The sequence below is a fragment of the Cervus canadensis genome, chromosome 5 (assembly GCF_019320065.1).
Source record: "Cervus canadensis isolate Bull #8, Minnesota chromosome 5, ASM1932006v1, whole genome shotgun sequence".
NCBI classification, from domain to species: domain Eukaryota; kingdom Metazoa; phylum Chordata; class Mammalia; order Artiodactyla; family Cervidae; genus Cervus; species Cervus canadensis.
The window spans coordinates 43,733,708-43,857,031 of NC_057390.1; the positions used below are offsets into that span (position 1 = coordinate 43,733,708).

General features: G+C 41.8%; 1 protein-coding gene, 2 long non-coding RNA genes and 1 other non-coding gene across 4 annotated transcripts; 1 reads left to right on the forward strand and 3 right to left on the reverse strand.

Moving 5' to 3' along the window:
* Positions 1-23,586: 23,586 nt before the first annotated feature.
* LOC122441728 lies at positions 23,587-30,309 on the reverse strand. The gene is made up of 3 exons (XR_006269430.1): positions 29,710-30,309; positions 26,530-26,711; positions 23,587-23,918 (listed from the first exon to the last, which is right to left on the reverse strand). It is a non-coding gene; the product is annotated as an uncharacterized LOC122441728 (long non-coding RNA).
* Positions 30,310-31,013: 704 nt separating this feature from the next.
* TRNAG-CCC lies at positions 31,014-31,086 on the reverse strand. The gene has a single exon. It is a non-coding gene; the product is annotated as a tRNA-Gly (tRNA).
* Positions 31,087-39,055: 7,969 nt separating this feature from the next.
* On the reverse strand, positions 39,056-40,442 carry LOC122441727. Its single transcript, XR_006269429.1, has 2 exons — positions 39,790-40,442; positions 39,056-39,681 (listed from the first exon to the last, which is right to left on the reverse strand). It is a non-coding gene; the product is annotated as an uncharacterized LOC122441727 (long non-coding RNA).
* Positions 40,443-40,783: 341 nt separating this feature from the next.
* Positions 40,784-120,957, forward strand: KCMF1 (potassium channel modulatory factor 1). The gene is made up of 7 exons (XM_043468692.1): positions 40,784-40,950; positions 87,268-87,435; positions 93,181-93,320; positions 108,851-108,952; positions 112,252-112,426; positions 114,410-114,692; positions 118,848-120,957. Exons 1-7 carry the CDS (start codon positions 40,935-40,937, stop codon positions 119,107-119,109), a joined length of 1,146 nt encoding a protein of 381 aa, XP_043324627.1. The 5' UTR covers positions 40,784-40,934; the 3' UTR covers positions 119,110-120,957.
* Positions 120,958-123,324: the final 2,367 nt, after the last annotated feature.

The window sequence follows — 123,324 nt, forward strand, 5'->3', positions numbered from 1 at the left end:
GGTGAAAAGTGAAAGTGAAGTTGCTCAGTCGTGTCCAACTCTTCGCAACCCCATGGACTGCAGCCTAGTAGGCTCCTCCATTCATGGGATTTTCCAGGCAAGAGCGCTGGAGTGGGTTGTTATATATCATTAGGGAACTTCAAATTAAAAAAACAGAGAGAGCACCACACATATGTCAAGAGAATGGCTAAAAAATGTTTTCAATAAGAAATAAACCTGACAATAGCAAATGCTGGCAAGAATGTGGAGCAACAGGAATGCTTATTGATTTCTGGTAGGAATGCAAAATGGTACAGTCACTTTGGAAGATAGTTTGGCCATTTCTCATAAAACTAAACACAGCCTTACCAGGCAATCCAGCAATCACAGTCCTATGTATTTACTCAGTTGAGTTGAAAATTCTGAACCCAAAAGGCTATACATAAATGTTTATGGCATTTTTATTTATAGTTGTTTATAATTGCCAAAGACTTGGAAGCAAGGAATATAATATTTATTGAAGTACAGTTGATATACAATGTTGTGTTGATTTCTTCTATACAACAAAGTCACTCAGTTACATATATATATATATATTATACATGCACATCCTTATATTCTCTTCCATTATGGTTTATCCCAGGACATTGAATATAGTTCCCTGTGCTATAAGGTACGACCATCCAATCTGTATATGACAGTTTGCATCTACTAACCCCAAACTTCCAGTCTATCCCTCCCCTACCCCACCCCTATAGGCAACCACAAGTCTGTTTTCTATGTCTGTGAGTCTGTTTCTGTCTCACAGGTAGGTTCATTTGTTTCGTATTTTAGATTCCACATGTAAGTGATATTATATGGTATTCCTCTTTCAGACTTACTTCATGATAATCTCTAGATCCATCCACATTGCTGCAAATGGCATTATTTCATTCTTTTTCATGGCTGATTAGTATTCCATTGCTTATATGAACCAAATCTTCCTTATCCATTCTTCTGTCAATGGACATTTAGATTATTTCCATGTCTTGGTTATTGTGAATAGTGCTGCTATGAACATAGGGGTACAAGCATATTTTTAATTATAGTTTTGCTTGGATATATGCCCAGAAGCGGAATTGTTGCATCATATGGTAGCTCTCTTTAGTTTTCTGAAGAGCCACCATATTGTCTTCCATAGTGGCTACACCAACTTACATTCCTACCAACTGTGGAAAAGGGTTCTATTTTCTCCACACTCCAGCATTTCTTATTTGTATGCATTTTATTTATTTTTTTTTATTTGTATGCATTTTAATGATCAACATGTTGACTGGTATGAGGCAGCACCTAACTGTAGTTTTGATTTGCATTTCTTTAATAATAAGCAATGTTGAGCATCTCTTCATGTGCCTGGTAGCCATCTGTATGTCTTCTTTGGAAAAATATCTATTTAGGTCTTCTGTCCATTTTTTAGTTGGGTCACTTGCTTTTGTTTGCTTGTTTTTGAGTTGTATGAACTGTTTATTTTGGAGATTAAGCCCTTGTCGATCACATCATTTACAAGTATTTTCTCCCATTCCGTAGACTGTCTTTTCATTTTGCTCATGGTTTCCTTTGCCATGAAAAAGCTTGTAAGTTTGATTAGGTCCCATTTGTTTGTTTTTGGTTTTTTTCTATTGCCTTGGAAAACTGACCAAAGAAAACAGTGCTATGATTTATGTCAGAGAATGTTTTGCCTATGTTCTCTTCTAGGAGTTTTATGGTTCTCTTCTAGGAGTCTTATCTTAAAAGTCTTTAAGCCAGTTTGAGTTTATTTTCATGCACCGTGTGAGGGTGTGTTCTATCTTCATTGATTTACATGCAGCTTTCCAAATTTCCCACACTACTTTGCTGAGGAGACTGTTTTGTTTTCCCATTTTATATTTTTGTTTCAATGGAATATTATTAATGGATAAAAAGAATTGAGCTATCAAGTCAAGGAAGTATCTGAAATGCATATTACCAAATGAAAGAAGCCAATCTGAAAAGGCTGTATGATTCCAACTATCTGACATTCTGGGAAAGGAAAAACTATTAGAGATGGTAAAAAAAAATATCAGTGGTTGCTGGGGGCTCAGGGGTAGGGGATGAAAAGATTGATTAAGCACAGGAGATTTTAGGATGGCAAAGCTATCCTAAATGATGCTTTAAGGGTAGATACAAGACATTATATCCTTTGCAAAACCCATAGAACTGTAGACACAAAGAGTGAAACTTAATATAAACTAGAGACTTTAGCTACTGATAATGCATTGAAAATATTGGCTTTTTGGTTATAGCAAATGTACCACATTAACGCAAGAAGTTAGTTATAGGAGAAACTATGCAGGAGGTTGGTATTGTGGGAACTCCCTTTGCTATCTGCTCATTTTTATATAACTCTAAAACTGTTCTAAAAGTGATCTGTTAATTTTTTAAAATATGAATATTTAATTGATGGATAGCATTGTGATATGTGTGGTCAGTTGCTTCAGTCATGTCTAACTCTTTGTGACCCTACGGACTGTTGCCTATCAGGCTCCTCAGTCCCTGGGACTCTCCAGGCAAGAGTACTGGAGTGAGATGCCATGCACTTCTCCAGGGGATCTTCCCAACACAGGGACTGAACCCACGTCTCCTGCATTACAGGCAGATTCTTTACCGCTGAGCCACCAGGGTAGCCCCAGCAATGAGATATAAGTAGCCATAAATGTTTTCCCCTGTGATTTCCTGATACCTGATGAACCTCTCTGTCCAGCAGCTAAACCAAGAGTATTCCCCCTCCTTTGGTTAATGTCTGTGCTGTGCTTAGTCACTCCATCATTTCTGCCTCTTTGGGACCCCATGGTCTATAGCTCACCAGGCTCCTCTGTTCCTGGGGATTCTCCAGGCAAGAATGCTGGAGTGGGTTGCCATGCCCTCCTCCAAGGGATCTTCCCAATCCAGGGATCAAACCCAGGTCTCCCACTTTGCAGGTGGATTCTTCATCAACTGAACTACCAGGAAAGCCCAACGTAAAGAGTGCCAAGGAAACTGTAAGCCGATGAGAATGGGATTCGAACCCATGGGTGCAGAGCACAATGGATTAGCAGTCCATTGCCTTAATCACACAGCCCTTTGGTTAATGGCAGAGCAATTATAGAGAAATGAAGAAAAGAGACTGAGTTTTGGCTTTGGGGTTTTAAAAATCCAAAGATGATTTAGAAGCCTATTCAGTCCATTTGGTAAGGTTTTTCCATGGAAGAATAAGGGAGGAAGAAATGTCTTGGAGTGAGAGAGAAAAGCTGAAGGGGAAGCAGGAGAATTAAAAAGACCTGAGAGTCTCAATATCTCAGTCCGCCCAGGTGACCTTAACAAAACACCACAGACTGGGTGGCTTAGATGACAGATATTGATTTCTCACAGTTCTAGAAGCTGGAAAGTCCAGCATCAAAGTGCTGGCAGGGCTTCCCTGATGGCTCAGTGGTAAAGAATCCGTCTGCCAATGCAGGAAACATGGGTTTGACCCTTGATCTGGGAAGATCCTACATGTCGTGGGGCAACTAAGCCTATGTGTTGTAACTACTGAGCCTGTGCTCTAGAGCTCTAGAACCACAACTACTGAAGCCCCTGCACCCTAAAGCCCATGCTCTGCAAAAAGTGAAGCCACCACAATTAGAAGCCTGAGCACTGCAACTAGAGAAATGCCCACTCAGCAGTGAAGACTCAGCACAGACAAAAATAAATAAATTAATTAAATTACTATTATTTAAAAAGGTGCTGATAGATTCTGTGACTGGTGAGGGCCCTCTTCCTGGATTACACATAGTAGCCTTCTTCTTACATCCTCACATGGCCTTTTCTTGGTGTGTGCACAAGGAGAAGGAAAGATCTCATGTCTCTTTCTCTTTTTATAAGCACACTAATCTCATCATGAAGGCCCCACCCTCATGACCTCATCCAACCCTAAATCACTTCCCAAAGGCCCATCTCCAAATACCATCACATCAGGCATTAGGTCTTCAACATATAAATTTGGGAGGGACACAGCTTTCAGTCTGCAGCAGCCCCCAAGCTTCAAGAGAAGTCAAGGAAAGGGGGTAATGCAGAGAGGTGTGTGATGGTCCAAGGGCAAAGTGGCCTACCTTTCCCTTCCTGGGGAAGGAGGGGCTCTGCGGTTCCCCAGTGCCCAGCATGACAGGAACACGGATTGGGAAGAGGCCCAAGGGGACCCTGACCTTCCAGGCTGGTGCTGAGGAAGCATGGCCAAATTTCTCCTCTGCAGGAGCTGTGATAGAACCAGACCTGCGGGGACCCTCAGTCAGCAGAAGCAACGACACAGCAGTGATCTTCATGGACCAGAAAGACAATGCCCACCACAGTGGGCACCAGCCTGACAGACAACAGCAAGGATGGACTCCTTATCCAGATCCCTACCTGATGCCATGATCCCCTCCACGTTCCTCAAAAATCAAACTAACTCTAAAAATTAATCAAGGAAACCTAACTGAAAAATAGAAGTTAGGTTGAATTTTTAAGTACAGATAATTACACTTCAGGACTTCCCCAGCACTCCAGTGTTCCAGTGGTTAAGATTCTGCATGCACTTCCACTGCAGGGGACATGGGTTCAGTTGCTGGTTGGGGAACTAGGATCCCCACATGCAACATAGCAAGAGATAAAAAGAAAATTACATTTCTTGTGTACCTGAGTTTGTGGTTAGGATTCACTCACACAAAGACTAGCTAAACCTTCTTTGTTTCAGCCTCCATGTTGAGGATGGTCTCTCATTTCTTTCTTTTCTCATCAAAAACATTCATTAAATGCCTTAAAGAAAAAAGTGTTTTTTCAAATGCAGCATATTAATGATTTCTCTTTTAAAACAGGGTGTATGTACATCTATATACACTTCTTAGTGTGCTAGAGTTTCATTTATCTCCTTTATACCACCATCTACAAAGACTATTTCCCCAAACCCTCAATATAGTTATTTAATAATTGAGTAGTAAATATTTATTTTAAAAATCTTATTATTACTACATAAATATGATTCACAACAAAGCAGTATAGCATATATAAGAATTACATTTCCTTTCTTGATCAAATGTTTATCCTGTAATTAGTCATTGCTGCATATTTTCCTTACTTAGTATTCTATCAATTCATTCTGAAGCTTTCAAACCTCTCAATATGATCAAATTTATTATCATGTTTAATTATTTTCTGTTTTCATTTTTATTTTTTAACAACTTATTGAGGTTTAAAGAAAATAAACTGTACAACTTAAAACATTTAATTTGAGAAATTTTGGCATTTGTATATACACCTGTGAAATAATCACCACAGTCAAAGAAATGAACAACTTCATTCTGTTCTTTTGTAAACCCTCCTCCCCACCTTTGCTTAAATTTATGCTTCTTCCCAAAACAAAGTGATCCTCTTTCTCTCACTATAGATTAGTCTTCCTTCAAAAAATTATATAAATGGAATCACGTATTAAAAAAAAACACAGGGTGGGGACTTCCCTGGTGGCCCAGTGGCTAGGAATCCTCCTTGCAATGCAGGCAGCATGGGTTTGATCCCTGGTGGAGGAAGTAGAATCACACATGCCCTGGAGAAACTAAGCCTGAGAGCTTCAACGGAATATCCTGTGTGCTGCAACTAAGACCCAATACATCCAAATTAATTAATTAAGAAACAACAGGGTGTGTAGCAACACATTCAGAGATGCATGTTAAATCAGCATTTGAAATGTCTTCCTAGATAAAACAAGCTACCCAGAATCATCAGTTCTTCCAAATGACATTTCTGATATGCAAATAGAGTGGAGAAGAAAACTCAGTTAAATCGATTTGCTCTCTTTGGTAACAAGAATGATCTGAACAGATTGCTACCCTACACAGAAACTTCTCAGTGTGGACTGCTCTACCCACCCAAGAGTATTTTCTCTTGCATGCACGCGTATTAAGTCACTTCAGTCATGTCCTACTCTTTGTGACCCTATTACTGTAGCCCTTCAGGCTCCCCTGATTCTTTAGGCAAGAATACTGGAGTGGGTTGCCATACCCTCCTCCAGAGGATCTTCCCGACCTAGGGATCGAACCTGCATCTCTTATGTCTCCTGCATTAGCAGGCTGGTTCTTCACCACTAGCACCACCGACCCTCCATCTCACCCCATCTCACACCCACTCCAAGCTTCCCTTGTGCACCTGGAACTTGAAACTTCATTATCTTTCTTTACCCTATATAGAGCCCTGACTGGAGGGTTATATAATAACTGTATATACATATATATAAATAGATAAGATTACATATTATCTATATATAATTATTATTTTATTTTATTTTTAGAGGATAGAAAGAAATATGAGATACAGAGCTAACCACTTGAATGTAATGAAAAATAGTTATTGGGTGATTACTATGTGCTAGGTTTTCCATTTATTAACCCTTTAATCCTCACAGTCCTATGAAAGAGGTGCCATTATGATTCCAATTTTTTAAATTAAGGACAATGAGGCACAGAGAGGTTAAGCAATTTGTGAACCAAGGCCACACACATAGGAAGCCAACTCCAGAGGCCATGCCAATAGTGAGGACTGTGGTTTACTGCCTGCCATCATGTGGGTCTCATTTACTGATATTTATATATGTTATTTACTCTTATTATAATACTACAAGTTAGACATCATCCTCAATTTTCTGATGAGAAATTTGTGGCCAACTATTAAATGGTAGCAGTGGAATTTCACTCTCAGAAAATTTTCCATCACGCTGCTAGAATGCAAGATCAATGAAGGCAGACATTTTTTTTACTTTTGCTCATGGCTGTTTCCCCAGCACTGAGAACATTGACTAGCACATAGCAGGCACTGAATATACATGTGTTGAATAAATGACGACTTCCACTGCTATTAGTACCGAGACAAGCAATAATTACTGTCAGATTAGAATCCCTTACCCATGCAGACAGTCTTGGCTTCATTGTGCAAGAACCAGAGGTCTCTCACACCATCTGTAGCTCAGGCACTTCAACTTACATATGAGGGGGAGTTACACTGCAAGGAGATCCAACCCGTCAATCCTAAGGGAAATCAACCCTGAACATTCATTGGAAAGACTGATGCCAAAGCTCCAATACTTTGGCCACCTGATGCAAAGAACTGACTCATTGGAAAAGACCCTGATGCTGGGAAAGATTGAAGGTGGAAGGAGAAGGGGATGAAAGAGGACGAGATGGTTGGATGGCATCACTGACTCAATGGACATGAGTTTGAGCAAGCTCTGGGAGTTGGTGACGGACAGGAGAGCCTGGTATGCCGCAGTCCATGGGGTCAAAAAGAGTAGGACACAACTGAGTGACTGAACTGAATTATATGATATACATCTACTCATCTAACTGCCATCTTCTTCCAGAAAGGGTCTGAGGCAGTTTTCAGTCTTATAACCAAAGAGAAATTTAAAACTTGGGCAAAAAAAAGAAAACCCAAGATGAAGACAAAGTAAAGCCAAGAATAGGGCTCAATAATTCAGGGCCTAAGAAAACTCAGTGCTTGCTTTGTTGTTCAGTCACTAAGTCATGTCTGACTCTTTGCAACCCCAAGGATTGCAGCAGGCCAGTCTTCCCTGTTCTTCACTGTCTCCCAGAGTTTGCTCAAATTCATGTCCTTGAGTCAGTGATGCTATCTCACCATCTCATCCTCCACCACCCTCTTCTCCTTTTACCTTCAATCTTCCCCAGCATCAGGGTCTTTTCCAGTGAGTCAGCTCTTCACATCAGGTGGCCAAAGTATTGGAGCTTCAGCTTCAGCATCAGTCCTTCAATGAATGTTCAGGGTTGATTTCCCTTAGGATTGACTGGTTGGATCTCCTTGCAGCTCAAAGGATTCTCAAGAGTCTTCTCCAGCATCAAAATTAGAAAGCATCAATTCTTCCTCACTCAGCCTTCTTTATGGTCCAACTCTCACATCCGGACATGACTACTGGGAAAACCATGGCTTTGACCATATGGACTTTCATCTGCAAAGTGATGTGTCTGCTTTTTAACATGCTGTCTAGGGTTGTCGCAGCTTTCTTCCAAGGAGCAAGTGTCTTTTAATTTCATGGCTGCAGTCACTGCTGCAGTGATTTTGGAGCCCAGGAAAAGAAAATCTGTTATTGCTTTCACTTTTTTCCCTTCTATTTGCCATGAAGTGTTGGGACCAGACGCCATGATATTAGTTTTTTGAATGTTGACTTTTAAGTCAGCTTTTTCACTCTCCTTTTCACCCTCACCAAGAGGCTCTTATTTCCTCCAAATTGGGAAGAAAAAAAAAAGGCTCTTTAATTCCTCTTCACTTTCTGCTTTCAGAGTGGCATCATCTGCATATCTGAGGTTGTTGATATTTCTCCTGGCAATCTTGGTTTCATCTTGGTATTCATCCAGCCCAGCATTTAGCACAATGTACTCTGTGTAGAGGTTAAATAAGCAGGGTGACAATATACAGCCTTGATGTACTCCTTTTCCAATTTGAACCAGTCAGTTGTTCCATGTAAGGGTCTAACTGTTGCTTCTTGACCTGCATACAGGTTTCTCTGGAGACAGGTTAGGTGGTCTGGTATTCCTGTCTCTTGAAGAATCTTCCACAGTTTGCTGTGATCCACATAGTCAAAGGTTTTAGTGTAATCAATGAAGCAGATGTAGATGTTTTTCTGGAATTCCCTTATTTTCTCTATGATCCAACAGATGTTGGCAATTTGATCTCTGGTTCCTCTGCCTTTTCTAAATCCAGCTTGTACATCTTGAAATTCTCAATTCATGTACTGTTGGCTTTAAAGACTTTGAGCATAACCTTACTAGCATGTGAAATGAGTGCAATTGTACAGAGTTTGAATATTCTTTGGCATTGCCTTTCTTTGAAATTGGAGTGAAACTGACCTTTTACAGTCCTGTGGCCACTGCTGAGTTTTCCAAATATATCAGCAAATTTGCAAAACTCAGAAATCTCAATAAAAGCTTTAAATTGGGTGGTGGTTACAAGTTCAAGGTCTAGAGTCAGGTAGGCCTGCTAGTTACTAGGTCTGAGATCTGGGTCAACTTACTTGAAACTGCAGTTTGTACTCATTGCTATGGCTACTGAGAAAGTTTCTACTTGTTGGCCATCTTTGCGTCAGTCTTTTTAGATTTTTCTGCCTGAGGGGAGCTCTGGAGTGGCTGAGCCTGTCACATGACAGCAACCTGGCTGCCAGGGGCAAAGCATCTGGCCACCTTTCAGGTTCTACTTTGCTCCCTATTAAAGTGCATACATTGAGGGGAGGGAGATAAGATGGCAGAGGAATAGGACAAGGAGACCACTTTCTCCCCCACAGATTCATCAAAAGAACATTTGAACGCTGAGCAAACTCCACAAAACAACTTCTGAACGCAGGCAGAGGACATCAGGCACCCAGAAGGGTAGCTCATTGTCTTTGAAAGGAGGTAGGACAAAATATAAAAGATAAGAAGAGAGACAAAAGAATTAGGGATGGAGATCCATCCTGGGAAGGAAGTCTTAATAGAGGAAGTTTCCAAACACCAGGAAACCCTTTCATTGGCAGGTCCAGGGGAAGTTTTCAAATCTCAGAGGGCAACCTAACCAGGAGGAAAAATAAATAAATAAAACCCACAGATTACATGCCCAGTAGAAAAGTACCCCAGACGCTCGCATCCGCCACCAGCAAGTGGGGGCTGAACGGAGAGGAGCCAGCGGCATTGCTGAGGGGAAGGACTGGGCCTGAATGCCCTGAGGGCAATCTGAGGGAGCTAACGTGAGATAGCATACATTGGGAGATGCCCCCAAAATAGGAAGGAATAGGACTAAAATGATACTTAGTATATATTATATATGGTGGTGGTGGTGGTTTAGTCGCTAAGTCATGTCTGATTCTTTGTGACCCCATGAACTGTAGCCCTCCATCCAAACTCCTCTGTCCAAGGAATTCTCCAGGCAAGAATATTGGAGAATACTGTTATGGATAGTCATTTTCTTCAGGGGATCTTCCCAACCCAAGGATTGACCCTGGGACTCCTGCATTGCAGGTGGATTCTTCACCAACTGAGCCACCAGGAAGCCCTCCATATTTTATACACACACACACACACACACACACACACATACATACAAATGAAAAAATAAGGTGAAAAAGCTAAAAGTGGGTACCTCCAGCAGGATGGTAGGATTATGGGTGGTTTTTTCCTCATTTGTGCCTTTCTATCTATCCCAAATGTTTACAGAAGTCAATAGAACAGCCACTGGGCTGGCTATACGCAAGAAACAGATAATAACAAGTGTTGACAAGGATGTGGAGAGATTGGAACCCTTATACACCACTAATGAGAATGCAAAATGTGCAGTCACTTTAGAAAACAGTCTAGCAGTTCCTCAGATGATTACAGAATAACCACAATACCCAGAAATTCTACCCACAGGTATATTCCTTATAGAAATAGAAATATGTGTCCACATACACACTTGCACATAATGAATGGATAAGCAAAATGAGGCATATATCTATGGTGGAATATTATTCAGCCTTAAAAAATAATGAAATTTTGGTACATGCTACAACATGAGTGAAATTTGATGACATGATAAATAAAATGTCAGTCATAAAAGGATAAGTATTGTATGATTCTGCTTAAATGAGGTAATAAGAACAGGCAAAGTCACCAAGGCAGAAAGTAGAATGGTGATTATCAAGGGCTGGTAGGTGGGTAGAATGGGGAATTATTGTTTAACGGATACAGTTTCAACTGGGGAAGATAAAGAAAAGTCTGGACATAGGTAGTGGTGGTGGTTGTACAACAATGTGAAAGTACTTCAGACTTCATGCTTCTGAACTGTACACTTAGAAATGACTAAAATGGCAAATTTTATGTTTATGTCTATTTTATCATAATTTTAAAAATAATTACCAAAAGCTTTTAAAAGGAGTGGATATAGGCTCCCCCGTCCCTGGGATTCTCCAGGCAAGAACACTGGAGTGGGTTGCCATTTCCTTCTCCAATATATAAAAGAATACAGTTCTATAAATGTAAGCAAATTATTTTATACACTTAAAATTCTACAATAATTTAAAAATGTTAAAATGGTAAGTTTTCATTATGTATACTTTACCACAATGAAGAAGAAACAGGACATGAATGTTCACAGCAGCACTATTCACAATAGTCAAAAAGTAGGAACAATTCAAACGTCCAACAACTGATAAAGAGATAAACAGAAAACACAGTCTACCCAGGGAGCTTCCATGGCTGCCCAGTGGTTAAGACTCCATGCTTCCAATGCAGGGGGCATGGGTTCGATCCCTGGTCAAGAAACTAAGACTCCGCATGCCACCAGGTGCAGCCAAAAATATATATATAGTAACAAACTGTTATTCAGCAATAAAAAGGAACAATGTACTGATGCATGTCACAACACTGATGAAACTTCAAGACATTATGCTTAAGACAAAGGCCATGTATGGCCTAATTCCATTCACATGGAACAACAGAATACACAAATCTATCTATAGGAAATGAAAGTGGTGCCTGGGGCTGGGGAACCTTTCTCCCAGGGAGTAAACATAAATGACTACCCACTTCAGTATTCTCCAGTGGAGTTCTGCTGGCTATGTTTCTTTTGGAAATGATGAACTTTCTGATTGTGGTGGTTGCACAACTCTGTGAATCTACTAAAAGCCATGAGTTGAATGATCTAAACAGGCAAATTTGGAGGGTATGTGAATTTTGTCTCAATACAAGTGTTACTAAAAACAGTAAATGGTGTGGGGGCGGAAGAAGCAATCTTAAAAGGCATAAGCAATTTTAAATAATTTTGAAATGCTGAAAGGTAGAGACACAGATTAAACAATAAAATAAACCAAAACAAAAATTAAAACATTCAAATCTAGGGCTGATCTCTGTTTGAGACGCCATATTCATAAAATAGCTTTTGGTTTCATAGGGCACTGGGAACTTGCCCGGTATAAGGTTTCTGTGGTCTGAATGTTTGTGTCCCTCCCAATTCATATGCTGAAATCCGAAACCCCAAGGTGATGATATTAGCAGGAAAGGGCTTTTGGGAGGTGATTGGATCATGAGGATGGAGCCCTCATGAATTGGATTTAGTGCCATATAAAAGACACCCCATAGATCTCCCCAGCCATATAAGTACACAGCAAGAAGACAGGTATCTATGAACCAGGAAGCAAGCCCTCAATAAACCCTGAATCTGCCAGCTCAATGAACTTGTACTTTCCAGCCTCCCAGAATGGTGAGACATAAATTTCCATTGTTGGGGCTTCCCTGGTGGTCTGATGGTTAAGAATCCATCTGCTAATGCAGGGGATACGGGTTCGGTCCCTGGTCCGTGAGGATCCCACATGCTGCGAGGCAACTAAGTCCATGTGCCACAACTACTGAAGCCTTAACTACCTGGGGCCCATGCTCAACAAGAGAAGCCACCACAATGAGAAGTCCCTGCTCTCGGAAACTAGAGAAAGCCCACCGCAGCACCTAAGACCCAGCAAGGCCAAAAATAAATAAACATATAAATAAATACACTTTTAAAATTTCCATTGTTTATAAGCTACCCAGTCTATGGTATTTTGCTCTAGCAGCCTGTATGGACCAAGACAGAGGTCAAGTATCATGCAACCATCCTAAGACTAGTCCCAGAATAAAGGCTTCCTGCTTAGGGACTTCCGAGAAAGCTGGCAGAAACAGCAGCTTTCCTAGGGAAGAGCATGCGCTCAGGAGGCCTACGCTGGATTGGGACATTCATAATGTTTTAAAGATGCATGAAATTTCATATCAAAATCTCATGTGCCTCCACCTTTCAAAAAAAAAATCCATATACCCAGATGGGATGGAACAGGGTAGCAACTGCCTCCTGTGTAAGGCATGGCTCTCAGATCTTCCACAGTGTCCCACCACCACTCTTACCTGACTCCTGGTGGCTACTTGCACTTGCTTTACCTGTCTGGCCCCAAAGGTGCATCCCAACCCCTCAGTTAAGGTTTCTAATAGCAATGAGGGAGTTGGCTCATCAACTCACCTCTTTGGCTTGAGAGAGAGAGAGGGGATAAATCTTCCTGTGGCTTCTTTTCTCCTTTAAAAACTGTTTGGCCAGAGCTCTAATACAGAATTGTTGCATTTGCATTCTAGTCATCTTTATGAGCCATCTTCTCATTTAGACCATGAAACCCTGAAATATCTTTAATATTCTTATTTAAAACTCTACATATTTTCTAGGCAAATATCTGCCACACAGTGTTAATCACTCAGTCATGTCTGACTCTTTGCAACCCCACAGATTGTAGCCCACCAGGTTCCATGGGATTTCCCAGGCCAGAATACTGGACTGGGTTGCCATTCCCTTCTCCAGAGGATCTTCCCGATCCAGGGATCAAACCCAGGTATCCTGCACTTCAAGCAGATTCTTTACCATCTGATATTTTTAAAATCAAATTTAAAAAATGCTCTCTAATTCTTGGCTAAATTTAAAATGTGAATTAGTAAAGAAAATGCTTAGTGGGGAGAGAGGCAAGGGGCAAAATTCCTCCCTGGAGGGAAAACAAGTCTAGATTTCAAAACTACCGGGAACTGGGTTCCTCGAGCTACCTTGGGCTTGAGCGTGCTACCAGAGCTGGGCATCAGTGAGGTTTAGAGGGTACTTGAGACTTCCACCCAGGGCCTCCCTGGTGGTTCAGCTGGTAAAGAAACTTCCTGCAATGCAGGAGACCTGGGTTCGATCCCTGGGTCAGGAAGATCCCCTGGAAAAGGGAATGGCAACCCATTCCAGTATTCTTGCCTGGAAAATTCCATGGACAGAGGAGCCTGGTGGGCTATAGTCTGTGGGATCGATCGCAAACAGTCAAGACAGCACGAAGCGACTGTCACACAGACCCCGCCCCGGTGGTGACCTGTGGTTGTTACACTTTGGTTTCAGTTTTAAGCACGTGGCTTAAGAGGGGACTTTCCTCATCAGAGTAGGAAGAGTTGACAATGGGAACAGCCCTACAGCAAGGACACAGGGAGCTGAGTTCAAACAGCTGGCGAGCAATAAGCCTGAGATGCTCAATCGTCCACACAGCTGCCAGCAGCTGGAACCAGCCAGGGGCCCCTGAGATCAGAGACTCAGGACGTGATGCAGACCAAACCCTGAGGCTTGTGAAAGCACAGAGCCTTTTATAGGGAGTGGAATAGGAAATGAAAGCTGACATTAGACTGAGCAGCTACGGGTAACACTGAAAGTTCAGGCCAAGTCCACGTGAAGAAAGATGCCCCAGGTGGCCTTTCTGCTGCAGAATAAAGCGATCATTGCAATAGACTCACCCAGAGCAATAGCTCACCCTCCCGGAGACACAAATTGCCATCCCCATTCCCGTCCTCACCTTAGGAAAAGAAGGAGAGGGGTGTCTTTTTAAAAAAAAAAAGGAAAATAGACAATATATTGAAATTTTAAGTGATAAAAGTACACACTACGGGCTTCCTTGGTGGTCCAGTGGTTAAGAATCCGCCTTGTAATGCACGGGACACTGGTTTGATCCTCATTCGGTCCGGGAAGATCCCACATGCTCCGGAGCAACCAAGCCCATGAGCCACAACTACTAAGCCTGTGCTCTAGAGCCTATGCCTCGTAATAAGGGAAGCCACGTCAGTGAGAAGCCAGTGCACTGCAACAAAGTGTAGCAGCCCCCACTTGCTGCAACTGTGGAAAGCCAATGTGCAGCAACGAAGACCCAACACAGCCTAAAATACATAAATAAATCTTAAAAAAAAAAAGTACACACTGAAACTTCCCTCTCATTGTCCCAGTTCCTCTTCCCAAAAGAACTATGCTTCTTTTGTTTCCTTCTAGAGCTAGTTTATACATATACAAGACATATATATATATATATATATGATTTAATATACTTAAATATTTTTTTTTCTTAAAGGGTAGCTTATTATAACACAGTTCAGACGCTTGCTTTTTCACTTCTCAGTGTATCATGAAGAATGCTCCCGATCAGCACAAATACAGTTCCTCTTCGATTTTATAGTTGCATAGGATTCTTTTGTGTGGTTGCACCATCTCTTTTATTCATGTCGTACATTAAGATTATTTTCAGTCTTTGTTATTACTGACAGTGTTACAGTGAAAAAACCTGTGCATAGGTAACTTCTTATGCGTACAAAGAAAGGTACATTCCCGGAAGGGAAAATTCTGGGAAAATTTTTGCTCCTTACTGTCAAATTTACCTATACAAAATCCATGCCAACTTTAACCCCCACTTGCAATTCAGAGCTCATGTTCCAGGCAGGAATTGAGATGATTTCAACCCCACTGTGCTGAGAACCTGCCCAGGCAACTCAGCCCCAGGGGAACAGGGGATTCCTTCCTTCCTAAACTCTTCCTTTATGCCTGGAATATTCGCAGACATCAAATGCCAGATAGGGTCAGTCTCTCCAACTCTGGCCTTTGAACCCCACAAGAGCTAAAACTGGGCCTTATCCACCTTTGTGGCTCCAGGGTTTGGTCCTGAGCAGGTGATCAATAAATGTTTATTAGATGAGTGAAGAAATAAATAAATTGGGCTCCTAGCTTCCATCTAGGAAGAAGAACTGGAAACTGTAGAATAAGGACTAAAGCTGTATTAACCTTAAGAGATTTCTTGACTCTACAACTTCCCCATGTTTGAGGGTTTTGTCTTCGCATCTGTATTTCCCTGGGGAGATTAACATTTAAATATCAAAACCCCTCTATTTGGCTGTTGCTGAGTCACATCCTTTATAATAAACTGCTGGAGACAAGTAAAGTGTTAGAGATCTCTGAGTTCTATGAGCCACTCTAACAAATTACTGAACCTGAAAGGTGGGGTGGGGGCGGGTAAAAAGCCACGATGCATAGCTAGCTGGTTGGTCAGGCGTACAGTTGGGAACCTGGGCCCTGCTACTGGCATCTGAAATAGAGGCATGCTTGCAGGACTGAACACTTAACTTGTGGGATCTGACACTAACTCCAGGTAAATAGTATCAAAATTGAATTGAATTGTTGGACACCCAGCTAGTGTCTGGAGAGCTGGAGAATTGGCTATTGTGAGGAAAACACCTACACACTGATGTCAGAGAATCCTAAGGAAAAACAGCTCAGGCCTCCCCAACTCCCAAACCAGAAAACCTGGCATGATCTTAGATGCCACACCACACTGCCCACCCTTACCACAAACCCTGCACAATACCTTGTCAAATTATCCTGATTCTACCTCCCAAATATCTCTCATCTCCCATCTTTACCTTTTATTCATCGATTTACTTATCCAGTTCAATATTTACTAATTACCTTTTCTGTGCCAGTTTTTATACCAGGGATTAGAAACCAAAGACTAGTGAGACCTGGCCCCTGCCTTAGGACAACCACACTCTAGTGATTTAGGAACAAAAATACAATCATAAAGCAAACGTTTCACGCAGAAACAAAAAAATGCTTCAGGCCTCATGTAGCCCAGAGCAGGAGGCCGGCTGGGAGTGGTGGGGATGTCAGTGAATGTTTCTTTTCTTTTTAAATAATTTATTTATTTATTTTTGGCTGTGCTGGGTTTTAGTTGTGGTATGCAGGATCTTTGTGGTTGCAGAATGAGGGATCTAGTTCCCTGACCAGGGATCAAACCCAGGCCCCCTCCATTGGGAGTGCAGAGTCTTAGCCACTGGACCACCAGGGAAGTCCCTCAGTGAACTTTTCTTAGTAGGATGATACCTGCATTTTAAAAGTTTAAAGGAGAACTGACTATGCCAAGAGAAGGGAAGGGGATGTAGTGAGTAGAGTAGGCAGCTTTGAGAATGGACCAGAGGTAAGGGCAGCGTGGACAAGAGATCATTAATGGATCTCCCCACCCATTCTCCCCCGCCAGAAAATCTCTCTAAAGCTCACATTTGACTTCCTGTCTCCCCTGCTCACAACACTCTGCTAGTTCCCCTTCCTGATCTGTGGCCTCCTCTCAGCCTCACCTCTGTTCATAAAGTTCTCAGGGTGCCCTTGACAGTATTTCCTGTCTCTGGACCTTCACCTCTGCTCTTCTGTCTGCCTGGAATTTCCTGCCCTGCTTTGGCTGACGTGGCGAACGCCTATGCACACTCCAGAGTGACTCAGCTGTGACTCAGACGTGACGTCTTGCACACAGACCCCCTCCCACTCGCGCTCACCTCTGGGGTGCACGTATTCCAGGACTGCGAACCTCACTCATTCACGAGTTCTCCTTCCTGCTCCAACCGCGGGAGTACAAGACCTTCTGCAGCCACTGGCTGGCCCACAGCAGCTCTTCAGCGAATGAGGAAACAAACGAGGGCTTCTGATCAGTGAATGTGCCGCTGATGACCCAGAAAGCAGAAACTGCTGGAACATTCCTGAGACCGTTTAGACCTAGAAGAGGTTTGATGTCAGGGGGAGACCGGGGACGTCGTGCTGACTAAAGGAGGCCTGAGCTGAGGCTGACACCTCGGTCTTCAGACCTGCCTCACCACCTGGCTCCAGACACAGACTGGTGCCTTCCTACAAAGGTTCTGATCTGTCTTCTCAACCAGCCTGCCTCCTCTTTGTCCATGGATCCCTGTAGACTCTCATATATACCCATGAGATGCCATGCCTTAGACATATTGCGTAATGGAGATTGTGTGGTTACTACAGTTATGAAACTTGTTCTATCTTATGTAGCATACAAACGTATTTGCATTATGACTAGGACTAGAAAAATTCTTTTGTTTAAAAAAAAAAAATCCCCATTGAATTTTACTTAATTACAAAAGCAAAGCTCTCTCAGCGCACAACTTTCAACAAAGTCAAGAGGGCCTTCCCTGGCAGTCCAGGGGTTAAGACGCTGAGCTTCCACTGCAGGGGGCATGGATTCCATGCCTGGTAAGGGAACTAAGATCCTGCATGCCAGGAGGTGCAGTCAAAAACAAATAAATAAATACATAAAGTCAGGAAAAGAGCTCATCTATTTTAACCTCCCACTTCCCCAGCCCTAATCACCAGGTGTGACAACTATTAACAGTTGGGTGTGTGTCTTAGAGACTTTCTGACCCAGACAAAGGTGTGTGCAATTTTACCCCCTCTCCCCACAAAAATATACATGTATACATTTAAATAACTTGATGGAAATCTTTGTCAAAACACCTAATTCTATTTGATTCTCTTTAATAGCACATAGCCACATATCATATCAGACTGTCAGCAAACCGTGGACTCCAGGCAAAGACAGCCCAGCACCTAAATAAAGCTTTACTGGCATACAGGCAAGCCCATTCATTTACATATTGTTTGTGGCGGGCTTTGCACTACAGTTGCTGAGATGAACAGTTGCATCAGAGACTCTATGGCCCACAAAGCCTAAAACATTGCTATCTGGTCCTTTGCAGAAAAAGTGTGCCAAGGAATTCCTTGGTGGTCCAGAGGTTAGGGCTCCATGCCACTGCAGAGAGCACTGGTTCTATCCCTGGTTGGAGAACTAAGATCCTTCAAGCCAAGCAGCGTGGCTAATAATAATAATGATAAATAATAATAATAAAGGGTCTCTGAGTTGACAGACCAAGTGGATGGCATGAGACGATTCGATTCTGGGATTAGGAGTAATTGAGAGTCCTTGAGATCTTGTTTTCATGAAAAAGAACCAGAACACCCACCAAAAAGCATCAAAGCACCCTCCAGGGGCCAGGATTAGGTGAAAACTCAGGGATATAAGACAATGAAAAAGAGATACTAGCAACTCTTGGAGATGATAGAACTCTGGCGTACTCTTGGAGATGATGGAACATAATAGAGCCCCAAAATAGAAGGAAAGAAAAAGAAAGTTAACAATTACCAACCCTACACCAGACATGCAAGCTGAATCCTCTATATACAGGCATGGTGATCCAAATATTAAATAACCATTATGGCATGGACATCAACCAATCAGAACAGACACAGACCCTGCTGTTGTTAGTTGTCTAGCCACTAAGTTGTGTCCAACTCTTTGTGACCCCATGGACTGAAACAAGCCAGGCTTCCCTGTGCTTCACAATCTCAAGGAGTTTGCTCAAACTCATGTCCATTAAGTCAGTGATGCCATCCAACCATCTCATCCTCTGTCACCTCCTTTTCCTCCTGTCCTCAATCTTTCCCAGCATCAGGGTTTGTCCAATTAGTTGGCTCTTCACATCAGGTGGCCAAAGTATTGGAGCTTTAGCTTCAGCAAAAGTCCTTCAAATGAATATTCGGGGTTGATTTCCTTTAGGATTGTTGGTTTGATCTTTAAGTCCAAGAGACTCTTGAGAGTCTTCTCCAGCACCACAATTCAAAAGCATTAGTCCTTCAGCACTCAGTCTTTTTTATGATCCAGCTCTCACATCTGCACATGACTACTGGAAAAGTCATAGCTTTGACTATACAGAACTTTGTCAGGAAAGTGATGTCTCTGCTTTTTAATATGCAGACTAGGTTTGTCATAACTTTTCTTCCAAGGAGCAAGCATCTTTTAACTTCATGGCAGACCTTATTCATCAATAACTGGTATCACTGACCAGTGTGAGCTGCTGAATATCACACTATCCATATTAACTCCAAATTTAATCCCCCCAGTAATATGCCACCTGACAGCCAAGAAAAGCAACCTTGAGGAAAAATATCAACCCACACAAAACTCCTCTTCCTTCCAAGAAGCCTCAGGGATAATCCCTTTCCCTTGGACTGCCAATGAAGCAATTATCAGAAGTTGTGCACAGTTTCAGACTATAATGGGGAATATAAATATATATGTGTAGAGTTAAAGTTATACATTGTTATAGGTATTTTCCCACAAATGATATACTAGCAGCCAATAAATGTATGAAAAGATGCTCAACATCACTGGCAATTAAAGAAGTACAAATCAAAGCCACAGTGAGGTTTAGCTTTACACTCAATAGGATGACTCTAGTAAAAAGATGCACAATGACAAGTGTTGGTAAGAATGTGTGAACACTGGAACCCTCATATACTGATGACAGGAACATTAAATTGTGCAGCCACTGTGGAAAACAGTTTGGTAGTTCCCCAAAAAGATAAACCTAGAACTACCTACCATAAATGACCTAGAAAGCCTATTCCTGGGTATATACTCAAGACACATAAAAATGTGTCCACACAACAACTTGTACACAAATGTTCATAGTAGTATTATTCAAGTAGCCAAAAGGTGGAAGCAACACAAACATCTAACAACATACGAATGGGTAAACAAAATGTGATATATCCACATAATAAAATATTATTCAGCCATAAAGAGAAACAAAGTCCTGATAAATGCTACAACAAGGACAAGACTTGAAAACACTGTGCTGAGTGAAAGAACAGACCTGAAAGACCCCACACATATTGTATGATTTGATTTCTACGAAATGTCCACAATAGGCAAATCCAGGGACTGGAAGTAAATTATTGGTAGCCAGGGGCTGAGGGAAGGGGGAATGGAGAGTGACCGCTAATAGACTCAGGGTGATGAAATATTCTAGAATTAGATAGTGGAGATGGTTGCACAATTCTGTGAATAAGTAAAAACTGGTAGGGTCACCTTTTAAAATGGTAAACTTCTTGGTATGTGAAGGAAATATTTTAACAGCTACACATTGTTAGATCAATAGACTTCATTGTGGATTTGCCGTAACTGTTGATGCCAAAGAGAGAATTTTGGTACATTCCACCTGAACCTTCAGTCCAGCTAATCCTGCTAGTTCCTTTATGAAACCAAGCTCTGTGCTCGGCCCTGCTACTAAAGGGGCCTGATTCAGCCTCTGGTTCTCCCTCCTGTGGGCCCCACGTCACACACATCAGGCCCAGCCCTCTGGCTTTCCTCCTGTACACAGCGCACTACTCAGCCAGGCTGCCAATCTGGTGGGGACAAAAGTTAGAGCCTCTCCAGGATGGAAAATAACCTCATTAAAGAAAGAGACAGAGGGACTTCCCTGGCAGCCCAGTGGATAAGACTCTGTGCTTCCAAATCAGGGGGCCAGGGAACTAAGATCCCACATGCCACGTGGCATAGCCAAAATAAATTTTAAAAAATAAATAAATAAACATGATTCTAACATATGAACAAGGTCAATTTAAAAAAAGAGACAGAGACTGAGAGAGAGATTGAGGGGGTAGAGGGAGATGGAGAGGAGGAGGGAGGCAGGGAAGGAAGGTCCCAGGTTACTGGAAGCCAGATCTTGCTATGACTCATTTACTTATTTGATTTGTTAGATATTTTCTTTTTTATTTTATCTTTCCTTCTCTCCTTTGAGCCCATTCATCCATCCAGTCTGCATCGCTCTTATGGTCCAGGCACAGAGCCAGGTCCTAAGGAAGCTTCATGAGTTCTCTTTCAGGTTTGCTCTTCCCTTTGGTGAAGCTTCTCCTCCTTCTCTCTCTCTCTTTTTGAACCTGCACCCCCTGCATTAGAAGCACTGAGTCTTAACCACTGGACCACAAGAGAAGTTCCTCCTCCTCAGTTATTCCCAGCTCACATCCAGGCTGACTTTCCCCAGTGGCCATGTGACCTCAACAGTGGTCTTTCTCCCTTCCTGGAATCTGTCAGCAATGCCTCAGCAACTCCTGACAACCCGAAGACCATTCCTCCTGTCTTCCTATTTCAAGGCCTGTGTTCACTGGAGTCCGGATTCCTGCCTAAGAGACACCTCTTTCCCACAGTCTATTTACAGTGAAAGAAGCCAGGGGATGTTAGGCGCTCTCCAAGTCACCAGCTCCTCACACTGTCCAAAGTCATTAGGGGAAGGACAATTAAGAATTTTCAGTCTTCAGACAGAGGATCGTCTGTAGTGAAGAAGAGGAGAGATGACTTCATAGGGGTACAGGATTGGATAAAAGGGTCATTCATTACAAGCTGAGAAAAAAGAGGAAGAAATAGACCAAGAGAGAGCACTTGGTTTGTGAAAGGCCGTTAGTCCTACAATCCAAATGCATGGAACATAGTTTGAGGCAACATGGCAGGGGTAAGGGGATGTCCAACTTCCTGTGCAGTAGGCTTTTTTTTGACTGAGATGCAAGGCTTGAAGATCTTATTTCCTTGACCAGGGACTGAACCTCAGGCCCCAACAATGAAAACTCCGAGTCCTAACCAATGGACTGCCAGAAAGCTCCCACAATAAGACTATTATTATTTTTTAAATTTTTATTTATGTATTTATTTTTGGCTGTGCTGGGTCATTGTTGCTGCACCAGATTTTTCTCTGGTTTCTGTAAGCAGGGGCTACTCTCCAGTTGCAGTGCACAGGCATTTCATTGAAGTGGCTTCTCTTGTTGCAGAACATGGGCTCTACGGCACATGGGCTTCAGGAGTTGCAGCTCCTGGGCTTTAGAGCGCAGGTTCAATAGTTGTGATGCACGGACTTAGTTGCTCCAAGGCATGTCGGATCTTCCCAGATCAGGGATCAAACCCGTGTCTCCTGCATTGGCAGCAGATTCTTTACCATTGAGCCACCACAGAAGCCCAGATTATTATTTTTAAAATTAATTAATTTATTCTGGGGGGCAAGTGGTATCTTTGTTGCAGTGGGCAGGCTTCTCTCCAGTTATGGCATGTGGGATCTTAACTCCCTAACCAGAGACTGAACCCGTGTCCCCTGTATTGGAAGGTGAATTCTTAACAGCTGGACCACCAAGGAAGTTCCAGGATTATTAACTGCCATGTAGGTCTTCCTCTTCCGGGGTCAAGCCATGCCTAGTTTAATTATATGATGATAATAACAACAACCTGGTTAGATGGTTAGGTAACATCACTGTTAATCATAATTAACAGGAGTCTGAGCAAACTCCAGGAGATAGTGAAGGACAAAGAAGGACAGAGAAGCCTAGAGTGCTGCAGGCTGGCATTCATATTTAGGATTTGAAATAGCTCAGCTGGAATTCCATCACCTCCACTAGCTTTGTTCACAGTGATGCTTGCTAAGGCCCATTTAACTTCACACTCCAAGATACCCAGCTCTAGGTGAGTGATCACACCATCGTGGTTTTCTGGGTCATTAAGATCCTTTTTGTGTAGTTCTGTGTATTCTTGCTACCTCTTAATATCTTCTGCATCTGTTAGGTCCATACTGTTTCTGTCCTTTATTGTGCCCATCTTTGCATTAAACGTTCCCTTGGTATCTCTAATTTTCTTGAAGAGAGCTTTCCCATTCTATTGTTTTCCTCTATTTCTTTGCATTGTTCACTCAGGAAGGCTTTCGTATTTCTCCCTGCTACTCTTTGGAACTCTGCATTCAGATGGGTATACCTTTCCTTTTCTCCTTTGCCTTTCGCTTCTCTTCTTTTCTCAACTATTTGTAAGGCCTCCTCAGACAGCCATTTTCCCTTTTTGCATTTATTTCTGTTTTAAAATAAATATTCATATTTACTTATTTGACTATACTGGATCTTGGGGCTTCCCAGGTGGTGCTAGTGGTAAAGAACCAGCCTACAAATGCAGGAGACATAAGAGACTTGGGTTCAATCTCTGGGTCAAGAAGATCCCCTGGAAGAGGGCATGGCAACCCACTTGAGTAGTCTTGCCTGGGAAATCCCATGGACATAGGACACTGCTGAGCTATAATCCATAAGGTCGCAAAGAGTCAGACACTACTGAGATAACTTACCACACACACATGTACTGGGTCTTAGTTGTGGCATGTGGGATCTTTAGTTGCGGCATGTGAGATCTAATTCCTTGAGCAGGAATTGAAGCTGGGCCCTCTGTATTGGGAGCATGGAGTCTTAGCTACTTGACCACCAGGCAAGTCCCCAGCATGATAAATTTAATCCACTTCTACATCAAGAGTTCTTAGGACTGCATATGGAATAAGATTGAGGTCTAGAGGTATTGAGGGCGGGGGGCGGGATGAGGCACAGATCTGGATGTAGATCAGAGACGAGGCCAGTATGGATTTCCAAGCCTGGCTTTCTCATGAGTTCTGACGTGGCGCTGCCTGGAAGAACAAGGGCAAGAGCTGATGGTGGTGTTCAGAGTCCAAAGGGAAAACACAGGAGAGAGCAAGACGGCACAGTAACACCTTAAAAAAGGCCAAGCCCAAGGATGGGGGATCGTGGACAGGGCAAGAAGTGATTTCAGAAACACATAGGCACAGTGGGTGGCCGTAGGCCAGAGTTTCCCGGGGCCAGATTATTGAACAAAGGCATGGGGGACAGCAACACAAGAGCTCAGGGAACAGCCCAGGGCTCAGAGAGCTGCCTCTGCTCCTAATGTGCCCCCAGAATGAAGGTGTGCCCTGTGGGCTGCATAACAGGAAGGGACGAGCCAGAAACCAAGTATCAGAGAGTAAGGCAAGGACAAGGACATTCTGAATAGAGAAATGAGAGAGTCCTGGAGAAATTCTCCCATGACCCTTGGAGCAGCTCAGATGTGGTTGTCTGCCCCCTGGGAAGGGGGTTCTGATGACAGCACATCACACGCTGGTTCAGACATAGACTGGGTCTTCCCTCCCTCCTCTTTCAACCCCGTGACCTGGTCTTGGGAAGGACTGGCTCAAGAACTGGATGAGAGGAACTTTCCTGGCAGTTTGGTGGTTAAGACTCTGCGCTGCCAGTGCAGGGGGTGAAGGTTCAATCCCTGGGTAGGGGACTATGATCCCACATGTTGTGCTTATTGAGCTTTTATTGTGGCCAAAAGTGGTGCTAAGCATGACTCTTTAATTTGTTGTTGCTGTTTAGTCGCTAAGTCATATCTGACTCTTTGTGACCCCATAGACTGTAGCCTCTCAGGCTCCTCTGTGCATGGGATTTCTCAGGCAAGAATACTGTAGTGGATTGCCATTTTCTTCTCCAGATCTTCCCAAACCTGGAATCAAACCTTCAAACCTGTGTCTCCTGCATTGGCAGGTGGATTCTTACTGCTGAGCTAGCGGGGAAGCCCAACTCTTTAGTTACAGTTCATCTATCCAGACTTTCCATTCTTTCTTCCTTAAATGAAATTCCCCTTTTACAATTTTTATCAACTACAACCTCTACAAGAGCCTTTGTTTTAGGCAAAATGACAAGCATCTGTTAATAGGGTCAGTATACGGGGGAGAAAAAAAAGTTAGGTTGGTTTTTTTTCTATTCTTAGGAGGAAAAAAAAATCATAGATACTTGTCAAGCACTTCAGGAGTGGGACCTTGGTATACTTGTTATTCTTTGTTCAATTTGGGTTTTGTAGGTTTCAGTCACTGAGATTTGGGGGTTTGTTACTGTGGTGTAACTGACCTTATCTTGATTGATCTCAGAGTACAGAGAAAGGACATCAGGACAGGTTTCACAGAGATGCTTGGTAAGATGAAGCCAAGGAGCAGCAGAAAACAGAGAAAGGGACATTTTGGAGGTGGGTGGGGTGTAGAGTCACAGAGCTACACAAGCCACGGAGTTGTGACGTGGCTGTTGTACAGGACACAGAGAGGAAAGCGAGTAGGGAGAGAGAGGCTGCAGGGAAACATAGCGGCCAGATGCCAACAAATTTTAAAAATACACAAAGAAGTTGCAGAAAATGAGGCTCCAACAGAGGTTTCATTGAGTAAAACCTTAGTAGGATCATATATGTTAGGAAAACAACTAGCTGCAGAATAGAAAGAGAATAGAGTGGGAGGAAGAGCAAAGACCAGTTAGGAGGTAACTGCCAGTTGAAAGTAAAGAATCCACCTGCAATGCAGGAGACACAGGTTTGATCTGTGGGTCTGGAAGATCCCCTGGAGCAGGAAATGGCTACCCAGTCCTGTATTCTTGCCTGAGAAATCCCATGGACAGAAGAGACTGGAGGGCTATACCCCATAGGATCGCAGAGTCAGACACGACTGAAGTGATTTAGCACAGCTCAAGTTGAGAGTAAAGTGATGAAGGTCTAGATTAGAGACTGACAACATTTTAAGCTTTGTTTCCCATGCAGTCTCTTTCAGCACTACTCAGCTCTTCTGTGGTAGCACAAAAACCACCAGAGACAATATGTAACAAATATACATGGCCATGGGTTTCCTAGGTAGCGCTAGTGGGAAAGGATCCAGCTGCCTATGCAGGAAACAGAAGAGGCATGTTTGATGCCCAGGCTGGAAAGACCCCCTGGAGAAGGAAATGGCAACCCACTCCAGTATTCTTGCCTGGAAAGTCCCATGGACAGAGGAGCTGGTGGGCTACAGTCCAATGGGGCCTCAGAGCGTTGGACACGACTAAGCGCGCGTGCATGCGTGTGCGTGCACACACACACACACACACACACACACACACATGGCCATGTTTCAATAAATCTTTATTTACAAAAAAGGAAATGAAGTGAAAGTCACTCAGTCATGTCCGACTCTTTGCAACCCTGTGGACTATATAGTCCATGGAATTCTCCAGGCCAGAATACTGGAGTGGATAGCCTTTCCCTTCTCCAGGGGATCCTCCCAACCCAGGGATTGAACCCACGTCTCCTGCATTGCAGGCAGATTCTTTACCAGCTGAGCCACCAGGGAAGCCAAAAAAAAGGACGTAGGGGCCATATTTGGCCCATGGGCCACTGTTTGCCTAGGCTTGACCTAAAGTAATAAGAGGACAGCTAGCATTGAGACCTACCATGTAGCAGGCAGTTTTCAAACATTATTGCTGATTCTCCCAAGCTTGCACAGAGGGATATTGGATCCATTATAAAATGGAGAAGGAAACTGAGGCTGAGAGATATCCAAGGCTGGTATATGGCAAAATTAGGACTCAATGTCAGGTTCAACTCTAGAACCCAGGTTCTCATCCCATGTCACCTAGAGGCAGACAAGAAAGAAAGGGTAGGGGATAAACAGGACTTGTCATTTCTTTGCGCCTGAGAGACTTCATTCACGCAGTTATTCATTCATCCATTCATCCCTTCAATAGGTATTTTGCTTTATGCTGTTTGTGAGAATTCCCTGGACTGCAAGGAGATCAAACCAGTCAATCCTAAAGGAAATCAGTCCTGAATATTCATTGGAAGGACTGATGCTGAAACTGAAACTCCAATACTTTTGGCCACCTGATGCCAAGAGCCAACGCATTGGGAAAGACACTGATGCTGGGAAAGATTGAGGGCAGGAGGAGAAGGGGACAACATAGGATGAGATGGTTGGATGACATCACCAATTCAATGGACATGAATTTGAACAAACTCTGGGAGATAGTGGAAGACAGAGAAGCCAGTTAGTTGGACACGGCTTAGTGGCTGAAAAACAATAACAAAAAATTTGTTAAGTACTAGGGCCAAAGTACTGGAGTTTCAGCTTCAACATCAGTCCTTCCAATGAACACCCAGGACTGATCTCCTTTAGGATGGACTGGTTGGATCTCCTTGAAGTCCAAGGGACTCTCAACAGTCTTCTCCAACACCACAGTTCAAAAGCATCAATTCTTCGGCGCTCAGCTTTCTTCACAGTCCAACTCTCACATCCATACATGACCACTGGAAAAACCATAGCCTTGACTAGACAGACCTTTGTTGGCAATGTAATGTCTCTGCTTTTTAATATGCTATCTAGGTTGGTCATAACTTTCCTTCCAAGGAGTAACCGTCTTTTAATTTCACGGCTGCAATCACCATCTGCAGTGAAGAGTTGACTCATTGGAAAAGACCCTGATGCTGGGAAGGGTTGGGGGCAGGAGGAGAAAGGGGTGACAGAGGATGAGATGGCTGGATGGCATCACCGACTCGATGGACATGAGTTTGTGTAAGCTCCGGGAGTTGGTGATGGACAGGGAGGCCTGGCGTGCTCCAATTCATGGGGTTGCAAAGAGTTGGACACGACTGAGCAACTGAACTGAACTGAGGGATTCGATGATGAATGGGAGGTGATTTCTGTCCTTGAGTATCGAAGAGCCTAGCATTTGAATCTATAACCAGATGTGAGTATGAAGAAAGGGAAGTGTGATTTATCAATAAGATCAAGGAGGTAAAATATTTAAGTCACTATCATCCTGGGCTGCTTCTTTCCTCTAAGTACCCTGCTACTGCTAAGTCACTTCAGTCGTGTCCGACTCTGTGCTACCCCATCCCTGGGATTCTCCAGGCAAGATCACTGGAGTGGGTTGCCATTTCCTTCTCCAATGCATAAAAGTGAAAAGTGAAAGTGAAGTCGCTCAGTCATGTCTGACTCTGCGACCCCATGGACTGCAGCCAACCAGGCTCCTCCGTCCATAGGATTTTCTAGGCAAGAGTACTGGAGTGGGGTGCCATTGCCTTCTCCGCTAAGCATCCTGAGAAGCCTCCAATTCTTTGGGATCAGAAACACCAAATATTTTTATATTCTAGCATGAACATGTAGGTGGTTTACCATGAAACTATCGAACCTCATGCTTCAGGGTCCCTGGGTCCCTAAGACCCTGTGTCTAATCTTGTATTTCATTCTTAAGAAACAGGTAGGCCTCAGGTTCCAAAATCTGGATCTGCCTTTGAGTGAATGTTTCTCAGAGCCATGTCTATGAAACACTGTTTTTAGGAATTACAAGCAGCTTAGGATCCTGGTTTGGGCTCTCAGGGTTTCTCTCAAGGCAACTAAGAACCCGGGGCTGCCCTCAATGTCACAGGTGTGGCCGTTCAAAATCATTCCTATTACTTTCATTCTTCACTTAATATCAGCTGGTTCGGGGCTTCCCTAGTGACTCAGTGGTAAAGAATCTGCCTGCCAGTGCAGGAGACAAGGTTCAGTCCCTGATCCGGGAAGATACCCCTGGAGGAGGAAATGGCAGCCCATTCCAGTATTCTTGCCTGGAGAACTCCATGGACAGAGGAGCCTGGTGGGGTACAGTCCATGCGGTCCACAAAGAATCAGACATGACTTAGCAACTGAACAACAACAACAAATAGCTGGTCTTGCTCCCTTTGCCTTTTAAATCAACCCGGGGGCGCTGGGGGGTGGGGTGGGCAGCAAGCAGTGGTTTCTGCTGGCTCATCGTTTTGGAATTTAAGACACCCAGTAATTAAAAAAGATCCTCCCAACAACCTCTTAGTGGGCCACTGGGGCGGGAAAGTACACAGGCAATCCTAGCGGTGCTGGGGGTGGGGCTGAGGCTGTGCGGGAACTGAGAGCTACTAAAGCCAGGCTGCTGGCCATCACAGGGCTTACCAGGCCAGGAATATTTGTCCAGCTCATCCACAGGTCCAGAGGAAATCAAACTCTGAAGAACTGGCTATTTTACTCTCATCTGAGTCATTGTTGTTGTTGTTCAGTTGCCCAATCCTGTCTGACTCTTTGTGACCCCACGGACTTGAGCACGCCAGGCCTCCCTGTCCCTCATCTGAGTCTAAGTGACTCAAAACTAGAATGTTATTAATGTGAGAACAGGAGGCCTAATTGCAAAATAATTGGCTCTGGTCATTTGCTCAGAGTTCTCTCCCCTTACCAGGCCAGTCCACAAAGTGTTCCTAATGACAGGCTGGGAGCTGAGTGAGTGAAAACGATGGTGAGACTCTTCAAGGGCAGGTACTATGCTTGTGCTGCCCACTGTTACGTCTCCAGCAGCTGGTATAGCCCCTGACCCATGGGAAGTGCTCCATAAAGACTTGTATAAAAGAAAGTGGATGAGCTGTTATCAGGGTATACACCCATTTCTCCTAAGATGAATTGGCTGTCCTTTGAACAATTCTCTCTAAATGAAGAGCTCTGACCAATCAGAGCATCTTTGTCCTTGGACAGTATGGGAGACACACTATAATTTCTAACCTTGTGGTCATCCCTCTTCTGGATTCCGTGCAAGCCTTCTGTTATGACTCATTGCCTGCTGAGCACTCACCTTATTAACTGTTACATTCCAGAGCTCTTTTCCAGAGCTTGTTTTAACTCCTTGATGGGTGTTGCGGGAGACAGGTGACACTCTTGAGAGGCCCCACCGGCGGCAGCAGGGGCTGACTCATCCCTTTGGTGTGGATTGCACTCACTTCGCTTTCAAAGGGTCACATTTTCTGACTTTCCTTACAGCTACTCATTCTCTTGAAGTCCCATTCTTCCCAATATCTTCCTAGGTGAGTCCATGAGGTTTTTAGTTAGCATATGATTTTTTTGGCAAAGTTGAAGCAGGAAAGGTTCTCAAGAAGCATTCAGCGGTCTGTGGGGATAAACCATGATGTGAGAGGAGCAAGTGTGGACCTGGGGATCAGGACACCTGGGCTCGTTTTGGACATATCAGTCATTTCATAAATTAGCACCCAAAACCCTCCGTGGTGGCCAAGTGCAGGGCTGTGCTCACTCCCTCCCAAGGGTGGCAAGCTGGTAAAAGGGAATAGTTTCATTCCAATTATAGAGAATTACAAAATGAATTGGGAGCACTTTGTGGGGCTAGTCTCCAACTGTGCATGATGGCCAGGATCCTCGTGGGTGTTCTTTCAAATGCAGATCCTTGGTCCCTACCACTCAGAAATTCTGCTCCAGTAGGTCTGAGCAAGTGTTCACCCCCGCACCCCCCACCCCCCGCCGCCCCACACACACACGAAGGTGATTTTACTGCAAGTGGGCCTAGCACACCTGAGGGAAGGGGACAGGAAACGGTTCCCAAGGGCAGAGGTCTACTGTTGTTTTGCTGGTTTTGGCTGCACAGCAGGGTGCAGCTTGTGAGATCTCTGTTCCTCCACCAGGAATTGAACCGGGGACCTCGGCAGTGAAATTGCCCAATCCTAATCAGTAGGCCATCAGGAAACCTCCTCTTTGGCTGATTTTTAAAGGAGGAAGAAGTAGAAACTTACTCAGCACAGAGCCACAAAATGGTGTGATGTTACCTTTACCTTGATTTTGAGAAAATGAAGGCCAAGAGACACAGCTCTACCTAAACTGATTTAGTTCTTCACCTGGGCTCCTCCTCTCTCCCACTTAGGCACAGACAGGAACACACACTCACACACAGACATCGTATCCTCTAAGCCTCTAAAGACACTGGAGTCTCCCCCATCCCCCAAACCGTAAGAACTGCCCCTTTCACTCTGGACCCCTCCATTTACCACCTTCTAGCTCCCATTTATTTCTTTTTAAAATATTTTATTTATTTGACTGTTCCAGGTGTTAGTTGCATCATGTAAATTCTTAGTTGTGGCTTGTGGGATCTAGTTCCCTGACCAGGGATCGAACCGAGGCCCCCTGCATTGGGAGTGCAGAGTCTTAGCCACTGGACCACCAGGGAAGTCCCTCCCATTTATTTCAGTGAGAAGCTTCCTTAAACATAAAAGAAAAAAAAGAAAAAGAAAGAAACAAAAGGGCAGGAGGCAAAAGGGCCCTTCTGAGTCTAAAACCAGTACATGTTCACTTTAGAAAATTTCAAAACTCAGGGGGAAAGGCCCTTCTTAACCACATCATAAACTCTCAAGACACTCTGAACACTTACCACAATGGCAATTCAATTTTTTCACTAGAATGTAAAGGCCTTGAGAATAAGGACATGATTTTCTTTTTTATCCTTGTATCCTCAGTAGACACAGAAGAATCCCAATAAAGGTGTATAAATTGAACAAATAATATAAATCATTTATATTATCCATTCAGTCCTTATGTATTTGCTTTACTAGAAAACAAAAATGACATCACGCTATATATACATCATTTAGAAGAGGATCAGTGTATGTTTGAAGTCTGATTTTTTTATTGAAAACATACCACAAATATATTTCTAGCTGCTTTGAGTTTGATAAATCATAATTTATTTAGGTTGTCTGCAATCTTAAATATTAAAAAGAACATTGTGATAAACGTCCTTGTATCTAAAATCTTTGCATGTATCAATCATGATTTAAAGAGACCAAGTGGGTCCAACTGGGATTGCTGTACCAAAGATTGGGCAAAACTCTACAGCTCTTTGAAATCCTGTTTTGGAATGGTTGTAATAATTTATGTGAATTTCTATTAATAAAATAAATAAGACTTAAAAAAAAAAGAAACCTGTGGTGCGGGAAGGACCTTATATCAGATAATGTGGTCAGGAAAGGATTCCCTAAGGAGATGACTTTAGGCTAATGCTGTTCCGAGAAGAATGAGGTACAGACATTCCAGGGACAGGAAAGAAAGGAAACTACTCTGTAGACAGATTGAGGACAACCTAAATAAATTATGGTTTATCCAGACTCAGAGCAGCTAGAAATATACTCGTGGTATGCTTTCAAACTGTCTAACACGAATTATATCGTGGAGGCAGACCCTGTCAGGACTTATACTTTGGTAGGAATTTGAGTGATTTTAAGAGATGAGAGCATTGAAGGTAAACCATTTGAAGGGCTCTAAGCTGTAGAATGAAATTAAAGGATGCTTGCTCCTTGGAAGAAAAGTTATGACCAACTTAGACAGCATATTAAAAAGCAGAGACATTACTTTATCAATAAGGTCCGTCTAGTCAAAGCTTTGGTTTTTCCAGTAGTCATGTATGGATGTGAGAGTTGGACTATAAAGAAAGCTGAGCACAGAAGAATTGATGCTTTTGAACTGTGGTGTTGGAGAATTCTCTTGAGAAACCCTTGGACTGCAAGGAGACACAATCAGTCAATCCTAAAGGAAATCAGTCCTGAATATTCATTGGAAGGACTGATGCTGAAGCTGAAACTCCAATACTTTGGCCACCTGATGTGAAGAACTGATTCAATGGAAAAGACCCTGATGCTGGGAAAGATTGAGGGCAGAAGGAGAAGGGCACAACAGAGGATGAGATGGCTGGATGGCATCACCAACTCAACGGACATGAGTTTGAGTAAACTCCAGGAGTTGGCGATGGACAGGGAAGTCTGGCGTGCTGCAGTCCATGGGGTCGGAAAGAGTCGGACATGACTGAACTGAAGCTGTGGAATGGCTTCCCCAGTAGCTCAACAGTAAAGAATCTGCCTGCCAATGCAGGAGACATGGGTTCAATCCCTGGGTTGGGAAGATTCCCTGGAGGAGGAAATGGCAACCTACTCCAATATTCTTGCCTGAGATATCCCCATGGACAGAGGAACCTGGTGGACTACAGTCCATGGGGGTCTCAAAGAGTCAGACCCATGACTTAGTGACCACAGCAACAATAAGCAGTAATATATGATCCATCTGTGACTCTGAACTATAGCTCTAGTAAGAAAATATATCATAATATAACAAAATTGGGACTTCCCTGGTGGTCCAAGGTTAAGGCTCCATGTTTCCAATGCAGGGAGTGTGGACTCTATCCCCGGTCGGAGAACTAAGATTCTCATATGACGTGTGGCCAAAAATATATATATGTATATAACAATGTTTAGGCTTCCCTAGAGACTCAGTGTTAAAGAATCTGCCTGCCAATGCAGATCAGGGCTTGATCCCTGGGTGGGAAAGAGCCCCTGGAGGAAGAAATGGCAACTCACTCCTTTATTCTTGCCTGGGAAATCCCATGTACAGAGAAGCCCAGTCCATGGGGTTGCAAAAGAGTCGGACATGACTTAGCATTTAAACAATATAACGGTGTTAACCTCTGGTTGGTAAGTTTCTAAGTGATCTTTATTTTTTTCTCTTTACACTTCTCTGTCGGCCAGAATTTCTCCAATGTGTATGTATTACTTTTATAGTTTTAGACATTTAGTCAAAAACGGAAAAAATACTAACTGGAAGTGCAGATGGTAAAGAATCTGCTTACAGTGCAGGATACCCAGGTTCAATCCCTGGGTTGTGAAGATCCTCTTGGAGAAGGAAATGGCAACCCACTCCAGTATTCTTGCCAGAATTCCACGGACAGAGGGGCCCCTGGGCTACAGTCCATGGGGTCGCACAGAGTTGGATTAAGCAACTAACACACAGACACACACAAAGTGGTACAAAGGAGAGCAAGGGGTATGAATTTGTGATCAGGAGACAAGATTCACTCTGAGGCTCAAGGAGGGAGGGTAGCAGCCTTTAATGGTTTGATTGCCATGGGAATGAAAACGGACGGATATGACCAATGTTTAATGGGTAGAATCCACTGGTGACCAATTGGCCATGGGAGGTTATGCGAAGTCTAGATGATGGCTGGATTTCATCTTGGGTGACTGACTAGGCTGATGGTGACTCTGCTTAATCCAGCAAGAGATCCAGGAAGAGCAGATACATGGGAGGGAAGATGAGAATAGTGTCATAGGAAATGAGACTGGCCTGCAGCATCAAAAGCCAAGCAATCAGATGAAATCAGGTTATAAAGCTGAGAAAGAGGAGCTACAGATATTTTAAGAAGCTTAACTACGAAGAGAAAGAAACAACTGGGTGGTAACCAGAGGGAGTTTTGCGTTGGGGTGTTTCTCAGCCAAGGGAAGCAGACTAACCAAGGCTGAGTACGTGAAAGTATAAAAGTCAAGGAAGTGGCTGAAGGAGCCCAATCTGAGATGGTGTGAATTGGGATCCTAAGCAGAGGTGGGACAGAACTGGAAAAAGGACCTCTCAGTTCTTCTGGGATGGGAGTGACAGCATGAGGCAATAGGATAGATATGTACAAATTCCTTTGGGGGTTCACAGTAGGAGGGGGAAGAAGTTCTTATTTTGTGAACTGCACTCCCCCGATGAATTGGGTGAGGTTATCTACTGGAGTTATGGATAGGTAAGTAGTTGACACCAGCTGGTGAAGGTCTAAAGAAATCTGAGAATGACAGAGGGTGCTGATCAGATAAGAAGTACTCAATATATGTAACTCCATGGCTGATTCATGTCAACGTATGACAAAACCCACTGCAATGTTGTGAAGTAATTAGCCTCCAACTAATAAAAATAAATGAAAAAAATAAAAATAAAAAGGTGGAAAAAAAAAAAAAAAGAAGTACTCAATGGTACTGAGGTCAAACTGCAGCTGAATCCACTAGATTTTTCTAACAGATCCGCCCTCCATTGTGCAACCCCTGGCTCCAACTCCGTATCTTTCCAGCATATTTTACATTGTGTTCTGCATGCCAATCAAACATAGGTGGTGGTGGTGTGCGGAATCGTTGTGTAATTGATTCAGGATTGGGAGTTAACCGTCTAAAGAGTTGAAGGTTATGAATGAGAAGAGTTTTAGTTGACAACAGGGAATGCACTGGTCAAGAAGAGAATGGGAAGTTTCCCTGGTGGTCCAGTGGTTAAGAATCTGCCTTGCAATGCAAGGGACAGATTCGATCTCTGGTACAGGAAAATTCCACATGCCGTGGCTTAACTAAGCCTGTGCAACACAACTATTGAGCCAGCACTTCTAGTGCCTGTGCTCCATAACAAGAGAAGCCACCACAATAAACCCAGGGACCACAACTAGAGTAGCCCCGCTTACCTCAACTAGAGAAAGCATATGCACAGCAACAAAGACTTACCACAGCCAAAAAATAAATAAATCTTTTGGGGAAAAAAAAAGAGAATGGGATTAAAAGAGGAAAAAAAGTCAAGTGGAAATATCAAGATTGAAGGCCTGAAGAAGTAAAAGAATAGTAAAGCTATTCAAGGGTAAGAAAACCAGGTACGAAGGAAATGGCAACCCACTCCAGTACGCTTGCCTGGAAAACTCCACGGACGGAGGAGCCTGGTGGGCTACAGTCCATGGGGTCACAGAGTCGGACATGACTGAGTGACTTCACTTTCACACTTAAGAAAACCAGAAAAGTAGGCAGTCACAATAAAACAGGAAGTTGTATAATAGTGTCTGGGTGTGGTCCGGAGAGAGGAATGGGTGGCTGAAGTGCAGGTGCACGTGGTTAGATTGTTAGAAACCAAGGCATTGCAAGGCTGTGCTTGAAAATACTCAGGGTGGCAGAGTCTGAAATGAAAACTGGAAAGTTGGAGGCCTCTATGACTCTTGCCTAGACTGTGAGGTCAACGGAGAGCACAAAGCAGGGACATACCAGATAGCACCAGCCTTTCCGCTCCTTCCCAGGCCTCTGTTGGCAGCAGGACCTCTGAAACACATGGGGGTTCAAATCCTGACTAGGTATGTGGCCAAGTCAATTGACTTCTCTGTGCCTTACTGGTCTTAGGAGTAAAATGGAGATATAATAGCACTGACAAGTAAAGTGCTTATCACAAGGCCTGCCACATGTACCAGAGCACTACTTGAATGTCAACATCATTACCATTTCCTATCATATCCTTGAACAAGGAAGAGGTTGTAACAGTCTCTAAGGCACAGGCTCTCAAATTTTTGGTCTCAGGATCCCTTTATGCTCTTAAAAATTATTGAAGACTCCAAATAACTTAAAAAAAAACCAAACATGTATTATATCTACTGCATTTTAATGAAAATTAAAACTGAGTAAAAATTTGATCATAACCCATTTCCTAGTATTTTTAAGAAAAAATAATTTTTCCAAGTAAAAAGTATTTTACATCTTTGCAAGCAATATCTTTAATAGCTGGCTTAATTGAAGACAACTGGATTCTCTTAGCTGCTTCTGCCTTCTATTGAGCTGTGCTGTCTCAAGTATTTATAAGAAAACCCAAGCAACTCACGGACCCTTTGAATGGGTCTTGAAGACCCCGGACCACACTTTGAGAACGGTTGCTTTAAGCTTTTATCCAACTTCATTTCTTAAATTTTGGCTGGGCTGAGTCTTTGTTGCAGCTAGTAGGCTTAGCTGCCCCAGGGCTTGGTGATCTTTGGGGTTCTTAACCACTGGACCACCAGGTAAGTTCCTTTCTTCCTGCTTTACACCATTCATTCATTCACCCATTCAACACTACTGGATCCCAGCGACAGAAAGAAATCGTGTGACTTGGCTGTCTTGGAGGAGATTAGATAAGAAACAGATGAAAACTAAAAATTATGTACAGCATAAGTGAGCATAGGGGAAGAACTTACTGGTGGGTCTGAGAGGCAAGGGAAGGCTTAAGAGAATACAAGCAATTTGAATTTAGGCTTGAATTTCTTGTGCTCGTTTAAGCAGAGGGAACAGCACATCCACAGGACCAGAGGCAGGAATCAAAACAGTACAACAAAGCACAGGTTTAGTTAGGTACAATTTACACAGAAGTAGAATGCAACAATCTTTTATGTTTATAGACCTGTAAGTTGTGACAAAGGTATACAGAAAACACTAATAAAACCAAGACAATATGCCAATCACCTCAGTAAGTTCTGTGTAACCAATGCCCAACCCTCACCTTCTCAGCTGCAGGTAACTAGTAATCTGATTTCTGTTTTTGGTTTGTTTTTTGGCCGTTTCACACAGCTTGCAGGATCTCAGTTCTCTGACCAGGGACTGGACCTGGGCCATGGCAGTGAAGGCCTGGAATCCTAACCACTAGGCCACCAGGATATTCCCTAAGTTTTTACTTTATAAAATTAATTATACACTCACAAGAAGTTGCAGAGAGCCCATATACCCTTACCCCACCTCCATCCAATGGTAACATCTTACAAAACTACAGAATATATCAAACCAGGAAACTGACATTAGTGCAATTAACTACAGACCTTATTCTGGTTTCACCAAAGTTTACGTGCATTAGCTTGCTTTAAGGAACATAACTGGGCTTCCCTGGTGGCTCAGACGGTTAGGAATCTACCTGCAATGCAGATCGAGGTTCAATCCGTGGGTCAGGAAGATCCCCTGGAGAAGAGAATGGCTACTCACTCCAGTATTCTTCCCTGGGAAATCCCATGGAGAAAGGAACCTGGAGGGCTTCAGCCCATAGGGTCGCAGAGTCAGACATGACTGAGCGACTAAACACCAGGAGGTGATACAGGTGTGCTTATCTGGCACAGTACCTGTAACTTAAATTCAAGAAATAATTTCACCATTTTTCTTCTTATTATAAAGGGAAATTTGGCTGACCACCCCAACTTGTAAGGTTACTATAATTTTTGAACATGCCTGTCATGTTTTGATGTATGCACATTGCTTCCCTGGTGGCTCAGATGGTAAAGAATCCACCTGCAATGCAACAGACCCAGGTTTGATTGCTGGATCAGGAAGATCCCCTTGAGAAGTGAATGGTTACTCACTCCAGTATTCTTGTCTGGAGAATTCTATCGACACAGGAGCCTGGTGGACTAGTCCATGGGGTCGCAAAGAGTCAGACACAACTGAGTAACACTTTCAAGGAACATGTGAGGATGTGCTAAGTCACTTCAGTCTTGTCCGACTCTCTGCGAGAGGTAAGAGGTGGGTTCTTTACCACTAGTGCCTCCTGGGAAGCCCCTAATATGGATTTAGACATGGAAGAACTCAAGGAAGTGCAGGGAAAGGACTGGAGGAGATATTTCTGAAGAACAAACATCATTTGATGAACAACTTGGTAAGAACGTTAACATTAATCCTTTGGCAAATGGAGTCTCCTATATGGTAGGAGAGCAAGCAGGTTGTTTTAATTGAAGGGTTGACTCTAGCTGAACTGAGGAAATATTTCGTCCAGTTATGAAAAGCCTGAATAATCATAATATTCCTACTTACTCTTAACAAAGAGAAAAAAATATATTATTTTAATCAGATTCTTCATTTTCTTACTCTTCCCTGATTGAAAACAATAACTGTCAAACATCTGATATCCCTTTCAGGTTTAGACAGTCATCTGTATGCACTCCTTAATAGGATTAGCTAACAATTTCCCAAGCAGAAACAAACTCTTACTCCTTCCTGGAGTTCAGTTATATTTCTGTCAGCTCCCCTACCTGCTCCAGCATTTTGTCTGACTATATTATTGATAATGCCTTAATCTCTATCACTTAATATATTTACAGGCATCATTTACTTATCACAGGATTATGGGGTGTTGCTGTTTTTCCTTTTATAGGCCAAGGGTACTAAGAGTTTGGTACCTTGGATCACACACACAATACCCTAAAATGCGTAGAAAGTCACTGGCAGGAGACAATCGTTCAGTTAATCTTAGTTACCCCTGATGGAAGCCCTATTTTTTTTTCCCATGCCACAGGGCATGTGGGAAATTAGTTCCCCAACCAGGGATCGAACCACAGCCCCCTGGCTTGGAAGCAGGAAGTCTTAACCACTGGACCACCAGGGAAGTCCCTGGAAGCCCTATTCTTTCTATCCCACCAAACCCCGTTATAGTTGATGAACCTCTTCAAGCTGTGCGGGACTGGACTTAGGCAAAAGCTCCATACATGCATTGGAAATATTTCTGGTGACAAAAGTCCTCATTTAAAGCCCTGTTTGTTTAAACCTTAGTTTGGCTGATCATTAATTACCACCAAACACACACAAGCCTTTGAGTAGAGCTGAGTGACCTAATATTTATTTCCTTGACTTTAAGATGAGCTTTTTATATTTTTGAAATCAAGACTCCTCTTAAATCAGATTTAATATTGTAACAAACTGCTTTTACTGTGTCCCGTTAGTTTATATACTCTTTAGCTCTTAATTCACCAAATACTTGCTGTTATTATTATCATCTGTAATTACGCCCATTTTTTTTTTTTAAAGCCCATTTTAAAGATGGGAAAAGCACAAGAAGGCTCTCATTTTCTCCAGGTAACACAGCTACTAACGGTGGAAAGGAATAAGAATAATCCCAAAGCAAGGAGTACTTTAGAATCCAATTTAGGTAGACTTAGCTAAAGGACACAGTACTGGTTTTTGCACACGAGCGCACGCGCGCGCACACACACACAAAGGAATTTCAAATATAAAAGGGTAAATTAAAATAACAAAAACCAAACAAAAGACAAAGAAACGGGGACTCAGCAAGATCAATGAACTTGTCCAAGGTTATACACAGGATATCAGATCCAGAATCCATGGCAGATCTGTCTTGATTCCAAAGTGCGGCTTCTTTCTACCAAACCACGCTGCCAACAGACACGTGGTAAGGGGATGCATAAATATTTGATGAATAATGCCTGAAAACAAAGTTGACAAGGATGGTGGTAAAAATATAATAGATTAAAAACAGAAAAGTAGTTCAGGAACTGGAAAAGAGAAAAAAAAAAAAAAAGAATCACACACACCCCAATAGTTTTCAGAGCAGAGCACTCAGGCTGAGCCAAGATGCTGGAACAAACTTTGCGCGGGGGCCGCCGGACACCCGGGAGCGGAGTCTTCCACCGGGATGGTTCCCAAGGAGCCAGCCGGCCGTGGGGCACAGCAGCCAAGCCCAGCAGCCTCCCGCGCCTACGCCCTCCCGACCGCGAGTCACCGGGCCGGGCAACGCGGGATAACGCCCGAAGGTTAGCCGCCTTTCCTGCCGGGCCGCTGGCTTAAAAAGAAACACAAACACGTGTCCCCGGCCGGTGCGCAGCCTCCCGTCGGGGTTGAGGGCACCAGGGCGCTTCCCGCGGTCGGCCCGGCGGCCAAGCGCCCGAAGGCGGGAGCCTCCCGCGGTCCCAGCTCGCAGCCGGGAAGCACCTGCCGCCGCGGTCGGCCCGGCCCAACGGCGGAGCGCCTAGGGCCCGGTTCCGGGTAGGCCCCAGGCCGGGCTGGGGGCCGCGCGGGCCGGCGCCCGGGCGTTTCCTCTTCCTCCCTACGCGAGGCGCGGCGGCGCGGCGGCGGCCAGGCCGAGGCCGGGCTCGGGCGCCCGACCGCGGCCTGCCGGCGAGTGCGACCAAACGCCGCGCCCCAAGTCGCCGCCGCCGCCGCCGCCGCGCCCCCGCCGCACCCTCCGGCCGCGGGGCTCCGGGCAGCTGGGCCCGGCGCGGGCAGCGAGAGGCGGGGCCGGCGTGCGGGCGGCGGAAGGAGGCGGAGGAGGAGGAAGAGGAGGAGGAGGAGGAGGAGGCGGCGGCCGGGAGCCGGGGAAGAGGGGCGGGGGGTGGGCCGGGGGAGGGGAGGAGCGGGGTTTGCGGAGCGCGGCGCCGCAGCCGGGAGCCGGCGGGCCCGAGAGTGACCGAGTCACGGCGGGCGCCGGCGGAGCCGCGGCGTCGGACCCGCCTCCTGGAGGAGCTCAGCCCCGGCCAGGCCCGGCCCCATTCCCGCCCCGCGCCGCCTCCCCGCCGCCGCCGCCGCCGCCGCGGGAGCGCTCCCCTGCCCACCCCGCCCCCGCGGCCGAGCCCGGGAGTCGAGTGGGAGTCGGCCGGCCGGCGCGGGCAGCGCCGGGACCCCACAGGGGACACTGCAGCCGGAGCCCGGGAGGGGCCGCGCCGCCACCGTCTGAACTAGGATGTCCCGACATGAAGGTGAGAGGAGCCCCCGCCCCCACCCCCACCGCCCGGGCCTCGGCCTACCCCGCCCGGGCCGGGCGCCGCGGAGGGCGGCCGGGAAGCGGCGGAGACTTCGGCCGGGCCCGAGCCGGGCCCGAGGCGCCGGGCCCGAGAGCGAGCGAGCGAGGGCGGAGAGCCGCGGCGCCACTGCCGCCGCCGCCACGGCCGCGGCCCTGAGCTGGGCCTGGTGCCGGAGGCGGGGCGGCCGGGCCGGCCGGAGGGTTTGCACTGTCATGGGGCGGGGGAGGGGGAGGGGAGGCGGCGGGGCCCGTTACCGGCGGGAGCCCGGTCCTCGGGACTGATACCGGACGCCGTGGCCCGGCCAGCCGGCCCCGGAGCCGCGGGGCCCCGGCGCGGCCTAGAGCTCCCGCCGTCCCGGAAGGGCTCGGCTCGGTCGCCGAGCGGGGCCGCGGACGGCGGCAGGAGACCGAGAAGCCGACCCGGGACTCGGCGGGTGAGTCCGGTCACCGGGAGACGAAGGGGAGTGCCCCTGCCTGCGGGCGACCGCGGGGCGGGCGGGAAGGCTCTGCGGCCGGGGAACGGGAAGCCCCCGTCGCCTGGAGCCCGCCCCGGCCTCGCGGCTAGGCCTCGGCGCGTCCCTGGGCTCGGGTAACCCAAGTTCCCGGGGCGGATCCGGCCCGGCCGGGCGAGCAAACTCACTGCTCGGTCACTGGGTCGGAAGGGGACTCGCTCCCGGCGGGTGGCGGGCCCCTTGCCCGGCATGCACGGTCTCCTGAAACCAGGTTTTAGTAAATGACCGTGGTGAGGTCTGGTAGTGGTTAGGGGGCGTTTGGGACTTTGTTTTGTGATTTTAAAACATGGGGGTACAGTTGCAAATCAGCAGACTGTACTAGCCCGATCCCAGGGCACAAAGAGAAAAATGTTTAGGGCCGAGGTCGAGGTGTTGAGCTGATGAAAAAATAAGTTAACTTTAATTTGCTGCCATATGGTTTAGAAAAGGGGGAGGGGGTTGTGTTTTCTTTGTTTCACTACCACAGGTCTTTAACGAGACTTGGCGGAAAAGTTTATCCTGGTAAGGTTAATGCACGATTGTAGAAGTGGCTTGAAGACATTTTGTACTCTTGATGTTAAAATCCTATATAGGTGATGTAAGAGTGGAGAAAGTTTAGTGAGTCAGATTCGTGTGTGTGCACCACAACGTTGCAAAGGTATTCTTAGGGAAATATAGGCCTTAGAATTTCAAGATTGAAAAACTCAGATTGATCAAAATTATATTTAGAGCAAGTTTTAGGATTTGCATTACTAATTATAATGTAATTTGAGATTAAATCCAAGAATATATTGTGTCCAAGGCTTCTGTATTCTAAAATCACAAAACCAATAGGAAATAGACTGTATTTTCTTCACTTACTGTGTACTAGTGTTGGACAGTTTGAAATAATAAGGTACATAGGCTCATAGAAATATTTAGAAGCTATGCCTATTCCCCCTCCACCCCCCCCCTTTTTTTTTACTTAATGGAAACATTCCTGTCTTGTAATTTAAAATAAATTTAATTAAGGTGATAATCAAATTTTAATTTGGGATGTAAAGTTTATCTTAGAGTGAAGTTGTGTGTACATTGACCACCTTCAGGACAAAATGAAAGTGAGCAATGGCTGTAGGCTCTCTTACTCATAAGAACTGGGAGAGTTAAAGTTACAGATTTCATAGCAATGGAAGAAGGGTGTTTGAGACCCATTCTCTGCTTCAAGAAAATATCTGGATAGTTGCAGACTGCGTTTTGTAATTGAATGGTGTCCTGGGAAAATTCCTTTACCCTCAGTAATCCTTTGGAGAAATTAAAACCCCACAGTGTGAACATTCTTGAATGTAGCACAAATTCTGTACTTTAAGCCTATTTTCCCCTGTTTGGTCCTGTGGACAGACACGTGGTCATGAAACTTACATTTACCTTTTAGTTACTTGAATATTACTGAACCCCTCAGCACAGGAATAGCACACCTTTTCTGTAACTTAGAGCATGCCAGATGTTTCTGAAAAAGGAACATTCCTACCATACATCAGTTGAAGATTTATAGTACAAGTATTTGTCAAACGATTACTTTTTAAGGGTCTAGCTAATAGCCTAAGGCAGGAATGACAATCTCCTAAAGAATCACATTTAATTCATTAGATATATGGTGTGTGGAATTTTAGTTGGGGCTGCCAGTTATTTTCATTGGTTAGAATTTAACCTATCAACAAATGTAGAGATTGACACTCGGCAGTGTCGTTCTTTTCTCATCCTTTCTTCTTTGGGCCAGCTAATCCCATTTCTTTAGTGGTGGGATTTTTGAGCTCTTTTAATCATCTGTCCACCCAAATTCTCTGGAGTTCCCCTTTCCTTTCAGTAGTATGACCTAGAACTGGCTGTAGTAGTCTGGGAAGAAATCTGAACTGTGCTGCCCACCTCTAACCTGCTTGCGCTGTGCTTCCGCTTCAGTGCCTTCTCCATGCCAGTGCTTTGTTACTTTGTCTTTGGGCCCACCCTAATGAGTTGCACTATATTGTGTGTAACGATGTAACTTTGGACAACAGGACCCCAAGGTGGACATCTGTCAAACTTTAGTCTATATCTTGCAAAGCAGTGGACTACCTCAGAGAAACAAGGTGCAACTGGAAGCACAGAGAAATGTTCTAGGCATGTTCTAGGAGTCAGCATGCTTTTTTTCTGTGAAGGGCTGGGGAGTACATATCATAGGCTTGGCAAACCTATGCCCCCTCTGCCGTTGTAGTGTAAAAGCAGACAACATGTAATGAATGAGCACAGCCATGTTCCAATGAAAGCTTTATGGGACTGACATTGAATTTCATATAATTTTTATGATTCTTTGTTTTTACCATTTAGAAATGTAAAAACCATTCTTAGCTTGAGGGCTGCACAAACACTGGAGGTGGCCACATTTGGCCCATTTTGGCCTGCAGGCTATCATTTGCCTACTTTAGCTCTAGACTTAAGTTTTAGAGTTGATTGAACTGGAATTGTCGAGAGTCCAGAAAGGGCCCACTCTGTTTGGTATTCCATCATTTCCTTTGGGGTATGGGAAGTGAGTCCATGGTCTGAGCCGGTTCTGTACCTGTTTCCAGCAGCACTATATAGATTGTGATCAAAGTTATTGTTCCTGTGGCAGGAGAAACAGACTCCCCACCCACCTTTCCAGACACTGTCGGAGTGGAGTTGGTGGTACTCTACATTGTCTCCTGCTTGCCAATCTTGACTTTCACAACCAGAATTCCAGGGCCTTTTAAAATTCACTTTGTAATGCTCTTGTCACATCAACAAACATTTTACAATGTCAGTTCCTAGTCACTTTATGTTCAACCTACCAGCACCATCTAGTTCCATGTTATACACAGTGAAACCCATCATTTTCTATTTCATTGGTAGCTTTGTTTTTTTTTAGTGTTTCACTACATGCTTTCTTCTTAAATACATTTAGAGTATAAATGTTATTCAGAGCTTAAAATCCATTTAATAGCTTTGCAAATGTTTTTAAGAACATATCAAATTACTCTGCTTATTAGCTAAATTGAAATTATAAATGTTCTTGCATGAGTTGGAGCCTAATTGATTACCTAGTTAGGACTATGTTTTATTACCTTAAATCATTCACCCTTTTTTCATTTGCTACTATGTATAAGGCCCTAGGCTAGGTACCAAGGATGAATGAAGCAGAGACAGCTCCTCACCTTAAGTCTGGTGGCGAAGACGGAAAATGCATGTGTGCACAGCTTCTCAGCACAGTGAGACATGCCATAAGGAAGGGATAAACAAATTGATGACAATATAATTACCAACTTTTTTCTTACTATTTTTGCCCAGTTTCAGAGAGGGAATCTGTTGTGATTTCTAACTCCTTTTCTTGAGTGCCTCCTAGCTTCATTTTGGATAAAATCATTTGAGCTTTCAAATAGAGTTCCTATTTGAACTAATCTCTACTTGATTTATATTTCCCCTAAGTTTTTGAAGATTTCCATATGTAAGCAATGACAGTGAATAAATGGACCAGTGATCCTAACATGTTATTCTCAAAAGCATATGAGACTATTTTCAAAATGTTAAGTACAACAGTACTTACTCTGTCATTACTCTGGTTCTTGAAAGGTGTACCATTTTTTGAAGTTGTATCACTTTTTTGTTAGATTTCTATTCTCTATGAGTGCTATCTAATGCTATAAATGAACATGCAGACAGTCCCAGCGGGAATTGCAATAGTTTTGTTTTCAGAATTTGGGGACTGGAAAGCCAGGATTGGCAATTAGCATGGGATTTTTAACGTGGTGACTCTTGCCTTCCTGTGGCAAAGTAAATTCACTCCCGCTGAAAAGTTCTTTGCTATCATGTCGGACAACTTACTTCACTAAGTGAACTGTTAAAAAGATTATGACATTCTTACTTGACTTTAAATTTCAGTGAATCATTTATTACATTTACTTTGACTTTCAATAAAGGATAGAACATAAATATTTTAATTTCTGGAGTCTTTGATTCCATGATTTTGTATAAAGTTGATTTTGAAGTCCATTCTCCTCATCTGTTGACATCCATGTGTGAGTTAAAATATAGCAAAATATAACTGCCTTGTTTTATATTAGAAATTTAATTTGAAAGGAATTTCTGTTAGTCTTAGAACTTTAAGCGTTTATTAACAGCAGTCTTGTTTAAAGATTGAGAACTTTTTCACTGTGAAAATTAGGAAGCTTCTGATGTGAAGTGACCTTCACATTAGGTTTGGAACATTTCAAAAAGAAATCCATGTCCTTGTGAGTCATAACTTAATTTTCAAAACATCAGCTTTATAACATCTAACATATATATCTGCTGAGGTTTGGATTTTTTAGAGCGGAGGTTCCAAAAATTGTTTTTAGTGAAGATTAAGGTATCATTTAGGATATATTATCCTAAAAATAGTATGTTTTTAATTGCATTATAAGTACTGCTGTGGGGCTTCTTTCATGAATACGGAAACATTTCCTAACCTTCATATTCATAAAATTTAAAAGTAGTGCCATTAGTAATTAAAATCTTTGTTGGTGAAAGTTTAATTTCACATTAATTTGAGTACTGTGCTAGGAGCCATGATGTTTTTCATTTCCTTAAAATAGTATGGTATACTTTTTAGCCACTGATAGACAGTCCGTGGGGTTGCAAAGAGTCGGACATGATTCAGCAACTAACACACACACACATACTTTTTAGCCACTAAAGTTATTCATTACAATTGAGGAAAGAACCTGTAAGAGATATATAGATCAGAGCATTTTTTAAAATGTTGTAATTTTTATATGTTATCTGTGTCCTGATTGATGGTGGAGATGTTGGATAAGACAGACGGTTTCCAGAGGAACACATCACTTATGTTCCATGGGAAGGAAGTGAGTATTTTGTGTGAAAAGAGGGTTTGGGCAAGGGTGAGGACAAGAGACGAGGAGAAGGGTGAGGACAAGAGACGAGGAGAGTGATGGCAGAAGAAAGTTAGGCAGGGTAGTCATGAAGCTTGGGAATGATCTGTAGCCACAGGAAGTCAGAAACTGAAAACGCTCATGCCTGATGAAATGTCTTAAGAACTGGGTACCAGGAGGTAAAAACAAGGTCCTGTGAAACTAGCAAGAGATGAATTGCTTGTTAGGCACCTTCCCGGGTGCCATCCTTGCTGCTTTTCTAACTGCCCTCCCACATGTTCGTGAATCCATGTTTTTAACTGTCTCTCTGAATAGTGCCAAAGCAGAGTGTGGGTCCATCCTATTCACATACATGGTCTGTTTATCCCTTCAGGGCCATGGTACCAACTGCAGTCCAGCAGACTTGGCCAGTAGCCACAAGAGGTATCAGGGAGAAAGTATGGATGGATTCTTGCAAATCCATCACTACTGTGAGAAAAATCCAACTGAAGTCAATCACAGGAGTGGGTCAGTCAAGTCACCTTCAGCTTAGAGGGACAGACATTAAGTGGGTGAAGCCTCTTGACATCATGACTAATTAGGTTTGCACATTTTCTTCTGCTGGAATGTGTGTGTGTGTGTTTTCCTTCTCTTGCCAGTAGTCAGTGCCACTGTTATGAACTTCAGATTTTCTATAGTCAGAGAATCTTCATTCAGAGAGCCATTTTAGAGTGCTAACTTGATGAGTTGACCATTAGAACAGTTGCAGGTATATTAGACTGTAATTTTGGTTTTGACTTCTTTTACCTTTGTTCCGTAAGACTCTGTCACCCTCCCAGCCCACCCGGCAAAGTTAAGTCCTTCCAATAGCACTCGTGCATCATTCTCCAGGCATTTTTTTATGCTGTAATTGTTCACTTGTCTGGCTGCTGCACATAGGTATAGTGTTATACTTATATCTTTGTATGCTACCACCTAGCATAGGTCTGGCCTTTGGGAGGCCCAGTGAACATTTGCGAGTGACTGTTAGAGATGTTTAATACTTGTCTTAAAAAATGGTAAGACTCGAAAGTGCATCCCTGCTTTTATATGGGGGAACTGGTTAGGAGCAAAAGAAATTGTAGGAAAGAGAACTTGGAATTTTCATAAAAGTAAGAGGGGATGAGTAAACTATGTGTACATAGAATGAAAATAACTTAGGGTAGCTGACTCCTTAGGGAATGGCCTGGGACTGGACACCAAGGTGCTGTTTTGTTCTCCCTCTGGCTCTGGTTTCAGAGTAACTGGCTGTGAAGATCTGCATGCTAATTGCATTGTGCGTGAGTTTCCTGCTTCATTCAGTCTTTCATTCAGAGAGTATTTATGGCTACCTACTCAAGTACCACTCGATGTCATCTCCAGAGCTGGCCACAAGTTGTTGACCCTTGCTGCAGGATGATAATATTCAGTGGGTTAGAAACACATGTGGGGGAATTAAATTCTTTCCTGTTGCATAGGTTGTGGCTCTTTTCCAGTGTGCTCGAATTAGTCCTTGAAGTTTATATTTTATGACAGGGTAATTAAATCATGTAAGTGTTTTAATGTTTTGGCAATATTTGTGCCCCCCTCCTTTTTTTTTAAACATTATTTTCATTCAAGCTTCACAATCACTTCTAATTCTGCCCAGCAGTACATTTCTTTCTCTAACAATATTATCCTTAAACTTAAGGTCTCAACACACATCTGCACACGTAAGTATCTTTTTGATACTTAGCAAAGAGAGCTCAAGGTATTAAACTTTTTATATTCCGTATAGTGGTTTTTTGTTGTTGTTGTTGTTTTTTCTGGCGTCCTTATGGTTATATAGCAACTGTTGGGGTGAGTAACTGGACCCTACTTCCTTCTGGTACTCTTCCTCAACCAGCATTCTGCTTTGGTGTCCTCTGTGATTGTCGAGTTTTGACAGTGAGTGCAAGGAAATGAGAAACTTTCTAAATCAGGAGTTAAAGACACTGAAGTGAAATGGGCAGGGGTTATATAAAGGAGTTGTTAGAAATGTGTCCCTTCTCTGTTAGAATGAAATACATGTTGGGAGGTGGGGGGTGGCAGGAACCAGGTAGTTTTCATAGTCAGAGATCATGTTCGTTCTTATTAATACTGCTAGCGATTCGGATATAGTTAATTGCAATTTGAAATGAATTTCATGTGTTTGTATAGCTACAGATATGAATATACATAGTAGTCACTGAGTGCTTCCCTGGTGGCCCAATGGTAAAGAATCCACCTGTCAGTGGAGGAGACACTGGTTCGATCCCTGGATGGGGAAGAGCCCCCGGACAAGGAAATGGCAACCCCCTCCAGTATTCTTGCTGGGAAATCCCACAGACAGAGGAACCTCGTGGGCTACAGTCCTTGGCGGGTCGCAAAAGAGTCAGACACAACTTAGCAACTAAACACACATGGACATAGTCGCTGAGGTGGAACCGGTCTTCCTTCCCCTGGGAAAAATGGTGATTAGAACCTCAGGTTACAGTGGATGAGCACCTGGCCTGAGGTGATCCTGTATTAGGCCAGGATCAAAGAGCTTCACTCCATGTCAGACATACTGCATATCTGCATGCTTATTCATTGCTCCCTATCATTTTCTGCAAGCTTTTTAGAAACTACCCAAAGGGAAAAAGAGATAGCAAATCTTCTTGCACAATTGGGCTGCATGATCACACTGTCTAAGAGAAATCTAGTTTCAAGTCACATGTAATTTGAAATTCTCTGGGAGCTACAGTAACAAAACTGAGAAGGTGAAATTAATTTTAATAATTTAATGCTTTAACTCAATATATACAAAATAACAGTTCATCATGTAACCATTGTACAAATTGTGTATGAGTTATTTTTATGTTCTTTTTTCTTTACAACACTAAAAGTCTAGGATATATTCCACACTGAAACTTTTTAATTCAGATGCTAGATTTTCATTAAAAAAAATTACTTGGTCTTAGCTGAGAAACACTTTAGACTTCCAGACACACTGGAAGTCTGCTAATTCATATTTTGATCATAATACTGTCTCTTTTTGTAAGTACATGTTGATGCAGTATTGCCATCTACTTAATTGTCCATTCATGGACATTCTTGATTTCTGTTTCTGAATTTCTCTCCTAAGAAGTTAGATTTTACCCTATTTTTTGACCTTAAAATTATTCTTAACCTATTCTTAACCTAAAACCTGATGGTTTTAACTGCATAAAACCATCACAGTACAGACTTTTAGACTCTGTGGGAGAAGGCGAGGGTGGGATGTTTCGAGAGAACAGCATCGAAATATGTATATTATCAAGGGTGAAACAGATCACCAGCCCAGGTTGGATGCATGAGACAAGTGCTCGGGGCTGGTGCACTGGGAAGACCCAGAGGGATTGGGTGGAGAGGGAGGTGGGAGGGGGGATCGGGATGGGGAACACATGTAAATCCATGGCTGATTCATGTCAATGTATGGCAAAAACCACTACAATATTGTAATTAGCCTCCAACTAATAAAAATAAATGGAAAAAAAAAACCATCACAGTAGAAATCCATGTTATAAACAGTTACAAATGTATATAAATTCTAATTCCTTTGAGGGCTGTTCAGATTGATGAGGTGTAAGTAATGGCTTTGGGGTGGTTTTAATGTGAGTTTGGGGGGTTATTTTGAAGTCCCTGGAGTTGACAAATGTAGAATTTGGAAAATTGTTGCTAGTCCATTTCAAGTTTTATTATGGTGAATTCATCATTTGAAGAAAGTGACCCCTAGGCTTGGTCATTTATTGTTCATGTGTTTGTTGGGTTTCCTGGTGGTTTACATGGTAAAGAATCCACCTGCAGTGCAGGAGACGCAGGTTCAATTCCTGGCTCAGGAAGGTCTCCTGGAGAAGGGAATGGCTACCCACTTTGGCATTCTTGCCTGGGAAATCCCATGGACAGAGAAGTCTAGTGGGCTATAGTCCATGGGGTAGCAAAAGGGTCAAACACAACTGAGTCACTAACGCTTTCACTGTATAGATTATATACCCAGTATCCATCTCTAAAAGGCTCCTGGCATCTAGCAGTAGAAAGACAGGTGGCTATGATTCTTCTTTAATTTTAAGGATTTTGATTATGGAGCCAATGGAGAAGATAATCCTTAGCTCACTATCAAGGTTAGCCACCCACTGGTGGTGTCTCTCTTTTACCTATTTGGCTTATTGTTTTAGCCAGTTACAGCTAGATTTGCAAGTGAAAATAAGAGTGTTTGGAAGACAGTCTGTTAAAAATTAAAAACCTAATGTTTTTCTGTCTTGATTTTACTGGAGCAGCAGTTCCACTGAGCTGTCAGTTTTATGTTTTTGTTTTTCCTTCAGTCCCCTTCTAGCCAGATCACTGGAACATCAGGAATCTGTGGCTCTTCCCTCCCCCTCCCCATAGTATAAAAATGCTAGTACTGTTGTTTTGGTGTCTCCCTGATGGCTCAGCAGTAAAGAATCTGCCTGCATTATAGGAGATGCAGGAGACACAAGTTCAGTTCCTGGGTCAGGAAGATCCCCTGGAGGAGGAAATGGCAACCCTCTCCAGTATTCTTGCCTGGAGAATTCTGTGAACAGGAGCCTGGCGGGCTGCAGTCCATGGGGTCGCACAGAGTCGGACGGAACTGAGCAGCTGAGCACTCACAAACTGTTGTGTTGGGACACTGTCATCCAGTGTTTCTCAGCGTGTGGTTCCGGACCAGCCTGTCAGCATCACCTGGGAACTTGCTCGAAATGCAGATTCTTAAAGTCTACCCTAGACCTACTGATCACAACTTCTGGGGGTGGGGCCCAGCGGCCTGTGTTTTAACAGACTCCTTCCTGGACCTGGTTATGTAATAAAAGGCATTGTTTGCATGAGGTGGTTATTGCTGGTGGCAGGCACACTATGGTTGTGCGACCACTTTTCGTGGTGTGATACTAACCAAACGGAAATGGAGCTGATGACCTTGGCCTCATGCTCCTTGAATGTCATGCTGTTGTCACCTGAGAAGGTAGAAGAGGAACATAACTCCCCACTCCAGACTAGTTCTTTTTACTCAACACATATTTATATATTGAATGTGTACTTGGGGCCAGGCATTATTCTGGCCACAAGGAAATCTTAGTGAACAAAATAGAGAAGCTTCCTGTTCCTCTGACACTCACACTCCATTAGAAGGAATATGCCAAGGGTGTATGGCCTGTGACTTGGCCCACTGCCTGTCTTGGTAAATAAAGTTTTATTGGAGCACAGCCACATCTCCTCATTTCCATATTCTCAAAGTTGCTTTGTGCTACAATGCACAGTTGAGGAGTTATGACAGAGAAAGTTGAACATGTTTACTGTCTGGCTCTTGACAGGAAAAGTTTGTAAATCCCTGAGAAAGACCATAAAAGAATAAGGAGGTAATAGAGTGTTAGAAGGTGACAGCTGGTACAGGAGCCCGTACTGCAGACTGGGAACAGAGAATGGGGGCCTACTTTAGATAACGGTGGTCAGGGAGGGCTTTTCTGAGGACGGAACTTTGAAAGAGAGAACTTGAATTAAGTGAAGGATGTGAAAAGGAGGATACAGCAAGTCCGGAGGCCCTGAGACTTGGAATGTTCTGGGAACAGCAGTGAACCCCCTGTGGATGGAGGACCGTGTTTGTTGGGGAAGAGGTAGGAAATGAAGTCTGCATAACTAGTCCAGACACAGCATACTCTGTATTGTGGCCTGCGGTGAGGATGTTTGATTGTGAGTACTTGAAGAAATAGGCTTATAGAAGCCCTTCTTTAGAGGGATCTTTTTGGCTATTATGTGGCAGAGACTGGAAGCTGAACACCTGATGTAGCACATTCCAGCATCTCTAAGAACTTTATGCTTTATGAACTTTCCCCAACACTCTTCACTTCAGGGATGGCCACCAAGTAGGAGAATGGCAGGGGGTAGACTGCAGAGCTGAGAAAGCAAGAGCATGTTAGAGAGAGGTCTGTGGGACAGTACTGAGAAGACCAGCGTTTCTAGAACAGACGCCCATCTGTGAGTCCTGACTTCTGAGTCAGTGCGAGAAATCTGTTTTCTGTAAAAGAAGGAGGCAACTGCTGCTTTGGCCTCTTTCCAAGGGTCTCTGTGGAGATGAAATACCAGGGCATGTAGGGATGTTTTCTAAGTTGGATGAAGCACTGCATAAATATAAGATGATGGTTTTTTTTTTATTATGGGAGATAAGATTAGAAATGAAGACTGGAGCAAGGTAGGTAGGGAAGGATTTGATTGCAACACTAAGGTCAGTCTTTTCCTTTTTCCATAGAGATTATGGGATGGAAAAGGGGTCAAAGTTTGAAGCAAAGAAAGAGCGTGATGAGTACGTTTCAGGAAGATTAGCATAGTAGTGTATGTGGAGTAGATTGGTGCTTGTGGCAGGAACCATTCAGAGACTGTTTGGTGGCATGAGCTTGAAGTTAAAAGGACCTGAATTAGTCAATGATGGTAGGAACAAAAAGACAAAAAAAGCAACAGTATTTGAGATAAAGTCTCATTGCAAGAGAACAAGGACTAAAGTATAATTTCAGGATGACCAGTCAACATGCTGGAAGAATAGCAGGCACTTAAGGGCATCAAGATTGCTGGGAGAAATATCAGTAACCTCACATATGCAGATGACACCACCCTTATGGCAGAAAGTGAAGAGGAACTAAAAAGCCTCTTGATGAAGGTGAAAGAGGAGAGTGAAAAAGTTGGCTTAAAACTTAACATTCAGAAAACTAAGATCATGGCATCTGGTCCCATCACTTCATGGCAAATAGGTGGGGAAACAGTGGAAACAGTGGTTGATTTTATTTTGGGGGGCTCCAAAATCACTGCAGATGGAGATTGCAGCCATGAAATTAAAAGACGCTTACTCCTTGGAAGGAAAGTTGTGACTAACCTAGATAGCATATTAAAAAGCAGAGACATTACTTTGCCAACAAAGATCTGTCTAGTCAAGGCTATGGTTTTTCCAGTGGTCATGTATGGATGTGAGAGTTGGACTGTGAAGAAAGCTGAGCGCCGAAAAATTGATGCTTTTGAACTGTGATGTTGGAGAAGACTGTTGAGAGTCCCTTGGACTGCAAGGAGATCCAACCAGTCCATCCTAGAGGAGGTCAGTCCTGGGTGTTCATTGGAAGGACTGATGCTGAAGCTGAAACTCCAGTACTTTGGCCACATCATGCGAAGAGTTGACTCATTGGAAAAGACCCTGATGCTGGGAGGGATTGGGGGCAGGAGGAGAAAGGGGTGACAGAGGATGAGATGGCTGGATGGCATCGCCGACTCAATGGACATGAGTTTGAGTAAACTCTGGGATTTGGTGATGGACAGGGAGGCCTGGCGTGCTGTGATTCAAAGAGTTGGACACGACTGAGCGACTGCACTGAATATTAGGGAAGATAGGAAGGGAGAGGTGGGGAAAAGTGTAATTTTTAGCTTTTAACATTTTGGATTTAAGGTGATGATAGGCCATTAGGTAGGCTTCCCTGGTGGCTCAGATAGTAAAGAATCTGCCTGCAGTGCAGGAGACCCCTGTTCAATCCCTGGGTCAGGAACATGCCCTGAGAAGGTAAGGCCATTAGGGAGAAATCAGAAGTTGAGAAACACTGCCCCCTACATTGAAGTCAGATAGGCTAGATTTCTGAGGAAGAAAGTATCTCGAGAAGAGAGGCTCCGAGAGTGAACACAAGGTTGTTATGACCCCCTCAACATCCCCTTAAGGTATAATTGCACTTGTCATGCAAGTATTGACTTACTCCTTTAGATCTAGGCTCTTTTGAATAGGGCTGAGAGGCGGAGTAGAAGAGGAGGTGGGAGGGGAGAAACACTACCAAGCAAACATCTGCTGTAGTAACAATGATGTTTATGGAGGGCTTACCGTCTGCAAGGCCCTGTTCTCAGCATTTCACAGGTGCCAACTCATTTAATTCTCACAACAGTTCTATAAGGTGTATATTATTAGTATTATCCCAGTGTAATGAATGAGGAAATTGAAGCACTGAGAAGTTCTTCATCACACAATCTGTAATGGAGCTGGAATTCAAATCCAGGCCTGGTTTCTCAACATTGTTGTTGTTCAGTTGCTAAGTCATGTCCGACTCTTTGCAACCCCATGGACTGCAGCATGCCAGGTTTCCCTGCCCTTCACCATCTCCCAGAGTTTACTTAGACTCATGTCCTTTGAGTCAGGGATACCATCTAACCATCTCATCCTCTGTCATCACCTTCTCCTGCTCTCAATCTTTCCCAGCATCAAGGTCTTTTAAGCTGTACTCTGTACCAGGCATTTTATAGACTGGTTCCTATAGCAGGGATCTCATTTATGAGGCTTAGTAAAATTTCAAAACAATCCAGCAAGATATGTTACCATATCCTACAGATTTGGAATTTGAGTCCAAGCAAGAGAGGTTGACACAACTGAAGCACCTTAGCATGCCCCCACATGCAAGAAAGGTTAGGTTGTTTGTCATAGGTCATGCGGGGTCAGTGGTAAAGAATCTGCCTGCCAGCACAGGAGATGCAGGTTCGAACCCTGAGTCAGGAAGTTCCCCTGGCGGAGGAAATGGCAACTTACTCCAGTATTCTTGCCTGGGAAACCCCATGGACAGAGGAGCCTGGCAGGCTACAGTCCGTGGGGCTGCAAAGAGTCAGACACATCTGAGCAACTGAGTGCACACACATGCCAGGCAGTAAGTGGTAAAGCCAGGACTTGAACTGAATTCTGTCACATCCAAATGTCTGTGATTGTTTTATTTCATTCAAGTCAGTACACTTTCTATACAGGACTAGATAGCAAGTATGACTTTGCAGGCCACATGCTCTCAACTGCAACGACTCTACTCTGCTCTCCTGATTTGAAAGCAGCCTTAAGACTAAATGTAAACAGATAAGCTTGGCCATGATCCAATAAATCTTTATTTGTGGATACTGAGATTTGAATTTCATGTATTTTTCAGGCATCACTGAATATTCCTTTAAAATTTTTTCTTCTTTAAACATTTTTAAATGCAAAAACCGTTCTTAGCTCACAGATTGGACAAAAACAGGTGGTAAGCCAGGTTTAGCCCATGGGCCATGGTTTTCTGACTTCTACTTTCATCCATTCATTTAATAAATATGCACTGAATACCTTCTCTATGTGGAGACATTGTGTTGGGACTTGGGACAAAACACAAAGGGGATTCCAGTTCTAGCCTTCTAAGATAAGACATGTAATTTGATTATAAAGCGTGAACTATAATCGTATAGTTCATCACAGTATGAACTATAATAAATTTGTATTCACAAGGTACAGTGAAGGAATTGATATGGGAGGCTGCTCAGTTTCGTGGACAAATTCATGAACACATCCCAAAAGGAGTAATGTGTTTGTTTGAGTTGTCTCTGATGTTGGGGAGAGTATCCCATGGACAGAGAGATGAGCAGAAAGGATTTTCCTTTGAGGGGAAACCATAAGAAATTTAACACTGGAGCAAAAATGGAGGGGCTGATGCCAGGAAATGAACCTTGTCAATAGGGTAGATAAATGGGAGTGAGTTTTTAAGAAATTTCAAACCAGTATGCTTTTTGTGTTCTAGAAAGAGATGCTCTGAAGGATGGATTTGCAGAGGGCAGGGTGGGGAGATGAACAGGTAAGTTACCACTAGATAATTGCTGTAATGAGTGTAAATTGGGTCACAAAGAGTTAGACACAACTGAGCGACTGAGCACGCACGTACACACATGCAAGTAGGAGACCTGTTTGGTGAACAGTGAGGCATGGGGATTTAGGAATAGTGAAATGTCTAAGAAAACTCAGGGTTTGGGCTTGATTAGTCGGGCAGTGCTGTTTATCAGAATGCATATCGAGGACAAAGAAGCATGCTTTAAGGGTCAAGGTTGGAAGCAGGGGAAAGTGAAGTGACTTCCATTTTTAGCATGTTTTATTTGTAGTACCTGTGGGACATCTGGGTAGAGATATCCAAGGACAGTTGAGCATGTGGATCTGGAATTCAGGTGGAATAAGTCTGGGCTAAGATAAATCCATAGTAGTAGAGTTGATTGCTCAGGGATGGTTAGAACCTATAGATTACAATGGGGAGACTGATCATTAAATTTAAGGAGCATGAGAGACTGGCTGAAGGGAGTACCTGGAGAGTAGAAGGACAGTCAGGAGAGAGTATTGTCATTGAAACTTAGGAAGGTGATTTTTCTGGAAGGAGGATGTAGTCAGTATTGCTGCAGAAAGGTCAAGAAGATAAGGAGTGAGTGTTCTTTGGCTTTGGCTATTAGAGTGAGGAGGGTTGTAGAACTTAATGAGCATAGACTAGAACCCAGATTGCAGTGTATTCAATTCCAAATGAACATGAGAAACTGGGAACACTGTTACAGATTTAGCTGTGAGGGAAAGGAGAGATGTGTGCCGCTCAAGGGTAGATACTACAGACTGATACTGAAGACTGGGAAAAGTCATTCCCTCAATAAATAATGTGCCAGGTACTGGTGTTGAAACTGGAGATAGAGTAATGAAAGGTAGGAGGGAGTTCTTACTGTAGAGCTTACATTTTAATGGGGAGGGTGTAGAGAAAAGAAACATATGATTTAATTTTGGTTAGTGATAAATGTTCTGAAGAAAATAAAGCCGACTGGAGGATTAAGGATTGACTATGATGGGAGGTGAATGAATGACCTGTGTGTTTATTTTTAAGAGTGGTCAAGAAAGCCTTCCACAAGAGGTAACACCTCTCAAGCAGAGACTTCAGGTATAAAAGCTCTGGGGTCAGAATAAAGCAGGTTGTGTGAGGAGCAGGGTGGCTGGAGCTGACTCAGCGAGGAGGAGGAGGGCAGATGAGGTACAGGTGGGGCTTTGTAGGAGCTGGTGAGGCCCTGGGGTTTAGTCCTCTGAATGTAGAGCCAGCAGGATGCATGCCAGCCCACTGTGAGAGGAGGGCCATTTACTGAGATGCAGAGGGCAGGTGCATTTTTGGAGACAGAAGTCAAGAGTTCTTTTTCAGACATATTAGGTAAGAGATGTCTGTTAGATGTTCAAGTGGAGATGTGTGATGAATAAACTGGAGCTGGTTGAGTGAGTGTGAACAGACACGCTCAGCAATATCATTAGGGATCTTAACATCAAGACTTGATGTCATTCTGCTGCCCTTCTTTACAGTTTACTGTGGCTTGAGTCCCCAAACCTTTTATTAGGTAAACGTCTGTGTGGGGGCCTGTGAACCTTGTTTTCCTCCCCAGAGGGCCACGAGAGAGGGAGCACAGAGGTGGCAAGCCCAGCGAGTGTCCTGCGCCAGTGTTGCAGTGGTACCGGGCCAGGCCGGGAGAGCTCAGTGTGGGAATTAGGCCAGTTTGGCAGTTGGATAATGAATTAATTTATTTTAGTCTTTTTCTCTCCAATAAAATCAAGAGAAGATAGAATAATAGACCTTTTGGTCCAGAAGGAAGTCAACCTGCTTTTTTTTTCTCTTCCAAATAAAATTGCAGTCTAGAAAGGCTGAGTCATACTACTTGAGATCACAGGGCTAAAATTCAGATCTCATGACTCTTATTCCAGACTCCTTTTGTATTGTCTATACTACTGAAATGAAATTACCCCAGACAGTAGGATCAGAGGGTTTATTAGTTTATATACTTTGAGGCTAGATTTCTTCAGTGGATAAAATTTTCTGTTTACTCAAGTATTCTCCTAAGATGCTGAATAGTAAATTCATCAATGGGACTTTGGAGCCAGATTGCTGGTGTTCAAACGCTAGCCTGGTCACTTACTTTACAAACTGTGACCATGGGTAAGTTGTTGACCTCTGTGTGTATCATTTCATGATGAAGGCATAATGCTAAGGTGGTTGTATTTGATGGCTATTATATATGTTTACAATAGTGCCAGGCATATGGCAAGCATCCATTGAGCCATCATTATCATTTTCATCTTGGACATACAGAACAGTTGTCTACCACACTTTTAAGTTCTGTGCATATAATTTGAGTGTTAATGTTATACAGAATATATGAGAAGATACAGGAAGTAAGGTAAGATAAAGTATGTAAGGTAAAATAATGTCCCTGCCCTCAAGGAATTTGCATTATAATGGAGGAAGAAGTCTTACAGGCCAGGAGGCATTATCTATTTTAAATGATTGGACAGTGAAAGCTATGAATGGTCTCTTAACCTTCTAACCTGCTGTGAATCTGAGGATTCAGCGGAAGGCAGAGGGACTAAGGAGAAGAGGTCTGAGCATTTTGTGGGTAAGGGATTTGTCTGGATAGAGTAGAAGCAGATATTCTGGACCAGTGGGATGGGCAGAGATGAGTGTTTAGTAAGGCCAAGGTAGGTAAACACAGGGGAGAATTTTTCAGCAGTAAACAGTTTCACTAGAGAAAAGGCCTGTGAGAGATAATAGTGATTAGGATACATTGAGGATATATACCAAAACTAAGCATACCAAACTTACCTCTTGTTTGCTTGGGCTTCTAAATTAGTATATCAGAATGTTACCATAGGCACTATCTTTCACTCAGGTGTGTAAAGACTGTCATTGTCATTGTGGACAGGATATTTAATATATTAGATGATGATGTCAGAGGAGTGCATCACTGATGGAGTAGCTCACAGTGTTGATCCATAGGTTAGTGGCAACCTAGAGTAAAGAGGGGCTTCCCTGGTGGCTCAGATGGTTAAGAATCTGCCTGCAGTGCAGAAGACCCAGGTTCGATCCCTGGGTCAGAAGATCCCCTGGAGAAGGGAATGGCTACCCACTCTAGTATCCTTGCCTAGAGAACTCCATAAACAGAGGATCCTGGTGGTCTGCCATCCATGGGGTCACAAAGAGTCGGAGACGACTGAGCGACTAGCACTTTGAATTTTTTAGAGTAAAGAGAGGACTAGGAGGTGATTTCTGTATCTTTTTCTGTTTCGAGTTTTTTGTTTTTTTTAATTGACTGAGATTTAACTCATTGGTAATGTATTCTCCTGTTCTATTTCCCAGTTTCAGCATATCAGCATTTTGCCATTTTTATATCAGTTTCCTACTCACTTCCTTTAGGAGGGTTTGGACATTTTTAAAGCAAATCTGAGACCTGTGTCTTGCTCTACCCACAGATGTTTCCGTATTCATCCCTCGTTGCTAGGGATGCACTACACAGGCACACAGCTGCCACCATATCATTGTCACTCCTCAGAGAGTTAGTGATTCTTTTATATCATATAATACCTGGTGGTTCAGTTTTCCCAGTTGTCTCCGAAATGAGTTAGTTTGTTAAAATCAGTATCCAAAAAAGGTCTACATAGTTATATTTGATTGTTATGTCCTTCAAAGTCTCTTTATAATGGTCTTTCCCCCCTTTAAAAAGGCTGTTTATTTGTTGAAACTGAATCATTTCTTTATGGTATTTCCTACATTCTTGTTTGCATTTTTATGATGTCATGTTAGCATATTTTTCCCTTCCCATATTTCTTTTAAGTGGTAATCAGTTCTAGAGGGTTGATTCAGATGTTTGCTTCATAGAATATTTTATAGGTGCTGATTATTTTATAATACTTATTACTATATCCTATTAAGAGGACCATAATGACTGGTGGTCTCGGTGGATTCAAATGTTGTATGTCCCTCCCTCCATTCACAGTTACTAATGTCAGCTGGTTACACAGTGGTTGCAGGGTGTCGATTTTTCCATTTTTATTTTTCCTATGTTTATTCATTGTTATTTATAAAGAGCTTTGATTCACATACTTTCAAGAGATCACTGTAGGACTTCCTTGGTGGTCCAGTGGCTAAGATTCCACATTCCCAATACAAGAGGCCCGGATTCAATCTCTGGTTGGGGACCTAGAACCTGCATGTCACAACTAAGACCTGGTCCAGCCAAATAAATAAATTAAAATAAACATATAAATATATATGTAAACATATAAATATAAAAAAACAATAAAAAAGTGAACAAAAACCATCAATGATTAAAGTTGTTTAAAAATCACTGTAATGCCTCATAAAGGAGAAATAAAATGAAGTAATTTATAATGTTTTTCAAGATGTAAATTCTCAGACATAATTGAATTACAGGAGATAAAGAAGAGGTCAGATACTTGTACCTACATATGACTCACTGAAATGCGTGTGTGTGTGTGTCAGTCGTTCAGTTATGTCCAGCTCTTTGCGATCCTATGGACTTTTAGCCTGAAGCCAGGCTCCTCTGTCTGTGGAATTCTCCAGGCAGGAATACTGGAGTGGGTTGCCATTCCCTTCTCCAGCGAACTCACTGAATACCTACCTTCAAATGCTAATCCATAGTAGACATGTTGTGTTAGAGATTGAGGTCAACAATGTTGCCATCAGTGTTTCTTTTGAACAACTCTTGGTGTCAGGTTTTAAACAGTTTACCCAAACAGTTGTATTACTGGGGATTTCAGTGTGTGTATTAAAAATCTTAAAAAAGATACTTTGTAAAATTCAGTTAACTTCTAAGTTTGGTCACACTCTCTACACTGAGTGTCATTGGTTGAACCATCTACCTCCTTGTCTCTGTTTATTAGTAAGCTTTTTATTTTGCAGTGATTTTAGATTTATAGAAAAGTTGCAAAGATAGGCTTCCCATGTATGTTTCACGCAGTTTCCCAAAGTGTTGGTGTGTCCCCTTGACATATTTTTGTCCTAAGAAACCAACATTGGTATATTGTTACTCTGGAAACTATAGACTTAGTCAAATTTTACCAGTTTTTCCACTTATATCCAGTCCAGAATGCAACGTTTCTCTTTGTGCCTCTTGGTTTGGACTTGAGTCTCTGTGTGGAAAGCAGTGGGCTCCTTCTCTGCACTGGATCTGTGCAGAGCCAGCATATCCTCTCCACACTGCCTGCCACTCTTCTGCCCACTAGTTTCTAGATCTTTCATCATTCTGCCAATATGCTGTATTAGTTTCTCCTTTTATTTTTAATGTATTGGGCTGCATCGGGTCTTAGTTGTGGCACCCAGGGTCTTCCTTGTGGCATGTGGAATCTTTTGTTGTGTGCGGACTCAATAGCTGCCCCAGGACATGTGCAATCTTAGTTCCCAGACCACGGGTTGAACCCTTGTCCCCTGCATTGGAAGGCGGATTCTTAACCCCGGGACACCAGGGAAGTCCTCTCGTTTTGAAACAGGACACCAAGAACTGAATGCAATTCTTCACATGTGGTCTGACAGGAGCAAAATATTGTGGAAATGCTGCAGTTGTGTATCTTGCATGACTGTTAGTGTAGCCTAAGCCAGTTTGTTTATTTCCTGCCTGTTTTTTTTTTAAAGCAACTGCATCCCATATTGATCTAACACTGAAGTCGAAGTTCTGCTTAGTTAATTCACCCAGAGTTTGTTTTTGTTTTTATATCATATGAATTGCTCTTTAATCCAACAGCAAGACTTTATGTGAATCCCTTTAAAAATTCATCTCATTTGTTTTGGCACACCCATTCGCTTCTTTGCTTGTCTATTCTGTCCGCCAGTGTTTTACTGATTTATTTTATGCAAAGCTTGACAGAAAGTATGCTTTCTGTCATTTTCTAAAATGCTAATAAAAATATTGCATAGAGCAGGGTCAAGTCCAGGACCTTACCATGGCAGAAGATGGCAAGTGAAAAGAAGTTACAGCAAGTATTTGACTGTATGAGGAAGCTAAAAAGTGCTGTTACCATAGAGTGAAGGCCTTGATTCAGTCTTCCATGTCAACTGGGGTGGTGTCTAAGCTAGAGAACTCTTGCAGAATGAGAGCAAATGAATTTTGGGAGGGTCAGTTTTACCTTTGGAGAAGCCAGCTATGATTCATAAGATTGTTAGCTTAGCTTTCATTTAACTGGACATGCCTGCTACTTCTACTTTAAGATTGCATGAGCCTTTCTTGAATCAGACCTTTTTATGAAGGGAATTGAAAATTTTGGAGGGCTTTAGAAGCACTTTTTTTAAATTACCAGGGGTGAATTTGAATGATACTTCCTTTTCAGTAGAGCCCAAGTCATATATCATTTCCCATTTTTCTTTTTTGTTTTTCATGTTGGTCTTTTTCTTAATCTTTAAGAGCCCATTGTTTGTTGTATCTGTTGCAGATTATCTTGCTCCATCTGTTGTAATTGACTTTTTTCTGGCTCTTTTTCATTATTTAAGTTTTGTAATTACCTATTGTCAAATTTACATTGTGCTTCCTTGCCCGTTTTATGGTTTCAAGTGTTCCCTGTATTAGAAAGTTCTCACACACCAAGAGGTAAAATAAAAAGATCCTCTTATAGTTTCTTCTAAGAAGTTTATAGCTTTTTCAAAAAATTGAAACATTTGCCATTTTTAAGATATACGCCAACCACTCAGTCCTTTTCTTTGAGAAAGAAATTTTTATGCATGTGTGAGAAATGTGTCATGCATTCAGAAGTATGCAGTATGTCTGTATTCACTAAAAAGACAGTAAATAATATCCATCCATATTAAAACATAGACCATCTCACAGAAATGTCCATAACCACTTATGTGTACCTTCGTCTTAATCATCCTCTCGCCTTCCTCTTTAGTTTTACCCCCAGTAAGTCCCTTCCTATCTCAGCAGCGTAGCCTTTAGTTAGGAAACACAGAGGGGCAGATTCAGAGTGCACCCCGGGAGGAAGGGGCAGTGCGCACCCCGGCAGGAAGGGGCAGTGCGCACCCCGGCAGGAAGGGGCAGTGTGCACCATGGGATGCGAGCTCATAGGAGAGCAGAGGCTGAGCCCCATCTGCTGTCTGCCTCCCGCCTCCTGGGGAGCTTCCCAGAGACCCTTTGCAGAAGTCAACTGGGCGAGGTCACCAGTGAGCTTTGAAAGCTCAGGACCACCACACGGGGGATTTGTCTGGGCCTTCGTGTGGACCAGGATGGATCTCCAGCAGATATGTGGTCAGAAGAAGCTGCTCCCCTTGGCCAACCCCCAGCTCTCAGGAGCAGGTCAGAGCAGAAGTGTGGGGGTGAAGCGAGAGTCCTCAGCTGAACCTCCCTCCTGAAGGGGAGAGCAGGAACTTCATCAGCCAAGTTCAGGGGAGCAGCAGACCCTGGACCAGACTCCCCAGGCATCCTCTGTCCTCGTGTCAAAAGGCAGATGTGTGATTGTCTCTCTCTCTGTGTAGTTGATTTTTGTTATTCTTGGTAGTTGTATTCTCTAAAGTTGTCATGAACACTGAATTAGCAAATACTGAACCAGAGCTCCTAATGGCGATATAGGACTGGGTTCTTGTGAGCCTTTGGTCACACTTTCATCAACAGATCAATACATAACCTTGTTTTCTGTGTGTTTCTGTTGAAAGATACCTTGTTTAATATACAGTTGATTCTTAAACATAGAAGTCATAGCTAACAGCACTGTACCTCATGGCTAAACAGTTTATCTATCACATGTTGTCAGTTTTGTGGCACTTCGAAACACTAGACAGCACTTCAGTGCTTCATCTGGGGCCATTTTAAACAGTGCAGTCACCTGTAAACAGTACAGAAAGTTGAAATGCATGACGGTACATAGACCATGAAAAGGATGTTTGTTTACAGGATGAATTGAAACAGGAAGGCAGAGCAGCCGCTTGTCTGAGCTCAGCTAGGAAAGTGCCGATTGGTAACTCAGATGTGCACAAGTGACTGAAAGCACTGCCGGTGTTGCAGTGTACGTGTGCATGTTTATATATGTGCACACAGGGCAGGGGAAGTTACTCCAGGGTGTTAGATGCCAGGGTAGCAACTTGGGGTGGTTACTAGAAGGGGCATGAGGGAGACTTGTTCTGTTTCTTGATCTGGGTGTTGGTTACACTCTGTGAAAACCAAGCTGTGTGTTTATGATTTGTGTACTTTTCTAAATGATGTTTCACTTCAGTAAACAGCGTAAAACAAACAATGCTCTGGCCCCAGGGTCTGGGTGATGGCCACTTAGTATGCATGGCTCTTGAGTGTCAGCACTCTGGTGTGGACAGGTTGTCCTCAGCTACAGCGTGGCTGTCGTTCTGGCGGTTCCCACTTCACCGTCTTCCTGGTGATTTTAGCTGCTTCTCTCTTATTTCGGATCTCCTGTTTTCCTAGATTCGATCTCCCCCATTATTTCCTCCTCTTACTCTTCATTGTTTCTGAAGAAGGGTTCACTGGGAATAATTTTTTAAAACTTAGCAAATCTGAAGGTACTGTTAACACTGTTGTTAACACCTCATACTTGAATAACAATTTTCCAAAGTATATAATTTTAATGTGGAAGTTCTTTCCTTTGGATGTTTGATGACATTAGTGCATTACCTTTTACAGTCCAGTGTTCCTGTTGCACATATCTGATTGTTGATCCTGTGTGACCTCTAGTCCCTCTTCCTCATTAGTGTTTTTGTTTTGTTCAGCTAACACTCAGGAGTAGAATTGCTGAATTGTATGATAGTTCTAATTTTAATTTTTTGAGGAATTTCCATACTGTTTTCCATAGTGGCTGCACCAATTTACATTCTTACCAACAGTACATGAGGATTCACTTTTGTCCCCATCCTCACCAGCACTTATTATTTACTGTGTTTTTTTTTTTCTTTTTTTTTTTTTAAATAATAGCCATAGTGACAGGTTTGAGGTAATCTCATTATGGTTTTGATTTCCATCTCTCTGATGATTAGTGATTTGAGTGTTTTTCTTCATGTCCCTGTTGGCCATCGGTATATCTTCTTTGGGAAAATGTCTATTCAGGTTTCAGTCAGGCTTTTTTTAAAAAATAATGTTTTGATGTTGAGCTGTATGAGTTTTTGGTATGTTTTGGATATTAACCCTCTATTGGATATGTCGTTTGCTAATATCTTCTCCCATTCCCTAGGCAGCTTTATTGTTTTAGTGATATTGAAAGAAAATGAAGTTGCTCAGTGGTGTCCGACTCTTTGCGACCCCAATGGCTGTAGCCTACCAGGCTTCTCCTTCCATGGGATTTTCCAGGCAAGAATACTGGAGTGGGTTGCCATTTCCTTCTCCAGGAAATCTTCCTGACCCACGGATTGAACCCAGGTCTCCTGTATTGTAGGCAGACGCTTTACCGTCTGAACCACCAGGGAAGTCCAGTGATACTGATACTTTTCCTTGTTGTGCATAAAAGCTCTTTAGTTTAGCATAGTCCCATTTGTTTACTTTTGCATTTGTTTCTCCTGCTTGATGAGACATATCCAAAGAAATAAGATTAAGACCAGTGTCAAAGAGCTTACTGCCTATGTTTTCTTGTAAAAGTTTTATGGCTTCAGGTCTTACATTTAAGTCTTTAATCCGTTTTGAATTTATTTCTGTGTAAAGTGTGAGAAAGTAGTTTAATTCTTTTGCATGTAACTGTCCACTTTTCCCAACACCGTTTATTGAAGAAGCTATCTTTTCTGCATTGTGTATCTTTGCCTGCTTTGTCATAGATTAATTTCCTGTATTTGTGTGGGCTCATTTCTGGGCTCTCTATTCTGTTGCATTGATCTTTGTGTCTGTTTTTCGGCTAGTACCGTACTGTTTTGATTACTGTGGCTTTGTAGTATAGCCTGAAGTCAGGGAGCATGATTCATCCAGTTCTTTTCTTTCTCAAGTTGTTTTGGTTATTCAGGGTAGTTTGTGTTTATATATAAATTTAAAATTATTTTCTCTAGGTCTATAGAAAATGCCAATGGTATTTTGTTAGGGAATGCATTGAATCTGTAGACTGCCTTAGGTAATGTGGTCATGTTAGCAATATTAACTTTTCCAGTCTATAAACACAGTGTATCTTTCCATCTGTTTTTGGTGTCTTAAGTTTACTCCATCAGTATGTATGTAACAGTTTTCTGAGTACATGTCTTTTACTTCCTTAGTTAGAGTGATTCCTCCGTATTCTTTTAGATGTGGCTTTAAGTAGCATTGTATTCTTAATTTCTCTTTCTGATGATTGTTAGTGTATAGAAATGCCAGAGGTTTTTTTTGTATCCTGCAACTTTACAGATTCATTGATGAGTAGTAGTTTTTCAGTGGTGTCTTTAGGATCGTCTGTGTGTGGTATCATGTCATCTGCAAGGAGTGACAGTTTCACTTCTTCCTTTCCAATTTGGAATCCTTTTTTAAAATTTATTTATTTATTTATGGCTGTGCTGGGTCTTTGTTGCTGTGTGTGGACTTTTCTCCAGTTGCAGTGCACAGGTTTCTCATTGTGGTGGCTTCTTGTGTTATGGAGCACAGGCCCTAGGCATGGGGCTTTCAGTGATTGCAGCATGCAGGCTCAGTAGTTGCAGCTCCCAAACTCTAGAGCACAGGTTCAGTAGTTGTGGTGCATGGGCTTAGTTGCTTCTCAACATGTGGTATCTTCTCGGACCAGGGATCAAACCCATGTCCCCTGCATTGGTTCAGTTCAGTCACTCAGTCGTGTCCGACTGTCTGCGACCCCGTGGACTGCAGCAAGCCAGACTTCTCTGTCCATCACCAACTCCCGGAGCTTGCTCAAACTCACATCCATCAAGTTGGTGATGCCATCCAACCACCTCATCCTCTGTGGTCACCTTCTCCTCCTGCCTTCAACCTTTCCCAGCATCAGGGTCTTTTCCAGTGAATCAGTTCTTCACATCAGGTGGCCAAAGTATTGGAGTTTCAGCTTCAGCATCAGTCCTTCCAATGAGTATTCAGGACTGATTTCCTTTAGGGTTGACTGGTTAGATCTCCTTGCAGTCCGAGGGACTCTCGAGAGTCTTCTCCAACACCACAGTTCAAAAGCATCAAATCTTCGGCGCTCAGCTTTCTCTATAGTCCAGCTCTCACATCCATACATGACTACTGGAAAAACCATAGCCTTGACTAGACAGACCTTTGTTGACAAAGCAATGCCTCTGCTTTTTAATATGCTGTCTAGGTTGGCCATAACTTTCCTTCCAAGGAGTAAGCGTCTTTTAATTTCATGGCTGCAATCTCCATCTGCAGTGATTTTGGAGCCCCAAAAAATAAAGTCAGCCACTGTTTCCACATCTATTTGCCATGAAGTGATGGGACCAGATGCCGTGATCTTAGTTTTCTGAATGTTGAGTTTTAAGCCAACTTTTTCACTCTCCTCTATTTCATCAAGAGGCTCTTTAGTTCTTCTTCACTTTCTGCCATAAGGGTGGTGTCATCTACATATCTGAGGTTATTGATATTTCTCCCAGCAATCTTGATTCCAGCTTATGCTTCATCCAGCCCTGCATTTTGCATGATGTACTCTGCATATAGGTTAAATAAGCAGGGTGACAGTACAGCCTTAACGTACTCCTTTTCCGATTTGGAATCAGTCTGTTGTTCCATGTCCAGTTCTAACTGCATTGGAGGTGGATTCTTATTCACTGAACCACCAAATAAGTCCTGGAATCCTTTTATTTCTTGTCTAATTGCTCTGGATAGACTTCCAGTGCTATACTGAATAAAACTGGTGAGAGTGGGCATCCTTGTCTTGTTCCTAATTTTAGAGAAAATGCTTTCAGCTTTTCACCACTGAGTATAATGCTTATGTGGCCTTTATTATAGTGATGTTTGTTCCCTATAAACCCACTTTGTTTATAATTTTTTTTAATTGAATGTTGAGTTTTGTCAAAAGCTTTCTCAGTATCTATTGAGATGGTCATGTCATTTTTTTTTCCAGTTCGTTGATGTATACCACATTGATTAATTTGTGGATTTTGAACCATCCTTGCACTGCTGGGATAAATCCTGTTTGATCATGGTGTATGATCCTTTTAATGCAGGAGTCCCCAGACCCTGGGCTGCAGACCAGTGGTCCACAGCCTAATAGGAACTGGGCCACACAGCAGGAGGTGAGTGGCAGGTGAGCCAAGCACAGCTTCATCTGCCACTCCCCTTCACTAGCATTACCACCTGCAATCCATGGAAAAATTGTCTTCCGTGGAACCAATCCCTGGTGCCAAAAAGATTGTAGACTGCTGTTTTAATGTATTTTTGTATTAGATTGCTAATGTTTTGTTGAGGATTTTTGTTCATCAGTAATATTGGTCTATAATTTCCTTTTTTTGTATGATATCTTTGTCGGGTTTTGGCATCAGGGTGATACTAAGCTTGTAGAATGAGTTCAGAAGTGTTTCTTCCAGTGAAGTTTTTTTTTTTTCTTTTTTTTTTTTTTGAGTGGATTGAGAAAGATAGTTGTTAATGTTTGGTAGAAATCACTTATGAAGCTCTCTGGTCCTGGGCTATTGTTTGTTGAGAATTTTTTTTATTACTGAATCAACTTCTTTACTGATGATTGGTCTATTCATATTTTCTACTACTTCCTGATTCAGTCTTTGCAGATTGTACATTTCTAGGAATTTGTCCATTTATTCTAAGTTGTCTATTTTATTGGTGTATAATTGTAGTAATCTCTTACGATCCTTTGTGTTTCTGTGGTGTTAGTTGTAACTTCTCTTTCATTTGTGATTTTATTGATTTCAGCTTTATTTTCTTTGATGAGTCTGGCTAAAAGTTTAACAATTTTGTTTATCTTTTCAAAAAAAAAGTAGCTCTTAGTTTCATTGATCTTTTTTCTGTTTTTTTTTTTTTTTTTTTTTTAAGTCTCATTATTTCTGCTTTCATCTTTATGATACCATTTCTTCTACTAGCTTGTCTTTTGTTTGTTCTTTTTCTGCTTCCTTCATGTCTAAGGTTGCCTTCAGGCTATTTGACACTTGAGTTCCAGTTTTCTTCTCTTTAATGTTCTATTTTCTTTTCTCTTCACCTTTGCCTTCTGAGAATAATTTAGTTATGATTTAACACAAACTCTTCTCTTTTCAGTAAACTGCATATTACTATTTTGTCAATAGTGCCTTGAGTTCCCTAGGTCAGAGGCCCTCTGTTTTACCCTTTAATGAGTAAACTTCTTGTTTTCACTTGAAGTAGGGGATGTCTGAAAGGCAACGTACAAATTTACCTGCTTCTGGAAGAGTTTTTTACTTCTTTCATCTTTAGACAGTTCTCCTCTCTAGCCCAAGTTCCAGCAATACCTGATACTGCCAGCCCTGGACACTGTTGAATTTGTGTTGGACGTTGGGTGGTTTCTTTGCTTTCTCCTTTTTACCCTTTGCTTTTACCTTTTTATGAGGATTCATCTTTTTCCAGCCTCCTAATTCAGTTACCACTCATCCATCTGCTTTCCAGCTTCCAAATTTTTGTTACTATTGTTTACTTTTACTGTCTTTATGAAATTGTCTTTATAAGTAAGGTGAAAAGACAGCCTTCAGAATTGGAGAAAATAATAGTAAATGAAAAAACTGACGATTAATCTCCAAAATATACAAGTAGCTCATGCAGCTCAACACCAGAAAAATAAACAACCCAATTAAAAAATGGGCCAAAGAATTAAACAGACATTTCTCCAAAGTAGACATAACAGATGGCTAACAAACAGATGAAAAGATGCTCAACATCACTCATTATCAGAGAAATGCAAATCAAAACCACAATGAGGTACCATCTCACACCGGTCAGAATGGCTGCCATCAAAAAGTCTACAATGAATGCTGGAGAGGGTGTGGAGAAAAGGGAACCCTCTTACACTGTTGGTGGGAATGCAAACTAGTACAGCCACTATGGAGAACAGTGTGGAGATTCCTTAAAAAACTGGAAATAGAACTGCCGTACGACCCAGCAATCCCACTCCTGGGCATACACAGCGAGGAAACCAGAATTGAAAGGGACACGTGCACTCCATTGTTCATCGCAGCACTGTTTATAATAGCCAGGACATGGAAGCAACCTAGATGCCCATCAGCAGATGAATGGATAAGAAAGCTGTGGAACATATACACCATGGAATTTTACTCAGCTATTGAAAAAGAACACATTTGAGTCAGTTCTAAGGAGGTGGATGAAACTGGAGCCTATTATACAGAGCAAAGTAAGTCAGAAAATAAAACACCAATACAGTATATTAACACATATATATGGAATTTAGAAAGATTGTAATGATGACACCACGTGCACGATAGCAAAAGAGACACAGATATGAAGAACAGACTTTTGAACTCTGGGCGAAAGCAAGGGTGGGATGATTTGAGAGAATAACATTGAAACATGTATATTACCGTATGTGAAATAGTTCGATGCATGAAACAGGGCACTCAAAGCCAGTACACCAGGATGACCCAGAGGGATGGGATGTGGAGGGAGGTGCGTGGGGCCGGGGGGGTGGTTTGGGACAGGGTGGAGGGACACATGTACACCTGTGGCTGACTCAGTGTATGGCAAAAACCACCATAATATTGTAATTAGCCTCCAATTAAATTAATTTTAAAATTCCAATACTAAATTTGATTTTCAGAAGAGAACAAAATTAGGTCTTACTTTATCTGTTCTAGACCTTATTGTCACAGAATTATGGCTCAGTCTCATATACATTGTCCAGTGCACTGTGTGAGACCTTGAAATAAGGCTGTGGAATTCAGTGTGGAACTGAATTTTTTTTATTATTATTTGTTTTGTCCATGCTGCGCAGCTTGCAAGATCTTTGTTCCCCAACCAGGGATCAAGCCTGCACCCCCTGCAGTGGAAGTGTGGCTCCCTAAGCACTGGACCACCAGGGAATTGTCTTTATTTGATTTTAACAAATGACATTTAAATGATCACATGTGGCTAGTGGCTAGCATATACTGGACAGTTCAGGTCCAGAGCTGATGATCTTAGAGTTGGAATGTAAGTTCTAGTCAGTGTATCTACTACATGGAAATTTTTTCCTTCTCCTTGACTTATTTATTTATTCATTTATATCAGTATGGACACATGGATTTCTGTACTTGTCAGTGGGCATTATTTTTCTTTATTATTGATTTTGATGCTCAAATTGTCCCAGATTTGAACCATGGAAACCTCATTCAGGTTTCTTCTGTGTCCTTTGATATGTCTCCGTCGTTCATTCTGGAACTAAACATTATAAGCCTCCTTATGAGCTTGCCCTGCTGTAATGCCTCTGGAGTCATCCATTTCTCCAAGGAGCTCTAGTTCCTCCATCCATCCAGTGGAGAATGCTGTTTGGAAACCAGATCTGGTTGCCTGATAGGCTTGTTGCTGCTGGACCAGCACTGCTTCTGTGCTCTGTAAGCTGACAAGGGATTTTTACAGATTTTACAGAGCCTGGTGGCTGTTATATTGGACAGTACAGATAAACAGATATTTCTGTCATTGCAAAAAAGAAGAAGATGGGGGTACTAGAATTTTAAGAGTTCAGAGACCCCTGCTTCCCTGGGCCTACCTCAGCATAGTTGGTACTTCGCGTCTGGGATATAGCCGGTTGGTGATGAGAAGCCAGAGCGATTGATGCTAGGCCCCTCTGCTGGTGGAGAGATGCTCTGTCTCCCTCTCTAACCTCCCATTGGCAGATGTAAACCAGGAGCCAGCTACCGAGGGGATATGAATAATTGACATTACAGACCCTAGACCATTGTTCCTCAGCCTCAGCACCATTACATCTTGGGCCAGGTGGCTGTCTCCTGCTTCATAGGATGTTCAGTAACATCCCTGGCCTTTAGCCACTTGACTCCAGTACCCACCCCACACCCAAATCTTTCCATGCGTGGCCAGATATCCCCTGGGGAGGCAAAATGACCCCATCAAGGACAACCTCCTGGGCCAGCATTGTAGGAAACAATATAGAAGGGGAGGCTTGGAGCTGAGAAACAGTAGTACTGACCAGCACCCTATTTTACTTCACACAACTCTGGAAAGTGAAGGAGGGGAAGAGAAGTTAACACTCACGTGCTTGTTACAGTCCTGCAATACAGAGATTAGTATGTGCTTTTTTCCCTCTGGTTGATGAGGAAAGCAAAGACTAGTTAAGTAGTTTCAGGCAGGATTCACATCCTTGCTGATAAAGTTATTTATTTACATCCTCTTGAAGTTTGCACTTGAGTTTTTAGCTTGTAAGACTATGCCTTATTGCCATCCTTATTGCCTCATGCCGTATTGCCATCCATTTTAAGTGGGGGAACTGTTCTTTTGAGTGTTGCATTTTCAAGTCGTCATGGATATATTGTCAACCTGGGTACATCTTCTGAATGTTGCCGTACCAGAGTCATGCTCAGAACCATGGCTAAAAATGTTCACAAGTGGAGGGAAGAAGAAACATGAATATTTGTGAGGGAATTTTCTAGTGGTCCAGTGATAATGCCCTCTCACTGCCGAGGGCCTGGGTTCTATCCCTGGTCAGAGAACTAAAATGTCATGAGAAGCATGGCACAGCCAAAAAAAATTTATGTTAAAACCAGTGTTTGGTTTTTTAGTTTTGGATACTTTGAGTACTATTTAACTTGGTTTCCTAGAGATGTGCTTCAAACTGTACATGCACTGCTTATCTTTCTCATTTGCTTTTATGCTTAGTCCTTTACTTTCTTCTGTTCCATATGGTTGTGTATCACTCTCCATAACAGAAAAACATGTCCTCTCTCAAAGGAAGTCTCCCAAAGATCAGCCTAACCAGCTTATAGTATCTTTCCTGTCTCATCGTCGCCTCAGATCCAAAGTTAGGCTAGTGTGTGTTCTAAGCCAGGCATAAACTGCTTCTCTTCCATTGCCAGAGCAGTCTCTGTACTTTGTATTATTCCTAGTCCTCTCCAGAGTTTCATATCTGTTATAGGTCCCTTGGGTTCAAAATCAGTGAAGGAACTAGAGCAGACATAAACATAACCTAACAGTTGAAGGCAGGATTTTTGAAGACCTATTAGGTTTGAAATTGGTCCAACAAGAAAAGAGGACGCAGTGACTTGATTCTTGTCTTAAGCTATGCATGGGTTTCTGAGAATGGATTTAGAGTAACTGCTCTATATGGAAGAAACGTGGAACAAAGGGACCTGAAGTTATTCTTCAATGTTTTGAGGAAAAGGTGCTTGGGGCCTGCTTGGTATGGGCATTGTGTCAGGGTGGTGCTAACTGTGGGGCTCTGTTGTACCCTCTCACCAGAACAGGTCATCTTGTTGCTCTTATCTATTGATGTGTTCCCATAGTTCTCTGCCACTCACCCTTCATACTGTATTTTAATTGCCTGTTTACTTGTCTTCCCTTTTAAACTTTAGGCACAAATGGGTACTGTAGGTGCTCAGAAACTTCTGTTCGTTGAGATAATATTGTTATGGTAATTTAATGTGAAATTATCTCCTCATATCCATGCAGGACAAATCCTTTACACACTAGTAGAGCTGTTACATACAGACTGGGAATTTATCACAAATAAGTGTGTAGACATTTCTAGCTCAGATAACCATTCAGTTCAGTTCAGTCACTCAGTCGTGTCCAACTCTTTGCGACCCCAAGAATCGCAGCACACCAGGCCTCCCTGTCTATCACCAACTCCAGGAGTCTACTCAAACTCATGTCCATCGAGTTGGCGATGCCATCCAGCCATCTCATCCTCTGTCATCCCCTTCTCCTCCTGCCCCCAACCCCTCCCAGCACCAGGGTCTTTTCCAGTGAGTCAACTCTTTGCATGAGGTGGCCAAAGTATTGGAGTTTCAGCTTCAGCATCAGTCCTTCCAATGAACACCCAGGACTGATCTCCTTTAGGATAGACTGGTTGGATCTCCTTGCAGTCCAAGGGACTCTCAAGAGTCTTGTCCAACACCGTAGCTCAAAAGCATCAATTCTTCGGCGCTCAGCTTTCTTCACAGTCCAACTCTCACCTCCATACATGACCACTGGAAAAACCATAGCCTTAACTAGACAGATCTTTGTTGGCAAAGTAATGTCTCTGCTTTTTAATATGCTATCTAGGTTGGTCATAACTTTCCTTCCAAGGAGTAAGCGTCTTTTAATTTCATGGTTGCAATCACCATCTGCAGTGATTTTGGAGCCCAAAAAAATAAAGTCTGACACTGTTTCCACTGTTTCCCCATCTATTTCGCATGAAAAATGGTGGGACCAGATGCCATGATCTTAGTTTTCTGAACATTGAGCTTTAAGCCAACTTTTTCACTCTCCTCTTTCACTTTCATTGAGAGGCTTTTAACCATTAAGTAATATGTTTTCTGCTCCCTCCCTATTGATCTAGTAGTTTTCTTCTGCTTACCCTAAAACAGTTATAGAAAATCAGTTTTAAAGTTGTAAAGTTTTAAACTGTTATACCCAAGGTGGGGGGGAGGGGCACAAATCCCATTAAGCATGTTTCACCCTTTAGTTGTGACATTCTTCTCTCTAACAAATATGTGTAGTCTGTCTTTCCAGGAAAGGCAGAAAGTCCCCTACTGCTCCTTGTACTGTGTTGGCCCTGTGTGTGGGGGGAAGGCTTTCTGAACGGCAGCTTGGCCTCCTTGTCACTGCCCTCTAGTAGGCTTTCCATGTTGTCTGTGTGGGGTCCAGCATGCTCAGATGATGCATTGTGCTTGGGAGAAGTCATTCTGTGAATGCTTGGCTTGAAACTCAGTGATGAGTTTATACTTCTGCAAAAATTAACATGTATGGGATAGAGAATCCATCTCTGGGGCCAAAAAGACACTAGTTGTATTCTGTAATTGCGCTGGGTCAACTGTTTTACCCATTTATATACCTCAGTGTAAAACCAACCATCCTGACACCTTCCATGCTCCTGTACAAGTTGAGATGGGATGGCAGAGTTTTGTCTGTATTAGGTTTTGGGTTTTTTTTTTCCTTAATGAAACATTGAAAACATATAGAAAGTGCTGGTGCGGACAGCTGCCACTTTGTACCCTTTCTTGATTCCATTCTGCTTCTTTTCTTTTTCTCCCTACCTCCCAGAGGTCCTTGTTTCTTGGGAGTTGGTGTGTATCCTTTCCTTCCAGGTTTCAGCCTGCTTTCTACATGCGTATGTGTCCATTCACTCTAACTATAGAGCGTTGTGTTGTGTAGTTTAAAACTTACTAAGTGCTTCCATGTGGTATGTATCCTTTTACGACCTGTTTTTGTAGGGACTTACAGGTGATAATAGCAATTTGTTGGAGCACAATGTTCTAGAATTTCGTCATGCAATTATGTCATGTGTGATAGGCTGTTAATTCCCTTGTCTGAAGATGTATGTATGTGTATTCCTTATACATTTGACAAAAACAAAATTAAAATATATATTTGAGAATCATATTGATGATATGCTGTGATTTGAAAGAGGGAGGCCAGATATGTTTCTTGCTTACTGAAATTTTAAACAAAGGAGATAGTAATGTTTTTAAATATTTACCAGTATACGACATGGATTTTCAAAAAGTTAAGAGAATAGTACTCTAGAATAAGAACTTATAAATTAGTGACTTCAGGTAGAACTGTGTTTGACTGATTATCAACCTCTGGAAATAAATAAGCAAATATCTATTAACGCCTGCCTTGAAAGTAATTCCTCAAGCTCAGAATTTCATTTTAGAGAAGTTATATGATTGGTAGAATTAAGCTGTCTTAGAAAATAAAGAATTAAGAGAAGAACAATAAACATGATATTAAATGTGTATCTCTGTGCCATAGTAAATAAAAAGTTCTGAAGACATCTACTTCTGAAACAGACTCACAAATAACAGATTTACTGTTATCAGAGGCTCTGTTTGTCACTTTATGACTGTTTGCCTTTGGAGCAGGTCACTTAGTGCTTGTGGACCACAGTTTATTCACATGTAAAAGAACAACAGTTCAGTGACAAGCCCTTCGCAGGTGCCTGGGGCATCAAGTTCAGTTAAACACTAATTGGTTAGTGAAAGATCAAAGCTGTGTGGAGATGATCTGAGGAAGAGTCTCCAATGGCATTTTATACCTGTTTTAAGGGTTTAATTTTACAGACCGGCCCCAACCGGTTTGAAACGTAATATATTTTTTATAGGTGGTGCTAGTGGTAAAGAACCCACCTGCAAATAAAGAAGACGTAAGAGACTCGGGTTTGATCTCTGGGTTGGGAAGATCCCCTGGAGGAGGGCATGGCAACCCACTCCGTATTCTTGCCTGGAGAATCCCATGGATAGAGAAGCTTGATGGGCTACAGTCCATAGGGTCGTAAAGAGTTGGATACGACTGAAGCGATGTGCAAAATGCTTGTGTGATCACTAGACATTTTCATAAAAGTCAACACCCTCTCCAAGGGCACTTGTCTTTTGAGAGGGCTGGAGCTCTCTGCCTTGCCACATAGGCCTTCCTGGAGGGTCTTTGATGGGCAGGGATGTGGGAGGGGAGTTCAGGATGGGAAACACATGTAAACCCATGGCTGATTCATATACAATGTATGGCAAAAACCACTACAATATTGTAAAGTAATTAGCCTTCAATTAAAATAAATTTTTAAAAAAAAACAGGGCAGTGATTCTGATTAGTGTGCATTGTTTCAAGCAACTTAAATGGAGATGCACACATATTCCAAACTACTGGAGGTTTTATTTTCAGCTTTTACATGTGAAATTGTCAACACAAAATTGTGGCTGATGAGATGTAAATCCATGGCTGATTCATGTCAATGTATGACAAAAACCACTACAATATTGTAAAGTAATTAGCCTCCAACTAATAAAAATTAATGAAAAAAAAGAAAAATGTGTTTCTCAAGAACAACCACGTCTCTTATATGGCTGACAGCCAAGTCTTCTGGGCTGATGCTGCCGAATGGGGGCTCATGCCTAGAAGTATTTGGCACAGCATTTTCACTGACTTAATTTTCTTTTCTCCTACGGGAAACAAGTACCTGTTGTTCAGTCCCTTCTTTTTCCCCCCTACTTTCATCATTGAGTCATTCTTATATCAAGAAGTCTATTATGGACACACATTAATCCCTGTTTCCCTTCTCTCTTTTGAGCTCTTATCTAATTACTCTGGGAGAATGTCCCTTTTTCTTTTCATCCACTTCATTCACTCAGCAGATACCCACTGAATTCCTACTTTGTCCCAGGCATTCCTTACACACCTCTTCTTCCTTCATTTTATGTGAGTCAGAAAATAGCTCTAATCATGGCTGAGTATAATAGTAGATTGAAGCTTCTCTATTTCCAGATAAGGGGTTCTGAAAGACTATTCCTTACTAAGCTTGCTCATGAGCAAGTTCATTGTTACTAAGATGGGTTTCTGTTCCCAGGCCAGTATTGCATTTCTATGAAATAAGAGCATGGAACAGGTCTTTAAAACTAAGCAAAACGTCCAGTTGTCCCAAAATGGAGCAAATTCTGCTACACTAAAAACTTTAGAAATGAATTAAACTTCCCTCTTTGACAGAATGCATAAGGAAGGAATGCCTTAAATACAATGTCCGGCCCCTGCCTTTCTGTCCAGTTTGTTGGGCAGATATGAACTAGCTTTGAATCATCCATAACCATGAAAGAAGTTTTATCATATTTTCCAGCTACCTCATGACTTTGATGTGAAAGTTAATGCAGTGAAGAAGAAAGTTCTCTGCGCTACAAGAAGTAATGATGGAAGTTGCTGCCAGTACCACTGGGGTGTTAGCTCTCTGTGGCACAGGCCTTTACTCGCTGCTGTGTCTTGTGTCTTATACATAATGGAAGGATAGATGGATGCTCCTTGTTGTGACATGTCACCACACTCATGGAATTCCACTTGAAAACAATAAAGTAAAAGAAAGCTAAATCCCAGTACAGAAAAGGTTGTTTTAAATGCCCAGCCATTTCACAGTTTCAAACAAGTCTGCTAAGTGTGAAGAACACACTGCACAATCTATTTACCAAACTGTTCCATGTTTTCCTCTTTCCTAAAGTTCCCCTCCAGCACCCAGGCCTCTTTCTTTTGAATCGTACCCTCCCCTGCTGTGTACTGTTTTTCTCATTTCTCTGCCCCTTGAATTCCTTTAACTATAGGTCTTTTCTTGAAGGGTATATTTGTATGGGTCTCTCTACCCAATTTCTCTCCTTTTGAGTTTCCCTTTGTCATATGGCATAGTTTTTTTTTTTTTTTAATAAACATGTATAAAGTTATGTGTGTATTTAATTGGCAGGGGAAGATTCTGTTCCTAAGTCTAAAAATAAGTAGGGGTTTTTTTGTGTCTTTTTCTTCAAAAAGAAATGAATTCCTAGAGTTACCTTACCTTTGCAATGCACAATTGAGTGTATTTCCCCCTGTACGTCTTTAATAGAAGGGGGAAAGCTTTCTACTCCTGAACTAGGCTTCCAGCTTGGGAAGCATTATAAAATTTGTCTTAGGTTCCATTGGTTTTATTTCTAGTAATATTCCTTGATCATTGTCTTTAATTCTGACTGCTCCTGCCTTTCACTGAGTTACCATAGTTCATTTCTTTATTTGCTTCTGTGTTCACCTGAGAACCTCTTCAAAAGATTGCACGATTTTTCGACCATCTAAATGCAAAGAACCTCTTTGGGAATATAACATATAACACACACACACACACACACATTTGTTTTTTAAAAGTCACACTTATTTAAACATCCATAGGCCCTGAAGAGACAATTGACTGGAGTAAAAGAAAGACCTTCACTCCAAATTGCATGGCATCTGACAGTCAGGATAGCTTGTCAGTGACAAATGCTGAATAATCCCAGGGCTTCAGATTAGGGGTAGAGTCTCTTCCTGTTGTGTTCTTTTCACTGTTTATCTTGACAGGTAACTTTCCCTTTATCAACCTTCTCTTCACACTGCCTCTCTATTAAGGAAAAGCTATATCAACCTCTAGGTTTTTCTTTTAAAAGATAAATAAATGTATGTGTAATGTACATGTAATATTATATATATATAAATAAATAAGCCTTTATTTTAGAAAATTAAAAAAAGAGAAGACTATTATTTCAGTGGCTTTTTAAGCATCTGTTCCCGCTAGAGGCATTCTTTCCTTTAATTTTAGTTCATAAGTTTTATGTATTTATTTTATAGAACTGCTAAATATAAAAGTGTTGAGGATATGAATGTGTTTAGATACACCTTTTATAGATAGGGGTCATCAAAGATACACCATTCTTTTTATGTAAGTTTCACGTTTGGCAGTGTTGAAACTGAGGTTAAGCTATATGTATATGTATGTATGTATAGGTTATAGGTAGGGGTCATCAAATATACACCATTGTTTTTATGTAAGTTTCACACATGGCAGTGTTGAAATTGCGGTTAAGCTATATTTCCCAGCTTTTTTTTTTTGGCTGTGCAATGCAGTATGTGGGATCTTAGTTCCCCAGTCAGTGATCAAACTTGTGTACTCTGCGTTGGGAGCATGGAGTCTTAACCACTGGACCAATAGGGAAGTCCCCTATATTTCCCAGCATTTTTTTTGTCTTGTTAGGTGAATGTGGTCAGATGGGGAATCACATACATCCTACCATAACTTTAAGATGTGGCTTTTGCAGGTGTAGACATGGGGTGTGTGTGTGTGTACATAAATGGAATATTACTCAGCCACGACAAAGAATGAAGTAATGTCATTTGCAGCAACATGGATAGACCTAGAGATTATCATACTGAGTGGAGTACGTCAGAGAAAGACAATATGATATCGTTTATATGTGGAATCTAAAATATGACACAGATGAACTTACCTATGAAACAGAAACAGACTCACAGATACAGAGAACAGATTTGTAGTTGCCATTGGGGAGGGGCTTGGGGAAAGGAAGGATTGGGAGTTTGGGATTAGCAGTTGTAAACCGTTATATATAGGATGAATAAACAACAAGGTCCTCCTGTACGTCACAGGGAACTATATTAAATATCCTGTGATAAACCATCATGGAAAAGAATAGGAAAGACTATGCATGTGTATAACTGGATCACTTTTCTGTATAGCAGAGATTAATACAACATTGTAAATCAGCTGTACTTAAAGTAAAATTTTTTTTAAAAAATGTAGCTTGTGCTCGTTTCCATTGTACAAAGTAATAATTGTCCGAGTTTGTTTATGACAGTATGGCTATGGCCAGATTATTCAAGGATGACTTATATATTTTATTATTTGGTTAACTCAGTGTTTGCAGGGTGTCTATTGTATGGAGTCCCTGGAGAAGGAAATGGCAGCCCACTGCAGTATTCTTGCCTGGAGAGTGGTAGGACCACTGTCCACAGTTGCCTTAAGCTTTTTAACATTAAATAACTATTAGCCCTTCAAGGAACTGGGGTTCAGGCTTCCCTGGTGGCTCAGTGGTAAAGAATCCACCTGCCAACACAGGAGACACGGGTTCGGTCCTTGATCCAGGAGGATCCCGCACACTGTGGAGCAGCTAAGCCCGTGTGCCACAACTGTTGCGCTTGTGCTCTAGAGCCTGGGAGCCACGACTGCTGAGCCCTGGTGCTGCGACTCCAAAGCCTGTGCACGTAGAACCCGTACTCCGCAGCAAGAGGAGCCACTGCAGGGAGAGCCCGTGCGCTGCGACTAAAGCCCGCTCAGCAACGCAGACTCAGTACCGCCCCCAAGACACAAACAAAAACCACCATTATAGAAATGGAATTCTTTTTTTAAAAATTACTATTTTTGAGTCATTTTGAAATGTATGTTTTCTGGGAATTCCCTGGCAGTCCAGGGTTAGGAATTGGTGATTTCATTGCCATGGGCCTGAGTTCTATCACTGGTTGGGAAACTAAGATCCTCCAAGCCTCCTGCCCCATCCCACCCCCACCCCCCAAAGTATATTTTTTAACTTCTTAAACACTGAAAGACATTTAACAACTTTTGTGATTCAAGATCACTATTTTAAACAAAAAATATGTATTGCATTCAGACTATTAAACGTTATGTTAGGTAAATTCTCAGCAGGGTTTCTCACTATACAAGTAAAAGTAACTATAATTATCCGTGGTGGCAAGTATACTATATGGGATGTGTTTTGGTGATGAGTGTACTATGAATAAGAAGTCAGGGAAGTAAAAATATTTTCTCACATATAGTTTTCCATATATCCTGCTACTCCTTCTCATTGTAATAGCTCTGCCAATTTAACACTTCTAATTTGTCATCATAAGCTTTAGACAGTATCTGACTTGAGAGAAGATTCCATACCACCTCTCTCGATAGTAGCTCAGTTCAGTTCAGTTCAGTCGCTCAGTCGTGTCTGCCTCTTTGCAACCCCATGCACTACAGCACGCCAGGCTGATAGTAGCTCGGAGTCTCTAAAAAGCATGGAAGGGAAGCATGCATAGGCTTGCTACGGTTTCTCAGTAGCAATCCTATCTCCCTCTGCCCACACCTGTGATGACTGAACCTCATTTAGCTTAGAAAAGAACCCCAGATTTCTCAGAACAGAATCTCTTTTAAGTATATCTGTCAGAATTCACTTTATAACACAGACTAGCAAAATTTGCTCCCTTCCGGTCTACCCCAGGTGCTTTCCTAACAGGGAAAACAAGCCAGCTCTTCAATGCACAGTTCCTTGGTTAATAACAGTGTTCTACCTGGTCCCAGGAGGCTCAGGAAATCTGAAACAGAACATAATGTGGCATATGTAGAATGATGAGTTCCTTGATAGGAAGAATGAAATTGCTTCTGGTGATATTGATAAGAAATATTTACAATGCTGAAAACCAAAATTCCTATAGAAAAAGTATCATGTTATAATAGAAACAAGAGTTCAAATGTTGTCAAATAAAATATCACCTTAAGAGCCAAGGCTGTAGGACCACTAGATGATAGCAGTGAGGTCTCCTGGATTTAAAAAATGTTAGGTTTCATTTGCTCTATGCAATATGCATGCATGCTGACTCCCTTTGGTCATGTCCAACTCTTTGGGACCCCATGGACCGTAGCCTGCCAAGGTCCTCTGTCCATGGGATTCCCAGGCAAGAATACTAGACTTGCCCTCCTCCAGGGGATCTTCCCAACCCAGGAATCAAAATCATGTCTCTTATGTCTCCTGCACAGACAGAAGGGTTCTTTACTATTAGCGCCACCTGGGAAGCCCTTGTGTTAGATGGGACACTCCAAAAAGTTGGTGTTCAAACCTGAGCTTACCTTTCTGGCACCCTAAAGAGGTGTAGCTTAGTTCAGGCTACATTTTATTTGACCAAGTTATTATATCCTGTTAAATTAAACTTTCATTTGTAAACCTAAATAGGTACTTACCCTCTTCAGTATCTTCAGTGTTGTGCATCGTTGTGCTTGGAGGCTGCTTTGAATAGGCAAATTTTACAGTAGTCCCATGTTTTTGCTCATCATCCTTTCAGTGAGCTTTCTTTGTCCACACTGTTTATCCTTTTTTACTTCTTTTTCTCCATGGCATGTATCTTCTAACTTGTTTTATAACTTAGTTTGATTTTATTCCTGTCTTCACCCACTGTTTTAGGCTGTCATTCATTATTCTTTTTCTTTTTTTAAAATATTTATTTTGGCTGCACTGTGTCTCCTTTACAGCTCGCAGAATCTCCCTTGTGGCAAGCAGGCATCTTAGTTGGGACATGCCAGATCTAGTTCCCTGACCAGGAATGAACCAGATCCCCTGCATTGGGAGGCTGGAGTCTTAGCCACTGGACCACCAGGGAAGTCCCCATTATCTTTTAATTCATTCCGTAAAGGACTGTCTGATGGGCCTTTGGGTTGTTAACAGCATTTTTATTCAATTACAAAAACCACTGTAACAATTTTTTTACATTCTTCTGATGCTCCTGGGCAAAAGATGCCCCAGAGAATTGATTTGAATTGAATTGCAGAGACATAGTAATTGTACATGTTTAACTTGACTAGAATGTGAACAAAATTTGCAAAATGGTTTTGCTGATACATGTCCCCACCAGTAGCATCGAGGCCTGTCTGTTGCTCCTTGTCTTCACTAGCACTTGATATCAAGAGGCTTCTAGGATTTTGCACAGTCAGTCGATGTAAAATAATGGCTCATGGTGTTTTAATTTGCACTTATTTGATGACTAATGAGATTGAGCGTCGTTTCGTGTATCTATTGGTCAATTTTGTTTGCTCTTCTTTATAGTGCCTATTGAAGTGTTTGCCCATTTTCCTATTGGATGTTGGTCATTTTCTTCCTGATATATTTGAGTTCCTTAATGTATCCTGTATACCTAACTCTTGTCTGTCATGTATGTTGCATTTATCACCAGATTCTGGGCCTTGTCTTTTCCATCACTCTAGGATATTAAAACTGAAGGAAAAGTCATAATTTTAATGTGGTTGAGCTTATTGGGCCGTGTGTGTGTGTGTGTGTGTGTGTGTTAAGAAAATGGTTTCCTACTCTGAGTTTATAAAAATATTCCCCTATATTGTCTTCAGAGATTTTTCTCACTTCCCTTTCACACTTGTCTTTAAACTATCTGGAATTGATACCTGTGTGTGGAGCCTGTGGGTGAGATCCAACTCTATTGTCCCCATATATGGCAAGGAGATCACCTGTCTTGGTACCATTTACTGTCTACTCCCTCTTTTCCCTACTGATCTCTATTGACCTTACTGTCGTGACACACATTTCAACATGTGTGCATCTGTTTGTGTGTTAGTCACTCAGTCACATCCAACTCTGCAACCCCTTGGACTGTAGCCCATCAGGCTCCTCTGTCCATGGGATTTTCCAGGCAAGAATACTGGTTCAGTTCAGTTCAGTCACTCAGTCATGTCCAACTCTTTGCGACCCCACAGACTGCAGCACACCAGGCTTCCCTGTCTATTACCAACTCCTGGAGCTTGCTCAAACTCATGTCCATTGAGTCAGTGGTGCCATCCAACCATCTCATCCTCTGTTGTCACCTTCTCCTCCCACCTTTAATCTTTCCCAGCATCATGGTCTCTTCCAATCAGTCAGCTTTCGCATCAGGTGGCCAAAGTATTGGAGTTTCAGATTCAGCATCAGTCCTTCCAATGAGTATTCAAGACTGATTACCTTTAGGATTGACTGGTTCATAGGAAGCATCACTACAAACAAAGCTAGTGGAGGTGATAGAATTCCAGTTGAGCCATTTTAAATCCTAAAAGATGATGCTGTGAAAGTGCTGCACTCAATATGCCAGCAAATTTGGAAAACTCGCAATGGCCACAGGACTGGAAAAGGTCAGTTTTCATTTCAATCCCAAAGAAAGGCAATGCCAAAGAATGTTCAAACTACCTCACAATTGCACTCATCTCGCATGCTAGCAAAGTAACGCTCAAAATTCTCTAAGCCAGGATTCAACAATACGTGAACTGTGAACTTCCAGATGTTCAAGCTGGATTAGAAAAGGCAGAGGAACCAGAGATCAAATTGCCAACATCTGCTGGGTCATCGTAAAAGCAAGAGAGTTCCAGAAAAGCATCTACTTCTGCTTTATTGACTATGCCAAAGCCTTTGGCTGTGTGGATCACAACAAACTGTGGAAAATTCTTCAAGAGGTGGGAATACCAGACCACCTGACCTGCCTCCTGAGAAATCTGTATGCAGGTCAAGAAGTAACAGTTAGAACTGGACATGGAACAACAGACCAGTTCCAAATTGGGAAAGGAGTACATCAAGGGTGTATACTGTCACCTTGCTCATTCAACTTATATGCAGAGTGCATCATGCAAAATGCCAGGCTGGATGAAGCACAAGCTGGAATCAAGATTGCCGGGAGAAATGTCAATAACCTCAGATATGCAGATGACACCACCCTTATGACAGAAAGTGAAGAAGAACTAAAGAGCCTCTTGATGAAGCTGAAAGAGGAGAGTGAAAAAGTTGGCTTAAAACTCAACATTCAGACAACTAAAATCATGGCATCCAGTTCCATCATTTCATGGCAAATGGATGGGGGAAACAATGGAAACAGTGACAGACTTTATTTTCTTGGGCTCCAAAATCACTGCAGATAGTGACTGCAGTCATGAAATTAAAAGACACTTACTCCTTGGAAGAAAATCTAAGACCAACGTAGACAGCATATTAAAAAACAGAGACGTTACTTTGCCAACAAAAAGGTCCGTCTAGTCAAAGCGTAGTTTTTTCAGTAGTCATATATGGATGTGAGAGTTGGACCATAAAGAAAGCTGAATGCCGAAGAATTAATGCTTTTGAACTGTGGTGTTGGAGAAGACTCTTGAGAGTCTCTTGGACTTCGGGAAAATCCAACCAGTCAATCCTAAAGAATACTGGAGTGGATTGCCATTCCCTTCTCCAGGGGATTTTCCCTACCCAGGGATCAAATCTGGGTCTCCTGCATTGCAGGCAGATTCTTTACCATCTGAGCACCAGTTTAGGGGCTTTCGGTTCTGTTGCTTTGGTTAGTTTGTCTGTCTCTAAGTCAGTATCCTACTATCTAAATTACTGTAGCTGTGTTAAGTAAATCCCTCCATCTTGTTACCCTTCACGAATGTCTTGGCTATTTTTGACCCTTTGCAAATTGTGTAAAGATTTGAGTCAGCTTATTATGTTCCACAAAAAATTCTTTTGTGTTTGTTTTTTTTATTAGAATTGTATTAAATCCACCGATAAGTTTGGGGAGAATTGATATTTTATTATGTTGAACCTTCTAGTCAGTGAACCTGGTGTTTTTATTTTTTTAAAGCTATTTAGTGTCTTTGAACACATTTTTACTAATTTATTTCATAAAGGGCTGCATATCATTGGTTAGGTTTATTCATAGGCACTTTTCAGGAATACTACTACAAATGATGTAATTTGTTTATTGTGATAAAATATGCACAACATAAAATCTGTCATTTTAACCCTTTAGCATACAGTTCAGTGAGTGGAATTAATGCATTCACATTGTTGTGCAACTATCACCACTATCCATCTCTGGAATCTTTTCATTATCCCAAGCTGAAACCCGTTAAACAGTACTCCTTCTCTCCCCTTCCACCCAGTCTCTGCTAACCACTGTTCTGCCCTGGGTTTGGGAGGGGCTTGTTTTGTTCCTTGTGAATTTGACTAATCTGGGTACTTCATATGGGAGGAGGACATGGCAACCCACTCCAGTACTGTTGCCTGGAGAAGTCCATGAACAGAGAAGCCTGGCGTGCTAGAGTCCATGGGGTCGCAAAGAGTCAGACAGGACAGAAGCAACTTAGCACACAGCACGTGAATGCCTCATATAAGTCAACTCAGATGGCAGTTCTAAAATATACTTGTCTTTTTGGAATGAAAAATCAATCAGTATTTTATTAAATTGGTGTTTATGTTTGGCTACCTTGCTTAAAATACTTAATTCTAATAATTTAGCAGGAGTTTTCTACATAAACAGGCATATCACATGTAAATAAAAGGCTTTCTTGCTATTATACCTGCCCATTAAGTTTCAAATTTTGCATATCGAGATATTTGGTTCATTTTCAAATATGTTGGTTGCCTCTTCTTTTTTAGCTCCTCTTTTATTGTTTTGAGCTAGTGTTTTATATTCAGTTCTGCTGTCAACTCTGCCATTCTGATTCTGCTGCTTGTTCTTACAAACTTCTTTCTGGTGGTATCTAAGTTTTTGTTGGTATTTTGTGCATGAACTGTCATTCCTTGAAATTTTATTTCTGTCCGATGCTTGGTGCCAGTGCTTATTTAGAACTACTCTAAATTCTTAACCTGAGAACCATTTGGAAGTCTGAATTTGGATTTTTCACTTACTTGAAATCGGGACTGGTTTGTACTGATAGTTATAACTTTTCAGGGTGGTGGTGGTGGTGTTTTGTGCAGAGGGGATTTCAGGGGGCAAGTTTTGTAATCCTCTAAGGATTGCTAGCTTACACGTATAGTGAGGGTGTATCAGGGTCTCACCTTTATGAGAAATTGCCTGTTCAGACCCCACCATGTCAGACCTGGCAGGTCTTTGCTACCTGGGCTTTGTCCTGCAGTGCTGTGAACACGTAAGCCCAGACTTTCCCACGTAGTTGCCCACCCCCTGAGTGAGACCAGCTACTCACTCCTCTTTCACTTGACTGTTGCCCTCTTGCTAGTTCATCAAAACATTTTTAAAGTTTTCTTACATTTTGTTAAACATTTTAAGTTACTTCCATGAGAAGAGTAAATTGAGGGAACAGAAATTCATATCTGATTTTACATTGTTGTTTTCAGTCATTTTGGAAAAGAAATCTGGGGTTATATGTGCATCTTTTTATTTATAAAAATGAAATGAAGAGTGGCCTTTTACAGCTCCTAATTAATGATATTTCTTTTTTTATAGGTGTCAGCTGTGATGCATGTTTAAAAGGAAATTTTCGAGGTCGCAGATACAAGTGTTTAATTTGCTACGATTACGATCTTTGTGCATCTTGTTATGAAAGTGGTGCAACAACAACAAGGCATACAACTGACCACCCAATGCAGTGCATATTAACAAGGGTAGATTTTGGTACGTATTTAAAATTTTAGTGAATTATTATTTAGAACTTTGTGTACGTGTATGAGGAAGTAAAGGCAAAATGTTCTAAAACTATCCCCATTGCATAATGAGGCTCCAAATTCATTAAAAATAACACAAATCTTACTTTTTATTCTAAGTAATTTTTTCTCTTACAGTTTGCTTATGAAAGCCATTCACAAATAAATAGAGCTGGCAAAGTGTGAAATGAAAGAGTGCCTCTGTAAAGGACGAGTGAAGTTTAAATTGACTGTTCTTGCTAACAGTACAGAAATCTTCGTGCTGTAGTTATCAGGAAGCAGATTATTTGTACAGTTGATTAGAAGGCACTGTCAGTGCATAAGAAAACCTTTAAATGTTTCACGCTATAATTTCTTACCTAGTCAACACTTGTTATTATCTGTCTGACTATAGACATCTTAGTGGATGTGAAGTGGTAGTGTCTCGTGGTTTTGATTTGCATTTCTCTGATGGCCAGTGATGATGCTGACCGTCTTTTCTAGTGCTGGTCAGCCACCCACATATCTGCTTTGGAGAGATGTCTGTTCCAATCCTTTGCCCATTTTTTAATTGGGTAATAGGTCTTTTATTATTGAGTTTTCATAGTTCTTTGTGTATTCTGTATATAAGTTCCTTACAGGTGAATGATTTGCAGAAATTTTCTCCCTTTCTTTGGGTTGTCTTTTCACTTTCTTGATTAAATGTTTTGAAGCACATAAGTTTTGATTTTGATAATGTTAAGTTTATCTGTTTTTTTCCTTTGTTGTGCTTCTAATGTCATATATATAGGAAACCATCACCTAATCCAAGATCATGAAGATGTAAAAATATGTTGTAAAAATATGTTTTCCTCTAAGGTTTTATAAGTTTAGTATCGACATTTAGATCTTTGATCCGTTTTGATTGAATTTTTGTGCGTGGAATGAGGTAGAGGTCCAACTTCATTCTCTCGCATGTGAATATCCAGTTGTCCCAGTGTCATTTATTGTGAAGATCCTCTCCCCAGTGAATTCTCTTGGCATCCCTGTTGCAGAACAGCTGACTAGAGCGAAGGGGACAATGGGGTGATGTTAGTCAAAGAGTACAAAGTTTTGTTATGCAAGATGAGTAAGTTCTGGAGATCTAATGTATAGCATGGTGATCATCAGTTCAGTTCAGTCGCTCAGTCGTGTCCAGCTATTTGCGACCCCATGGACTGCAGCACACCAGGCTTCCCTGTCCATCACCAACTTCCGGAGCTTACTCAAACTCATGTCCACTGAGTCAGTGATGCCATCCAACCATCTCATCCTCTGTCGTCACCTTTTCCTCTCGCCTTTAATCTTTCCCAGCATCACGGTCTTTTCCACTGAGTCACTTCTTCACATCAGGTGGCCAAAGTATTGGAGTTTCAGCTTCAGCATCAGTCCTTCCAATGAATATTCAGGACTCATTTCCTTTAGGATTGACTGATTTGATCTCTTTTCAGTCCAAGAGACTCTCAAGAGTTTTCTCCAATACCACAGTTGAGAAGCATCAATTCTTCGGTGCTCAGCTTTCTTTATAGTCCAACTCTCACATCCATATATGACTACTGGAAAAACCATAGCTTTGACTAGACGGACCTTTGTTGGCAAAGTAACGTCTCTGTTTTTTAATATGCTGTCTACGTTGGTCTTAGATTTTCTTCCAAGGAGTAAGTGTCTTTTAATTTCATGACTGCAGTCACTATCTGCAGTGATTTTGGAGCCCAAGAAAATAAAGTCTGTCACTGTTTCCATTGTTTCCCCCATCCATTTGCCATGAAATGATGGAACTGGATGCCATGATTTTAGTTGTCTGAATGTTGAGTTTTAAGCCAACTTTTTCACTCTCCTCTTTCAGCTTCATCAAGAGGCTCTTTAGTTCTTCTTCACTTTCTGTCATAAGGGTGGTGTCATCTGCATATCTGAGGTTATTGACATTTCTCCCGGCAATCTTGATTCCAGCTTGTGCTTCATCCAGCCTGGCATTTTGCATGATGCACTCTGCATATAAGTTGAATGAGCAAGGTGACAGTATACACCCTTGATGTACTCCTTTCCCAATTTGGAACTGGTCTGTTGTTCCATGTCCAGTTCTAACTGTTACTTCTTGACCTGCATACAGATTTCTCAGGAGGCAGGTCAGGTGGTCTGGTATTCCCACCTCTTGAAGAATTTTCCACAGTTTGTTGTGATCCACACAGCCAAAGGCTTTGGCATAGTCAATAAAGCAGAAGTAGATGCTTTTCTGGAACTCTCTTGCTTTTACGATGACCCAGCAGATGTTGGCAATTTGATCTCTGGTTCCTCTGCCTTTTCTAATCCAGCTTGAACATCTGGAAGTTCACAGTTCACGTATTGTTGAATCCTGGCTTAGAGAATTTTGAGCGTTACTTTGCTAGCATGCGAGATGAGTGCAATTGTGAGGTAGTTTGAACATTCTTTGGCATTGCCTTTCTTTGGGATTGAAATGAAAACTGACCTTTTCCAGTCCTGTGGCCACTGCTGAGTTTTCCAAATTTGCTGGCATATTGAGTGCAGCACTTTCATAGCATCATCTTTTAGGATTTAAAATGGCTCAACTGGAATTCTATCACCTCCACTAGCTTTGTTTGTAGGGATGCTTCGTAAGGCCCACTTGACTTCGCATTCCAGGATGTCTGGCTCTAGGTGTTGATCACACCATTATGGTTATCTGGATCATGAAGATCTTTTTAATATAATTCTTCTGTGTATTCTTACCATCTCTTCTTAATATCTTCTGCTTTTGTTAGATCCATACCATTTCTGTCCTTAATTGTGCCTGGTGGCTCAGATGGTAAGCATCTGCCTACAATGCAGGAGACCCAGATTTAATCCCTGGGTCGAGAAGATCTCCTGGGGAAGGAAATGGCAGCCCACTCCAGTATTCTTGCCTGGAAAATCCCATGGACAGAGGAGCCTGGTGGGCTAAAGTCCATGGGGTCGCAGAGAGTCGGACACTCTGAGCAACTTCACTTTCACTTGCATGAAATGTTCCCTTGGTATCTCTAAATTTCTTAAAGAGATCTCTAGTCTTTCCCATTCTGTTATTTTCCTCTATTTCTTTGCATTGATCACTGAGGAAGGCTTTCCTTTCTCTCCTTGCTATTCTTTAGAACTCTGCAATCAGATAGGTATATCTTTCCTTTTCTCCTTTGCCTTTCGCTTCTCTTCTTTTCTCAGCTATTTGTAAGGCCTCCTCAGACAACCATTTTGCCTTTTTGCATTTTTTTTTCCTAGGGAATGGTCTTGATTACTGCCTCTTGTACACTGTCATGAATTTCCGTCCATAATTCTTAAGGCACTCTGTCTGTCAGATCTAATCCCTTGAATCTATTCGTCACTTCCAGTGTATAATCGTAAGGGATTTGATTTAGGTCATACCTAAGTGATCTAGTGGTTTTCCCTACTTTCTTCAATTTAAGTCTGAATTTGGCAATAAGGAGTTCATGATCTGAGCCACAGTCAGCTCCCCGTCTTGTTTTTGCTGACAAGAAGCTGTATAGAGCTTCTCCATCTTTGGCAGCAAAGAATATAATCAATTTGATTTCGGTATTGACCACCTGGTGATGTCCATGTGTAGAGTCTTCTCTTATGATGTTGCTGGAAGACGGATCATAGTTATATGCTGTTGTACGGTGATCATAGTTAACAATATTGTGTACTGGAAATTTTTGAAGAGGATAGATCTCAAATCTTCTCAACACGTATAAATACATACACAATGGTAACTGTGAAGAGGTGATAGAAATGTTAATTAGCTTGATTGTGGTAATCTTTTCACAGTATACACATATGTCAAAACATTGTTGTATACCATAAATATATACAGTTTTATTTGTCAAAGTATATCAGTAAAGCTGTTAGAAAAGAAAATCAATTGACCCTAAATGTCACTTTTAATTTCTGGACTCTGAGTCTGTTCCCTTGATTTGTATGTCTGCATGCCAATACTAATGTGTCTCAGTTACATAGTAAGCTTTGGAATCATAAAGTATGAGTCTTCCAACTTTGTTCATTTTCAGGCTTACTGTGGGTATTGTCAATTCCTTGAATTTTTTGTGAATTTTAGAATCGGCTTGTCAAATTTATGCAAAGAAACCAACTGGGATTTTGATAGGAATTGTTTTGTATCTGTAGATCAGTTTGGTAGTAAGTCTGCTACCCTGTAATGCAGGATGTCTTTCTGTTTATTTAGGTCATCTTTCGTTTCTTTCAATGAAAGTTTATAGTTATCAAAGGATAAGTTTTACACTTCTGCTGTTAAATGTATTTCTAAATGTTTTATTCTTTTTGCAACTGTAAATGGAATTTAAAAAATTTTTTCTTTTGGATTGCCACTCCAAGTTACAGAGAAACAATTTGTTTCTGTCATAGATCTTTTGTTAAAAAAAAAAAAACTAACAGAAGTTTGGTAACATGTCTGCCTTCTGTATACATGGGTGATGCCCAGGAAAACAGTAACTCCCTGAAATGGCCCAAGCCTTCATCTTAAATACCATCTTTAGCTAAAGACGAAAGAAGATTTGGGGAAGCTGGGTGGGGAGAAGGCCAGTTATAGGAGGTAAACAAGGGTAACTTTGTTTTGCAGAGTTAAGTTGTTACATAAATCCAAATCTTTGCCTCTCCTTTGATAGCGGTTTCTAGAGGTTTAGCGCTGAACCTCTTCTCTTCCTGGTATGGAAAGGTAACTTCTCAGCTTTCAGAGCTTCTCCTGTGTCTGCTGCTTTGTTTTGTTTTTATTTTTATTAAAGTATAGTTGATTTACAGTGTTGTGTTAGTTTCAGGTGTACATTGATGTAAATCAGTTATGCGTATGCGTATGTTCACTCTTTTAGATTCTTTTCCCATATAGGTCATTACAGAGTATTGAGTAGAGTTCCCTGTGCTATACAGTAGGTCCTTATTAGTTATCTATTTTATATACAGTAGCGTGTATATTAATCCTAGTCTTCCAGTCCCTTCTCCCCAGGTATAGATCTTGTATCCTGTAATGTCACTGAGCTCATTTATGAGTTCTGCTAGTTTTTTAGTGGATTCATTAGGATTTTCTCTATACAGGATCCTGTCATCTGCTAATAGAGAGTTTTACTTCTTTCTTTCCATCTGGATGCCTTTCATTTCATCTTCTTGCCTACTGTGATTAGATTCTCCACTAAAATATTTAAGTACATTTATCTTCTCCTACCCCAGATTCACTTGGCACGTCTTATACATATAATAAATGGTCAGTCGATACGTAATGGGTTTAAGTATTTTTAAGGTAGTCGAAATCTCCCAAAAAATGAAGAAATCTGTCATATAATAAACACTTTCTTTCATTTTTTCTCCTCACAGAAATGATCCTGTCCTCTTAAATTAGGTATTTGTTTCCTGTTAAATAATGAGATGTTTGTAATGAAGTGATACACTAAAAAAATAGGTGTATGTGGTCATCATGTCTGACTCTTTGTGATCCCATGGACGGTAGCCTGTCAGGCTTCTCTGTCCATGGGATTTTTTAGGCAAGAATACTGGAGTGGGTTGCTATCTCCGTTTCCAAGGGATCTTCCTGACTCAGGGATTGAACCCAGGGAGAATCCTAAGGGCAGAGGAGCCTGGTGGGCTGTAGTCAGTGTGGTTGCAAAAGCATCAGATATGACTGAGCTACATTTTTCTGTATTTTTTAAAAATTGGTAATTATTTCTCAATGCAGTTCCACTCTGTCTTTCAGATTTGTACTATGGTGGGGAAGCTTTCTCCGTAGAGCAGCCACAGTCTTTTACTTGTCCCTATTGTGGAAAAATGGGCTATACGGAGACATCTCTTCAAGAACATGTTACTTCTGAACACGCAGAAACATCAACAGAAGTGGTAAGTGAAGCAGCCTTGTGTCTAAATCATCTGGTAAAGTACATTATTTCTAACACAAGATAGAGCCCTGTGACTGTGTTCTGCCTCCTTCTAAGTGTACTGATACTGTTTGCATGATAATTGTTAAAATTATCTCTTAACGGCAACTTTTACACATCCTGGGAAGCTGCATGTGTACAAGATGGTGCCCCCTTCTTGTCCCCACTAGCCTTTCTTTCCCTGTTGCTGCTAAAAGCACAGTGTGGCATCTTAACCAAGTTCAGGAGCCTTTAGTAAACGCTTGGTGAAAAGGCTTAAAACACCCCGACTTGAAACACACCTCTCTCTCTCTCTCTTTTTTAAATTTACTTAGTTATTTATTTATTTATGGCTGTGTTGTGTCTTTGTGGCTGTGTGGGCCTGCCTCTAGTTGCAGCGAGCAGGGGCTACTCTCTAGTTGGGGGTGCTTGGACTCCTCAGTGCAGTGGCTTCTCTTGCTGTGGAGCACGGGCTCAAGGGCTCGCAGGCTTCAGCAGTTGGCAGCTCCTGGGCTCTAGAGCACAGGGCCAGTAGTGGTGGAGCACGGGCTTAGTTGCTCCATGGCATTTGGGATTTCCCAGTCCAGGGGTCAGACCCGTGTCTCCTGCATTGGCAGGTGGATTCTTTACCACTGAGTCACCAGGGAAGCCCAGCACATTGCTTTTTATAGTATTCTTGCTACCTGGTTGATTTCTCTTCTGAAAGGAAACATTCATAAGGATATTTTAAAATCTTTAGTCACATATTAGGTAGTAATCCACTGTCACATCCTACTGTAACATATCATTGACCTTACTTGGTTTTCATCAGACCATATCTCTTGCTTCATAGGTCAAAGCTTTGAGCCCTTAGAAATTCCTCCTACTTTGATCTTTGCCAGTGGCCAGGGACTCAGAATAACACACCGAGTCTTGCCTTGAAAACATTGTAGATATTTTACCTAACATCTGAGTCAGCATATTTGCAACTTCAAGAAATGATGTGTCACCCCCAAAGAGTCTGCTTCCCTCATTTCCCATTGGTACTAGTAGATAGAGTGAGCCAGGAGAGCTGGGCGTATAGGATGGGACTTGGAGAGCGTGGGCATAAACAGCCCTACACTGCTCCAGTGCAGAAGCCCCTGAATGTACTCAGAACACATTAAGGAAAGTTAAAGGCAGAACCAGATGTTTGAGGTCAGCCAGAGCCCCTCTGGGTTGTAGAGTCCCTGCTTAGCCACTGTCGTATTCCATCTCTGCTATAGCCCTGCTGTTACAGCTGTGAGGTTCACTCTTATTGCCACGTACACTGTTAATTTGATGTTAAAGTCGTTATAAGGTTTATAGTCCAAACAGTTGGTAAATTTCCATTATGTAGTTCTCAAATCAAATTTTACTAACAGCTCATAAGTGCTCTCATCTACACCTTGCGGAACCTTAGAACACTATTGTCACATTTGACTTAATTTGTTCTTTTTATTCTGCAAAGGTGATTTTGCTTCCTTCTGGAACAGTCCTAGATAACAGTGGGAAGAATGGTGATTTGACTGCGTGTCTACCCTGGTTGCATGGAAAAGTTGGAATAATTTCTCTTTGGTTTAAATTCTGTTATGTTTGAATATTTATTTACCATAATAAGGCAGGGTTTCCCAGTTGTAAACCAGGCATTCTTAAAGTCATTGTATTAGCCAATAGACCCTAGTATAGTACTGTACTTTCATCACCCCACTGGGGCAGGACAGTGTGTCCATTTTCCATATCTAAAATTGGAAGTCCAGTGAAAATTCAAGTCCCTTCCATGAGTGAAAAACTCATTGTTCATTTTTTAAAATGAGCATTAACCACCAGCAGCCTTGCCTTTATGTTTCCAGAAAGTAAATATAATTTATTTATAGTCTTTTGTACCTACCTGATACACGTAGTTTGAAAATTAAATACCATCTACACAATGGTTTTGTGGTCTGTCTCTCAGAAGTTGTATTCAATTATATACCTTGTTTTAGTTCCCCAACTTTGGGAACATAGCTCAAGGCAGTGGCCATACTATTTCTTTCATATTCGTACATGTGGAATACTTTAAGGATTTCTCCCTCCTCATCAGCTCTTAGTCTGCATGAACACTGCATCTACCTCTGTTCCCATTCATAGAATACCAGACATTTCAAAGTGAAAAGTAGCAAGCAAACAAGAATCTTTGGTACGAGTGTGCTTGATTCTTTGAACCAAGTAGGTCGTGTCCCAGATCCAGGGCTGCATTCAGCAGGTGTACCACATGTGGCATGCTGCCGGGGGTCTGTGCTTAGGGATCACCGCTGATAACATGCCAGTTAAGTATTTTGAATGCCTCTAGGTATATATGTAAAGCATGTGATGTATTACAGTTATATGTAAATATCCACCTGATTTTACTGTGTCCCTCTCAACACCCTCCCTCCCTCTGTTCTGCCAAGTCATGGTAAATCAAACATTTTTGAATTCTGGAGTTCAGTAGTGACTCATGTCATTCTGGTAGGTAAGGAATTAAGAGTCACATAATAACTATCTCCTTTTCTCTTCCTACTTATATTTTTCTTTCTAAATGCTCAATGTGCTGTCCTTCTTTGCCCCTGCATTTACTGCACCTATCCTCTGCACCACCAGCTTGTACTGTCCTCTGGGACCTCACTTCTCTAACCATCATCCCTTTGAAACGTTTAGGGGCAGGAGGGTATATCACTGCAAATGTTACTGTCATCATTAGTGAGTGTTCGCTGATACCTGGCATAGCTAATACAAAAGTCTGTGGAAGGTTAATAGCTTTGTAGTCCTTCTCTGTATTTTTGCCTCTTTTTTTTCAACTTGGGACCCTAAGGCCCTCACCTAAGATTCGCCTCCCTTCTTAAGGTTAATTTCCGATTATACTTGAGCTTTTGCTGTGAGGATATGGAGGATTCTTCAAAACTAGGTATCATGAAAAACAACACGTGACATAGAATGCATAGTGAAGCTGATTAAAATTTTACAAGCGAATTGGGTATAATCTCAAAAGTCTTTTTATAAACACCAAATCTGATAAACAGTGTGATTTTTGAAATTAAGTGCAAGTTCTTAAAAACCCTAATAATTATGAAATCAGGTAGATTGGGACAACCAACTAGTTTTTGGTTGTGGGAAGAGGTAAAAATGGAAGTAGTATGTAATTATCAAAATCTATCAGCTGGTAGTAGAAGTGAGCACTAGAGGGCAAATGGGATTGCAAACGTGAAGGATCTGCTGAGGAGGTGGCCAAGGAGTGTGGAAGAAACATGGTAGGAAAGCCTTGAACATAAAAACGTTAAGTGTGACTCCTGATAGTTTTCTTAAGTCTCACATTTGCTGACTAGCACTGCAGCTTGTTAGAAAGCCTTCAGGGATTTTTACTGTTGTTTTTTAAGTGAAATGTAACTTTACCTCTCATTAATGATATATAATTAATCTTTCAGTTCTTTGTTTAATAAATTCTTGCAATTTTATACTAAGAATGTTACATTTTAAAAGGTAGAAGCACTTTTGGGTTCACCAAAGTTTTCTTCTCACTTCTAGAAATCTGTGTTGCAGTATATTAACGCTGTTCATAGTCGCATCGGTTCTCTAGTATTCCCTGCTGCAAGCTTTTCACATTCTGATTTTCATTTGGTTTACTCTTTGTTTTCTTCACCTCCAGAAAGGAGCATAGGGCAATCTCCTGCTTTGAGGTGCTCTTCATGCATGCAAGTGATACAGTCCCTCCCTTTTTAGTGAAGACCTATGTGTTTTTGTAATAATAGCATGGTTTTACTGTGTTCCATTTATACCAATTAGATAAAAAAGTAAAAATCAGAGAAAAAGAATGATTTTAGAAATTTTCCATAATCAGACTTTAGACAATTTTATTCTTCTGGAGAAACATAATGACATAAAAGGTCTTTTAAATCTTTTTTTAGTGAGTCAGAATAATCTGTTTTAGCTGATAATTTATTTAATATTTAGACAATTGAATGTCAATTAAAAGGAATCATAGAGCACAGAATAGAAATTATCCTCATTATTGTGGCATTTTGTGTATAAACAGTTAGATGCATTTGATTCCTAAATTAAACAGGCAGGAAAATATTAGATGAAATAAACTGCAAACCGAAATAATGTGACAGATATGGTTTATACATCAGGGCTATGAGAAGTTACATATTTTTTAGTTGCATATGGGACTTTTAAATTTTGACCATCAATGTAGTATCTGTATTTCATTGAAAGACCATTTTAATATGTAGATATATAGAGCTGATAACTTCCCAACACAAGTATTTCCTTATTAGAAGCAGTAATAGTGATGTAAGCCATAATTTTTACAAATCTGCTGATACAATCTTGTACGTTTTCTTAAATATTATAATTGACTATTTACTCTTATAAGCAGGTAATCAAGAAAAATAAGCATTTAAAAGCCAAATACACTTTGTTTTAAAAATAGGCTTTGACTGACTGTTTCTGCTTTTCTGTGAACTAACAATGGTATTTTACTGAATTAACATAGGACTTGAAAAATACCTCTGCTGCAGGCAACTATCTTGCTGCTGCTCAACTGCACTTAGATAGATTACAGAAGACTGGTATTTGGTACTTTTGCCATTTGTGCTTTTCATTACCTTTGATGCAGAACACTTTCTATTTTATAAATCACTTTTTTCTGTCTCTAGTATTTGGCTAACTTTGCACATTTTTAATAATAGTTATTTTGAGCACATTTACTTGTTTAAAATCAGACAGTAGTAATATTCTTGCTTATTGAGGGTGGTATCTTTTTGCCTTTTCATACTGTTCATGGACTTCTTAAGGCAAAAAAATTGGAAAACTGCTCAGCAGTGGCCACAGGACTGGAAAAGGTTAGTTTTCATTCCAGTCCCAAAGAAGGGCAATGCCAAAGACTGTTCGGCTTACCACACAATTGCACTCATCTCACATGTTAGCAAAGTAATGCTTAAAATTCTGCAAGCTAGGCTTCAGCAGTACGTGAACCACAAACTCCCAGATGTTCAAGCTGGATTTAGAAAAGGCAGAGAAACCAGAAATCAAATTGCCAGCATCTGTTGGATCATCGAAAAAGCAAGAGAATTCCAGAAAAACATATACTTTTCTGCTTCATTGACTACGCTAAAGCCTTTGACTGTGTGGATCACAACAAACTATGACAATTCTTCAAGAGACAGGAATACCAGACCACCTTACCTGCCTCCTGAGAAATCTGTATGCAGGTCAAGAAGCAACAGCTAGAAATAGACATGGAACAATGGACTGGTTCCAAAAGGAGTACATCAAGGCTGTATATTGTCACCCTACTTATTTATTTAACTTATATGCAGAGTATATCATGTGAAATGCTGGGCTGGATGAGGCACAAGCTGGAATCAAGAGTGCCAGGAGAAGTATCACTAACGTCAGATATGCAGATGACAGCAACCTTATGGTGAAAAGCAAAGAGGACCTGAAGAGCCTCTTGATGAAAGTGAAAGAGGAGAGTGAAAGGCTGGCTTAAAACTCGACATTCAAAAACGAAGATCATGGCATCTGGTCCCATCACTTCATGGCAAATAGTTGGGCAAATAGTGAAAACAGTGTCAGACTATTTTCTTGGGCTCCAAAATCGCTGCAGATGGTGACTGTAGCCATGAAATTAAAAAGACGCCTGCTCCTTGGAAGAAAAGCTATGAGCAACCTAGACAGCATATTAAAAAGCAGAGACATTACTTTGCCAACAAAGGTACATCTAGTCAAGACTCTGTTTTTGCCAGTAGTCATGTATGGATGTGAGAGTTGGACCATAAAGAAGACTGAGCGTCGCAGAACTGATGCTCTTGGACTGTGGAGGAGACTGTTGAGAGTCCATTGGACTGCAAGGAGATCAAACCAGCCAATCCTTAAGGAAATCAACCCTGAATATTCCCTGGAAGGACTGATGCTGAAGCTGAAAATCCAATACTTTGGCCACCTGATGCAAAGAACTGACTCATTGAAAAAGATCCTGATGTTGGGAAAGATTGAAGGCGGGAGGAGAAGGTGACCACAGAGGACCATATGGTTGGATGGAATCACCGACTCAATGGACATGAGTTTGAGCAAGCTCCAGGAGATGGTGAAGGACTAGAAGCCTGGTGTGCTGCCGTCCCTGGAGTCGCAGAGTCAGACACAACTGAGCGACTGGACAACAACAAAGGGTGATATAGCCGTTGGTTTCCCAGTAGATTTTTGAGTTGATATTGATAGCAGGGAAGGAAATGATAGGAGGCGCGTTGGGGATTCTAGGTTGTTCTAGGATAATTCTATTTATATGGGCGTCGTGATATTTTAAAAGATATTTCTATGAGAAATTAGTTCCTTTAGGTGATGTGAAGACCAGAAGGGGAGTCATTTAAAATATTATGAGAATCAGATGATGTAGCTTTTCCAAGAAAGTGTCATGCCTAGTATTTCAGAGTATGTTGTTACTGTGGGTAGGTTTTTTTTACTTTGTACCTTCCTGTGTGTTGAAATAAACTCCCATAGGGGAGATGAGTAGGCTGTTTTCAGAATGGGAAAAGAACCCAGTATGAAGGGGAGGGCTGGGAAGAGAGCAGCGTGTGTAGAGACGTTAGTTTTGAGTTCTTTTTTTCTTTGGCCACTGGTTTGATTTCTTCTTTGTCCTGTGAAACACTGGTTTGTCTAGTTCAATGTCCAGACAGCTAATTTCAAGGTAGTGCATAGTAATGGAGCTTCTTTTCGCAAGGCTTGCAGAAAAATTTGTAGAAAGCGTGGTATAAATTAAAGATTTATACATATATTTATATATATATAAATATATATTTTTATATATATATTTAAATTAAAGATTATATGTCAGGAGCACCCTGACAGCTGTTGGCAAATTGTAAGGTAGCTTGGAGGTTCCTTAAGCACTTTTCCACCTTGTCTCTTCTCCTCCTGGTGCCCCTTCTTTTCCCATTGTGCTCCTCAGGTTTAAAAAAAAAAAGAAAACTGGTTAAGAAAATTATTTAAAGATGCCAATCTTGGTATTCACAGCTGAGGTGATTTTTTTCTAAGAAATCCTACCAGACTCAGCCTCACTTGACATCATTAAGCTTCTGTCATTGTCAGACTCTAACTTAAACTCATTATAAGCAATGTAAACCCTAACTAACTTCAGTTCAGTTCATTTCAGTTACTCAGTCGTGTCTGACTCTGCGACCCTGTGAATCACAGCACACCAGGCCTCTCTTTCCATCACCATGTCTCAGAATCTACCCAAACCCACATCCATCAAGTCGGTGATGCCATCCTGCCATCTCATCCTCTGTCATCCCCTTCTCCTCCTGCCCCCAACCCCTCCCAGCATCAGGGTCTTTTCCAATGAGTCAACTCTTTGCATGAGGTGGCCAAAGTGTTGGAGTTTCAGCTTCAGCATCAGTCCTTCCAATGAACACCCAGGACTGATCTCCTTGCAGTCCAAGGGATTCAAGAGTCTTCTCCAACACCGTAGTTCAAAAGCATCAATTCTTCGTCACTCAGCTTTCTTCACCATCCAAATCTCACATCCCATACATGACTACTGGAAAAACCATAGCCTTGACTAGACAGACCTTGGTTGGCAAAGTAATGTCTCTGCTTTTAAATATGCTACCCAGGTTGGTCATAACTTTCCTTCCAAGGAGTAAGCATCTTTTAGTTTCATGGCTGCAGTCACCATCTGCAGTGATTTTGGAGCCCCAAAAAATTAGGTAGAGTCATTTGTGAGTTTTCACTAAAATTGTCTCTGACTTTGGGTCCAGCCTCCCTATACCTGTCCCCCTGTGGCTCGAAGGGGCTTACCAACACCACTTAACAACACGAGATGCCTCTTTCCTTTTCTTTCTCTAAGCCTGCAGGTGAAATACATAGCTTACCCCAGGATGGATGGAAACAGTAAAGCTTTGTTGTTGTTTAGTCGCTAAGTCATGTCTGACTCTGCAACCCCGTGGACTGTAGTCCACCAGGTTCCTCTCTCCAGGAATTTTCGAGGCAAGAATACTGAAATGGGTTGCCATTTCCTTCTCCAGGGATCTTCCCAACCCAGGGATCAAACTCAAGTCTCTTGCATGGGCAGGTGAATTCTTTATCACTGAGCCACCAAGGAAGCAACAATCAAGCTTACATTGGGGTTTTTCTTCTAAGTGTTCATGGACATAATTGCTCACATTCAGAGTGACCTGTGAACAGGATGAAGAAATGGAACTGCTCCAACCACTTTGGAATTATTTTTCATTATGGCTAAATTGATGTTTTTTCAAGTTTTATGAGTTCCCAACACAATCAGTATACACGTAGAATTTAAATTTATGTCAGGAAACATGTTTGAAACCAAAACTTTAATTATTCAGTACTTTTAAACCATAGATAAAAATGTAAGGGAAAACTGAGATTTTTATGTTTAACAAAAACTCCCTAACATTCTAAATGCTACTCTTTGGAAGCAGGCGACACATCGCTTCTCGGCCTTTTGGCTAAAATCAAGTGTGGAAGCAGGCGACAGTCTCAACCCAAGCGTTAAAATGGGAAAATGGAACTGAGGAGAAAAATAAATTCGGTATGAAGTAGCTCATACTTAATTATAAGTTAATTTGAGTGTTCCAGTGCAACAACAGAAAGCGAGATTATAATTGAGTTAAACAGTGTACTCCCTCAGCTCTTGAAAGAACCTGTATCTGTGTTGAACAGATGGCTAAGATGCACATAGCTACAAAGAAAATGCTTCTAGAGAAGGGCCCAAAGGTTTATTGCCCAAGTAGCACAGATTTTCCACTTTTTGTATCTTCTCAAAACAAAACTTCACCCTTCAGTCTTATTTTCATTATATATGCAGTTTTGATAAGATAGACTACTTTTAACTTGGCAAGAGAGCCAAAACCCTGGAGTTACCAGTTAGCCTTAGCAATTGTTAGCTCAGTAGACTGTCAGTTCTGTTTTTTGTATGAGGATTAAAAATGTAATGTGTGTAAGGGGTTTTGTGTGTCATAGTTTTAAATTCTGATAGCTTCTTCGGGATCATCATTTTTCAGTAAAAGAAACTTTGTTAAAAACACCCCCCTGGGGACTTCCCTGGTGGTCCAGTGGTTAAGACTCTGTGCTCCCAATGAGGGAGCCAGAGTTCGATTCCTGGTTGGGAAACTAAATCCCACCTGCATCAGTGAAGATCCTGAACAGAACAATGAAGATCCTGTACAGCCAAATAAATAAAAACAGAAACACCCCCATTGTACTGCAGATGACCAGAAAATCTGCCTTACAGAATAAGCCTAGGTTATTTATAGAGGTGAATTTAAGAGCCCCTTAAAAAAGAAGACATGAATTGTGTCCCAGACCTGCTGCTCAGATGCTTAGTCGTGTCCGACTCTTTGCGACCCCGTGGATTATAACCCGCCAGGCTCCTCTGTCCATGGGGACTCTCCAGGCAAAAATACTGGAGTGGATTGTCATGCTCTTCTCCAGGGGATCTTCCCAGCCCAGGGATCAAACCTTCATCTCTCACATCTCCTACATTGGCAGACGGATTCTTTACCACTATCACCACCTGGGAAGCCCCAGACATAAATTGTACCTAAATATTTACTCATACATATTTAATTAGTTAATCCATGTAGCAAAACTATACAGTATAACAAATATAACCAGTCAGAACTTCAACTTTACCCACTTATCTGGACTACGCAGCATAAGTTCTTTAACTTAACGGAAATTAGGACCCAGTTGAAAAGAGCAGCATAGAAAGAAGTGTGCTTATTGCGCTTCCAGGAATTGCCCCCATCTTAAACAACACACACAAGGCTTTACTTAAATGTTTTATTTGAATTTACTACATAATCTGTATCTATCTATCTATATATATATATATATATATATATTGTTTTAAAAAAAGGAAGACCCACGCCAACTTTTAAAAGAGGCTATTTTTGTAAATGTCCTTTAGACACCTGGTTTGGAACTCAGAGCATGATAAGCATTTAAGTTGGCAGAACACATCAAGTGGTGAACTTTGTTTTTTGTTTTTTTCATGAAGTGAACTTTAATTTCAAAGCTAGCTTGGGAAGTCCTAAGTAACCTTATGCTAGAAAGTTAGTGTAGTATTAACACAGGAGAATTATGTGTTCTTTCTTGTCTTATTATTGGAAGGAAGAAGCACATTCACATAAAGAAGAAATAAGCAGAGCTTTTCTGAAGACAGTAGAATTATGGCAGCAGACAGCTTCTTCACTGCACTTTCATTGTGCTTTAGAACTTGTAAATCCTCAGGGACAAGGATATTACTTGTGATCTTTTCGACCATGATTAACTTCATAAGTTGACTCACAGGTGTAATAAAGGAATGAGGAATGGAAAAGGAGTTTTCAAGAAATGACAGGGAAACATGGGGCAGGGGCTGCAGAAGGCCTTGTGTATGAGAAAAAGCGGGGGCGCCTGGGCAAAAGTTAACTGAGTTGTTAACTCTAATTGAGGAAACCGATAGAACACAGTGTTCACTTTACTCCACTTCTTTGCCCCCAGGCGGATAATGTCAGAAGAAAGGCTGTTCTAGGTCATGCCTGGGTCCGTTGTTAAGGACAGCTTGGACAAGGGAGCATTTGCTGGTCTTTCTCAAGATACTGTATGTCCTTGTATGTCCTCAGTGTGTCTCTCCAAGCATTAACCAGGAGCACTGCTTCTAATACGTCGTGTGAAGTAGCGCTTTTTGAAGTCATCAGATTCTGGGAGTATAAAGCACTGATGGCTGTCAGCATAGTAAACTTAAAACACAGCCTCTGCCCACACACACCTTATGGCATGTCTAAAAAGCAAACTGGCTTTTCTGACACAACTGGAGAAAAATGCCAAAAGGAATCAGGATTTTGTGAATTGAGGTAGCCCTTGAGAATGGGTGTTATTTCAAAAAGTGGACAGAATGGGAAGGAATGGCATTACTTGGAGGGAAGAGACATGAAGCAGGATTCAGTAAGAGAAAGAATATGGTAGGTGGAGAGGATAGAAAGTCATTGATTGTTGCGGACTGGAGTGGGAAACAAAATCAAATATGCCAAATGGGGCCAGGTAGTAGAGAACCTTTAAAACCAGAGTATTTGTCCACTTGATCTGGTGGACAGTGAGTAGAAGTGTTTGCCCCAGTACCAAGGGAATGACCTTTCTCCACCCTCATGCCATCTCGGTTCTCAACTGGGAAGGAAAGGATAGCAGGGTTAGAGTGATTCTGTAGTTCTTTTGAAACATGATGAACTTAAACATAATGGTTATGTGGATGAACATGAATCCAGAAAGGGTTCGAATTTACCCTGAAGCGTTTGCTCCCTGTTATAGGTACATAATCGTCAGAGAAATGATGCCTCAGACACCCAGTGTCATCAGAAAGTAACAGTAGAAGTTGATGTAGGGAAATCACAGCCTTTGAACCCATATTCTCAAAAGGAAAATGTTTCTCATGGATCTAAAATTAGAACAGAAAAAGAAATCAAGCTTGTGATCCAGAAACCTAGTCAAGAAGTGCTGATTGCCAAGGCAGTTATTTCACTTAAGGCATTTGCTGTTGAGAAGAAGGATGGTGTCCCAGGATCTGAGATGAAGAGCAGAGTCAAGGGGTCTGGGAAGATGGTGCATCAAAGTGCATCGTCCTGCTGGTGAAGAAGCAGCCTGGCTCAGCAGGTGCTGAGTGATTTGGTGAAAGACCAGTTTCTCTAATGCTGCAGTCTAGGTTCCAGGTTATATGCTGGATCATAAGCAGTTTTTTTTTTTGGTTTTTTTTTAAGGCATTTTTCTGTAGCAGTAAACAAAATGGGCAAAAAACATATTGTGAAGTCTATCCAAAAAAGGGGAGGGAGAGAAGAAGAGAACTCACCACATCATGGGAACTTAACTCTTCCTCTCTTGTTTTAAAGCACTGAACAGAGCCAGACAGAGAACACCATCTGGAAGGGGTGTTCCAGTTCAAGAAAGAGGCTGGGGGAAATCCAAACTTGGTTTAGACTGGTTGCTAATTGTAGTGGGGGCTGGCTTAAAAGCTAGCTGATTTTATATATATATTTTTTTATGGACATAACCTGTCACAGGGAAAAAGATCTTGTAAATTCAGTAGTGACTTATAGCATTTTATCTAATGACTTCAGGAGGTGTGTTCTAGACACTGGTCACACAGGTGGCCACCCATGTTAAGGATCTGCACTGACTGGTCGCTCGCTGGCCATCATGCAGTGGGACCATATGGAAAAATGGAAACTCCGATATGTTTTTTGGCATGGGGTCTTAGCACATTGGTAGAGGCTCCCACAGGTGCTGCAGATACAAAGCAGGACTGATGGTGACTCAGTGGGAGGATGAAGCAAAGGGGGAAGAAGACTCTAGAGAAGGCAAAGACTGAGACTATCAAGGACGTTTGTGAATAAGGAGGTATGGGGTAGCAGGGGACAGCATTTGGTGTTTCACACAACAGGGTAAGTGTTATTTTGCAATACCATTGTATATTTAAGCAGTGTTTACCAAGCTCTCTAATTATAAACTAAGTGGGATCCTTGTCAAAATACAGATTCTCAAACCTAGAATCACTTTCTAGGCAGGGGTCTAGGAAACTCTATTTTTAACAAATGCTCCAGATGAATGATATCCTTAGCCAAGTTTAGGAAACACTTAGGCCAATTCAGTCAGCCTTAATGTCAGCAAATTGTTGTGATTTTTAAAAAAATTGTATTTTATTAAAGTATAGTTGATTTACAATGTTAATTGTCATAATTTTGAGTTGATGTAAATTAATGGACTTTTCTTGTCCTAGTGATAGGTACTTCTGTATCATGTGGCAGTAGAAGTATGATAAATATCAGTGTTGACAGACTCATAATTTTAGGGTTGGTAGCTTATCCTTTGTGTGGAATTTGCCTGTCTTGTAAAAAAATATTAGGTGCTGTCTTGGGGAGATAAAGATGCACTCAGAGATATGCTGCATTTGTGCCCCTGGGTGCACAGTGGCATCTGCCTCTTTCCATTCTCACCTCATCTCTGTTCCCACTTCACTCTTGTTTTTCCCTCTTCCTCTTGTTCCCTGCATTGTCTCAGAAAGTACAACCTTGAGTTACCAAAGTTTTTATCCTGAAACATGAGTTCGCTTGCTCAGTATAAAATGTGAAAACTTGCAAGGTAACCGGGCCTCTGGTCCCATCAACACTTCATTTTCCCTTCCAGGTCCTCATCTGAGTTAACTTTGTGTGACCCAAGGGTGGCGGCATCTTCCACTTGGTTCTCATCTAGTCTCCTGATTGTCCTGTGCCAGCTGCCGAGCTCGGTGACCCTTCCACCCCAGTGATTCTTTACCCCCAGTTACTAGGAAGTGTTTGTTTCTATTTTATTTTTCTCTGGATAGAGTGGACTGTATACCTTCATCCTGCCTTATCCCTATAGTAAAATCTAAGATTCTAAGTCACAGAACTGAAATTCACAGACAGTAGTATATGGAAGGATCTTGATTTTTCTTTCTGTTTTATATCTCTAACTCAAGGGTGCTTTTGTAGTTTGCAAGAGATTATCAGTCTTACTAGGACATTCCTAGTATATTTGGTATTTGTGCTTCCCCATTCTGTCTTCCTTCCAGAAATGCATGTTCTCAAGGAGACTTTTCTCACCTCAGTCCATTTACTTGCATCATCAGAGGACTGCAACTTCTGTAGCTGTCTTTGTGCAGTTCAGATTATGCGTAGATTTTATCTAAAGGCCAGTCTAAAGGGAAGTACCTTAGAAGGAAGATGCCTTCCTTTATTTTCTCTTTGGATAAAAATCTTATACGTGCAACTGGAGATTGTTTTTGCTTGTCTAAACCATGTTAATCTTTTTGCTTTTAACAAATCTGGTCACAGTTCCCACAAAGAAAGAAATCACCCTGTCCTGCATTTCTCAAAGAGTTTACAATCTGTAGACAAGGCAGAAACATGTGAAAAGTAAAATAAGTGTATCAGACTCTACCCCACAGTGTCACACAGCACAGGAAGCTACACAGTGAAAGCCAACTTTCTGGTAAGGAGAGAGTTGATCATCTGTAAACATAAACAGATCCAGTTGCTTTTCTCTCTGACACAGAGAAAAGGACTGCCTTTCAGCATCTTCTGGAAAAAGCATGAGCATGTCTGTCTGCTTCTTTCTCTCCTTTGCCTCAGAGGTACATCCCATCATGACCTCTCTCCTTCCTTTGCACGCTGTCATGCTTCCGTGTTTTTTCCCTGAGCATCTTTAGGTGTTCTTTAGGCTGCTTCTCAGAGTCCTGAGGCGGATCATCAGGACAGCTGACTGTTTGCACACTAGGAGGAGCCGGATCACAACCGTCTCCGGGACTTCTGATTTCTAGTCAGTAGAGATGGGGATTTGTGTTCGCTCAGGCTGGAGGAATCAGACTAGTTGTCTCCCCCCCATATCCTAGTACTGTCTCTTCAGGTCTCACCTTTCTCCTGCCACCTCCTCTGCAGCGCCTCTCCTTCGCCACTCTACAGAGAGCCCGCAGTAAGGTCAGGCAGGTGCCTGGTTTTACTCCCAGCGAGAGAACTTAGGCATATGACATATACAACGGCAGAGTTGAATCTCGTATCTTACCCTCAGCTCCCCTGTCCCTGGAGGGGCACAGGCCAAAGCCTTCCACCATCCAGGTCCTGGGCTCCCTTTGGTTGTGCTCCTTAGCTCAAGCCTTCCTTCTTGGCTCTGTTCTTTAAGGCTGAAGTTCATTCTTCAGGGCTTGGCTCCCACTTTTAGGCCATCATCTGTCCAGTTGGATCTCTGAAAAAGTAAGGGCCTCAACCCTGAAAATTCCATGTTTTTTCTGTCCTGCCCTTCTCCTGCCTCCTATTTCACCACCTCTGTTGAAACTGCTGTTTCAGAAACCACACTCCCAACCTCGCAAGCCTCCTCTGCTCTGATCACAAGCTTTTGTCCTACCTCTTATCCCTCTGGGAAATAAAGTTCTAAAAATTATCTCCACCCTCTCTCCCCCCTTAGAAGTCCCATTCATGAATTAATAGAGCATATTTGCATATTATCAGTTGTCATTGTCTGTCTTACTGTACCACATTCAGAGTGTTTAAGTTTGTGCAGTTGCGTTTTTAATAAGAGCTGTGCTATCTTGTTTGGTGATTGGCCCTCGAGTCTAGGTTACTTCAGGGAAGGTTGTGTCTCAGCGTTTGCCAGTCAGTCGGGGCTTGGGCATGAACGTGCACTACATGGCACACTGAGAAGCTTTTTGTGGAAAATGTTTTGCTAGACCACGCAGGCAGATGTGCCAGGGCTCCGACTTGACCTCTGTGTTTAGACCCGACAAGTGGTCTGCTTCTGTGGAAAGTCACCACATGCAGGCCTGTGGCTCTTGTTCAGCCTCCACGCTATACAGTAGTTCAGGATCTGCGGTATTTTTGCCTGGTTAAAACCTGGTCAAGGTAAAAATTACAATAAAATATTCATCCAGAAAGATACCTGATCAATGTTCATCGATAAGTAAATCTGCTTTCTCTGCTTTCATTTCAGATTTGTCCAATATGTGCAGCGTTACCTGGAGGCGATCCTAATCATGTCACGGATGACTTTGCAGCTCATCTTACACTTGAACACAGAGCCCCTAGAGATTTAATATCCTTTTGAGATGCAACAAGGGAAAAAGTTATTTGTAACATTTGTCATTGTGATGACTTTTAAGGGCAGTATTCCCAAGGAAAAAATTAACCTCCGAATTATCTTAGTTGATTTGACATTTTCCTAAAAGTGGTACAGTGTTGAAGTGCAATTTCTTATTTCTCTTTTCCCGAGCTGTGACCATTACATGAAAAGTGCTCAGTAAGTGAAATTCACTTGCTCATTATCTTCAGTTCTTTGCCATCAGGTTTATTATTTTTTTAAGACAGTTTGACTAGGTTACAAGGGTATTTTCATACAAAAGCGGAAAATGCTAATCCAAATTAAAGTCTAGTTAGTTCATTAACTGTATGGATGATGTACTTGCTCGCCATCCGTGTTATCTGTTGCCATAGTCTCTTATAGGCTGGAGGGTGGGCAGGTGTGCCCCGTGGGGCTTTCTGCCCATCTGAGTAGGACAGCATAAGGTCAGATCCAGTTCTAAATTTCTTTCCCACTTTGATTTCTGCTTCTCCTCCCAAGCCAGTCTCATGATGGTTCCTGACAGTATTCTCTGTACTCTCCAAGAGATTACTGGCCCACCAGAGTACATTTGTTTGTAGACTCGGTGCTTCTGGTTTCAAGTTATGAATTGTTTTTCTAAAGCTATCACCTGTTAACTTAGGACTGTGTGCTCATGGGAAGGTTTTAGTGTTCATTGCAGTCTGAAGCAATCAAGAGCTAATCATAACCTTTCTCCCTGACAGACTTCATTCTGATACCTTTACTTGCCTCCTGGCAGTCACAAGACAACCTTAGACTTGGTGTTCTGTCCTTCAGCTCTCAACCCTTGATCACAGAATGTAATTTTCTTATTAGAAATTTGACCCTTTAGAGTTTGGGGGAAGATAAGTGGAAACTAATGGAAAGTTTCCCTGGTGGCTCAGATGGTAAAGAATCCGCCTGCAATGCAGGAGACCAGGGTTCAATCCCTAGGTCAGGAAGATCCCTTGGAGAAGGGAAATGGCAGCCCATTCCAGTATTCTTGCCTAGAGAATCTCACAGAGGAGCCTGGCAGGCTGCAGTCCGTGAGGTAGCAGAGAGCTGGACATGACTGAGCAACTAACACTTTCACTTTCAAGTGGAAACTACTGGAAAGATAAAGCTATGGAACCTTCCTGAGAAATAAGATCAGCCTGGTCTGAGCCACCCTGGGGCAAGTACTAAATGAACATAGGAGCCCACTCTTCCTCCCTCCTGAGTGCAGGGGACACTAAAAGCAAAATGAAGAAAGCAGTGCTTACTTACTTTTTGTTTCTCCCAAGAGAACGTGAAAACCCAAATGGGTCAGGAATACTTTTAGCCTGTTAGTTACTTCCCATTTTGTATAAAAAAATTCTGTAACAATACCCAGAAGAGTTATACTTGATCCATTCTTCACTCCATCTTCATGGAGAAGCTAGGCAAAAAATTTTAAAACACTGTGCCATTATCCTGCACTTCTCCAGCAGGTTCAAGGACCTCTAGTGCAATCAGCATCCATTCAGTAGAATGTCCCATGTCATCCACATCCATTTTTTGTAGATGTGTATGAGTCTTTCATTACCAAGAAAAAATAAATTATGTAAAATATGAGAATAAGAGAAGTCATGTGCTGCATTTTAGATTACTAGCAACTATTATCTTTAAATTCTAGAAAGTAAAGTGTTGGCATAGCAGTTTTCCTGGAAATATAACTAATTTGTCAAGTTTTTCAAGTGCCACTATGTGATAATTTTGTTTGACACAAGAGAGTGACTTTTTCTAAGCCTCTTTGTAACCAGGCTTTTTTTTTTTTTTTTTTTGCTACTTTTATAGAACTCTTCCTAAAGTGTACTTTTTATTATTTTATTTTTTTAAATTTTTTATTTGTTTGGCAGAGCTTCCCTGATAGCTCAGCTGGAAAAGAATCCGTCTGCAATGCAGGAGACCCCGGTTGTGTCGGTCTCAGTAGTTGCAATGTGGGCTTAGTTTCTCTGAGGCATTTGGGATCTTAGTTCCCCAACCAGGTATTGAACCTGTGTCCCCTGCAGTCCAAGGCAGATGCTTAACCACTGGACCACCAGGGAAATCCCTGAAGTGTACTTTTTATACTTTTACAAATAAAGTGTGATTATCATAACATCCCTTTCTGTAGAGCCCAAGCCTATGTCATGAATACCACGAAAGAGTGTGCATTATGGCTGCCCACCCTGTGCCCACATGACTCCTGAACTGGGAATCCAGCACAAAAGTTAGCCTGCATTAAAAGTAGCTGTTCTGTTGGCTGCTTTGTTTGTTTGTGTTTGGGGAATTTTTTTTTAATTGGTGTATAGTTGATTTACAATGTTGTGTTAGTTTCTGCTGAATAACTAAGGAAATCAGTTATACATATATCCCTTCCTTTTTAGAATTCTTTTTCTATGTATTGGCAGCTTCAAAAGAAAATCTCTTCTGCTATAACATGTGGCTCCCCTGGTCCCCCCTCCCCTCCCCCTCCCTGTATACTCACACTTGCCTGTGTAGAGACACAATGTTGTCTTCACAAGTTTTGGCTGCTGTTTGCTTCTCAGGACTTTCTTCAGTTTAACTCACACACATGTGTATAAGCTGGTTTGACTTCTTGATAAATGTGCTGTTAACTCTCTGTGTGTCCACTTAACACAAGAAATTCAAATCTAGTTTTCTGCTTAACAGCAGTATTGGCAAAAAAAAAAACCCAACACATTGACAGATTAAAACTGATAGCTGAAAGGAATCTTTGACTCCTGAAATTTAAATTATTTGTACTATTCCTTTATCATTACAGATGGTCACTGAGATTTGATTAGCCTGTATATTAGCACTACTCTCACCAGATATAAAAACTGATGGTTATTATTTGTGGTTACTGTGATATGAATGTATATGGGTTCGGGAATATTTCCCTCTGGGTATCTGACCAGGTGGTACCTTTCACTTTGTCAGATGATGTTAACTCTAGCCCTTGTACCTGGAACCTAGGAAGAAACTTCTTCCCATCTGGAGAAGCTTTTTTTTCTCTTTGAAAACACACACACATATACAATATATACATACAGTATACACATATGTTGCTTTATATTCCCATGTCCATTTTTAGAGTTAATAGCCTTCATAGACATAGTTGTGCCATTCGTATTCTAAATGTACTGTTTTAAAATGCTTACAATTTGGGAAGTCTGCGTGCTTATCTTGCAAGGGCTCAAGTGACTTCTTTTATATATGTATTTTATTCTTACTATGAAATACCTGAGTCCTTTTCTTAACCTTGGAGTTATGATGAGTCGAGCGGTGTCCGACATGTACGTAGAATGTTTCACCCTGGCCGGGGGTTAGGAGGTCCTCGTGCGCGCAGATCAAACATGCACTTTACTAGCAGTTCTACTGGTGGACTTTCTTCTTCTCAGAGTTCATATTCTCCAAGCAATAGGGAAGCCATGGATCCTATAGCTGGTAAGTTAGTTTCACATCCTTAAAGGAAATGGCTGGAGATGGGGGGCTTCCTTTAAATTTGGGGAGTAGGATTTATGTCTCAGTCTCTCATCACACTTCTGTGTTCCTTGACAAAATTCCCTGAAATTCTAAAAAGTGTAAAATATGTTTAAAGTAGACCATGTGGGGAATTCCCTGGTGGTCCAGTGGTTAGGACTCGGTATTCTCACTTCTGAGGGCCCAGGTTCCATCCCGGATCCTGCAAGCCACATAGCAAAAAAATAAAATTATTTTTAAAGTCGAGTAGACCACGTAAAGTAATTCATACTACTCTGGCATTTCTTTAAGTACTTAGAGGTTTAAAATGATAAGGAACGTCTGTGTTCTATTTGTGACCTTCAATGAAACCCAAGAAAATCATAGAAGATTTCAGAGTTGAAAGACCTCCAGAATTCTGTGGTTCAACCTCCTTCATAAGCAGACAGATAAGAAAACTAATTGACAAGACTAAAGAAATAAGCTCTTCTCAAGGAATGAAGTCAAGTAGAAATGTTTTGTACTTCTCTTAATTTGAGAATTATATTGTTATGAAACATTCATGTTCTAATAGCTTGGGAAAGTCTTACTTAAAAAAGTGATTTGAACATGTAATTTGTACCTGGATCTAATACATGGCCAACCTGGACAACTGGCAGCAGAGCACAAGGTTTGACAGTCAAAATGTCAGAAGTAGTAGCCAGAGACCCTGAAAGACACGTCAGCACAGGTAGGCATTAAGAGTCCAGGAGCCTGTGCAAGACCAAAATGTGTGCACACAGTGGGATTTGTACCTGAAATGTGGCTAGTGTAAATCTGTCACCAAAAGTACGCACAGTGTTACTCGTAGAATCTACTCTAAATTATGAGATATTCAGTGTAAAATCTAATTCCAAATGTGCCTTGGGCGTTTGGATGTACAGAAGCCCCAGAAAAACTTGAGTTAGGGATTTTAAAAAACACTGCTTCATCCAAAAGGAATATATTTACCTGCTGTTTTTGGTAGCAGGCTCTAAACCTTAACTGATTTCTGGAGGCAAAATTCAAAATTGAGACATTTTCTCTGTTCAGTTTTTTTCTGTCAGTGAAAATTATGTTAATAATGGACTAAATGAAAAAACGGTCTTAAGAACCTCAGGGATTAAACAACAGTGAGCAGTAAGGCAGAAACCTGCCCCGGAAATGAGTTTTAATGATGAAAAGCTTTGCCAGCCTGGGAATGTCCAAAAGGCAGCCATCAACTCCACATAAGCCGTTGGGAGAAGGCAGGTGCTGCACCTCCCTTAGCTGAGAGGCTCCCAGTGAGCACAGCCTTGTGCAAACAGTAGTCTAAATAAAACAGGCTATGCGACTGAGAGCCAGTCAGCCTCAGCGGTCGTCACTGCAGCAGTGCCCTGTGACTCTGAGAGAGCAGTCCCAGAAGGTTCGAGAGAAAGAAGGCAGAGCGACCACAGTGAGAAATGATGCCAGTCTCTCTCTCGGATTTAGTTCTGAGAGTCATTCAATCATTACATCAATGTTGGAGTGCCTGCTATGTGTCAGGCACTGTTCTAAGAACCAGGAAAGCCATGAGCAGTAGACTTGATCCCTGCTTTCTTGGAGGTCACATTGAGAAGGTTTCTATTATGCTTAGACCAGTGGATGAAACACCTTAAATACTAAATACCAAGAGAAAGTATAACTAAATCAACCCATTATGCAAACAACTGAAAAACCAATTTGCTGTGTTTCAATTAGAAAGAATTATATGTGAGCTAATAGTCATATATATGTTTACATTTCCCTCATGCAAGTCCCACCTCCAGAAGGCATCCTAAAAGGTAGTAAGCTCCAAGCTGAGACTGTATGTTGCCCCAGGTGACCTTCCCATTGATGATCGCTTTGACTGTTCGTCTGGTAAAGGATGATGGTAGCGTTTTGTTTTTCTCCTACTGCACGGGACATTAGTGTCTTCGTTTCCTCTGGCAGAGCTTTTATCCCAATTGTCGGGGGTGAGGCGTTCTGCAGGAGGACAGCTGAACTCCTCTGGCCCGTCCGCCTCTCAGCTCCAGCAGTTGCAAATGCAGCTGCAGCTGGAGCGGCAGCACGCGCAGGCGGCCCGGCAGCAGCTGGAGACCGCCCGCAGTGCCACCCGGCGCACCAACACAAGCAGCGTCACCACTACAGTCACGCAGTCCACAGCCACGACCAGCACGGCGAACACGGAAAGCAGTCAGCCAGCGACCCAGAACTCCCAGTTTCTTTTAACAAGGTAGTTCATTCATTAATGTGACTTCGAGAAGTATTTTGTTAGCACTGCAGTCTGAGATGACCTTTGCTGTTTTGTCCTTATGTGTGTTCTTAAAGCCTCGACCTTTGCTCAGACCTTTAAAACTCACAGAAATCTAATCAAAATCTGAATTCAGTATTGCCTCAAAAATAAGAAAAATAATTGTTTACTTTAGGTAAACTGGGCTTCCCAGGTAGCACTAATGGTGATAGCCCAGCTAAGGAATCCGTCTGCAATGCAGGAGAGCCTGGTTTTAATTCCTGGGTTGGGAAAATCCCCTGGAGAAGGAAATGGCAACCCACTCCAATATTGTGCCTGGAGAATTCCATGGACGGAGGAGCCCGGCAGGCTTTACAGTCCATGTGGTCGCAAAGAGTCAAGACACAACTAGGCAACTTTCACTTAGATCAACTATGAATGCTGATAACCGTGTTCTATCAGTATCTCATCATCTGATAGGAATTTCCTTTCCTGCATTGCCCATAAAACGTAAACACAGTATCATCACATATATGGGACGTGTTAGGTATAGTTACTGTCATAATGAACACTGCCTTCCTTTTATAGCCAGTTTGAGTCTGCTCTGAAATACCCCAAAGTACAAGAGAAGATTTTATAGTGGTGGTTTTCTTCTGAGAATTTCTAAAGAAGTGGAATTTAAATGTTTGTGGTTAGCATACACAAAAGTAACTGTCTTAAAAAATGGTTTAGCACAGTGTAAAAAATACTTAGAACACACAGTAAATGGCTCTGCTGAATGGAATAGAGTTCATATTTGTTCTGAAAGCTACCATTAGCAACTGAATATGTTCCTCTGCCGAGACCTCATGGGCATTTTATGTGACTTTTAAAAATAAAAGAATTTTAGAAAGAGCAGTGATGAGTAGACACAGGGTCAGCAGATAATGAACCTGGTTCTGATTTGGACTTTTAGTGGAATAAATAGGAATATAAAGTAAAAACTGCAAAAGGAAGAAAATTAGTGGAATATAGCAGTTACCTCCAAAAAGTAATGTGACAGATGTTAGAAGAAAACATTATTTCCATGTATATTTCTTTTATCTCATGCTTTTAAACTTCTTTTGTTAATACAGTGGCACATGTGTATAGTTGTAAATAATATATTGTGGATGCAGAATAAAAAATACTTGCCAATTCCTGCAAATAGGACCCCTGTCAAGAGCCCCAGCTTTTACCAGTTTGGACCTTAGGCAAGTCACTTTACTTCTCCAGACTATCATTAAGTTCTATCTTAATATCCCTTGAGTTTTGCCTCATTTGAGGGAGAATTGTTTTGAGGATGAAATGGGAGCATTGGTATGTGTATGCCCTAGTTCAATGTCTGGAATATAATAAAGGCCCAATTAACAGTATTTACTATCATTTGTTACGGATCTAAGAAGGAAATTTCAAATGAGAAGTTTACCTTTGGATTATTTATGTAAAGTGAGTAGCTATGCCTGATTATTACCAGAAAATGTTGCTTCAGCATAGAGCAATCACAGAGCCACAGGTGGATCCATCCTTCTGCCACATAACTTAGCAGTACGGACTGACAGACTACAGGCTTCCAGCTTGTCAGGTTGGGTACCAACCTCAGAAAGGAACCCTACCAGTGTGTTGTCTGGTGCGGGTTCACTGACCTGTGGGTGGAATGAATGTCCTGTCCCACTGCCCTTCGGAAGAGACATCTTCCACCTCTGTTCCACTCTGGTTTTATTTTGTTTTTGGAGCTCCAGCCTCAGTGAGCTTGATCTGGGGCTTTTCTCTGTGCAATTATTCTGCACCACCCCCAGCCCCACAACCAGGGAATAGTACAGGGGCCTCTGAGTGCTCTCCTTAGATCCTGGCGGTAGCTTCTGGAAGGCCCCCTTCTGTCATCTGATCCTGTGCATTGCATAGTACCTAGGAATTGATAGACCACTTTCCACATCTTTCATTGTGTCATTAAATTCTGACTCAAGGTTTATCTTAAGGCAGCATTTCCTCCAAAATATTTCCCTGGAACTTTGTATAGTCTAAGAAATAATTTTAAATAGTTATTTATGTTCAAGATTTTTTCCTGGCGAATAAGCTTGGGCAAAACTAAGTGACAAAAATAGTTTATCTACTGTTGAGCGTCTTCCAACTGCAAATAAATAAATGTGCACACTGAGAATCTTCAAGGCCAGGAGAATGGCTGTGACATTTCCAAGTGGAAATCCTTGTCACTGGCCCACAACTGTAATGTGATACATGTGGGGCTCCAGCCTTGTCTTTGGTCTGTTTGACTGGGGGCAATTCCTGTTCCCATTGTCTTGGAATTGATGGTGCAACAGTTTCTTTGGGATCCAACCGTGGTGGATCTTTCAGAAACCAGCCGTGTAAGTGCCTATGTCAGATTCCAGTCTCTGGGCAGTGGAGTCAGCTAGTTTTGCTCACCCCCAATCTGAAGCTTCTTACAAGCTTTGCAGTTACTTCCAGATCCCAGATGAAGATTGGCCCACCAGGAAATCTAGCCCTAGTGCTGTTTTTATCTCCCCCACCCCTTCAGGAGTGAAATATATTCTCAGTTATTTCTTAAAAATCAAAACTGTAATGTTAGAATTACATGATTTCCAAAGGTTGGGGGGCCTCAGCCTGCATGTTTCTAGTTTGCCTGTTTGCTATGTAAATAGTTGCCTCTGCATCTTTTCTCTTTATAACAGGTTTGACTTCAGTTTATTTTTCTTTTTAACGCTTTTTCCAAAACTGAGAACGTGGAATGTACTTCATTTCTTAGCAGTTTCAAAGCTTTGATTGAGAATATGTAGCCTATTGCTCAGTCTCCTCTTTCAGTATATACTCTCTTGTATCCTTAATTTGGTTTTAATTATAAATGTCATCAGTCATTTCCTTTCAGTGTGGATCTAATGTCCTTACTTTCCAGAACCTTTTGTGTTCTTGCAGTTCTGAAATTTAGATCTTTTGTTTTCTGAGCCATTAATCTAATGGTTGAGTGGTTTGAACTTGATAGCTGTGAGATTTTTGAGCATCATTTAACCTCTTCAGTTTCTTCTTCCCATAAATTGATAGTAATGAAAACTAACTTGTAGGATTAGAAGAGATTATCCATACAAAAAACACTTAAAGCCCATAGTGAGTGTCCAGCACATCTCCTCCGTTGCTACTTTGAGATGCCCCCATGCCTTCCAGCCTAGGTGGACTGCAGAGAACAGGTGCCAGGTGCAGGTGAGCATGGGCTCCAAGTGCACCTGGCTGCCCCTGGGGGTCGCACGTGCCTGCTGGACCTCCCTTCACTGTTACCATCTTCCGGTTTGGCACTTTTCCTACCCCAGTGCTTCAATCAGTTTCCCTTTCTTTCTTGGACACTAAAAAATGTAGATAAATAAATTTAGCAATGAAACTAACCAGGATATTGCCTAAGTCATTTAACAGGTTAGTAATAAGAACATGCTAATATCTGTCCCGTCTCCGTGTTGATGAACCAGGTTTCCCAGCATGACACAGGTCTCAGAAGTGTATGTGTCAGTTGAGCCATTATAAGTCTCAGGGTCAGCCTTGTTACAAGGTCCTTGGTAGGAGAAACGTAGGTGCACACGTACATGCTTGTGCACGTGTGTGTTTGTACATGTGTGTTTGCCCTCTCATGCTCCTGGACGTGTCTTTATTTCAGAAGAATTAGGTAGAAATAATAGAGAAAGGCCAAGAGAACTAGGATTTATTTTCAGTTGACTATTTTAGTCGCTATAGATTTTGTTTTTGGGACCAGTGTTGCTACTTTTCCTCTTTTTACTACCAACTGGTGAAATTCTGGTTAAGGAAATTACTACTTCCCCAAGCATCTAATCTGTTAGAAATTTTGTTTTCCTAGAAGATTTTTCACCCCGTTTTCTCTGTAGGGAGTATGAGAAGTCCAAATGTGTTTCTTCTCATTGAATCTAATTAAAGCATAGATTTGCACCTCAGGGTAACAGTATTGTTACAAGTGTGGGGAATTCACAGCCACATAATTAAGGAGGTAAATTAGAGCAGGGTATTCCAATAATATGTCTTAGACTCTGTGGAGCTCGCATGATGTAGGACATTGTAGAAACTGACCATGCCATTGTTCCTTGACTTTTTACCAATGAGATCTTTTCTTTTTAATTTACACAGGTTGAATGATCCTAAAATGTCTGAAACAGAGCGCCAGTCCATGGAAAGTGAGCGCGCAGACCGCAGCCTCTTTGTCCAAGAGCTCCTTCTGTCCACTTTAGTGCGCGAAGAGAGCTCGTCCTCAGACGAGGATGAACGGGGGGAAATGGCAGATTTTGGTGCTATGGGCTGTGTAGATATTATGCCTTTAGATGTTGCTTTAGAAAACCTAAATTTAAAAGAGAGTAATAAAGGAAATGAGCCTCCACCACCTCCTCTTTGATGACATCCCAATTCGCAGACAATGTCCTCTGTGCTGTATTTGCCAATGAAAGTGGACAACAACTATCTTGGGTTTGTTTGGTGATTGTAATTTCAGGTCTGTCACTCTTGTTACATTGTGTACATTCAAAAAGGAAGAGAGAAAAATATATATGATAATCATTTCCACTTAACTAATTTTTACTTCTAGCAGGTAAATGTAGGTAGCAGTGCAGGGGTGATCTCTGCTTCCTGCACCCTGACATGCAGAAGGCTCTCGTAATACTCCACATTCAAACTGAAGAGGAAAATGGAAATCTCTAATGAAGCTGCTGTGTGTATTTATGAATATTAATGAATAAAAACTGCTTGGATGGTTTACCTTAACTACTGCATGAGGTTTTTTGCAGCGTGCATGAGTTTTAGTGACCTTGTTATTTAAGAAATTTAAATACAAGGAGTAAAACTTAAAGCAAACATAAAAGCCCAAAGCTTTCCCAAACATTATTCAATGGTTACGAGGCAAAAGAATCCCTTGAGGAAGTAGCTTTTGAATAATGTCTGCCTGAATCACCTTTCTCTGTGTGCCTCCTCCGCACAAGCCAGCTCTGCAGTGGAGCCTGGGGTCGCAGCCGGTGTCGCTCCGCCCTGTGTGACTGTCCCGTCGCCCTGTCAGTCATCTTCCGTGTGGAGCTCAGCCTGTCTTAACTCATCCGTAGAAGATACACCAGTACAGCTGCTGTGGGAATCTGCTGCAGGCATCTGTGTGTCCTGAAAACAAGTCCTGTTCTCTTTGTTTGAAAAGTTCTTTTTGTGGTTGTTGAAAATTTTTTTCAATTGTTAAATATGTTCTATTCAGGTGTAGATGAATTTCATTTATTCACTGTTCAACAAAGTTAACCTGGATTATGTTGTCTTTGTTTTTGAAAATCTCACCTTCTCAATCATATGTTGCGTTATTTATGTATTTGCTTCATAGTTTTGCTGAGACAGATCAGTATCAGGGGAGCTTTGAGGATTTGCCTTCCCAGACTTTGTCAATATATTACAACCAAATTCTTAATGCTAACTTTAGCACCTTTTTATTTATTGGGTTTTTTTTTCAAGCATAAAAAGTAAAGCCTTTTAATTGAATCATGCCACCTATATGCCTATATTATTAATCCTATGTGTAAAAAAAAAAAATGTACAGCTTTTTTGGGTTTGTTTTGGGGTTTGAAGGGGCCGGGATATTTTTTATTTTCTGTTCCAGTTTTTGTGCATAGACTTTCACAATAGCTCCAAGGCAGGGACAGTGGGTTTGGGGGTCGGGAGGGGCAGTTTTTGGAATGTAAATTTAGGACTTTTAAAAAAGGTGCGCACAGCTTCTGATAAATTTATAACTAGACTTAACCTAATCATGTCTTGTTCCAGAGCTCTGTCTCCTCTGAGCCCTTCCCTCCATCTCCCCTCTCTCCTCCCATCTGTGTTTCTCTGTTTCTTCAACAAGCATACAGACTCGAGCACCCTCCGGTGTTCTCCTGAGAACTGTGAAGTCCATGCTCATTCAGATGTAACCAAAAAAGATGTCACCCCACATTTCTTAAAAAAAAAAAAAACAACTGTGGCTTCTCCTCCTCTGAAACTTCAGCCTCCAACAATTTCCAGATACCCTAGCTTTGTTTTCTTAAGTCTCTGTGATGGAAAATGTTTTAAAGGAAAATTTACACAGGCTTCTGGTTACACTAGAAGTCCAGTCCAGTAGGATTTTTTTTTTTTTTTTCAATCGGTTGTTAAGACGTTTCCAAAACCAGTTTTCAAGCTGTGGTCTTTTCACACACATCTTCTGCACATACGTCACACATTTCAATAAAGCATTTTCAAGACTGTTGGCCATTTGGATTTCTTTGGTGTTGGTGAATTAGCCTAACCATTATTCAGAGATTATGTATCTCTAACCTAGTTTTTTGTTTTTGTTTTTTTTTGTTATTTTCATGCTTGACTTTGGAGGTCCTGATTTTGTATGAATGCATTACTTTGGATGTGAGAAATAGAAATTGTCAATTATGTGCTTTCCCCTTTCTGCACAAATTCTGGGAAAATGTAAGATCCTTCCTTTTTTTTAAACATGGTTTGAGGGAACAGCTGTTAAGTCCAGTCAGGGCAGTTTAATTTAACTTAGATGATCAATTTGACACTTCAGAAGACCTAAAGGTTCATAAAATTCCATCTCATACAGAATACTGTATATTATTTTTTACCAGATATTTTACAAATACCTCACCTCATCCTGTATGTAATCAATAATAATGTATTAGGGTAGAAAGACACAGATTATCAATATAAAAAATATATTTAAGCCCTTCAAATTCTTGTGTCCTTTTCTTTAGTTTCTTAACTAACATCGTATTATTGGAATTACTGAATAAAAATAATTGCGAAGACTGTGATGTAGAGGAGAGAAGATCAATATACCATTGTTTATCTTGGCTATGGCTTCAGGTTTCTAAGATCCTGAGTTCTGAGAGGTTTTGGTTTGGTTGAGTTTTGAGTGAGTTGTCTAGCGTGTAAGTTTGTAAGTGTTCTGCAGTGCTTGTCTTTACTTCCTGTATGGACATCATCTAAATCTTTCTGCTCAAGATACTCTGGGAAGAAATTTAACGTCATGATTCTTATAGAACACTTTTCTCCCCCACCCCCAAAAAAAACTAGTGAAGAGGAAGACCTGCAGGGGAAGTTGAAACTATATTTGTTTCTATTTCTGTGTAATATATGGACTAGAATATACTGTGTTTTAAGAATCCAGAAGTAATTCCTGTTAAAGTGTAACTGTGGGTAGGGATTCTTGGGCTTCCCACTCCTGGATATTTAATCACTGAGAACAATGGAATTTTGGAATTTGACTGAAATAGTAGAATCTACCTTATGACGTACTCAGGTAGTTTTCATTCATTTAGTTTTCTAAAATACTAAAGCTCTCTTGAACAAATAGAAATGCCTGTGCTTTTATGACCATGGTCATAAGATACAAGTTCTATGATTGGTTACAGTGAAATATTTGGATTTGTATTTAGATTGTATCAGTCTTTTGTTTATTTTCTTTTTAAATCACAGAGTTGAAGCCTAGGTTATGTAGTAGATTCTTATTTCATTTATAATTAGACTCAGGCAATATAAGAGAAGGCCTCTTTCCCAATGAACGACCCACAAAGAAATGTAGTTTAGGAAAGCAGATTCCATTACAGTCCATTACTAGACTAACAGAAACAAGACAAAAATCCATCCGTTCCATTATCCTCCCCCCAGTTTTTTCCCTCTTGATACTTGAGTTTTCAATGACATACAAAGAGATTTTATAATAAGCCTCTTTCTGGTCTGTGGGCCATAGTTAAAAGTAAGGAGTTCCAGAGTTCTCTCGATGGCGCCTCATAACAAGTGATCCACTTGTGTATTTTACTCCATGGCTCTTGGAAGCCTCACAGACTTCAGAATCTCATAGCTCTTTTTAAGGCTATATAAGGAAAGGTGGTCAAGAGGAAAGATAGTGGGAGGAGGTGGTTGGCGAAAGGGGGTCTTCTGAATGAAGTCCCAGCCACTGGAAGTGGGAAAACAGGTAAGTGTACTGTAACTGGAGTCTCATATGGTTAGCACAGTAATGGGTGAAAAACTATCTGAGTGTAACAGAGTGAGTGCTAGAAGCTGTTTTAACAAGTGTATCTGTTTTGTAGCATGAGAGAGCTGCCATGTCTCCCTTATTTGCAGACACAGTTTTGGAGGTACATGCAAAATTGGTTTCGTGTGCAATAAGTAAAATGCCAGGTATGAAACTTTCCCAGAATTATATGCTAAAGTTGGTGTTAATTCTGGCACAAGGGTCAGGCTTTCCCATGGTCTTATTTATTGGGGAGGGGGGGGCCAGGGGATCAGGGAACCTTTGCCATGCGGCTTGCAGGATCTTAGTTCTCCAACCAGGGATTGAACCTGGGCCCCGGCAGTGAAAGTGATGAGACCTAACCACTGAACTGCCAGGGAACTCACTCCCTGCTCTTTTTTGAAGTTCCACTGGGCACTTAAAAACCCCAAATAGCTCTCTCCCTGAGACATGGTTAACTGAAGCCCCAGGTCCAGGCTGAGGTGGAGAGAGGTTTAAGTTGGAACATAAGATGGAGCAGCAGTTTGCAGACTTTCCGGTCATTTGTAACAATGTTATAAGATTCTTTGGCTTTTAAACATGGCCTTAAATTCATAACAGTATCCC

Coding starts and splice junctions, on each gene's coding strand:
- KCMF1 (XM_043468692.1), top strand. Junction 93,321..108,850: donor CAGAAACATCAACAGAAGTG/GTAAGTGAAGCA, acceptor CTTTCATTTCAG/ATTTGTCCAATATGTGCAGC. Junction 112,427..114,409: donor AGCCATGGATCCTATAGCTG/GTAAGTTAGTTT, acceptor TTCCTCTGGCAG/AGCTTTTATCCCAATTGTCG.